Source organism: Podarcis vaucheri (assembly GCF_965113315.1).
Source record: "Podarcis vaucheri genome assembly, chromosome: 18".
Lineage (NCBI taxonomy): Eukaryota > Metazoa > Chordata > Lepidosauria > Squamata > Lacertidae > Podarcis > Podarcis vaucheri.
The window spans coordinates 1,684,147-1,824,293 of record NC_138756.1 but is presented as its reverse complement, the minus strand read 5'-3'; the positions used below and the strand labels follow the sequence as shown (position 1 = coordinate 1,824,293).

At 48.1% G+C, this 140,147-nt stretch overlaps 4 protein-coding genes and 4 long non-coding RNA genes across 17 annotated transcripts in view; 4 read left to right on the top strand and 4 right to left on the bottom strand.

Moving 5' to 3' along the window:
- The window catches only part of LOC309523097, a 51,869-nt gene extending 49,816 nt beyond the window's left edge, over window positions 1-2,053 (bottom strand). Inside the window, exon 1 of the long non-coding RNA XR_014215245.1 lies at window positions 1-2,053. This exon is cut by the window's left edge and continues 507 nt beyond it. This is a non-coding gene — a long non-coding RNA (uncharacterized lncRNA).
- LOC309523079 overlaps window positions 1-36,720 on the top strand; it is a 42,381-nt gene extending 5,661 nt beyond the window's left edge. The window contains exons 2-3 of the long non-coding RNA XR_014215224.1: window positions 30,181-30,282; window positions 34,803-36,720. This is a non-coding gene — a long non-coding RNA (uncharacterized lncRNA). The remainder of the gene's footprint in view (window positions 1-30,180; window positions 30,283-34,802) is intronic.
- A 5,954-nt stretch (window positions 36,721-42,674) lies between these two features.
- TMEM161A (transmembrane protein 161A) lies at window positions 42,675-57,028 on the top strand. The gene is made up of 12 exons (XM_082206484.1): window positions 42,675-43,412; window positions 45,084-45,187; window positions 47,007-47,087; window positions 47,312-47,409; window positions 48,774-48,930; window positions 50,838-50,989; window positions 51,084-51,144; window positions 52,421-52,564; window positions 52,689-52,802; window positions 54,449-54,623; window positions 55,016-55,112; window positions 56,370-57,028. The coding sequence occupies exons 1-12, from the start codon at window positions 43,410-43,412 to the stop codon at window positions 56,645-56,647; spliced, it is 1,464 nt and encodes a 487-aa protein (XP_082062610.1). The 5' UTR covers window positions 42,675-43,409; the 3' UTR covers window positions 56,648-57,028.
- Window positions 57,029-62,180: 5,152 nt separating this feature from the next.
- Window positions 62,181-94,251, bottom strand: SLC25A42 (solute carrier family 25 member 42). Of its 4 annotated transcripts, none has more exons than XM_082206629.1 (10): window positions 94,232-94,251; window positions 91,104-91,339; window positions 79,050-79,275; window positions 73,740-73,865; window positions 72,799-72,910; window positions 71,930-71,955; window positions 70,792-70,958; window positions 70,102-70,218; window positions 67,184-67,335; window positions 62,181-66,284 (listed from the first exon to the last, which is right to left on the bottom strand). In XM_082206629.1, exons 4-10 carry the CDS (start codon window positions 73,824-73,826, stop codon window positions 65,959-65,961), a joined length of 987 nt encoding a protein of 328 aa, XP_082062755.1. In that variant the 5' UTR covers window positions 73,827-73,865; window positions 79,050-79,275; window positions 91,104-91,339; window positions 94,232-94,251; the 3' UTR covers window positions 62,181-65,958. The 4 variants fall into 4 exon arrangements, with proteins under 4 accessions (XP_082062755.1, XP_082062757.1, XP_082062756.1 ...); XM_082206631.1 differs by having other exon boundaries at window positions 91,177-91,339; XM_082206630.1 differs by lacking the exon at window positions 94,232-94,251 and having other exon boundaries at window positions 91,051-91,145.
- An 11,792-nt stretch (window positions 94,252-106,043) lies between these two features.
- Window positions 106,044-111,557, top strand: LOC309522909 (uncharacterized protein). 5 transcript variants are annotated; one of them, XR_014215178.1, is made up of 7 exons: window positions 106,044-106,187; window positions 106,740-106,832; window positions 107,110-107,262; window positions 107,892-107,990; window positions 108,877-109,284; window positions 110,624-110,731; window positions 111,153-111,290. XR_014215178.1 is itself a non-coding variant. In XM_082206616.1 (7 exons), exons 1-6 carry the CDS (start codon window positions 106,173-106,175, stop codon window positions 110,709-110,711), a joined length of 867 nt encoding a protein of 288 aa, XP_082062742.1. In that variant the 5' UTR covers window positions 106,044-106,172; the 3' UTR covers window positions 110,712-110,731; window positions 111,153-111,290. The 5 variants fall into 5 exon arrangements, 4 of the variants coding, with proteins under 4 accessions (XP_082062742.1, XP_082062741.1, XP_082062740.1 ...); XM_082206616.1 differs by having other exon boundaries at window positions 108,877-109,295; XM_082206615.1 differs by lacking the exon at window positions 110,624-110,731 and having other exon boundaries at window positions 107,113-107,262; window positions 111,153-111,557.
- Window positions 111,558-114,116: 2,559 nt separating this feature from the next.
- LOC309522852 (armadillo repeat-containing protein 6-like) lies at window positions 114,117-125,894 on the bottom strand. Of its 2 annotated transcripts, XM_082206491.1 has the most exons (8): window positions 125,779-125,894; window positions 123,767-123,893; window positions 123,552-123,634; window positions 122,105-122,675; window positions 120,912-121,057; window positions 119,500-119,631; window positions 116,530-116,667; window positions 114,117-115,162 (listed from the first exon to the last, which is right to left on the bottom strand). In XM_082206491.1, the coding sequence occupies exons 2-8, from the start codon at window positions 123,885-123,887 to the stop codon at window positions 114,950-114,952; spliced, it is 1,404 nt and encodes a 467-aa protein (XP_082062617.1). In that variant the 5' UTR covers window positions 123,888-123,893; window positions 125,779-125,894; the 3' UTR covers window positions 114,117-114,949. The 2 variants fall into 2 exon arrangements, with proteins under 2 accessions (XP_082062617.1, XP_082062616.1); XM_082206490.1 differs by lacking the exon at window positions 125,779-125,894 and having other exon boundaries at window positions 123,767-124,155.
- Window positions 125,895-125,990: 96 nt separating this feature from the next.
- On the top strand, window positions 125,991-128,081 carry LOC309523077. Of its 2 annotated transcripts, none has more exons than XR_014215220.1 (3): window positions 125,991-126,268; window positions 127,657-127,816; window positions 127,946-128,081. It is a non-coding gene; the product is annotated as an uncharacterized lncRNA (long non-coding RNA). The 2 variants fall into 2 exon arrangements; XR_014215221.1 differs by lacking the exon at window positions 125,991-126,268 and adding an exon at window positions 126,306-126,330.
- An 870-nt stretch (window positions 128,082-128,951) lies between these two features.
- LOC309523074 lies at window positions 128,952-132,733 on the bottom strand. Its single transcript, XR_014215216.1, has 3 exons — window positions 130,355-132,733; window positions 129,293-129,740; window positions 128,952-129,087 (listed from the first exon to the last, which is right to left on the bottom strand). It is a non-coding gene; the product is annotated as an uncharacterized lncRNA (long non-coding RNA).
- Between the last annotated feature and the right edge of the window lie 7,414 nt (window positions 132,734-140,147).

Below are 140,147 nucleotides of genomic sequence, written 5' to 3'. Positions count from 1 at the left end.
AAGAAGCAGCAAGGTCTGCTCAGAAACAACAAACTTTTGTTTCCAGTAACTGACTGAGGCTGGAAATTCTGCTTGAGGAAGCTGGAGTCAGCTGGTTCACATCAGGAGCAAGAAGGCTGATGAGCAACAGGTGGAGTCAACTCACCTTCTGCTCCTTCAGGCTGCTGCTCAGCAGGTGAAGCCAACTTCTGGCCCATGACACACTCCTCTGTGGTCTCCCAAGAGAGATGGATGCCAGCAGCAGCAGAAATAATAATCATAGAATTGCAGAAGGTTTGTTTTTTTAGGTGCCTCATTTATCCAGATTACTGCTAATTATTCCTGCAGGGGATTGGACTGGATGACCTTTGGGGTGCCTTGCATTTTTCTACATTTCTAGGATTCCAGTTATGGGATGGATCACCAGGGAGAGCTTATGCCAGGCTTCAAAATCTCGCTCTCCCCGGCTGGCAAGGGATCATTTGGCTTGGCCCAGACACTTTCAAGCCTTTCTTCTTAAAAACGGAGAGCTAGAACTTTCTTTCTTTTGAAACAATGAAGCTTTTCTTTCCTTTTAAACTACTACAGAATCAAAGCATACTCAGTGCCCTGGTTACAAAACTAATAATTTATTATTACCGCTATTATTTTTCATAGAATCGTAGAATCATGGAATTGTAGAGTTGGAAGGGACCCCGAGGGTCATCTAGCCCAACCCCCTGCAAGGCAGGAATGTGTCCTTAATTTCAGATCCTGCCTCTCTCTCACTCGCCTGGAGGGGGGTGGAGAGGGCTGCTGTCTGTGTTTGTAGAAACCAGCGTAGTGTTCAAAGGTAACAAATTACTTTTAGTGCTCCAGCGACTTTGACCTCCCTGTTCATGTGCTGAGTGCGTCCCTCAGACCAAAAATGATTCCCCACCTTTAAAGATCTGTTTGGCCCCAACAATTTGACAGCTTCTTCCAACCCCTCATACAGCTTCGCCATTTTACTTGGGCAACATCTTCCTGGGGACTTTCTGCAAAGGTAGTTAAATAACAATTTCCTGGTTTGTGGCAGGTGGCAGAAGGTGGGAGGGAGAACTCTCCCCCCCCCCACAGAGGCGCAAGCCGATGAGTCAGAAAGAACATCTTAAAATAGGCTCCACTTTAAGGTCTCGTCTTCCAAATGCCATTAATTTTCTGGAGATTACAGACCTTCTCCATATCCTAGCATCAGAAACTATTCCAGGGAAGGGAACAACAGTCAATTGTAAAAAGCAACCCCAAACTGAAAAGGAAAAATCTTCCAGGCTGATCTGTAAAATGAGAATTGTTTGTTTGTTTGTTTGTTTTGCAAATTAAAAGCCTCTTTCACTAGAGTTGGAAGTGACTCTGAGGGTTATCTAGTCCAACCCCCTGTAGTTGCTTTGGGGTGCACCACGGCCTTTAAGTGCATGCTGACTATGCATCAAATGTATGGGGTCAACTGTGGAATCATAGCACCATACAACTGTGGGGTTGGAAGGGGTCCTCAAGGTCTACTAGTCTAACCTTCTGCAATGCAATAATCTCCACTAGATCGTACCCAACCTCTCCTAAAGAACCTCCAGGGTTTGCAAAGCTGTGCGAAGCCATCTGTGTAGTAATGTCAAGGCGTTTCCCCCTACGAAGTGGGTTTTAAGAGTGTTGCTTCCCAAATTTTATTCCAAGGCCCTGTGACCTTTTGAACAAAAACGTTATCCACAGACACACTTCGTTCCAGCTGCTCTGATCTAGACCCAACACACACAAACCCCCGGGACCTACTCTCCGCAAATCCTGACAGCGAGAAGACCACCTGCCCATCGGAGAGGAGGCAACACAATGGATCTGTCTGGAGTCTGAATTGTGGGGAGAGAGGCTGTTTTATGATCTGCGTAGTTCACGGAGAATAGAAAACAGCTAGTTGGGCCACCTCTCTCTTCCCTCAGCCTCCATGGCCTCACCTCACTCTGCTAAATCATCTGGCCCTAGATTTATATTTTTAAAAGGTCAACTATAGTGTCAACACACCCACACACACACACACACACACACGGAGGAGAGGGCTATCAATGGCCATTAATAATAATAATAATAATAATAATAATAATAATAATAATAATAATAATAATTTTTTATTTATACCCCGCCCTTCGCAGTTCAAAAACCAGGCTCAGTGCAGCTAACAACAAATTTAAAACACTTACCGTAATTATAAAAGCAGCATAAAATACAGTATAAAAACATGAATAACAATAAAATTCAAAAACCAGTTAGATAATCCCCTGGGCTAGCTGGCTAAATTAGTCCTATTTGGGCCAGCAAGGAGACCAGGGGAGAATTAGCTGTGGGATCCCAGAGTGGGGAATCTTCATAAAAAGGGGAGGGGGAGGGAAGGAAGGGAAATAAAAGATCAGGCTGAATTCAAATTGAAAGCCAGGCGGAATAGCTCTGTCTTACAGGCCCTGTGCAAGGTTAAATCCTGAAGGGCCCTGGTCTCCTGGGACAGAGCATTCCACCAGGTCGGAGCCACCACTGAAAAGGCCCTGGTGGAGGCTAGTCTGACTTCCTTGGGGCCCGGGACCTCTAAACTATGGTTATTCATGGACCTTAAGGTCCTCTGCGGGGCAGACCAGGAGAGGCGGTCCTGTAAATATGAGGGCCCTAAGCCACAGAGGGCTTTAAAGGTCGAGACCAGCACCTTGAACCTGACCCTGTACTCCACCGGGAGCCAGTGCAACTGGTAAAGCACTGGGTGAATATGCTCCCCGTCTTACTCCACCCATCTGACTGGGTTGCCCCAGCCACTCTGGGCAGCTTCCAACACATATAACCAATACCCTTCAAACATGTATAAAAACATAATAAAACATTAAACATTATAAACCTCCCCATCCAGGGCTGCCTTCCGATATCTTCTAAAGGTTGTCTCGTTACTTATCTCCTCGGCTCGGGGGTCGCATAACTCCGGACCCCCCCCCCCATTTCTTGGATGAAAATAGGGACGTCCTAAGGAAAAGTGGGACATTCTGGGATCAAATCAGAAACCGGGCAGCTTCTGTAAATCCAGGACTGTCCCTGGAAAATGGAGACACTTGGAGGATCTGTGAATAGCAGTTGCTGGAAACCACAGGAGAGGAGGGTGTCACTCATGCCTTGCTTTTAGGATTGGGGCCCTTGGCCAGCCCCCAGGAGAACAGGATGCTGGGCTGAGTCAGCAGGACAATTCTGACTCATATGTCAGCTTGGTGGAAACTCCATGTCCAGGTAGAGTCTATCTTTGAATGCCAAATTTAATCTGAATTTCCCCCAAAAAAATTCCTGCACTCCGTTCTTGATGCTTCCAAAGTTCTCTCTTGTTGCTGCATTATTTCCCTCATTATTTCTAATTCACATTCCATTCCTTACAATTAACCTTATATTACAATAGGGTTTTTTTGTGTTTTTAAACTTATCCTTAGCCATTAGCTATCCACTTTCCAATTCCTGCACGTACAATATTTTAACATTTGCAATATCTGTAAGTGAGGTTAATCAACAAATTATCAGTCCATGATAATAATTATCATTTCCAAGTTAAGTTCCTTTCCTTCATTCTGCGTGTATGAAAATCTAATAGTTGACATTCACTAGATGTTTTCCCTTTTCTTCTTATAATAGTCCGCTCTCTCAAAAAAAAACTTCCTGTCCACTGTGCTTTAATTTCCAGACCATGGATCCCCTCAATTATTTAGCTATCCTTAGGAACATTGGAAGCTGGCACATGCTGTTTGGTGTTGCCCACACTGGCTGGCAGCAGCACCCCATGATTTCAGACAGGCCTCTCTCCCAGTCTTGCCTGGAGATGCTGCCAGTGATTCGAACCCAAGACCTCCTGCATGCGGAGCAGGCACTCTCCCAGAGCTCCTTGGCCCTTTCCGTCCTCTCCCACCAACAACCTTGTGAGGTATGGTAAGCTGAGAGATATAGGGACTGCCCCCCAAGGTCCCCCAGGGAGATTGGTGGCTGAGAGGCAGATTCGAACTCGGGTTTCTCCCAAGTCCTAGTCCTAGTTGCAGTGTGTGGGGAGGGGGAGGCACATCACTGCATGTATCCAGCAAAGTTCTACTCAAAGTAGACACGTTAAAGTTACCGGACCCAAGTTTCCAATGGGCCACCTCTGAGCAGGACTATAGTAAGAAAAACAAGAGGAGATTTCCTTGTTCGTTTATTTCATTTAAGAATCATAATGGCTGCACTTCTGTTCAATAATTTCACACACACAAAATATTTTAAAAACTGCATTATGTGTAAAAACAATTTTAAGAACAGAAAAACCCTAATTGCAATTACATACAAAACATTTTTTTAAAAAAGCAGGTTGTGTATAAAATCCATTTTCTAATGGTTAGCTTTTTTATCACTATGTTTATATATATGGAATATTTTTTAAAAAAAAAAAACTATTGTGTTACATACTGTAGTGTTAACAGGTTTATATTTTAAAATCAAGATTCAACTTTTTATATATACTGTGGTACCTCAGTTTTGGAACGTAATCTGTTCTGGAAGACCGTCTGAGTTCTGAAATGTTTGAAAACCGATGTGTGAAGGGCGGTCTGCATATTCAATAGAGAATTTTTTTAAAAAAACACCTCAGCAGAAGCCCTTTACTTCCGAGGCATGCTCAAAAACGGAAGCATTTACTTCCGGGGTTTTGGCATTTGAAAACCGAAACATTTGACTTCCGAAACGTTCAAAAACCGAGGTACCACTGTATAGATAACTGTATTTTTATGCACCCACCAGTCTTGAGATATCTCTATCTATCTATCTATCTATCTATCTTCTATCTATCTATCTATCTGTCAGAACTTCCTGACAGTAAGAGCTGTTTGACAGTGGAATTTGCTGCCAAGGAGTGTGGTGGAGTCTCCTACTTTGGAGGTCTTTAAGCAGAGGCTTGACAACCATATGTCAGGAGTGCTCTGATGGTGTTTCCTGCTTGGCAGGGGGTTGGACTCGATGGCCCTTGTGGTCTCTTCCAACTCTATGATTCTATGATTCTATGATCTATATCTATCTATCTATCTATCTATCTATCATCTATCTATCTATCTATCTCTATCTATCTATCTATCTATCTATCTATCTATCTATCTATCTATCATCTATCTATCTATCTTTCTCATACCCTCCAACATTTCTCAGATGGGACACCCTATTCTACATCAGGAAGCTTCTCCTGCACACGCAGACCTAGTGGGCACATCAGCATTGGTCACCTTGAGCCAACTCCAACCTCTCCACTGAACTTGCCTCACAGGGTTGTTGTGAAGGGAAAATGTGCGAAGCAATGGATTGTGTGCAACACCTTCCACAGATAAATGGAAGGAAATAGGATATAGGATTTGAGCTGCCTTGAGCTAAAAAAGCCAATGCAATTCTGGGCTGCATCAATAGGAGTATAGCATCTAGATCAAGGGAAGTAATAGTGCCACTGTATTCTGCTCTGGTCAGACCTCACCTGGAGTACTGTGTCCAGTTCTGGGCACCACAGTTCAAGAAGGACACTGACAATCTGGAACGTGTCCAGAGGAGGGCAACCAAAATGGTCCAAGGCCTGGAAACGATGCCTTATGAGGAACGGCTAAGGGAGCTGGGCATGTTTAGCCTGGAGAAGAGGAGGTTAAGGGGTGATATGATAGCCATGTTCAAATATATAAAAGGATGTTACATAGAGGAGGGAGAAAGGTTGTTTTCTGCTGCTCCGGAGAAGCGGACACGGAGCAATGGATCCAAACTACAAGAAAGAAGATTCCACCTAAACATTAGGAAGAACTTCCTGACAGTAAGAGCTGTTCGACAGTGGAATTTGCTGCCAAGGAGTGTGGTGGAGTCTCCTCCTTTGGAGGTCTTTAAGCAGAGGCTTGACAACCATATGTCAGGAGTGCTCTGATGGTGTTTCCTGCTTGGCAGGGGGTTGGACTCGATGGCCCTGTTTTCAGGGGGGAAACAGGAAATAATAATAATAATAATAGGAGAAGAAACTGAGAATGATCTGGAACACACTAGACAGAAAATCCTATTAAACTCAGTGGGACTTAGTTCTGAGTGAAAATGCTTAGGATCGCAGTGTAACGCAGCCCAGTCTTGACCAAGTTACCTGGGAGTAAGCTCTGCTGAATACAATGGGGCTTACTTCTGAGTAGACAGGGCAAGGCTCCATTTGCATTAAAGGAATCAACACTCCCCACATTTCCTAAGATATGGCTGACTGCGGAAGCATTGCAATTACAGTGGCACCTTGGTTCTCAAACTTAATCCGTTTCGGAAGTCTGTTCCAAAACCAAAGCGTTCCAGAACCAAGGCGCACTTTCCTATAGAAAGTAATGCAAAATGGATTAATCCATTCCAGACTTTTAAAAACAACCCCCAAAACAGCCATTTAACATGAATTTTACTATCTAACAAGACCATTGATCCGTAAAATGAAAGCAATAAACAATGTACTGCAGTCATACAATCAGTAGCTGAACTGGGTTCCACACAGTCACAAAAACAAAACAAAACAAAAAAAGCCGCAAAAACAAAGATGCAAAATAAATAGTAAAAACAGACAGACCTCAGTGTAAAACTCAAAATGGAAGCGTAACACTCAAAACGGAGCATGTTCGGCTTCCGAAAAATGTTCCTAAAACAGAACACTTACTTCCAGGTTTGCAGTGTTTGGGTTCCAAGTTGTTTGAGTGCCAAGGTACCACTGTAAAGAATTTTAAATGGATTGGTGACATTTTCTTCCAAAAATATAAGAAAGGCTTCGTATGCCAGCTTCACCGTTTCCTTCATTTGGCGCAGGGATTTCATTTTCTGTAGAAACTGGACTCTGTTTCTGCACCTACACACAAACCACTCTTAATTGTTTTCTTTTAAATGGAGGAAAAGGGAAATCTTCCCCCCTGTATTTCATAGAATGATAGAATTGTGGAGCTGGAAAGACCCCAGGGGTCATCCAGTCCAACCCCAGGAAGGAAGGAATATTTGCCCTGTTCCGGAGTGAGTGGCAATGGGCCTGAGATTTCCCTGCGCAGAAGGAGTACTGGCTGACTGGGGTGGAGGAGAAGTAACAGAAAACAGAGAGGCCGGGGGATGCAGTGGAGTAGCCTGCCAGAGGGCAGGGGCTGGCTGGCCGGCGGGAGGGCCCAACATTTTGCGGAAGCCTCGCTTTTGTCGCTATGTTCTTGGCACACTGCAGTGAGAGATGACCCCAATGAGAGGGATGAGTCTGCCAAGGACTCGGAAATAGCTCAGTTGGCACTTGAAAAGGCAGTGGGGGGGTCATTTGGCATTTTTCTGGGTCCATTTTCCTATGTCCTTTGGAGGCTTGCTTTGTCACCAGCTTCCTCCGTGCCACAATGGAGGGCCGCCCGTGCCCGCTCTCCCGGTGCCAAGACGAGGCAGCTGGATCGGAGGCCATTTCTGTTCAGTTTTGACTCCACCAGGCACTGAATGGGCTTGCCTGGCTTGGGCAGATATTGAGAGTCGAGTTCAGATCTGCCAGTCCAAGTTCTTTGTTCGGGGGCTAAACAGTCTCCCGGTTTGCAAAGTGGGGCACTTTCAGGAAAAAGTCTTCGAAGGCAGGCGGGGGGGGGGGCAGCCTAAACAGAGAAAGGCTTGTATAAGCATGAATGGTGTTGGGCGAGAGTAATAAATTTAGGTGCAGGAAAAGGGACCCCCACAAAAAAGTAGAAAAATGATCAAGGGGACGGAGCGACTCCCCAATGAAGGAAGCTTGCAAAGTTTGGGGGGCTTTTTTAAGTTTGGAGAAAAGGCTAGTTTAAGGGAGGCTATAAAATGGTGTGTGGAATGGAGAAAGTGGATTGAGAGAAGATTTCCTCATGCATTCATATAACACCACAACTTGTGGGCATCTGTGAATTGGTCTCACCTATTATTATTATTTCAGTTTATATACCATCCTTTATCAGAAGATCCCAGGGCAGTGTACAACATTCAAAACACATTACAGAACATCAATGATAAAAAACATAAGGAAAACATAAGAAAAGCAAACTGACAGACAGTCTAATGATAAAATTGTCATCATAATAACTGTCCTCTACAGTCGGTGGCCATCACAAAATCTTGTGGGAGCAAATTCTGTGTTTTTACTTTGCACTGTGTGAGGAAGTCGTTCCTTCTGTTGGTTCTGAAACTGCCAGCATAATGTCTTTTGTGAAAATATCAGGCTTGCAGCTTAAAAGGACACGGCACACGAGGAAAGGAGGAAGAGCTGGGAGGAAGAAACAGCAAGCTCAAACTATTCTGTGATTTTCATAGAATCATAGAATCATAGAATCATAGAGTTGGAAGAGACCACAAGGGCCATCGAGTCCAACCCCCTGCCAAGCAGGAAACACCATCAGAGCACTCCTGACATATGGTTGTCAAGCCTCTGCTTAAAGACCTCCAAAGTAGGAGACTCCACCACACTCCTTGGCAGCAAATTCCACCGTCGAACAGCTCTTACTGTCAGGAAGTTCTTCCTAATGTTTAGGTGGAATCTTCTTTCTTGTAGTTTGGCTCCATTGCTCCGTGTCCGCTTCTCTGGAGCAGCAGAAAACAACCTTTCTCCCTCCTCTATGTGACATCCTTTTATATATTTGAACATGGCTATCATATCACCCCTTAACCTCCTCTTCTCCAGGCTAAACATGCCCAGCTCCCTTAGCCGTTCCTCATAAGGCATCGTTTCCAGGCCTTTGACCATTTTGGTTGCCCTCCTCTGGACACGTTCCAGTTTGTCAGTGTCCCTCTTGACATTTTGTGTCATTCCATTTTAAAGCTGCCCAATTTAGAGGTCATTACTGGCAGCCCTTGAGGAGCTGGAGCAACTCCCCAATGAGAAAAAAAGTGGCAATGTCTGGGGCTTTTAAATTAGGGGGAAGGCATGTTTCAGATGAGAAATGACTGAGCTGTATAAAATTATGAGTGGCAGGGAGAAAGAGGATAAAGAAACTATTTTCTCCCTCTCTCATATAACACCAGATCTCCTAGAACAGAATCATAGAATCATGTGCTGATATATTTCCTCACCTTTATATGCAAAGTTTCTACCTGCAGGAAGTAAAGGAAAGCAGTTATTATTTAATTTATAGTTACCTTTTTAAAGTATTTCTATAAAAAGCATGCAATAGACAAAGTTTTCTGATCTCACAACATCCTCGATTAAAGCAACAACATTTCATATTGCAGTACAGAGGAACAGTGGTCCTCTGCCTCCAGGAGCCTACAATCTGGAGAAAGAAAGATAATTTTTCTTTTTTGCAGAGTGGGATGTTAACAGAGTGAGTGGAGAGAAAGACCCTGCAGGGAATGGGAATGATAATAATGCCTGGAGGGGGAGGGGGATAAAAGAGAGTGATGGACTGCCTCTGAAACTGGAAGCTCAACGTAGCCATCTTGGCTGCATCAGATCATGGACTCGTCTTGGTTTCAGCAGCGGCCAGCCCTTGAGGAGAAGCCCATGCAGTCAGGGCCACAGGGCAGTGAGGCCTCTCGTGGCATTTATCCCCAGGGAGCTGCTACTTTGAGGTAGACTGTGCCTGTGTGTGGATGTTCCCTTAATATCCTGACTTAACAGCAGGTCCATAGGCCTGTCTTTCCTCCAGAGAATGTACCTAATCTCAAAGATCAGAGAATACCCGGGCATAAGAAGCTTCCATCTCAATGGGTGTTGGGGGGGTGTCTTTTCTTTCCCTCCTACCGCTGAGCGATGGTTCTTCCCTTTAAAATAAAGCAAGATGCTGCTCCTCATGACTCCAGTTTAAACAGGAGTTCAGGAAGTGGCTTTACCCAGAGTTGGACCATTGGGAGCGGAAGACTGTCCAGACTGAGAAGCACCTGTGGCTCTCTGGCGCTTGCTTGATTCCGGCGTCCATTGTCCCTGACCATTGGTCATGCTGGCTACTGGGTGTTGCAAACCAAAGCGCCTCAAGGGCTTTGTACCAAACTGTGAAATGAACATTCTTCCACACCAGAAGCCTTAACTTGGCTGTAGTTATGGGCTTCAGGACGAGCACTCTGCACATGCCCTAGAAATGAACAAGCAAAAGCCTTGTTATTTTCCATCCATGTGTGCAGTCCTAAACGATGTGTCCTAGAATGACGTTGGGCTATTTTAAATCATTTTGGCTGTGTGCATTATTTCATGTAGCTTTTATTGAGATGAGCAACTCATTCAGAACCATCAGGCCTAGCAGTTAGCTTTCCTGTTTTCAGGGATTATCACAGCTGTGCAGCATCAAGCCTGGGTTGAAATCCCCAGCAGGACTGGGGGAACCTCCCTGTCTGAAACCCTGGCGAGTCTCTGCCAGTCAGTGCAGAAAATACAGAGATTGAGAGACTGTTGATTCCTGCATTGCAGGGGGTTGGACTAGATGACCCCTAGGGATCCCTTCCAACTCTACGATTCTGTGCAGCAGCCAAGCTGGGTTTTCCCAAGGAAACAGATTGCTTCTCAGAGGATGGACCGAGGCATTGAATGCTAAAGAGCTAAGTAGAGCTTCCATGTTCAGGGGTAGTCTACCACCAAATGCCAGGCATGTAGTCCTGTCCTGGCAAGGAGAGCTGTGGCTTCATGGCAGAGCCCCTGTTTCACATGCAGCTTCAATCGCTGAGGGCACCTCCAGGAAAGGAATGGGAGAGTCCCCTGCCTGGCTCAGCTTCCTACTGAGATCAGATTTCCAGGTCCCCTGGTTTTGCATTCAGAACTGAGGGTCAGAGGTCAGTCTTGCATTGCCATTGCCAGATGATCCACGGGGGTCCCGTCCAACGCTACAATTCTAGGTGCCACGTTCTGTACAGTATCTTGATGGACAGGAGACAAGCCACACTCTCAAGTTTCTGTTGTGGACTGCCTCTTTCTGTATGATGCGTTGGGGTGGACTTTGGCTAAGGAGTTGGGCAGCTTCTAAGCTTTAAAAAGTTCTTGCACACTCTTGTTCTGGGTCCCCTCACCTCCTTACAAAGTGGGGGGGGGAGAGTGCCGCTACAACAGGAACCGATCCTCCTTGCTTTCCTCAACTCATTCCTGTCCCTGCTCATTCTTCTCAGAATTATAACGGACTTTAGGGTGCACTGCCATCCCTTGATGGGGAGTTGGGTTGTAAAAGCCAACCCCATTTTTTTCTTATAAGAGATTACTTTCTTTTTTTTAAAGGCTCTAGTCCTCATGCCTGCAGCAACAGGCTCACAGGCTCAAAAACATGTGGACAGATCTTATTGTGTTTTAATTTGTTCTTACTGTGTTCTTTGTGCACCAGCAAAGAACTGAGCCCAATCCTCTTGGAGACTGAAAGCAGTCTACTCTAAGCTGGCACTGAATCTCTCGGGATCGGGGCCAAGAGAGACACCTTGCCTGATTCTTTTCAATGCACAGGCTCCTTCTGCACACTGGGTAGAAATAATAATAATAATAATAATAATAATAATAATAATAATAATAATAATAATAATTTATTATGTGCCACTCTGGGCAGCTTCCAACACATTAAGCACAGTAAAACATCAAACACTGAAACCTTCCCCATACAGGGCTGCCATCAGATATCTTCTAAAAGTCATATGTTGTTTATCTCCTTGGAATCTGATAAGAGGGCGTTCCACAGGGTGGGTGCCACCACCGAGAAGGCCCTCTGCCTGGTTCCCTCTAACCTCACTTCTTGCAGTGAGGGAACCACCAGAAGGCCCTCGGCGCTGGATCTCAGTGTCCGGGCTGAATGATGGGGGTGGAGACGCTCCTTCAGGTTTCAAGGCCGAGGCTTTTTAGGGCTTTAAAGGTAAGCACCAGCTCAGAAACGTACTGGGAGCCAGTGAAGATCCTTTAAGACTGGAGTTATATGGTCCCAGTTCCCAGTCTAGCTGCCACATTCTGGATTAGTTGTAGTTTCTGAGTCACCTTTAAAGGTAGCCCCACGTACCACTCTGGTGAGACAGTGAGGGTCTCAGATGGAGCTGGTAGGCAGTGGTGAGTCCAAAACGAACCCCAGGCTGCGCACCTGGTCCTTTAGGTCGCCCCACCTGCCTGCCCCCTGTCCCCCAGAAACAGCACTCCTTGGGATTCAGCCTCTATACATTGACTGCCATCCCACCCAATATGCTCTGGACTGGAGGGAGCAAATTTTCCAGGTTCTGTACCTTCACTGCATCCTGACCCCACCGCCATATGGCCCTTCGGAAACCTCCAGCCCCCTTCCCCAATATCCCTCTGTGCGAACTTTCATCTTGACCTTGCCGGCAACCTAGCCAGACGCCGAAAGAGGGCTTTGGTGTGTCTCTGTGAGAGTCCACGGCCGAGTTTTATTTCTGGGCCGCTGAGACACCTTTTTTGTTTCTCCCTGTTTTTCAGTATGGTTTTTGTGGGGGTGGGGGTGTTCCCCCCTGCCTCCCCCCATCTTTTATCCCCACTGCAACAAAAGGCGGTGGGGCAGTGGGGGGATGGGACGGATGGCGAGGTGTGGTTTTTTTAAAGCAAATTGACAGTGAAATTAGTGTCAGGGCTGTCTCTGTGCACTAAACAAACGCCCTTCCAAATGGAGGACGCGGGTTGTGTATATATTAGCGTTGGGGGGGGTGACCCTGGCGGGGCCATTCGCCCGAGCGTGGGAAAATTGGACGAGCCCCTTTCACAGCTGTTCAGGCCTCCAATAGGCAAGGGGGCTGCACCCCCCCTCCCCAGGGTGGCCTCCATTCAGTCTTTCAAGCGAGACACTCTTTTGACGACTCTTTCTCTCCTTCCCAGCAAACACAGGCCATTGTTTCCGGCGCTAGGGAAGGCTGCAAGGGGGTCTGCCGTAAAGGGGAGGTGTGGGTGTCGCCCCCCCCCAGAAAACCTCCAGACGTCGCTCTGGGGGGTGGAGGGAAATGGGGGTTAAGGCAGGAGAATCGTAGAATCATAGAGTTGGCCTGTGCTAAGGGGGGTGGACTAGATGACCCCTGGGGAACCTTCCGACTCTGCAATTCTAAGCGGCTGAACCAAAATTTAATAATAAACAAAGCATGGATAGGCAAATCCTACATTTCAACCTTGGTTTGCAACTTATAAAGTTATTGTGAAAGTTCATCTGTGTTTCAGTGTGGATTTTCATAGGAACGTCAAATTGTGGATTTGGGAGGGATCCCCGAGGGTCATCTAGACCAACCCCCTGCAATGGAGGAATCTTTGGCCCTGAGATTAAGAGAAGAGGGGGTGCAGGAGGGTTCACGAGAGAGAAAAGGAGAGGGCCACACCGTTTGGTGGAACTGCCTCCAGCGCATGGCTTTCGCCGTGAAAGATCCGAGGAACTGTAGTTCCAAGGGTGCCGGGAATTGTAGTTTTGTGCAGATATTGCTGCACAAGCGGCGAGAGAATCCAGGAGGGTTCTGGGAGAGCAGGGATATCTGTGCCCAGGTGAGGGACAGGGAGACCCACATCCCTCCAGGTGTTCTTCGTTCTCTCTCAGCCTAGCCAACTTCAGAGGGTTGTTGTGAGGATAAAAGGGGGCAGGAGAACTCTGTGGACATGGCTTTGTGCTCCTTCCAGCAGAGAGGTCTGCAAACTGTGGTCCGTTGCCTTTGGATGCTTTTGAGTTCAGAGAAACGGCAAGGCGGCATGCATAAAATTTAGATAACTGCATTGTGTGGAAGAAGTGGGTAGAGGAAAGTTCCCCCCATCTCTCACAATGCTACAACCTCTGAGCATCCCATGAAGCTGAAAGTTGGAAGATTCAGGACAGATAAAATAATGTCCATGCAGCACAGAGTTGACCTATGGAACTCACTCCCACAGGACCTTTGATACATTCCTGCAAGACAAGCCTTCAAGCTTATTCCATCAGCTAGCTTCAGAACTCCTTTTCGAGTGTGACAGATAGCTCCTTCTGAGACAGCATCCCCTCTGCACCTGGAGTAACTTGAATGTCCCAGTTTAGCTCAGCCGAGACATTTATTCCCTGTAAGGAAGCTGCCTGTTGGTGGGAAGAGACGGAGCAGAGACTCAAACGGGGTGCAACCAGCAAGCTCCTCCAGGGGCAAGCAAGTCAACTCCCTTTCTGTGGTGGCTGCAGAAGAAGACGCCAGTTTGCATCTCACACCAATCTGGGAGGGGGAGACAGAATCGGGATTCATGATGATCTCAGAAGATTGGCGAACTGGGCCCAAGCTAGCAAAATGAATTTTAGTAGGAGCAAATGTCAGGTTCTGCGCTTAGGCAGGAAGAACCAGATGCACAAATATGGGATGGGGGGACACCTGGTTTGCTAGCAGCGCATGTGAAAAGGACCGAGCGGTCTTGGTGGACCACAAGCTGAACATGAGTCCACAGTGTGATGCAGCAGCAACAAAGGCTAACGCTATTCTAGGCTGCATCAACAGAAGTCTAGCGTCCAGGTCAAGGGAAATAAGAGTCCCACTCTATTCTGCCTTGGTCAGACCACTGAGTGCCACAATTTAGGAAGGATGCTGACAAGCTGGAAGGTGTACATAGCCTACAGCATTTCTCGGATGAAAATAGAAATGTCCTAAGGAAAAGCGGGACATTTCGGGGTCAAATCACAAACCAGGACAGATTCTGTAAATCTGGGACTGTCCTTGGAAAATAGGGGCACTTGGAGGGTCTGCGATGTATCATCTTGTAATAGTTTTCTTTTAAGCCATAATGTGCTGTGAAGATAACTCTTATAAATATTCATAGTTTGCTATGTCACTTGCAAGAGAGACAGTGTGGGGTAGTGGTTGGAGTGTCTCACTAAACCTGGAAGACCAGGGTTCAAATCCTCCACTTGGCCATGGAGCTCACTGGGTGACCTTGTGGCCAGTTACTGCCACGCTGGCGCTCGCCTTCTCCTCCTGGTCCAGTCGTTCTGTTTCCAATTTATTATTTTTATTATTTTAAAAAATAATGCTTCCCACATTCTTCTCCCATTCCACCCGCCCCCAAAATTGCAACCAATGTACGTCAGCCACAACATAATTTTGCATCAGCACCCTGCTCCCAGATTCAGATGCAGTGGTTGTTAAACCCGTCATCCAGTGGCAAGAAGAAAAAAAGCTGGTACAAAAACTGAAGTTGATCTGTGTTTAAAAGAGAGGAAACTTAACAAAACATATTGGTTATTTCAATACGGCCTAACCGGAAGTGCCAACTCCTTTCTTGAGTGAGGCTCCTCTGCCTTTAACAGCAGTGCAAAAACGGAAAAATCAACAGGTGCATTTTATCATGGCGCTGCAATAACAGGTGCTGCACCTGTTGAATTTCTATGTGCAGCTATTAAATGTGCAAAACCCTCTTGGGAAGATGCTGGAGGAAACAGGAAACAGGAAACCAAGCCTGATGAGGGACGGTTGAAGGAGCGGGGGATGTTTAGCCTGGAAAAGGGTGAGAGGAGATAGGAGAGCCATCTCCAAATATTCACATGGAATAGGGAGCCAGCTTGTTTTCTCCTGCTCTGGAGAGCAGGACTCGAACCCATGGCTTCAGGCTACAAGAAAGGAGATTACGACTAAACACCAGGAATAACTTTCTGGCAGTGAGAGCTGTTTGACAGTGGAACACTCTCCCTCAGGAGCTTGTGACTCTCCTTCCTTGGAGGTTTCCAAGCAGAGGTTGGGTGGCCCTCTGCCATGGATGCTTGAGCTGAGATCCCTGCATTGCAGGGGGTTGGACTAGATGACCCCTGGGAATCTCTTCCAACTTGACAGCTCTATGATTCTATGAGTCTTGCTTATAGGAAAGGCGGTTGCAAACCTAGTGGTCTTATGAAATCCCCAAATCCATAAATCCTAGTGGGGTTACTTTCAGAGAAAGTAATGCTTCTGAAGACCTGTTGTCGGGAAACACAGGTGGGGGCAGCTACTGTGCTCAGATCCAGTTTTAGGGGTTCCCCCAGGGGCACAGTGAGGGCATCATGTTGAGCATGTGGGCAGGATGGCGACTAAGATGAAAACAGGTCTGGAAACGGAGTCCTCTGGGGAAAGCTTGAGGGAGGTGTGTGTTGCTGCAAGCTTAGTCTGCATGATGCCCAAGTCCCTTCTCATTACTGGTGTCCTGGATCCAGCAAGGGTTACATGCTTGGAGGATAATAGACAGGGCATTTGTAGAACTGGAAGGGACCCTAAGCGTCATCTAGTCCAACCCCCTGCAATGTAGGAACCGGAGGCTTAATCATTGCCTCCCAGTACGTTTCTGAGCACAATTCAAAGTGTTGGTGCTGACCTTTAAAGCCCTAAACAGCCTCGGCCCTGTAGACCTGAAGGAGAGTCTCCACCCCCTTCGTTCTGCCTGGACACGGAGGTCCAGCTCCGAGGGACTCCTGGCGGTTCCCTCCCTGAGAGAAGTGAGGTTACAGGGAACCAGGCAGAGGGCCTTCTCGGTGGTGGCACATGCCCTGCAGAACGCCCTTCCATCAGATGTCAAAGAGATAAACAACTACCTGACATTTAGAAGACATCTGAAGGCAGCCCTGTTCAGGGAAGTTTTTAACGTGTGACATTTTAATGTATTTTTAATCTTTGTTGGAAGCCGCCCAGAGTGGCTGGGGAAACCCAGCCAGATGGGCGGGGTACAAATAATAAATTATTATTGTTGTTGTTGTTGTTGTTGTTGTTGTTGTTGTTATCAGAGGCTGGGTGGCCACCTACCAGGGATTCTTCTCCTGAGATTCCTGCATTGCAGAGGGCTAGACTAGATGACCCTTGGGGTCCCCTCCCAATGCTGCAATTCTATGACTCTGTGACTAGATGGGTCCCCGTCCGTCTGGTCCAGCCAGCTCTGCTGATGTCCTTCCATTTGGTTTCCAGCCAAATGGACTCCCCCGCTGGTTTTACAGACTCCCGTCATTTAAACAGACTCTCTTTATTGGCCCTGGAACTGTGTTGCAAAAGGCAAGCTTTCTGCCAACACTGCAGGGCAGCTGATCAGGCCGTAAACTATTTGACCTCCATCAAAGAAGGGATCCTGTTCTCCCATTGGCCCAACGCAGCAAGAAAGGGCTCTTCCACCCTTCCCTTTTCGCTGCCTTTTTTGGGACAGGTCTGTGTCCAAGAAATATTTCCTTTTAAAAAATTAACTTTTATTTATAAATTTCCCAATAGTTTTTTTAAAAAATATATATATCTATAAACCTTTTCCAATCCTCCTTGAAGGCTCTCTCATCTTGTTCTCTAGTTTTACTGGTTTAACTTGCTAGTTCAACGTACTCCATCATTTTCAACTGCCACGCCTCCGTCGTGGGTTCTTCATCTTCCCATCATTTTGGGGCATATAATATTCTCGCAATGTTTCCTTTTTCTCCTGCCTCTTTCCCCAGGAAAACCCACAATTTAGCCCTGAATTGCAGCAAGCGGCAATGGGCTTTTCTGCACACTGACATTTGCTATGATTCAACACTGGAATGCAAGCTTCCCAGAGAAAGGAAGGCTGGGGAACCCAGACATTTACCCAGGAAGCGTGTGGCAAAGCTGAAGGTGAATCCCCCAAAAACTGGAATTCTGAGGCATTTGCCACCCCCATCAGCAGAGGGAGAACATGGCCTGTGTGGCTAGTAGCCCTATGTGGCCTCCTCCAAAAATCCACCTAATCCTCTTCCAAAGCCATCCAGGTTGGTGGCCACTACATCTTGTGGCAAGGAGTCCCACAGTTCAGCTCTGCGCTGTGTGGGAAAGTCCTTTCTTTCATCTGTCATGAATCCTTCAGCAATCAGCTTATTTGGATATAAAAACAAATTTAAAAGTTGTGTCTTCGCTTCCCCGCTCCTCCACCTGCAGCTGCTGGGTGACCTTGGGCCAGTCACACTTCTGTGAAGTCTCTCAGCCCCACTCACCTCACAGTGTTTGTTGTGGGGGAGGAAGGGAAAGGAGGTTGTGAGCCGCTTTGAGGCTCCTTAGGGTAGTGATAAAGCGGGATATCAAATCCAAACTCCTCTTCTTCTTCTTTCAGAATTGGATCAGATTATTATAAGGCGCAGGGACGTGGGTGGCGCTGTGGGTTAAACCACAGAGCCTAGGACTTGCTGATCAGAAGATCGGCGGTTTGAATCCCTGCGACGGGGTGAGCTCCTGTTGCGCGGTCCCTGCTCCTGCCAACCTAGCAGTTCGAAAGCACGTCAAAGTGCAAGTAGATAAGTAGGTACCACTCCAGCGGGAAGATAAATGGCGTTTCCGTGTGCTGCTCTGGTTCGCCAGAAGCGGCTTCATCATGCTGGCCACAGGACCCGGAAGCTGTACACCGGCTCCCTTGGCCAATAAAGCGAGATGAGCGCTGCAAGCCCAGAGTCATCACAACTGGACCTAATGGTCAGGGGTCATTATAAGGCGCGTGTTCTTTGTTGCTGTAAACCTCCTTGCATACAGTAATATAGAAAGGCAGTATAGGTAAAAGTAAAATGAAAATATCGGTGGGTTCCAGTGTTGCTGTGAGAGAGGGAGAAGAATTTACCCATCTGCTTTCTCAAGAAAACTTGCATTGACTCAGTGCTGCCCGGTTGCCCCACAAGCCAGTGAAGAATGGCTGCTCATGGAATAGGCAGCCCCCTCCATCTAATCCATCCTCCTGATGGCCGAGATGTAGATATGGACCTGGTGCAGCAATGATTCGCTATCACAGTTTATGCACCCAGTGCAGGTTTGTGGTCCTCATCGTCCAGGTCGCCATAGATTTGCCTCCCCCTTCTCTCCCCCCCAGACCTTGGAGCCTGATCCTTCTAGGACTGCTGTTTCTGCAGCTCCAGCCCCGAATATCGAATATCCGAAGGCTCCTCTTGCCTTCCCCAAACTCCCTCTTTCTCACTTGGCATCCCTGGTCCCTGAAGCCCCTTCCTCCGTTCTGACCGCTCAGCCTCTCCTCGCTAGCAGGGCTGTTGCCCAATTTTCTGCTCTGAGTTCTACACTTTTGCTTATTCACTGTAAGATGCACTGGGAAGCCAGAGCTGGGCTTTCCAAAGGAAAGGGATTATGGTACTTCTTGAGTCCATTTTTTAAATTAAACTTTGAAATCTTTACATATATACTCCAGATTCCAAATTTATTCCACATTTCTCTTTAAACTTCCCACCTTTCCCATCCCATTTACACATTGCATTCTAATAAACATTTCACCTAAGACACAGAATTATAGAATCGTAGAGTCGGAAGGGACCCCGAGGGTCATCTAGTCCAACCCCCTGCAATGCAGGAATCTCAGCTAAAACATCCATGACATCTTCTGTTTCCTATATTATCAATCTTCTACTGCTGCTCATATTTCAAAACCTGCTCACGATTTCATCTGATTATGATTTTTTTTCATATTATGAGATCTGGGGCAACCCAGATGGGCAGGATACTATTGTTGATGTTTTTGTTGTTATTTATTTATACCCCATCCATCTGACTGGGTTGCCCCAGCCACTCTGGGCGACTATATTCCCTCATTATGTTTACATTTCCAGGATTTGTTTGATGCCATCAATAGGGATTGCTTCTCAGAGGATGAGTGGTGGCATCCGTTGCTGAGAGTTAAGTAGAGCTTCCTTGTTCAGGGGCAGTCTACCACCAAATGCCAGGCGTGTAGTCTTGTCCTGGGAAAGAGAGCCGCAGCTTCATAGCAGAGGTCCTGTTTCCCATGCAGGTCCAATTCCTGAGGACATCTCCAGCAAAGGACCGGGAGAGTCCCCTGCTTGAAGCCTTGGGCAGCTGCTGCCAGTCAGCGCAGGCAGTCCTGAGCTTCCTATTGGCATCAGCCTTCCAGCACACCTGGTTTCGCATTCAGGGCTGAGGGCCAGCTAGGTGGACTAATGGTCTAACTCTGAATTAGGGAGGTCGGTATGATTTTGGCATGAAACTCCGGTGAAATTATTTGGGGGTCCCTGGAGAGGCTTCCAAGCAGAAATGATGTCTCTGTAGGGGGAGGATTCCCCCTCTATTCTGCCTTGCTCAGACCACGTATGGAGTCCTGCATCCAGTTCTGGGCACCACAATTTAAGAAGGGTGTTGACAAGCTGGAAGGTGTGCAGAGGAGGAGACCAAGGTGATCAGGAGTCTGGAAACCAGGCCTTATGAAGAACAGCTGAAGGAGCTGGAGAAGAGGAGACTAAGAGGAGAGATGAGAGCCAGCTTCAAATATCTCAAGGGCTGCCACATGGAAGAGGGAGCAAGCTGGTTTTCTCCTGCTCTGGAGGGCAGGACTCGAACCCATGGCTTCAAGTTGCAAGAAAGGAGATTCTGACTAAACATCAGAAAGAACTCCCTTTGGAGGTGGTGGACTCTCCTTCCTTGGAGGTTTTGAAGCAGAGGTTGGGTGGCCACCTGCCAGAGATGATTTAGATGAGATTCGTGCATTGCAGGGGGTTGGACTGGATGACCCTTGGGTGTCCCCTGCCACCTCTACCGTTCTATGATTCTTTGATCTCAGAAGAGGGTGGACGCTCCCTCATTGGAGGTTTTCAGGTTTATTTAGCTCAGGTCCCTGCATTCCCGATTAATATTCTACAGCCTATTAAGTATGTCTGTGGGAAGGAGGGTATTGTTTTGCATGTGTGTGCTTGTTTGTTTTTTACTTATTTTCGTGTTTTTGTTTTATTTATTTTTCATGCTTTTATCCTGCATTTTATTCTGTGGACTGCCCTGAGGTCTTAGGATGAAAGGAGGTTTATAAATGTAATAAACAAACAAGCAGATTTACAGAGAGCTGGATTAGATGATTCTTGGGGTCTCTTTCAACTCTACAGTTCTATGTTTGGCTAATAATAATAATAATAATAATAATAATAATAACCCCAGTCCCCAAGCATGCGCGAAGTTGTTTGGGGTGAGTGATGCCAATTTCCAAAAGGGACAATTGTACTGAGAGCTGAGATCTCTCTTCTTCTCTCTGTCCGCCTTGAATATTTATAGCTATTTGGGGCTAAATCCAGAGCTCTCTCTCTCTCTGGGTTATGGATGGAAAAGAGGAATGGCTTCTTCCCCCCCCCCCAACTGCTCCCTCGCCTAACAAATCCATGCACAAAGTTCCTTTTTTCTCCCGGACAAAAACGTCTCCGCCGTGGAAAGCATTAATGTACCCATTATCCCTCCCCAAGGGCGCAAAGGATTTGAGCGTGCGGGAGAGGGAGCGTGTGTGGGAAAGCCGGCGGACAATGTGGGGAGATGGCCGGGGCCGTGGTGGGTGGAGGAGGCGGCTATTGTGTCTGGCTGGGAAAGGGGCAAGACCCACCTCGAGGCCCCCAGAGAATGAGATCATTGTGCCTCCGCATGGAAATCCCCTCCTGCGCGTCTGGCACCCGCCTCCCTGGTCCAGCGTCCTGATCTCACCGCGGCTGATCAGAGGTCTGGATCGAGCGCAAGAGCAACTGGGATCCAGAAGCAGGGCGGCTTCTGGCCGGGGAGGCAGCGCAGATCCCACCAGATGTCCAAGAGAACAACTATTACCAGACTTTCAGAAGACACCTGAAGGCAGCCCTCTTTAGGGAAGCTTTTAATGCTTGGTGCATTATTGCATTTTAATATTTTGGTGGAAGCCGCCCAGAGTGGCTGGGGAAACCCAGCCAGATGTGCGGGGTATAAATAATATATTATTATTATTATTATTAGTATTAGTATTATTATTATGGCTCGTGGACATCAAGAGCCACAGCATTCTTGTTTAGATAAGCCTGTCCAGAGGTTCAGAAAGTTGGTGTGAGTTCTAATCTGTCTTTAGTCTGTCGTTATTCAAACTTTTCTAAAGTTTTAGGTGGTTGCTAGTTTTTCTTTTATTGCTTTATCTTGTTTTGTAAACAGTTTTGAGGGGGATTTTTACAATTGTAAAATATATATACACTGCTTGGTGGCGGTTGTCAAAACTGTTTACAAAAAATATTTCAGTGGGCAAGATTTGAGATACAGGCAGTGGAAGGAAAATGACAAAATAATTGTAACGGGAATTATTATTTTTGTAATAGATAAAGATATAATGCAGTAGAAAAGGTTTGTGGAAGTGAGAGTGGGAAGTCAGCTTGCGAAATAATGTAATTATTTGATTTGAAGGTTATTGTGAAAACATTTGAAAAAATTAATAAAACATTATACGACAAAAAAACTGCTCACAAAAAAGAAGGCTTTTTGATTGCAGTTATGTTATGTCGGCTGAGGAGGACATTAAAGCAGGGTCCAGTTGCCACTGCAGCCGCATGTTGCAGCATGTGCAGCACTTCAGGGCATAGCTCAGTCGGCTAGCTGCATCCTCCTCCGCTTGCGCTGCCCTCCCACCCACTTTTCTGTCCGTGTTCCCCAGCAGTGAACCCTTCTGAGTTTCCTTCTCTCTCCAGAGGGTTGGAGATGGAGAAGAGACAGAAGAGCCATCTTCAAATATCTCAAGGGCTGTCACATGGAAGAGGGGGCCAGCTTGTTTTCTCCTGCTCTGGAGGGCAGGACTCGAACCCATGGCTTCCAGTTACAAGAAAGGAGATTCCGACTACACGCCAGGAAGAACTGTCCGGCAGTGGAGCAGTCTCCCTTGGAAGGTGGTGGCCTCTCCTTCCTTGGAGGTTTTTAAGCAGAGGTCTAAACAGGCCATCTGTCCTGGATGCTTGAGCTGAGATTCCAGCCTCGCAGGGGGTTGGTCTAGATGGCCCTTGGGGTCCCTTCCAACTCCACAATGCTGTGATTCTACAAAACAGGAACTTCAGAATTGCCTGCTGAATCAGGCCAGTGGCCTGTTTAGTCCATTCACCTGTTCTCACCAGCCAGATGCCTCAGGGGGAAACTGCAGTTTCCGGCCTTTGGTATTCAGAAGTGCCGCTGCCTCCATGCCAGCCAATAGCTTTCTCCTCTGTGTCCGACACTCTTTTAAATCCGTCCAGGTTGGGACCATCAAAGCCTCCTGCATGTGCTGCGTGAATAAGTCCTTTTCCAATAAGTCCTTTTCGTGGGTACAGGATGCCCGTGAGTTCCAGCATGACAAGAGAGGAAGAAAAACGTTTCTTTCCCACTTTCTGCAGGCCACGCATCGTTTGATGAACTTGTGTCCCGCTGTGTCCCCCCTTTCTCACCTTTTCTCTAAACCAAAAGTTCCCAAACGCTGCAACCTTTCCTCACAGGCAAGTCGCTCCATCCCCTCAATAGTCCTGCTTGCCCTTTTGTTCCCCACCTTTTTAAAAAAATAGTTTTCATTGAAGATTGTCTTGTGTTACAAAATAAACAAGGAAATGTACATATAGCATCTCCACTTTTGATTCATAGTATCCTGGAATTGTGGAGTTGGCAGGGACCCTGAGGGTCATCCAGTCCAACCCCCTGCAAGGCAGGAATAGGCAGCTGTCCCGTCACACGGGGATCGAACTGGCAACCTTGGTGTTGTCAGCTCAGTTGGCTAGAGACTGAGCTCTCCAGAGTCTTTTTCACAGTTTTTTTAATGTTAATAATAATAATAATAATAATAATAATAATAATAGTAATAATAATAATAAATGTTATTTATACCCCACCCTCCCTGGCTAGAGCCGGGCTCAGGGTGGCTAACACCAGTAAAATTACAGTAAAAACATAATGGGGGGGGGAACCAATTTAAAATGCAGGTTAAAATATCATTTAAAATGCAGCCTCATTTTAAAAGTAGCCCATAGATCAAAACCATATGGGGAGGGAAACATAAGGGTCAGACCAAGTCCAATCCAAAGGCCAGGCGGAATAGCTCTGTCTTGCAGGCCCTGCGGAAAGATGTCAAGTCCCACAAGGCCCTAGTCTCTTGGGACAGAGCGTTCCACCAAGTCGGGGCCAGTACTGAAAAGGCCCTGGCCCTAGTTGAGACCTAGTTGAGACATTAATGTAATGGACATCGTACAGTTGGGGGGAAAGAAAGGGGGGAAGGGAGTATTGTTCTTTCATTCTACTGCATAGAGTTAGGGTGGGGATTTGTGTCTGCATCACATGGGTCGGCCCTTTATTTCTATATTTATTTGTCTTCATTGGCCTTGCGAGGGATTGGAAGTTCACTTAGTTGCCGTGTGGCTTGTTTGCCTGTGGGTGGGAGGGTCAGGTTAGCCATATTGAGTTGTATGCTGTTTTATCCTGTATATGAAAAAGGAGAGCCATGAAAAAGGCTTCCTCCTGTGCTAGTTTAAGTTTGTTGGCTAACTTCTCTAGCAGGGCAGTTTCCCGTACATTTTGGTTCCGCTGGTCTATGTTAATTCCTGATAGGTCCTTCCAGTGTCCAGTTACCATATTTCTAGTTGCTGAGAGTGAGTTATGAGTTCCTTGTCATGTAATAATTGTTGTTGTTGTTGTTGTTGTTTATACCCCACCCACTCTGGGCGGCTCCCAAAGAACACGAAAAAAAGAATAAAACTTCAAACATTAAGAACTTCCCTAAACAGTACATGCACATTGTTGTCCTGGGAGATATTTAAAAGGATTCATCCCTATTTTCACTGGAGAAAGCTTGGAGGGCAAGCTAGTTCTGTACTTGATTCTATTACCTGTTTTGCTATTTTGGAGATTTTCTGCAGTAATAACAAGGCTTTTCAGCCTTGGGATGGCTGTCCTCATTTGCTTTTACTTCTCCTGCTTCTAAATTTTCAGGCCAGGAGATAGCGCTTCCCAAAGCCCAGACACGCACTGAGCATGTGTGCATGTGCGTGGGGGGGGGTGGAGCAGAGGAGCTGGCGTAGAGTCCATAAATATTATATTGTAACTTCTCTGCATTTTAAGAACTCGTCTCGGTTAATGGCCGGGTTAGACAAAGACTGCATTGAACTGTCAACTCGCGGCTAGACACCCCAGCTGTTGTGAATGGGCACGCGGACTGTGGGGCGGGGGGAGATGGGGCACGATAAAAAGGACCCCAGCGTTCAAGGTCAGAGGTAACTCCACCCTCCCCTCCCCTCCCCTCCCCACCGCCAGGCATGAATTATTCAAACTGTCCTCTCCAGGGCTGTAAAACGAATAAAGTTAACTTAATAGTGGTGTGCGTGCTTTGGGGGGAAAGGGATGCAAGTTGACCCATATCGGAAAAAGAAAAAATGCTGGATTGCCATCAGCAGCAATATTCGTTTATTTTAGTAATGTAAACTGCCTTTTCCAACCGGTGTGCCAGAAGAAGATGAGAGCATAAGGATCAGGCCTAGGACTCACCCTGTTCCCATAGTGGCTATGAAGCCAGGGCTCCAGATAGACTGCCTCTGGACCTGGAGGTTCCATAGGAACCTAAGAAGAGCCTTGTTACTGGGTCAGGCCCAGGACCCGTCAAATCCAGCATCCTGGTCTCACAGCAGCCCACCAGATGCCCCAAAGGTTGGCCCAGAACAGGATTCGAACACAAGAGCAACTCTCTCCCCACTGCAGTTTCCAGAAAGCCCTAATCCAGAAAGCCACTGACAGCCCTTTCCTCCTCCATGAATTTATCCAATCCTCTTTTAAAGTCGTCCAAGTTGGTGCCATCCCTGCAGGGACTTCCACGGTTCAATAATGTGCTGCGTGGTGTGATGTGTTGATTCTTCCAATGTACAACTTCAATTACAGCCGGCCCCCGGGGTTCCCTGATTTTGGGGGGTCCCTGCCCCCTCAGTTCCATACGCTTATCCCCAGTGCCCAGTGCCCTATAAAAAGCAAAATTCAGAACAGCTGCTTGCATGAACCACTAAGGAAGTTAATCACTCAAATTTTTTTGAAGAGATGTCGGCCAGAATGTGTCAAAGAAGGATAGAACCTTTTTTATGTATGCAACAACAGCAGCAAGAATACTTATCGCAAAGCACTGGAAGACACAAGATTTGCCCACACTGGAAGAGTGGCATATGCAATTGATGGACTATATGGAATTGGAAGAAATGACTGGCAGAATCCGGGATTTGGGAGAAGAGACAACGGAGGAGAACTGGAAAAAATTCAAGGACTATTTACAAAAACATTATAAGTTATATGAATGTCAATAATTTGCATGAACTGAAAAATCAAGCTCCAGCAATAAGTTTTTGTATATTGGAAATTAAGATTTGATCAGGAGAGGACTAAAGTTTAAAATAATATCGTGTTTAGTTTAAGGTAAAAGTAAATTGATAATAAGTATTTTGAACCTAAAAGAGAATTATCTGAAAGTATTAATAACACACGAAACAAGCTATTAATTTGCTGACATTTTATTGTTAAGAAAGCAGGGTGAGGGAGACGTGGGGAAGTCCAGTAAGTTATGGAAAAATGTAATTGAAAGTTGGATTTCTTTTGCTTTTTCTTTTCTTCTTTTTCTTTTGTTGTTTGACATGATATCTGGAAAAAAGCAATAAAAATATATATAAAAAAATTTTTTTTTGAAGAGAACAATTCATTGCACATTTGCTCAGAATCCAGTTGAAACTGTTTTAATCGGCTGGCTCCGGTGGTAGAGCATGACACTCTTGATCTCAGGGTTGTGGGTTCGAACTCCATGTTGGGCCAAAGATTCCTGCATTGCAGGGGGTTGGGCTAGATGACCCTTGGGGTCCCTCCAACTCTATGATTAATTCACCCAGACTTGATCCAGAGAGCCCAGCTTCTCAAAGTCTGAAAATCATTTGCACTTCTGGTGCCCCCATCCCATTGCCCCATTGCCTCTTCACGTCTCCCTTAGAGATCCAGAGACCCTCTCTGACACGCATCTCTTAGAAAAGCATAAACAAAACACAGGAAACTGTCTTATAATTTCTTGGTGCAATGTGGAGCCGTTCATTAAGGTACCCTTCCAACCATCCTGGTGAGTCTCTGAGTGAGTGTGCAGCAACTCCTGCAGGAAATCTAAAACCTGGAGCCGTTGCTCCACCCACTTTTGCCCTGGCCCCGCCCACCTGCAGCCCTTGGAAGACAACCCAGAAGGAGAAGCAGTCTGGGGAAAGGGTTAGAATCATAGAACTGTAGAGTTGGGAAGAACCTGGGAGCCATCTAGGTGGAATGTACACATGTCTTTAAAAAATACTGTGAAAATGCTTTTAAAGAAAATAGATATTGAAAAATATATTGAAATTGCCATAGCTCACTGTTGCCATCTAGTGTCACATTTGTATATTTCACTTAAAAATTATTTGCAGCTGCATAGCTGAGTCCCTAGACTAGCCCCTTGCAATGCAGGAATGTCAGCTAAAGCATCCATGAGAGATGGTCGTCCAACCTCTGCTTAGAAAACTTTCAAGGAAGCAGAGGCCACCACCTGTTCCACTGTCAAACAGCTCTTACTGTCAGAAAGCTCTTCCTGGTGTTTAGTCGGAATCTCCTTTCTTTTAACTAGAAGCCATGGGTTCGAGTCCTACCCTCCAGAGCAGGAGAAAACAAGCCTCCTCCCTCTTCCATGGGACAGCCACCCCCCTGAATAAATACTTTTTACATACCCTCCATTCCAACATTTATCTGTTGAAAATAGGTCGTAGGTTTGCCCTTCGCCCAGAATTTCCTGGACATAGCCGGGATTCGGCCGTCAGAAACAGTGTCCAGGCAGAAATTTCTGAAGTGTCCAGGAGAATCCGGATATATGTCAACCCGTGTCGGAAGTGTAGATTTTGGCAAATGTCCTTAAAATTAACTCTTTTTGAAAAATGGCAACCCTAAAATAGGGAGGTCCTTTTCCATAACAACAACAACCACAACATCAATGTTCTTATTTATACCCTCCCCATCTGACTGGGTTACCCCAGGCACTCTGTGTGGCTTCCAGCATATATAAAAACATAATAAAGCATTTTTTAAAACTTCCCTGTCCAGGGCTGCCTTCAGATGTCTTCTAAAGGTTGCATAGTTACTTATTTTATTGGCTCGGGGGTCGCATAACTCCAGACCCTCCAACATTTCTCTGACGAAAATAGGGACGTCCTAAGGAAAAGTGGGACATTCTGGGATCAAATCAGAAACTGGGATGGCTTCTGTAAATCCTGGACTGTCCCTGGAAAATGGGGGGACTTGGAGGGCCTGTTTTAACAGGGTAGGGGGCACAGAGAATGGGCTTATGGAGCCAAGGGGGCAGTGGGCCGAAAAAGTTTGGGAGCCTCTAATTGAGCACCAGCCCTTGCTGTCTGTCTCCTGCAGGATATCCCCCCTTGGCTACGGTTATTGCGTCTGCCTGCCCCACTCCCCCAGGCGACGAAGAGCCCCTTGGGGGCAGCGGCCTGTCGAGACGGCAGACATCTCTCTTCCTCCTTGGCATAAATGGGCTGTGTGTCGGGGGAGATGCGCAGGGCCCACACGCCCCGAATCCTTGCCGCCCGGGTCCTGTGTCCTTTGGATGCACGTCTGGGGGGGGGGGGAGGCGGGAGAGAGCTAATTGACATCAGCGCCTGGGAGCAGATGGGGTGTCCACCTGCTGGAGAAATGCAAATGATGTCTGGAGCAAGGCGGCCGCCTTCGGGACGGGGTCAAGCGAGGGAGGAGCAAGGAGGAAGATCCACTGGCAAACAGAAGGAAAGCCGGATCAGGCCATGTGTCTGTGAGTCTGCCAGGAGCAGAGAGGAGGGAATTCTCTGCATATAGTTCTGTTTCTTTTGAAGCAGGGGGTTGGACTAGATGACCATCAGGGTCCCTTCCAACTCTGATTCACCTTGAATGTAGACAAGTAGTGATGCAACCTGTAATAGAAAGAAGACAGCTGCAAAAGTCGGGTGCCGCCGCCTCTCTCTGCAAGACTCCAGGGGGTTCCAGGCACCCACCCAGGGTCTGTGGTCCTTTGGGGAATTGAGACATGGCAGAGACCATCATAGCTTTAAGAAATATGGTTTATTCCCCTATTTACACCTTCAGTCTGCCTGGAGGGAGCCCCGATCTTACAGCATGGTCATTTCAAGAGGGGCTTTTGCAGCCCTGGACTCCAAGGCATCTCTCCCAGCCAGCCTTCAGCCATCCTGCCCAAGATGGATCCCATCCTTCTCTCCCTTTCTTCTTCCCAGCACACCTTGCTTAAAACGCCTCTCTTTTCCTGTCACTTCACACCCAGTTACCCTGCAGCCTTCCAGACCCCAAGTCTCTGTCCACATCTCAGGGCAAGGAGGGAGGACAGTTATCCTCAATGGCCCTCTATTGTTCCCACGTGGCCCTAGCTTGGCCAGGTCCTTTTGCGTAGGCTAGTCCAGGAATTCCTCTGCAGCGTGTATTTCTCCCTCCACATCCCAAATAATCAAGATCTGGACTCCCTCCATGTAGACTGAAGGTGCAAATAGGCAAATAAACCACATTTCGTAAAGCTACAACAGTCTCTGCCCTGTCTCAGTTCTGCAAAGGGACACAGACCCTGGGTGAGTGTCTGGAACGCCCTGGGCTCTGCAGAGAGAGGGGCAGGCACCCAACTTTCTAGCAATATTCGGGTTACAATATTGTACACAGATAAATAATAAAACATGGCATGACTAACAGAAAATGGGTCACCCAGGGTGTAAAAGACTATGTTTTTATTATGTTTCTATATGTGCTTGAAGCCGCCCGGAGTGGTTGGGGAACAATATTATTAAGCATATTATTTTACAGTACATAATAATAAGATAACAGTAAACCAGGATAAGGAGTTCTTCAATAAATCCACGAATAAAACAGAGTAATCGGCTTGAGCTAATGAGCAGCATCTTCTTATCTATTGCGATATATGTTGCACGTATTTCTCATTCTTGTCTTGCTCCTTTTGCGCATTTAATAAAACCACACCATGCAGTTCAAAAAGTGCCTGGCTGCTTCTCTCCCTTTGCCACCTCCAATTTTTGTGGCAGCTTTTTCATTATGGCTGTTTGCCAGATGATATTATACCAGTGATCAATATTAATTAATTGCAAGGTTTTCTGAGTTCTGGCTACTACTGTTCTATCCGCTGTTAATAAACGTGTTGTTAATTTATTACTTCTGAAGTACAGTGGTGCCCCGCAAGACGAATGCCTCGCAAGACGAAAAACTCGCTAGACGAAAGGGTTTTGCGTTTTTTGAGTCGCTTCGCAAGACAAATTTCCCTATGGGCTTGCTTCGCAAGACGAAACGTCTTGCGAGTTCTTGCGAGTTTGTTTTCTTTTTCTTAAAGCCGCTAAGCCGCTAAGCTGTTAATAGCCGCTAAGCCGCTAATAGCCGCTAAGCCGCTAATAGCCGTGCTTCGCAAGACGAAAAAACCGCAAGACGAAGAGACTCACGGAACGGATTAATTTCGTCTTGCGAGGCACCACTGTATATAAATTAAGTAAATGCTGGAGGTATAGATTCAATGTAGAGCATGTGGATAATGTCATTCTCTTGTTTTGTCACTAGGTGGTGCTGTTCTGAGTCGGTTGTTTCCTGCTGATGCTTAAGAGAGACAATCGTTCTCGGTCCTGGGTTGTTGCGTGTCCTCTGAGCCTTCCCTGCTAATAGGTGAGGGGGCTTGGAATCCACAATCGCAAGATGCATTTAGAGCGCAATGATACCACTGCGTCAGTGTGGTGTAGTGGTTAAGAGCGGTAGTCACGTAATCTGGTGAACCAGGTTCGCTTCCCCGCTCCTCCACATGCAGCTGCTGGGTGACCTTGGGCCAGTCACACTTCTCTGAAGTCTCTCAGCCCCACTCACCTCACAGAGTGTTTGTTGTGGGGGAGGAAGGGAAAAGGAGAATGTTAGCCGCTTTGAGACTCCTAAGGGTAGTGATAAAGCGGGATATCAATTCCAAACTCCTCCTCCTCCTCCTCTTCTTCTTCTTCTTTGGACAGTGGTGTCTTCCCCACTCCCAAAAAAATATCATGGGAGATGCAGACTCAAAGAATCATAGAGCTGTTGAGTTGGAAGGGATCCAAGAGGACATCCAGTCCAACCCCCTGGAGTTTGTTAATGATGCTGAGTGTTGCTAAGGGACCCTTATGTTCCCAGAGCTGCAATTTCCAGAACAGTTTAGCAATCTATGCCTCTTCATGGGACCTCTGGGAACTGTAGCTTATGGGGTGGGAAATAAGGGTTTCTTGTCAACCTTAACTACAGTTCCCAGAATTCTTCCTTGTTGCTCCAAACGACTAGAAGTGAGGGTTGGAGACCCGCGAGATTTTTCTGCCACTGGCACCCAAATGTCCCCGTCTCTCCCTCCGTCCTCTGCCTCCCCTCCCGAGCTCACCCCAACCCCTTGCGCGAGCCTTTCGGTGAAGGCAAACCCCCCACCCAGCCACCCACCCAAATATTCTGCCAGCCAAGCAGTTTCTGCGCACTCAAGAAACGCTCCTTTTAGCCTTACTGACCTCCCGGGCACCTGCGACGGGCGAAAAGCACATTTCTTAAGTGACAATTTCCCATCACTAAATTAAGAGGGAGAGTCGTTTTCCGTCACCTGCCCAAAGGTTCTGAGCTAGGCATAAAATGTGTCATTAGCAAATGTGGGGGCAACACTCTCAATTGGGGGTCGAGGTGGGGAGATGAAAACTGCGCTTTTGCACCTGGTACGGCAGGTCGATGCTCTTTGCTCAGAAACTCTTGCACTGACGTGAGGTGGGGGGGTGATATTTTAAAGCTGGCCTTCAAGTACTTCCTGACCCCCTCCCCGGAAAAACACCCTAATTCCCCCCCCCCCGAATTAAAATTGAAGACATATCAGTGTCGCTGAACGTCTGTGATGATGCCAAGATATATTGTCAAAAGAAGCGTCCTGATCTTGGCAGTTCGAGTAGTGATTGCAACTCGGCAGAAAACAGCCCCAAATCTTACATTGGTTGCTTGAGAATACCACTCACTCTGAAATAATGGCCTACCACTCCTTTTCAGGAAAAAAATTCTAGAATCATAGAATCATAGAGTTGGAAGAGACCACAAGGGCCATCGAGTCCAACCCCCTGCCAAGCAGGAAACACCATCAGAGCACTCCTGACATATGGTTGTCAAGCCTCTGCTTAAAGACCTCCAAAGTAGGAGACTCCACCACACTCCTTGGCAGCAAATTCCACTGTCGAACAGCTCTTGCTGTCAGGAAGTTCTTCCTAATGTTTAGGTGGAATCTTCTTTCTTGTAGTTTGGCTCCATTGCTCCGTGTCCGCTTCTCTGGAGCAGCAGAAAACAACCTTTCTCCCTCCTCCATGTGACATCCTTTTATCTATTTGAACATGGCTATCATATCACCCCTTAACCTCCTCTTCTCCAGGCTAAACATGCCCAGCTCCCTTAGCCGTTCCTCATAAGGCATCGTTTCCAGGCCTTTGACCATTTTGGTTGCCCTCCTCTGGACACGTTCCAGTTTGTCAGTGTCCTTCTTGAATTGTGGTGCCCAGAACTGGACACAGTACTCCAGGTGTGGTCTGACCAGAGCAGAATACAGTGGCACTATTACTTCCCTTGATCTAGATGCTATACTCCTATTGATGCAGCCCAGAATTGCATTGGCTTTTTTAGCTGCCGCGTCACACTGTTGGCTCATGTCAAGTTTGTGGTCAACCAAGACTCCTAGATCCTTTTCACATGTACTGCTCTCAAGCCAGGTGTCACCCATCTTGTATTTGTGCCTCTCATTTTTTTTGCCCAAGTGCAATACTTTACATTTCTCCCTGTTAAAATTCATCTTGTTTATTTTTGCCCAGTTCTCTAATCTGTCAAGGTCATTTTGAAGTGTGATCCTGTCCTCTGGGGTGTTAGCCACCCCTCCCAGTTTGGTGTCATCTGCAAATTTGATCAGGATGCCCTTGAGTCCATCATCCAAGTCATTGATAAAGATGTTGCATAAGACCGGGCCCAAGACAGAACCCTGTGGCACCCCACTAGTCACTCTTCTCCAGGATGAAGAGGAACCATTGATGAGCACCCTTTGGGTTCGGTCAGTCAGCCAGTTACAAATCCACTGAGTGGTAGCATAGTCAAGACCGCATTTTACCAGCTTCTTTACAAGAATATCATGGGGCACCTTGTCAAATGCCTTGCTGAAATCAAGGTAGGCTACATCCACTGCGTTCCCTTCATCTACCAGGCTTGTAATTCTGTCAAAAAACGAGATCAGGTTAGTCTGACATGACTTATTTTTCAGAAATCCATGCTGACTATTGGTGATCACAGCATTCCTTTCTAGGTGCTCACAGACTGTTTGCTTAATGATCTGCTCCAGAATCTTCCCTGCTATTGATGTCAGACTGACTGGGCGGTAATTATTTGGGTCCTCTCTTTTCCCCTTTTTGAAAATAGGGACAACATTTGCCCTCCTCCAGTCTGCCGGGACTTCGCCTGTTCTCCAGGAATTCTCAAAGATGACTGCCAGTGGTTCTGAGATCACATCTGCCAGTTCTTTTAATACTCTTGGATGCAGTTCATCTGGCCCTGGAGACTTGAATACATCTAAACTTGCCAAATATTCTTGTACTATCTCCTTAGTTATTCTGGGCTGTGTTTCCTTTGCTGAATCATTTGCTCCAAATTCTTCAGGTCGGGCATTGTTTTCTTTATTGGAGAAGACTGAGGCAAAGAAGGCATTGAGTTCAGCCCTTTCTGTGTCCCCTGTTTGCATTTCACCATCTTCTCCTCTGAGTGACCCCATTGTTTCTTTGTTCTTCCTTTTGCTACGAACATACCCATAAAAGCCTTTTTTGTTGCTTTTAACCTCTCTAGCAAGCCTGAGTTCATTCTGTGCTTTAGCTTTTCTGACTTTGTGTCTACACGTGCTGGCTATTTGTTTGAATTCCTCTTTGGTGGTTTCCCCCCTTTTCCATTTTTTGTACACATCCTTTTTTAATCTTAATTCAGTTAAAAGTTCTTTAGATAGCCACCCTGGCTTCTTTAGGCACCTTCCATGTTTCCGTCTCATTGGTATTGCCTGACGTTGTGCTTTTAGTATCTCCCTCTTAACAAACTCCCAGCCATCATGAACTCCCTTTCCTTTTAGTATTGTTGTCCATGGGATCTCACCCAGCACTTCCCTAAGTTTTATGAAGTCGGCTTTCTTAAAGTCAAGAAATTGAGTCCTAGTATGCTTGGCTGCTCCTTTCCGCTGTATAGTAAACTTCAGAAGAGCATGATCACTCGCGCCTAATGATCCTTCCACTTCTACCCCACTAACCAGGTCATCAACATTGGTTAGGACCAGATCTAAAATGGCTGTTCCTCTTGTTGCTTCTCCCACTTTCTGGACAATGAAGTTGTCTGCAAGGCCAGTGAGGAATCTGTTTGACCTTATGCTCTTGGCTGAGTTTGACGTCCAACAAATATCCGGGTAATTGAAGTCCCCCATTACTACTATCTCCCTTCCTTTTCCTTTCTCAGCTCCCCCCCCCCCCCAGAAATCTATCTTCTCCAAGTGAACAAACAGAAAGATGCAGGGACAAATTTGCATTCTTGTATGCATCTATATTTCTACAACACAGTAAAGATGTTGTAAACAAGACACCTTGACACAGCAGCATCATTAACAACAGGTGAAACATGTATGAATTTTTTGTTTTCTTTTTTAATCATTGTTATTAAAGATGTTCTTGGTTTACAAAAGCACGTGCCTTGTTTCTTTTTCCAGTTGAAAAATCTTTTCTACAGATCAGTTACACTTGTTATGAGACATTAGTGGAGAGTACAGTATAAGGCCGGGGAAGAAGAGGAGTGGTGGTGAAACTTACTGTAAATAATAATAAAAATAATAAAAATATTAAAAACTGCCCCAGGGGGTATCCTGCTCACTTTGGGACCCATTGGATGAGATGATCTCCCCAAGGTCTCCTCCAAGCCTTCACCAAGATTTAGAGGGGCCTGGGAAACAGCAGCCTCAGGAAGCCCCTTTCACAGGAAGATACAAAGCTGGGAATTGTCTCGTTCTTTCTTCGGGGTGTGGGGATGGGTGTCCTGTGGAAAACTCAGGACAGCGGCATGCTATGGAAGGGGAGCCTTGCCAGTCTGAGGCTAGCAAAGGTCTACCACTCTGTCACTAACCCCTCTCTCTTCCTCAAACGCAGGTGGCGAGAGCAAAATAGCCAGCGACTCTCGACTGCAAAGCTCTCTCCACGATTTGGCTGGATGGCGTGTCCTTTCCAGACTTGTGTTTCTCATGGGAATTGGTTCTCAAATTTTAGCTGGAGATGGGAGTAAGGAATCGAAGAGGTCTTCGCCATCGCCGTCCCCATCGGAAGCAGACATCCCAGCTTGCATTGCGGCAGGCGTGGGGTGACTTTTCCTGCCCAAGGGAAGCATCCCCTTGGAGGGATTTTTTGGGGGACCACATGTTAGCGATTGGCAGGACCAGGGCCAAGATTGGGCGAAGCAATGGGTGCGGATCTCGCCTGAGTTCTGGCTGAAAAAATGCCCTGCAAAACACATAATAAAAATAATCATAGAGAGTTGGAAGGGATCCTGATGTTTATCTAATCCAACCCTCTGCAAGGCAGGAATATGCAACCTGCAAGCTGCATATTATTCACACAATGCATTAACCAGCTGAGCGATCCTGAATCAAAACATAGTAAAAGTAAAAATAAAGCATAATAAAAACAATTAACAATACATACTAATAAACAATAGAATCTTCAACAAAAGCTCCTAAACATACAAAATCCAAAAGTCCGAATTGACATTTAACATTTAACAACAACCTGCTGTTTGGGTTGGACAAGAGAAAGGCCTGCTATTTCCCCAACCTTTCCTGTAACATCGTCTCCCAGAACCAGATGGGGACTGAAAAGGGAAGAGCAGAAACAGCTTCCACGCAGGCACAGTCTCCAGCTGTCGGAGGAAGGTACATAAGCTGGCGGAGGGAGTGGTCCCCAGTTGCTGCAACTGCTCCACAGAGCGTGGACTTGGCTGCTGAGATTGGTGTGCGAAGGGATCTGGAGTTGTGGTAGAGACTGCCTTATCTTTGACAATAAAAAGTGAACTCTTTGCCGTGCGCATTCCTTTGCCTTGACAGGCCTTGGCCTCGTTTCAACCCTCTTGCATTCGGAATGCACATTAAATAGCACACACCATCGTCCTTTGCATCCCACACCAAATTCAAGGACATTTTGATAGCAGCAGAGAACACTGGAAATTTGGAGGGGAGCGGTCTGGAAACTGAGCCTGGAAAAGGAGACTGAGAGGAGACAGGAGAGCCCTCTTCAAATATCTAAGGGGCTGTCACATGGAAGAGAGAACAAGCTTGTTTTCTCTTGCTCTGGAGGGCAGGACTCGAACCCATGGCTTCAAGTTACAAGAAGGGAGATTCCAACTAAACATCAGGAAGAACTTTCTGACAAAAAGAGCTGTTTGAAAGTGGGATGAGCTCCCTTGGGAGGTGGTGAACTCTCCTTCTGTGGAGGTTTTCAAGCAGAGATGGGATGGCTGTGTGTCCTGGATGCTTTAGCTGAGATTCCTGCATTGCAGGGGGTTGGACTGGATGACCCTCGGGGTCCCTGTCAACTCTACAATTCTATGGTGGTTGGTGGCTTCCCAACTGCTAGCCAATAGGTGCTTGTGTGTGATTTGCAGACATCCTGAACCTTATCTCACAAAAGATGCACTAGCATTTGGGAAACAATTGGCAAAGATAGAGATTGACTCTAGCCAATCAGTGCCTTAGGACAGTTTGGATGACTTGTTGGTTCACTTGAACAGATCATCTTTGTCCACCTTAAATCTCCCAACTATTCAGTTCAATCTTCTGAAATATTCAGCTTTCTGAAAACTGAAACCCAGGAATTGGAGGGGGGGTGCTTTGCATTGGCGTCTTCACAGATACTCTCAACAGGAGCCTGCCAAAACTAGCGTTTTGTTGTTCAAGTCAAACCATTCTTTGTGGTGCCGTCAGGACAGGACTTTGGGCAGGGGCTGAGCAAGCGCACCATGCCTGACTTACCACATGGGGAGGGAATTGCCCTAATAAATATGGCTTTTTCCTCCTCCCTCCTCTGCCTTCTTTCCTCACGTGCTGTGTCTTTTTGGGATCATGAGCCTGTTTTTTGTAAGAGGAATTACACTGGCGGAATCAGGACAGGCGAAAAGAAGGAATTATTTGTGCAGCTCAGTGTGCGCATAGAATCCTAGAGTTGGAAGAGACCACAAGGGCCATCGAGTCCAACCCCCTGCATGTGTGTGTGTGTCTATTTCTTTGTTGAAAAATGAAAAGTCCAAAAGTACAAGTGTGCAGACACAAGAAAGAAGACACAAAAACGACATAAAAAATGATACAAGAAATAGTATCCATGTACAAAACAAAACAAATCAATAACAAAACTGTGTACATTACAAAAGGGGGAGGGGCTTGCTATTGTAATTAACCAGACCTTAATGTAATACGGTGTTTATAAAAATTAATTCCAAATATCACTAAATTTAACCATGGCAAGTCTACATTTGTACACAACATGTTCATGTGTAGCGAGTTTGTACAAATCATCAATCCAACCATTGAAGGGAGCTGCATTTTAATTTTTCCAGTTCATCAATATCAGCCTTTTTGCTGTCGTAAGGGCAGGGAGAGTCCATTGATACTGTCCCTTCGTTAGATTCCATGTCTTGGGTATATAATTCAAAAGGATATTTTCCTCTGCAAATTTAAGATTGTTCCGTACAGTCCTGTTGATTGCCTCTATTACCTTCTGCCAGAAACTTTTCAGTGTAGGACATGGTACAAACATATGTGCAGAGTTAGAACGGCGGAACTCCCTGCCACAAGAGGTAGCGATGGCCACTGACTTATAGAATCATAGAATCATAGAGTTGGAAGAGACCACAAGGGCCATCGAGTCCAACCCCCTGCCAAGCAGGAAACACCATCAGAGCACTCCTGACATATGGTTGTCAAGCCTCTGCTTAAAGACCTCCAAAGTAGGAGACTCCACCACACTCCTTGGCAGCAAATTCCACTGTGGAACAGCTCTTACTGTCAGGAAGTTCTTCCTAATGTTTAGGTGGAATCTTCTTTCTTGTCGTTTGGATCCATTGCTCCGTGTCCGCTTCTCTGGAGCAGCAGAAAACAACCTTTCTCCCTCCTCTATGTGACATCCTTTTATATCTTTGAACATGGCTATCATATCACCCCTTAACCTCCTCTTCTCCAGGCTAAACATGCCCAGCTCCCTTAGCCGTTCCTCATAAGGCATCGTTTCCAGGCCTTTGACCATTTTGGTTGCCCTCCTCTGGACACGTTCCAGTTTGTCAGTGTCCTTCTTGAATTGTGGTGCCCAGAACTAGACACAGTACTCCAGGTGAGGTCTGACCAGAGCAGAATACAGTGGCACTATTACTTCCCTTGATCTAGATGCTATACTCCTATTGATGCAGCCCAGAATTGCATTGGCTTTTTTAGCTGCCGCATCACACTGTTGCGCTCATGACTCGGGTGGCTTTAAAATGAGTTTGGACAAATTTGAGGGCGAGGGAGCAGGATACGGCTATCAAAGGCTACTCAGCTATGCTCTCCCTCTGAATACCAGGCGCTGGCAATTTCAAGCAGGGAGAAATGATTGTGGACTCAGGTTCTGCTTGCAAACTTCCCATTGGGGTACACGCTGAGAGAACAGGTTGCTGGACTCCATGGGCCATGGGTTGTTTGACAGTGGGACAGTCCCTCGCGAGGTGGGGGGCTGTCCTTCCCTGGAGGTTTTTTAGCAAGGGTTGGGTGTCCATCTGTCCTGGATGCTTTAGCCGAGATCCCTGCATTGCAGGGGGTTGGGCTGGATGACCCTCAGGGTCCCTTCCAACTCTACGATGCTGTGGCCCAGCAGGTTTTTCTTGCGCTCAGGTGGCAAAACCCGGAGGAGAGCAGCGGCTTCTGCCACGTCTCCCCCAGGAAGCTGGAAACAAGAGCTAATCTCCGGCCTGACAGCTCCGGCGAGGGCGGGCAGATCTGGGGCGAAGTCCGGCTAAATCCTTAAGTCGCTTGTAAGTTCCCCACCGGAGGGATCTCCTATGGCTGGCTGCTCATTTGCTGGGTGGTCTGCGGACAGAGTTAACGGCGGATTAAGCCCAGGGATGGGGCCCTTTTGTGTCTGCCCAACCAGGCAAAAGAGAAAAAGCTGTAACCTCTCCCCAGCGCCGTCCTCCCCGCTCCCTCTTCCACCATCCCTCCAGAAACACAGGCATCGTAGGGTCGTGGAGTTGCGAGGGACCCCAAAGCTCATCTAGTCCAATTAGAGCATCCCTGGCAGGTGGCCACCCAACCTCCGAGGAAGGAGAGTCCATCACCTCCCAGGGGAATCCGTGCCAGGACCAAACAACGCAAAACTCTTCCTAAAGTTTAGTCGGGGCGCTCCGTTCTTGTGCCTTGACTCCATCGGTTCAGGTCCTGCCTCTGGGAAGTCCTCAAGGAAACAGCCCTCGTCTCTTATTTCTTCCACCAGCAGCCGGGATACAGTGTGGTAGACTGTCTTGGACTAGGGAGGCTCCATCTAGGTAGAAGGGCAAAGAGCTGCTGACAGACCTTTCGAAACATGTAAGGCCTTGCCTTGGGGTGGGGACGAATTGACATTGTGGGGTGGGGAAGGGGGGTGGCAATGGGAGTGCACGAAAAGGGAAAGGGAGGAAAGGAAGAAAGGAGATTCCAAAAGGAAACTGAGGCAGATGGCAGAAGGAAGACCAGAGGAAAGTGGGGGCGAAGGAAGGAAGGGAAAGAACGAGGGAGGGAGGGAGGGAGGGAGGGAAGGAAGGAAGGAAGGAAGGAAGGAAGGAACACCCTCCAACATTTCTCCATTGAAAATTGGGACATCCCATTCTATTATTATTATTATTATTATTATTATTATTATTATTATTATTATTATTTTATTATTTATACCCCGCTCCTCTGACTGGGTTGCCCCAGCCACTCTGGGCAGCTTCCATTATATATAAAAACATAATAGAACATTATACATTTAAAAAACTTCCCTATGCAGGGCTGCCTTCAGGGGTCTTCTAACAGTTGTCTAGTTACTGGTCGTCTTGGCTCTGGGGTCACATAACTAATCATACCCTCCAACATTTCTCCGATGAAAATAGGGACATCCTAAGGAAAAGTGGAACATTCCAGGATAAAATCAGAAACCAGGACGGCTTCTGTAAATCTGGGATGTCCCTGGAAAATAGGGATACCGGGAGGGTCTGGGAAGGAAGGGAGGAAACCAAGAGGGAAACTGAGGCAGAGAAACGAGAAGGCAGGAACCATGAGAGGAAAAGAATTAAAAGGCTTCTGGTTATGTTTTCTAATTTTCCATTCTTTCACTACAGTTTTTTCTAACAGAACTCTTTCCTATTTCTTTCTCTCTATTGCTTTGGAAGCTTTCCAAATATCAGATAGATGGCATCTAATCTTGATATGAAAGAGAGATGGAAAATGCCCACTCCCCCAATAAATGAAACCCCGTGCCCATTCTGCACCCTGTCCCAGATTCCTGTACGAAGAAGGGACCCTCTTCTCGGGGAAAGGCCAAGGGTGGGTGTGTTTGTGTGAGGGGGCCAACAACGACATGTGCCGGTTTGTTATGCTAAACCCCCAAGGCCCCCATTCATCAGGGCTCTCGGGCGGAGAGGTCTGGAGAGCAAGGAGTTCACAGGCCCTCTGGCATTGTGATGCTAAGTACCTCCTGCCCGCAGACGTGCGCAGGGCCGCACTATGCTCTGCGCCACCACTCTGGGTGGGGAGGGATTCGTGGCCAGCTGCTCCTCAGACCGCGAAACCCTCGCCGGAGATCCGGGACAGGCTGGTCTCCTTGCTGTCGCCACACACAGCACAACAACACACCCTCCGAGTCCCTGACTGCAGGAATGTCTGAGAGACCCCGGACAAAGGTGCTAGGCCTCCCCTGGGACCCCAGAGCGAAGACCTAACCCAGACCCACAGTGGAGAAGGGGGTCCCCCTTCAGCTAGCAGCTGCAGAGGGGAAAATGCAGCTACAAGTCACCCCAACCTGCAAGCAGGAAGAGACTCCGGAGGGGGCCAGGTGCTCACCCAGAGTTCAAATAGAGGTCAGCAGAGACACAGTGGCTTTAGGGTTTATTTACACATCTGTGCAACCCGAGCATAGGGTGGAAGGGCCCCACTTCCTACCCCAGGAAACGCAATCCCACTTCTGACACCAGTGTTGCACATGCCCCGATCTCTGAAGGGTGAGAGATTCCAGGGGGTCCCAGTGCTTACTCAGAGTTTGGCTTTCTTGCAGTGAGGGTATATGGTCTTATTTGAGTATATACACAACATAAGCCTAAGAGGGAGGGGCTCACAATGGCCTCCCCTCCCAGTTTGGTGTCATCTGCAAATTCGATGCAGACCTCCTCAATTCCCTGGTCCAAGGAGCTTATAAAGACGTTGCACGCCAACGGGCCCAAGGCAAAATCTTTAACACGATAACGTTAACAGAGCCTGAAAGACAAGAAGAAGTGAGAAGCCAGCTAGCAGGACCTGAGCAGAGCTGCAGAAGACAAAAAGTTATAGGCTTCAGTGAATAAATGATATATAAATGTTGTTAACATTTATAAAGTGAAAATGAAAAAAGAAGGTGGATGTTGAACCGTTTTGCTTCGAGTCTTTCCTTCCTTGGAGGTTTTTAAGCAGAGGCTGGGTGGCCAACTGCCCTGTATGCTTTAGCTGAGATTCCTGCATTTCAGGGGGTTGGACTGGATGACCTTTGGGGGTCCCTTCCAACTCTACCTCCATTACATTGGTCACAGGAATAAAGACATAGGGATTGTCCTTTCATACCATCCTCACCCCACACGGAATCGAAACCTGCGTTTCTTGGGGGGATTTGTGGGGGGGGGGGTTGTGAGGGGACATAGGGTAAACCCGTTTGGACAAACTGTTATCCGTCCCTGTGATGTTAAGTGGACAACAACACATATAGAGCATCACTTTGAACCCATCAGACTTTTGCCTAGCGGTGATTTTGTGTGACAGTGAGTCACCAGCAAGTACTTGTTTAAGAAAGGGGAGGGAAGCTGTTTTCCTGGGAACATAGGAAACTCAGGTCATCGCTTAGCCCTTCTGCATGCAAAGTAAACTTCACACCAAAAGAAATTCTGAAGCACCACCCAGTGGACAAGGACCAGAAGGACCTCTCATCGCCCAGAGGCGTATCCATGGCAACCTTGCATCTCTGCCAGCCAATCAGAAGCCCAGCACCAGAGACCTCTTCCCGCCTGTGGTTTCCAGCACCCGCGATTCAGGAGCATTGCTGCCCTCTGGTGGTCTGGCGGTTAGGATTCAGTTCTCTCACCCCCAAGTTCAGGGAAGATGCTTTTGGGAACATGTCCTGCTCCTTCTGGGGTCCTTTGTCCACCTTTGCTCCCCACCTCCGCCCAGCTCTCACCTAAGCTCCTAGAAGCTGTTAGCAGGTGACAGCGGCCCCAGTCTTGGGAATGGCTTTGACTGGCCGGCTGAACCAGGTGAGGGGAGCCGGTGTGCCTTGAAGGCTTGGTGAGTTAGGGACTCCCCTGTGTGCAAAGACAGGCTCCGGTGGCTTGGAGGGATGACTTTTAGAAGAAATCTGAAGGCAGTCCTGTTTAGGGAAGCTTTTAATGTTTAATACATTATTGTATTTTAATATTCTGTTGGAAGCCGCCCAGAGTGGCTGGGGAAACCCAGCCAGATGGGCGGGGTATAAATAAATTATTATTATTATTATTATTATTATTATTATTATTATTATTATTATAAGAGAAATAGCCCAACAGTGATCAAGGCGGCAGTTTCTGTAGAGGAAAGTGAGGGGCAAATGGGGCTCATCATCAACCTGGGAAGGGGACCTGCCTAGGAGAAGGAAAACTCTGATCCTTAACCTCTGCTGCCTTGTGGGATATCTTTGGGGGAAGAAAAGGCTCAGGAGTGAACCCTACAAAAATCCAGAGTGGACCCATCAGCCAGGCCAAGAGGGGGGTCTTGTCCTCTGGGCAGCCCAGGACCCCCAGACACAGTGCCCAGGCTTGTGCCCCCGGGGAGGTCACTTGGGTGCTGCTGACGCAGCAAAAACAACGCCGGAGGCAGCAGTTACAAGTTCACAGAATCATAGCATTGTGGAGTCGGAAGGGACCCCAAGTGTCATCTAGTCTGACCCCGCGCAATGCAGGGGTTACGGGTCGGTGCGCGATTTGACTTCACCTCCGGAGGTGACAGACGGATGCCAAGAACCGGGGGAAGGAGACACAGCCCTCCAGCCTAGTAGCCCCTGAATTCGTGAAAAGCCCCACGCATTTGTGCCGTCCTCTTTTAAGGACATCCACACTGGCTGCAAAAGGCGCGTGTGATTTACAGGGAAGGGAAAACCTTGTGAATTTTTGCAGAGGAAAACGTGCAAAAATTTTCTCTCTCCGTTCCATCTTAAAGAACCTCGTCTGGGAAAGGAAACTACAAGCCCCGAAATGCAACGCGCTTGGCAGGCGCCTGAAAACCGGAAACAGGTGGGGGATGGCAAAAATCCCCGCCTACCTTCAAACCTTTTTATTTTTATTTCGCTTTGTCATTGGCTGGCTGGCGGCAATCAACTGGAAGTGCCGCTTGTGATTGGCTGGAAGGGTCGCTCTCCTTCTTTGGTCTGCAAGATCAGAAGTCCAGGAAAACTTGCCTGCCCTGCTTGTCTCTTGATTTGGTGCTGTTTTTTTGCTCGGGACCCTAAAAGAAAATGGTAAGTTTTTATTTTATTTTTTTTGCAAGAATGCATTGTTGGGTGTTTATGGACTTAGAGGACAGGTGGGTTTGCTTTCTGCATGAGAGAGAAGGTTTGCATGCTTGCCAGGGTCCTAGGACCACAGAACGGTCAAGTGGGAAGGGGACCCCCAAAGGACATCTAGCCCAACCCCGCGCAAGGCGCGAAGCGCAGCTGCAGAACCCCTGGCAGGTGGTCATCCGACCGCAGTTTAAGAGCCTCCAAGGAAGGAGAGATGAGATCATCACCTTCTGGGGTCATAGAGCTGTAGAGGTGGAAGGGACCCCCAAAGGTCATCCATTCCAACCCCCTGCAATGCAGGAATCTCAGCTCAGGCAGCCAGGACGGAGGGCCAGCCAACCTCTGCTTGCAAACTCCCAAGGAAGGAGAGCCCTCCAGCTCCCCAGGAAGACCCTTCCACTGTCAGAAAGTTTCCCCCAGAGTTAAGTGGGAATCTCCTTCCTTGAAATTTGAATCCCGTCTCCAGGCCACACAGCCGGCCGCCAGCTCCACTTCCTGCCCTTAAAATAGAAAGGGAGTCCATATCTCTGCAATAACCTTACACGGGGTCTACGTTTTTGGTACAGCTGCAGAGAGGTGCGAAGTGTAGGATTTGGGGTGGGGGGCGAACGCCGAGGTGGATCCGAAAAGTGGGATGAGAAATTCACTACCTGCTTCTAAAACTGGACGCAGGATCCCTGCTGGATCAGCCCAAAGGGGTAGAACTGTAGCATTGGAAGGGACCCTGAGGGTCATCCAGTCCAACCCAGGAATCTTCTTGCCCAGGACAGGGCTTGAACCCATGACCCTGAGATTAAGAGCCTCATGCTCTGCCAACTGAGCTATCCTTCACACAAAGGGATGGACTAGAAAGGGACCCTGAGGGTCATCTAGTCCAACCCCCAGCAGAGCAAGAATAGGCAGCTGTCCCTTGTGGGGAGCGAAGCTGCAACCTTGGTGTGCCCCTATTTTCCAGGGACAGTCTCAAATTTGCAGGAGCCATCCCGGTTTCTGATTTGATCCCGGGATGTCCCACTTTTCCTCAGGGTGTTGCTCTTTTTGTTGGAGAAATGTTGAAGTGAATGATAATAGTAGTAATAATAATAATAATAATAATGTTATTATTTATACCTCCCCCCATCTGGCTGGGTTTCCAAAGCCTCTCTGGACGGCTTCAGTGCCATGCTCTTACCAACTAAGCTATACGACTTACCTTCTTCTTCTTTTTTTAATAATAATTTTTATTGAGTTTTCCATATTTATCATAATCACATTTGGTTACATACAGTAAATCTATAGCCTAAAACATTGCTCAAACTGAGCACTGACCTCCTTCCCTCCCTCTTTCTGACTTCCGAACATCTTTACTAAATTCTTAGCATTTCTATAACCTCTTTTTTACCTTCTATCTTCTTTTTACATTTCACCTCATTATATGTAAATCACTTCCTTATATTCATATTACAAAACTAAGCTATCCGACTTATCATTATCATCATCATCATCATCATCATCATCATTGAATGGGATGTCCCTATTTTCATTGGAGAAACGTTGGAGGGGATGATGATGATGATAATAAATGGAACTTTGGTGAGACTAAAACCTTGGACTTGACCCAAGGCCTCTTTCTCTGCTTCTGCCCCACAGGCGGTGATGGGGGTGCAGCTCGTGGTCTCCCTGCTGGTGGCCAGCATCATGCAGAAGATGGCCCCTCACTGGTCCTTCGCCCGGTGGATCCTCTGCAACGGAAGGTACCAGAAATCCCCTTTTTCACAGGGCTGGGGATGGCAAGAAGGTTCCTCAGGAGTGTAGCAAGAGGTCACAATTTGCTTATTATTTTTTGACCATGGATGGAAGCAAAAGGGACTTGGGGGCTCCCACATTCGGCCTCGGGACACCCCCCCCCCCATTTATCCATCTGTCCGCAATTCCACCTGCAGAAAAACACCATTGCATTTATTCCCTGTTTATTTGGCGTTCATACCAGATTTGCTGGCTCGGTTAGGCTGTGGCCGCATTCGCGCCAGACCTTTAAAAAGCTCTGGTCCTGCTTTAAAACCGCCAGGGCTTAAAAATAATTCTGGGAGCTGTAGTTTGTTAGGGTGCGATTCCCCTTGTGAAGCTACAGTTCCCAACATCGTTTAGCGATCCATCGTTCTTCCCAGGGAACCCTGGGAATTGTAGGCTCACACCCTGCCTTTTAAAATCGCTGCGATATCACTGTGGACAACTGTGGTGGCAGCAGCCCCCCCCTGCAATGAATCCTGGGAGCTGTAGTTTCAATCACTCTATCAATCAATCAATCTACCTTTGTTGGCATACAGTGAGGACAGGTTGAAAGCTGTAGTTTGTGAAGAGTGCGGAGAGGGAGCCCCACTTTCCACTACAGTTTGAACTATCAATCCCTTTCCCCAGGGAACTCTGGGAACTGTAGTTCTGCAAAGGAGAATAGGAGGCCTCTTCACAGTGCCCAGCACCCCAAACAAACTACAGCTCCCTGGAGTCTTTCCCCTCTCGGCACTAGCATTCCCAGAGCTCCCTGGGAAGGGAGATGAGCTGCTAAACTGGTCCGGGAATTGTAGTTCTCAGAGGGGGAAAGTGGGGACCTCCTCACAAAACCCAGTGCCTTTGAACTACTGTTCCCCAGGAAGCCATGGCTATTTAAAGTGGCATCAAAAGCAATTTAAGTTTCAATTATAAATAAAATTATTATAAATAATACAATTATTATTATTATTAACCCTGCATTGGGAAGTTTTTAACATTTGACATATTATTTTTTATATTTTGCTGGAAGCCACCTAGAGTGGCTGGGGAAACCTAGCCAGATGGGTGGGGTATAAATATGATAATGATGATGATGATGATGATGACGATGATTAACGTAGGGCGCAAATGTGGCCTATGTTTTCCTCAGGAGCAGAACCAGTGAAATTAATGGAGCCATGCCAGCCCTTGCCCATCTTTTTTATTTATTTTTCTTTCTTTCTGATAACAACAATTTTCATGTGCTTACATATCAAATCCAAATTTGCATTGATTGACTTCCCCCCCACACCCCACACCCGGTTTCCATTTTTCTCCTTTTATTTTCCTTCTTATAATTATTTTTCACATCATAATTCTACCTTCAGTTCACAAATGCTACAACAATCCTGCTGGTGTTTCCACATTTTTACAGTGCTATTTAAAGTAATCTACAAAAAAATTCCCATTCATGATTAAATTCTTCTTCATCGTGGTGCCTGATCTTCACGGTGAGTTTTGCCATTTTGGCATAGATCCCCTTAGTCCTCCATTCTTCTTCCGTTGGTACGTTCTTTTCTTTCCACTTCTGGGCAAGTCACATTCTGGTAGCTGTGGTCGCATATATAAATTGTCCCTTTTGCTTCTTTCGCACTTCATCTCCTAATATTCCTAGTAAAAAAAGCCTCTGTTTTTTTAACAAACATGTTTTTGAACATTTTTTCATTTCATTATATATCATTTCCCATCCATCCCAATGGGACTCCTCTTGAGTTGCGTTCGGCCCAATGTTTGGTGAGCCCTTTCCCCCTCTTCTTCCGCCAGCCTGCGCCGGTTCAAACACCCCTCGGAAGAGGAGCTGCGTGCCCTGGCGGGGAAGCCCAGGCCAAAGGGGAAGAGGGAGCGGTGAGTAGAGTTGACGTGAGGGCGGCCATCTTGTCCGTCCGGGGGGCTGAGGGAGCTGGTGGCCAGTGGTGGGGAAGGAACTACGAATCTCCACCCGCAGCATGGAGACACCCAGGAAAGGCGTGGGGGCAACTTAGATCCACCTTTGCCCCCCTGGCGCCATCTTTGGACCACACAGCTCCCTCTGGCGCCAACCGACTGACATTGGTCTGTCTATCTGACAGGAAGATCAACGGCGTCACCGAGGAAAAGCCTTCCTCCGTCCCCCGGGATATTGACCTTCGCTTGGACAGCAGCCCCATCACCGCCGTGGACGCTCTGGGTAAATGCGCCGAGGTTGGATCCCCTAAGCTCCCTCCCTCGGGCAGGAATGGGGGGCTGCCTGTCCTCCCCTCCCCAAATAGCTTTGGGGGTCAGGGAGGACTGAGGTGGTCTGGTCCCCTCAGGGACACCCCAAGCCTTTCTTCCTGAGATTGTCTTAGCTTTTGTTTGTCAGAGCCAAGTTTCTAGTCCCTTTGGCTGGCGGAGAGCATTGTGCCCAATTTTCCCCTGAAGCAAGCAAGTTTCCTGCCGCTTGCCATAGGCTGCCCAGCGAGTCATGGGGATCGTAGATGGCATTTGTGTATTATTCGTATTAGGTATTGTTTATATATCGCTTACATGCCAAAGGAGTTTCTAAGCAGTTAAATTATGATGATGATGATATTTATATTCCACCTATCTGACTGCAGACCAGGGTTCAAATTCCCCCCTTCGCCAGGAAGCGTACAGGTTTATAATAAAAATAATAATTCATACCCCACCCACCTGAGTGGGTTGCCCCAGCCACTCTGGGTGGCTCCCAACAAAAAATAGTGTAAATGCCCTCCCATCAGATGTCAAGAAAATAAACAACTATCTGACTTTTAGAAGACAGCTGAAAACAGCCCTATACAGTCATACCTCGGGTTGAAGTTGCTTCAGATTGAGCGCTTTCAGGTTGTGCTCTGTGTCAACCCGGAAGTAACAGAATGTGTTACTTCCGGGTTTTGCCACTCACACATGCACAGATGGTCAAAATGACGTCACGGGCATGCGCAGAAGCGGCGAATCATGACCCGCGCAGACACAGCTTGTGTTCGCTTCTGGATGCAAACGGGGCTCCAGAACGGATCCCGTTCATATCCAGAGGTACCACTGTATAGGGAGGTTTTTGATGTTTGATGTCTTAATTGTGTTTTAATTTGTTGGAAGCCACCCAGAGTGGGCAGGGTAGTGTTATTATTACACACTGAAAATCTTCAGTGATGCAGAATTTGGCAGCCAGGTTTGAGCATATTGCACCAATCCTGGCCCGACTGCACTGACTGCCAATTAGTTTCCGGGTCCAATTCAACCCTAAGCTGGATGGCTCTAGATAAGGCAGGCTCCACAGTTCCTTGTCAAATCAACCATTTATTTGGAATATAGCTCAGCCGTGAGACTCTGAATCTCAGAGCAGTGTGTTTGAGCCCCACGTTGTGCAAAAAGATTCCTGCATTGCAGGGGGTTGGGCTAGATGACTCTCAGGGTCTCTTCCTACCCATTCTAGACCATTCCACAAGGCCTGGAAATTTGCTTCTTCTTTTTGGAAGAGGCTTTTGGGTGCAGCTGGTCAGGCTCAGGAGGCAATAAGAGCATCTTCCTGTCTCTCTTCTCTCCGCTTAGTGCTGTGCTATTTCCTGGAATATCAGTGGTACGTGGACTTTGCAGCGTACGCCACCGGGATCTACGTCTTCACCGAAGGCTACTACTGCCTGGTTGACCCCCGGAAGGAAGCCAACATTGGGATCCTCTGGTGCTTGCTGGCCGTCATCTTCTCCGTGTATCCTTTGGCCCCGGGGACGCTGTTCGCGGCCACCAACCTGGGACGGCTTTAAAAGAGGATTGGGCCAATTGAGGAACACCTTGAGATTCCTGCATTGCAAGGGGGTTGGACTAGATGACCGCTGGGTCCCTTCCGACTCTAAACTAAAGAGGGCTCTTCAGGGCAGATGGGGCCCAGAGTGGCTGGGGAAGCCTAGTCAGATGGGCAGGGTATAATCATCAGAGGAGGAGGAGGAGGAAGAGGAAGAGGAGAGTTGCCCTTGTGTTTGGATCCTGCTTGCGGACTTCCCCTTTGGGCATCTCCCTGGCCCAGGTGAGAGCAGGATGCTGGCCCCCCGGCCTGATCCAGAAGGCTCCTCTTAGGTTCTCATGACCGCTTCCCATTTCACATGCTTTCATCAAAAAAAACAAGTGTCTGCATCATGATTTATCAGTCTGAGAAATTGAGCTTCCGTTTAAGAAATGCGCCAAGTTTCCTGGGCAGAGGCCTGGAGTCCTGTGTCCAGTTCTGGGCACTACAATTGAAGAAGGACGCTGGGAAGGTGTGCAGAGGAGGGTGAACGAGATGGTCAAGGGTCTGGAAACCAAGCCTGATGAGGAACGGTTGAAGGAGCGGGGGGTGTTTAGCCTGGGAAAGGGGAGGCTGGGAAGAGATAGGAGAGCCATCTCCAAATATCTCAAGGGCTGTCACATGGAAAATGGAGCCAGCTTGTTTTCTCCTGCTCTGGAGGGCAGGACTCGAACCCATGGCTTCAAGTTACAAGAAGGGAGATTCCAACTAAACATCAGGAAAGAACTTTCTGACTGTTAAGAGCAGTTCAGCTGAGGGATGGAAGGCGGTGGACTCTCCCTCCTTGGAAGTTTTAAAGCAGAAGTTTTTAAGCATCTGTCCTGGATGCTTTAGTTGAGGTCCCTGCATTGCAGGGGTTGGACTAGATGACCCTCGGGACCCCTTCCCACCTTGCAGTGTTATGCTTCTTTGCTTCTATGATTCTACACCTCAGGATAAAAAAAAGAAATGTTTTAAAACATTTGAATTTCCAGTTTATAGATCTTGTGGTTGCAAAACAATCCATATTTCTGCAGGAAGTACCAGGAAGCTGGCAGGCAGTGGATTAACCATGAATTCCTCTTCCCAGGGAACTCTGGGAATTGTAGCTCTGGGAGAGGAATGGGTGGGTTGCGTGTCTCCTAACAACTCTCAGCACCGCCCCAAGCAAACTACAGCTCCCAGAATTCTTTGGAGGGGAATGCCGTGGTTGTTAAAGAGGCACCAGAGAGCTTTTAATTGTATAGAGTCAAGGTGGCCGAAGTGATACTCAGAGTAGACCCAATGGGATTTAGGGACCCGAGTTAGTTGCGGGGAAAGAGGGGCGGATTGATAGAGCACCCTGGGAACTGTAGTTCCAAGAAAGGAACAGCGGGAATGAAATAATCCCAAAAGTGAAGCTATTTCAGGATTGTGTCCCAACCAAGAAGGTGTGTCAGGCTAAACGAATGGAAGAATAAGGAACCAAGAAGAAATTTCATCAAGGAATGGGGAAAATTTGTGGAATACTTTATCTGAATAAAAAAAATTGTACACAATTAAGTTCATTGGCAAGATTAAGGTAAAAATCAGGGAGTAACTAATAAATGGAATAATGTAGGAAATGCAGTGTTAAAAATTAACATTATAAGAAACCTCAAAGGGGGTGAAGGGAAAGGCCTCTTTCTCTCTCTGTATATATACGTATATGTGTGTTTATTGAGAAGTTATTCGCTTTGTATGTCTGTAAAAAAAATCTAAAATTGGGAAGAAAATGTATAGAGACAAATGAATGAATGAAAAAAGTGAAATCTTTGTCTTTCTCCGGAGAAGTGATGTTTCCGGCATGTGATCCTTAGCGCAACCCTTCCCTTCAGCAAAATCTTTTTCACGGTGATGACGCATTACTTCCGATCCAAGGAGGGGGGCGAGCGATCGGTTTGCCTGGCCTTTGCTTTCTTCTTCCTCCTGGTGGCCATGCTGGTCCTGGTCGTCCGCGAAGACTACCTTGAATTTGGCCTCGACGCAGGTGAGGGAGCTGGGGGCAAGCTCACAAAGCACTGGTTATATATAAATAATCCAGCATTCTCCTGGATTCTCCCCCAACTCTCTTGTCCCCACAGGGCTGAATAGCGTCCAGGACAACTTGGAGGTCTTCCTGAAAGGGCAAGGCTGGGACTGGACGTAAGTGTGTCTCTGAAATCTTAAACCCTGCCCAGAGTTATTTCTCTTTGTCCACCTCCTGCCCTCAAGTGGAGATCTGATGTCTGAAATGAGGCCACTCCAGGACTGTTTCGGTCAGCTCACGTCAAAAAGGATATTCTAGAGCATGGGGAGGCAAACTAAGGCCTGGGGGCCGGATCCGGCCCAATCGCCTTCTAAATCTGGCCGGTGGACGGTCTGGGAATCAGCGTGTTTTTACATGAGTAGAATGTGTCCTTTTATTTAAAATGCATCTCTGGGTTATTTGTGGGGCATAGGAATTCGTTCATTATATTTTTTTCAAAATATAGTCCGGCCCCCCCACAAGGTCTGAGGGACAGTGAACCGGCCCCCTGCTGAAAAAAGTTTGCTAACCCCTGTTCTAGAGTTAGGAAATGTTGGCCAAAATAATTGATTTCCCTACAAGGAAAGTGATTTCCCTACAAGGAAAAGTTGCTGCGTTTGGGACTTTTTAGTTTGCAAAAAAGGCGGGGAAGAGTGTTCCTAAAACCTGTGCTGAATTTTCATTTGACTCAACTGGACAAACCAAGGAAAGCCAAAGTCCCACTCTGTTCTGCCTTGGTCAGTCCACACCTGGAATATTGTGTCCCGTTCTGGGCACCACAATTTAAGAAGGATGTTGACAAGCTGGAAGGTGTGCAGAGGAGGGAGACCAAGATCATCAAGGGTCTGGAAACCAGGCCTTATGAAGAACAGTTGAAGGAGCTGGAGAAGAGGAGACTAAGAAGAGATATGAGAGCCAGCTTCAAATATCTCAAGGGCTGTCACATGGAAGAGGGAGCAAGCTGGTTTTCTCCTGCTCTGGAGGGCAGGACTCGAACCCATGGCTTCAAGTTACAAGAAAGGAGATTCCGACTAAACTTTAGGAAGAACTTTCTGTTGTTAAGAGCTGTTGTTAAGGAAGAACTCTCCTTCCTTGGCGGCTTTTCAACAGAGGTTGACATCTGTCCTGGATGCTTGAGTTGAGATTCCTGCATTGCAGGGCGTTGGACTAGATGACCCTCGGAGGTCCCTACCAACTCCTACAATTCTATGGTTTCTCTGGCACCCACTGAACCTCCATGGAGGGAGCATTCCACAAAGGGGGAGCCACAGCAGAAAAGGCCCTGTTTTGTGTCAGGGATTCTTTAGCTGCGATGCCTTGCCTTGCAGGGATGACTCTTGGGGGTCCCTTCCTGCTGCGTCTCCAGCAGCCTTAGCCCTTCCCGAAAAACGCCTCCCTCTCTCTTCCCCCCAGGGTCCCCGTGACCAAGCTGACCGCCAAGCTCTGCCTGGTGGCCCTCTGCTCGTTCCTCGGCGCCTGCCTGACCTTCCCAGGGCTGCGGCTGGCGCAGACTCACCTGGATGCCCTCAAGATGGCCGCAGACCGGCCGGCGGTCCAGTTGCGTAACGGCTTGCCCCTGGCCTTCCCGAAAGACAGGGGGTGGGGGGATAAGGGGCAGGGATGCGGAGGGGGCAGCCTGTGGGGGGGGCCTGACCCTTCTCCTTGACCCCCAACACGGCAGGCTGCTCCTCCACGCCAGCTTCCTCGCACCCGTGGCTGTCGTTCTGATGTGGGTCAAGCCCATCTCCCGGGACCTCCTGCTCAACGCCCCCATGGGGAAAGAGACCGTCCAAATGTAAGTGCTTCTGCGATCACCAGGAGGGAGAGGTGGCCCTTCAGAGCTCTCCCTCTGGCCCCCGGAGCTCTCCCTGGGCCACACACACCCCTCCCTGGCAGCATCCTTGAGTGTTCCTTTTTTAAAAAATATAACCCTCATAACCCTCATATTTTTCAGTAAAATGAAAAAAAGTTTTACAAATTTTAACCTAAACCATAAGTTACTTTATCCCTTGACTTCGTATCTTCCCTTTCCATGTTTTCCATAGTTGCCCTTGAATGCTGCATATTTTGCCCCTATACTATTCAATACATTTGATTTAATAATAATAATAATAATTTATTCATACCCCGCCCATCTGGCTAGGTTTCCGCAGCCACTCTGGGCAGCTCCCAACCGAATATTAAAAACAATACAGCATCAGACATTTGAAACTTCCTTAAACAGGGCCGCCTTCAATTTAACCTACATATCCTCATAATTTGCCCTGCTGCTCATATTTCAAGTCCTGTTTGCATTTTCATCTACTCTAATAGTTCATCAAATAGTGAAAGGTCTCAGGTCCTCAAGGCATTTTCATCATTTTGGTCTTCCTTTACTGGAAACCTCTCCTCCATCTTTCCATCATTGGGCAGACAGTATTCTTGCTGCTGTCGTTGTTTTACGTAAATAATCTAACACCCTCCTCCTTGAATGCTCCTGGCTAGCTGGAAATGTCTTTGTGGACTCTGAAAGGACGGCTCAGCCTTGCCTGCTGGCACCAGGAACCTTTTGCATTCTCTTGAGCTCCTTGGCAAGAAATGGGGGGAGAGTTGGAGGTCATAAAGGAGCCAAATAAACTCAGTAAAGTCCTGTTTCAAACGGGAAGTTCAAAGTTTCCATTTATCACGGTCACAGACCAGCATTTTAAAAATAGCTAAGATGCAATTATGAAATTTTTTTGATTATGTATTCTCTGGTTTTATATTCTGATTTTAAATATGTGGCTGATTTGTTAAAATCAATAGGGACGATTTGGCAAAAAAGGAAAAGGGGGGAAAAGGGAAACCGTCATAGAATTGTAGAGTAGGAAAGGACACCGAGGGTCATCTAGCCCAACCCGCTTCAAGGTAGGAGTGTATCACCCAACCCATAAGACTACTCTACCAGTTGAGCTATGTATATGATGCAGGAAGTCTCTCTCTGGTGGAATCTGTTGTTGTTGTTTAGTCATTTAGTTGTGTCCGCCTCTTTGTGACCCCCTGGACTAGAGCACACCAGGCCCTCCTGTCTTCCACTGCCTCCCGCAGTTTGGTCAGACTCATGCTGGTAGCTTTGAGAACACTGTCCAACCATCTCGTCCTCTGTCGTCCCCTTCTCCTTGGGCCCTCCATCTTTCCCAACATCAGGGTCTTTTCCAGGGAGTCTTCTCTTCTCATGCGGTGGCCAAAGTCTTGGAGCCTCAGCTTCAGGATCTGTCCTTCCAGTGAGCACTCAGGGCTGCTGGAATCTAGGCACATAAAACGCTGTGAAAATGCTTTCTTTAAAAAAAACGTTTTGAAAAAATATATTGAATTTGCCATAGCTCACCATTGCCATCTAGTGTCCTATTCCCATAATGCACTTTACAACACACTTAAGACTTTTATTTGCAGTCCTCTGTCTGTTTCTCTTTCTGCCCGCAGCCTTTCCAACGCTTCCTATAATTCGGTGCGCCTCTGGGCCATTGTAGCTCTGTGCCTCCTCCGTCTGGCTGTCGTGCGCTACCACCTGCAGGCCTACCTGAGCCTCGCCGAGAGATGGGTGGAGCAGATGAAGAGGGAGGCCGGGAGGATTGCCGTCCTGGAGATCCAGCGAAAGGTGTGGAGGCAGAGCGGGGGGGGGGGGGCCTCAGGCGTAGGCATGAAGGAAACAACTTTGTGGGACTTGCTGAAGGTTCCCCCCACCCCTGTATTAAAAGCCAAGGCAATCTCTTCCCTGCTCTATGCTGATAGCCAAAAAGACACAGCATGAAAGGAAAAAGGTATGCAGAGGGAAGAGGAAACGCGAGTGTCGGCTAGCTGGCAGACGGGACATTTTGCTGCAGCGGCCATAAGTTCCAAACAAAGCACTGATCCTGGGCAAAATTAAATGTCCTGTTTATTTTTAAGTTCCATTCCTCCAAATGGCAACGTTGCTAAGATGGTGTTTTTGTTCTGTTTTGGAGTTTATTTGTTTTTTACATTATTATTATTATTATTATTGAATTACAGATCACCAGAATCTACTGTTACGTGACTGTGGTCAGTTTGCAGTACCTGGCCCCAATCCTGCTCACCTTGCACTGCACGTTCCTCCTCAAAACGCTAGGTAAGTGGTGGCAGAGGGGAGGTCTTCAAGGAGCTGAATGGGGCTGCCCCATAGCTCAATGCCCCCACTTCAGTTTCTACCCAGACACATGCATTTATTATCAAATACCAGCACAGGAATTAGGGATGCGGGTGGCGCTGTGGATTAAACCACAGAGCCTAGGTCTTGCCTATCAGAAGGTCGGTGGTTCGAATCCCCGCAATGACGGGGTGAGCTCCTGTTGCTCGGTCCCTGCTCCTGACAACCTAGCAGTTTGAAAGCACGTCAAAGTACAAGTAGATAAATAGGGAAGGTAAACGGCGTTTCTGTGCGCTGCTCTGGTTCGCCAGAAGCGGCTTAGTCCTGCTGGCCACATGACCCGGAAGTTGTACGCCGACTCCCTCGGCCAGTAAAGCGAGATGGGCACCAGAACCCCAGAGTCGGTCACGACTGGACCTAATGGTCAGGGGTCCCTTTACCTTTACCTAGCACTGGAATTGGGGGGGGGGGGTACATCCATGGTCCTGCTGGTGTTTGCTGAACTTTCCTCCCATCATCCCTGATCGTGGGGTGTGCTTGCTGGATGAAATAGCCCCATCCCCCCCCGCCCCCAATCTCTGGCCTGCAGTGTCCCCGTCTCCCCGCGGCTGCCTAAGTCCCCTCCTCTCCAGGGTTTCCCCCAAGCAATTGGAGACAGTGCCGTCATGCAGCCAACCTCTCCTCCACCCTCTTCATGCCTCTGCTGGTTCTGGGAGACCAGCAGGGAGGGCAGCTTGATGCAGCAGGAGGGGGAGACATCCGTGACTCTTCCCCAGCCAGACTCCTCCTCCTTCTGCTTCAGTTTCTGCCTCTGATTCTGGACTGATTCTCTGCCCCCGACTCGCTCCACTCACTAGGCCCTGTTGCCTCTTCCCCTTCCAACCCTTCCTCCTCCTCCGTCTCCTCCCTCTTCTCCCTCTGATCACTCATCATCGTCCCACCACCCACCCCAGGCTCTGAGCCTTCTTCTCTTGGGGGTTGCCCCGTTGGCTCCTCCCGCCATTCTTCTTCCTCCAGCCAGGCTGTTGACAGAGAGATGGTGGAATGCCCCAATCCCAGTGCCCGCTTTTGCCACCCTGTGCTGGGGAAGTCCACCCCTTTGCTGTGTGCTGACCCAATGGCCTCGCCTGCACGCAGTTCCTGCTCGCCTGTGGCGACCAGCAAAGGACTTGAATACTAGGCTGGGCTAGGAGTTGCGTGTCCCTTGCCCTGTTTCTCACCTGTGTCTCTCTTTCAAAGGCGACTACTCCTGGGGGCTGTACCCAGAGCCCACCCTGACCTCGCCAGCAGTGGACGCGGTTCGTGCCCCGCAGGCCGCCCCCTCAAACGACGGGGGGACGGAGGACATCCAGGCAGCGGTGGAGCAGATCACGGGGGCCCTGGGGGCTTTCAGCACCGTCTTCACCCCACTTTTCTACCGGGGGCTTCTCTCTTTCTTCACCTGGTGGGTGTCCGCCTGCCAGGTCATCGCCACCCTCTTCGGCCTGTATTTCCACCAGCACCTGGCTGCGTCCTAACTGCAAGTTTTCTGTGGGGAGCGCTCCCTGGACGGGACAAACCAGAAGACCACCCAACCCCTTTGGGGTGGGACTGGCGGGAGAGCAGGCCGTTGCAGTTGGTCAGTTCCTGGTCAGGGGGCTGCCAGCGTGGTATTATTGCGCTATGCAGGCAGAGACCTTTCAAGAAAACTCTTCTACTGCCTGCTGCCAATTTTGATGGTCCACAGAGAGTTGGCGGGACTTCTGCAGGTGGAGTTTGGCTGCCCCACGGCCGGATCCTGCTCTATCCGATCTTTGTGTGTGCTGGGGAGATTTACAACTGTGTTGCAGGCTGCTGATTGGAGAAGCCAGCGGGCTGGGGAATCTTAACTTTCATTAAAAAAATTTTTTTAAATGGTATCAAGTTTCCAGACCTTATGGTGGCCCCCAAAGGGCTTAAAAGCAAAAGAGTTTCTAGATCTCATGGTTGCAAAAGGGATTAAAAGCCTTTTTCTGCTTGGCTGCAGCTGAGAACACGATGCGGGACTAGGAGGGACACTGGCCTGATCTAGCAGACTCTTCTTAAATTCCTTTATATATATATTCATATATATATATATATATATATATATATATATATATATATATATGCAGGTTTTGGTGTCTTCGGGTGTCTTCCCGTGTAAGAGTCGGGGTGTCTGTGCGACGTTTCGACGAGGTCTCACTCGTCATCTTCAGGCTGGTGCTTTCGGCTTCTTGTTACTGGAACAGAGCAGAGTTTGGTGTTTGAGTTCCTATAAATACTGTTGAGGGGTGTGGTGTATAGCCTCCAACGTTCTGGGCAGAGAGGAAGTTCCTAGATTAGTGTGCCTTTTCTTCTTTTGTTCCTTAATTACTTGAGGGATATCTTGGGTGATTTCATGAGTGATATTCTGAATATCACTGGGTGGGTCATTAATTACTTGAGGGATATCTTGGGTGATTTCATGAGTGATATTCTGAATATCACTGGGTGGGTCATTAAGTGTAGATTAGTTGCTAAAGCTCTCGTGTCTTGACCTCTTGAGCTTGTGAAGAGTTTTTCTGAGAAGATGGCTGTGCTGCATTTAGTTGTGCTCTGGCTTGGCTTCGTGTATAGGGGCGAGCTATGGTTTTGTGCCTTGTGCCAGCCAGATCTGTGTAGGGATTGCAGGGGGGTGCAGCATCCGGAGGTGCCACTATAGTTTGGTTGCTGGATGGAGTCTGTAATATGTCTGTGGAGAGGGTCTGGGTTTGGGTCTGGTGTGGTTGATTGGTGACGGCGTTCTGTGTGCCTCTGGTTCTGGTGTCGGTTTTTGTGGGGAGGGCTAATTTCCAGATGTCTGGCAGGCGGGACGTGTCGTCACGCTTGTTCATGTTGTGAGGGTGTTTCTCTATCTCGATGGCTTCCATGATTATTCTCTTGTGGTGATGTTCCATGTTAAAGAGCAACTTGGAATCTGCAAAATTAATTTCGTGTCCTGTTTCTTTCATGTGTTGGAAAAGAGAGGAAGTTTTTTCTTCTTTTTTGACCAAAAAATAGCCAATATCCTCAGAAACCCAAAAGACAAAATCCAGCTGGAAAACCAAGGGGTCTATGAAATACCCTGCAAAGTCTGCCCAGCCACGTACATTGGACAAACAAACAGACGAATAAATGCACGTATCGCAGAACACAAGAATGCCGTCAAAAAAGAAGAAAAAACTTCCTCTCTTTTCCAACACATGAAAGAAACAGGACACGAAATTAATTTTGCAGATTCCAAGTTGCTCTTTAACATGGAACATCACCACAAGAGAATAATCATGGAAGCCATCGAGATAGAGAAACACCCTCACAACATGAACAAGCGTGACGACACGTCCCGCCTGCCAGACATCTGGAAATTAGCCCTCCCCACAAAAACCGACACCAGAACCAGAGGCACACAGAACGCCGTCACCAATCAACCACACCAGACCCAAACCCAGACCCTCTCCACAGACATATTACAGACTCCATCCAGCAACCAAACTATAGTGGCACCTCCGGATGCTGCACCCCCCTGCAATCCCTACACAGATCTGGCTGGCACAAGGCACAAAACCATAGCTCGCCCCTATACACGAAGCCAAGCCAGAGCACAACTAAATGCAGCACAGCCATCTTCTCAGAAAAACTCTTCACAAGCTCAAGAGGTCAAGACACGAGAGCTTTAGCAACTAATCTACACTTAATGACCCACCCAGTGATATTCAGAATATCACTCATGAAATCACCCAAGATATCCCTCAAGTAATTAATGACCCACCCAGTGATATTCAGAATATCACTCATGAAATCACCCAAGATATCCCTCAAGTAATTAAGGAACAAAAGAAGAAAAGGCACACTAATCTAGGAACTTCCTCTCTGCCCAGAACGTTGGAGGCTATACACCACACCCCTCAACAGTATTTATAGGAACTCAAACACCAAACTCTGCTCTGTTCCAGTAACAAGAAGCCGAAAGCACCAGCCTGAAGATGACGAGTGAGACCTCGTCGAAACGTCGCACAGACACCCCGACTCTTACACGGGAAGACACCCGAAGACACCAAAACCTGCATTCCTGTGCCCGTGAAAATCTACGAAAGCATATATATATATATATATATATATATATATATATATATATATATATATATAATGTGAATTCTTTACTGAAAAATAAAATGTACAAAATTACAAGGACACAGAGTAAGGTAAGACACAAAAGAAGACGAAACAAGAAATAGTACCCATGTAGAGAACAAAATAGAAAAAAGATATTGTGTACATTATAAAAAAGAGGGGGGGGGATTGTTATTGCAGTTAACCAGACTAAAACCTAATATGTTATTTATAAGAATGAATTCCAAATATTGTTAAATTTGCCCATGGCAAGTGTACGTTTGTATACAACTTGTTCGCGTGTAGCGAGTTGGTACATATATTCAATTCTTGCATTCTTATATTCCGGTTTCCAGATCTTGTGGTTACCGAAACACAAGGCCTTAAAAGCAATCCTGGGTCAAGTTTCTAGACCTCATGGTTCCAAAAGAAGCCAACCTAGTTGCAGGAGGCCCCAGCATCTCCCAGTAGGACTGGGAGTGACCTGCCTGAAATTGCGGAAAGCTGCCTGTGAGTTTAGGTTAGATGGACTCAGTGATCTGATTCCGCCATTCCTGTATCAAGTTTCTAAACTGCACAGGGGTAAAAGGGGGGGGAGAGATACTTGAAAAGTATTCATATATCAGAATTCCTGTAAATCTCCTTGCCCACCCCCCAATAATGGCAAAATTGGGGTTGGGGGCAGAGGCCAGGGGGGGGGTGTATGTCCTGCAGAACAAATGATGCAAAACTAAGAGGGGTCTTATGACCACTTTGCATATGACGGCAAAGGTTGTCGTTTGCATCTAGACTGCGGGATTTGCAGTTTCCAATGCAAATCTGGCCGCAAAAAAGAGAGAGCACATTTTTCTACAAGGCAGAATTTGGGGTGTGGGTTCGTTGAGGAAGGGCTGTAGATAATTCCATTCCCTAGAGGGATTGGGGGTTTCTGCCTCTCTTTTTACAAGATTAAAAAAACACCTTAAGTCATGGCTTACCTTCCCTCCTTCCTCTTCCACCCAACTTCAAAGCATTTTGCCTGTCTCTTTTGCGAGAGAGATAAAATGTGTCCTGTTCATTGCAGTGGGCTGGGCTGGATGACCCTTGGGGGTCCCTTTCAACCCTGTTGTTGTTGTCGTTTAGTCGTGTCGGCCTCTTTGTGACCCCCTGGACCAGAGCACACCAGGCACTTCTGTCTTCCACTGCCGGTTCTATTATTCTCCTTGCTCCTACAGGGTGCCTACGAGTCAGGCCAGAGACCTCACTGGGAGCAGCTCTGTAGACGCTTCAGACACATCCTCTCTGGGGACCTGCCTCTCTTGTGATATATTCATGGAGGAGCTACAGCCAGCGTTGTCTCGGACGAGGCCAATTAGGAGGGGAGAGATCCACTCTTTTAAAAATGTATCTGAGCACACAAGCCAGACCTGTTTGGTCCCAATTGTGCAACAAAACAGCGAGCTGCTCTCCATCCCTCTAGGTTTTGAAGCACAAACCGCCACCCCACCCCTCTCCAGGCCCCAAATTAAAGGCACCATCTGCCCCATCTCTCCCCTAAGAAGGGACCTTGTGGGTTTTGAGCAGGAGGCCAGTGCCTCAAATGCAAACCAAGCAGCTTCACTTCACCCTCTATGCTTGTTTTGGGGCAAAGAGGCGGTGGAGGGTGGGGGGTGGAGACTGGCACTGCTCCCCTTAACCTTCCCACCAGCATTTAGCTATGCAGTGTTTGTATCCCCAAACTGTAGCCGAAAAGGGGCTTGCAAAAATCAGTCCTAAAGACTCGTGCTCTTAAAAAAGACATGGCAGTGGAGGAAAGAGCAGGGAGGAGGGAAGAGGGGAAAACGCAGGTCCACAGGACAGTTCGTACAAGTTTCAGATGGTGCGAGTGGCATTTCAGGCCTTCTTTACCTCGAGGTGTGAAATCTCTCACTGGAAGGACGTTGCTCCCCCTAAGCTTCCCACCAGCAATTATTGACAGCATTTATAACCCCACCCCAGCCGCCCCTTCAGAGCGACTTGCAAAAAGCCAGTAGTAAGACTTTCGCTCTGAAAATATGAGAGTGGAGGAAAGAGGGGGAAGGAAGCTCAAGTTTTGAAATTACAGCTCTTGAAAATTACAGCTCTGGCGCCTTCCCCCTCGCCTGAAGCCCCTCACTTACATCCAGGAGCAGGACTGGTGGAAAGGTCGGCTTCTGCCCCATAGCTGCTGTTTCAGACAGCTGTATACTTACATTGGCTATACATTTAGCCTAGCTAAGAGGAGATTGAGACAGGCTGAGCGACAAACTGATATATCATCCAAAAACAGTTCAAAATCCGTATCGTGATATTGGTTTCGTAGTTTGTGAGCCAGCAATATATCGCGAATCATCTTAGGTATGTGCATGTGTGCTGTGCAAAAATCACAATGCAGGAAAAACCGTGAAGCCAGCCAATGGCTCTCGAACGCTCCATAGCTTATTTCAGACATTGTGATGTTTCGGTATATCGCAGTGTTGAGCTGGTGATATATCAGTGTTGAAAACTAGATATTGCCCAGTCCTAGAGACTTAATATCTGAAGTAAGGGGTGTCCCATGGAAGATGGAGCAAGCTTGTTTTCTCTGGGGGTTTTTTTTTGGGGGGGGATAGGACCCAAACAAATGAGGTCAAATGATGAGAAAAGAGATTCCGACTAAACATCAGGAAGAACTTTCTGGCAGGAAGAGGAGTTTGACAGTGGGAAGGAATCCCCTAGAAGGCGGTGGGCACTCCCTCCTTCATTGCAGGATTGCCCCCTGCCTGGGATTATTTAGCTGCAGTTCCTGCAGCAGGCTGGACTAGATGACCCTCAGAGGTCCCTTCCAACTCTGCAGCTCTACAAAAACAGGTCCACCCCAGCACCTACAACAAGAACTGAGAAGCAAGGGTGGTTGTTTGAGACACAGAGCATCCACACACAAGCCTCGATAAATCATCTCTTTATTATTAAATATACATCATTTCTTGGCACAGATCTTTATACAAGTTATGTCACTATAGACACACATTTTTGTGTGTATGTATATATATATATATAAAACAAAAGGATCAAAAATCCACACACGCACAGGACCCTCCGGAGGCGTCAGACGCACTCACTTTGAGAGACACAAAGGCAGCATTTGACAACGGACCGCACAAACACTCCTGCATAGAGTTACCCACCTTCCCTGCAAAAAGCCATCCTGGTTAATACATTGTCATGACAAGAGGGAGGAGGAGAGGGGGGCTTTTTTGGGGGAGGGGACACAACACTGTTTAGAGACTCACTATTCTGGGGACTCGCCAGGGATCGCCAGTGGCAGACAACGGCCCCCGGATCACTTTCTGACCCTCGCTATCAATTTGCACCCCTCCTGTATCTAGAATGATGAGTTGGGGGGTGTTGGCCCCTGCCCCTTGTGAACCGAGCAACAGATTCTTGGAACCTTTCCCTGCAATGGGGAATGAGTCCCCCCCCCCCCCGGCAGAAGGTCTTGGTTCTTAGGGAAGGGTGGTGTTTAAAGCAGGGGTCCCCCCCCCAGCATCTCCAGTGGCCGGGAACGATGGACAACTGCAGCACAGCTGGAAAAGGCTCCCTCGGATGCCAGCTCCGTTGTGCATTGATTCAACCACTGCAATCATGACTTCTCCTACCTGCTGTAGAAACGCCGCCCCCCCACCCCCACCATTGGGTGCTGGGGAGCAGGACGGCAGGGAGCATCTGTGTCCCTCCGGCGACCTCCATGTCACCGTAGTGCCATCTTGAAGCCGGAGGGCAGCCAACTTACGGGGACCCCCCGGAAATGACCTCTGCTGCCTCCATGTTATGAGGAACACTGGTAGGAAGGGGGCTAGGTGAGTGTTTCCCCAACTTGGGTCTCTGGCTGTTTTTGGACTGCAATTCCCATCATCCCTGACCACTGGTCCTGCTAGCTCAGGTTGATGGGAGTTGTAGTCCAAAAACAGCTGGAGACCCAAGTTGGGGAAACCCTGGGCTAGATTCTAGGGAAGGGAAAGCATCTCTCTGGGATCGCTGCTTTGGAAAATCTGGTTCTCTGCAGGCTGGGGCAAGGGGTGACCCACAGCCCAGAGCATCCAAGGAATGATTCTCTAGCCGCCTGAAGTCCATCTTGGGGAAGGGAGACCTCATGCCAAGGCCGGCAGGATAGCTTTCACCAATTAACTGCTCCTTGCCAACTTTGTAAGATTTGCAAAAATAAACCCAGCTCCACAACTGAAAGCTATCAGGAAGCGGGGGGATCTACAGCCGACTGGGAAGGGGATGGTGCGATTGTGGGTCAGGAAGGGAGATGGAATGGGAGATGCTCAGGTCTTCACTTCTGGAGTCTGGTTGGCGGTGGAAACTCAAAAGGGAGAGGGAAGAAAAGGTCATCCCAAATACTCAAGACCTTGCAGGAAGATATGTCACTAGACTACCAATCCCATCAGCCCTGATTGTCGGTCCAAGCTGGCAGGGGATTATGGGAGCTGTAGTGTGGCCATCAAAAGACACTAGCTTGCAGCCTCTTAAACCCAAAAAGGGAAAGTCATCTTCCCCAGGGACGCTGTCCTATTTTACCTCAAGGTTTGAGGACGTGCAGGGAGAGGTTTAAAAGGAAGCACCCCAGAGTCCGAACGAAGGAGCAGCTCGAGACTTAGCAATCAGCAAGCCACCTTCGCTGAGCTGGCAATCTCTCTCCGAGAATATATACATATATCTATATATATGCTCCCAAGATCTGGGTTTGACACAGTGAGATGAGCATTAGTTCGCTGGCGAGGTGGCACCTGCCGTCCCTCCGAAATTCTCTCCCCGACAAAAACAAAACCCGCTGAGCCACAATTGCGATCCATCACAACTGCTGATGGCACGGAGAATTAGAAAAATGCGAATTGGGGAAACGGGGTGGGTGGGTGGGTGTAGACCAGGGTTTCCCAAACCTGGGTCGCCAGCTGTTTTGGGACTACAACTGCCATTATCCCCAGCTAGCAGGACCAGAGGTTAGGGATGATGGGAACTGTAGTCCCCAAACAACTGGAGACCCAAGTTTGGAAACCCTGTGTAGGTTCTGCTCTCCCAGTGGTAGTGCATCTTTTTCAGAATGTGCAAAACACTCCAACCTGCATAAGCAGTGTCTTGGGGGGGGGGTCATGAACTGGGCTTCCTGTTTAGGACATGCATCACCCCGTTCAATCTATTTTCATACCGGGGAGGTAAAAGCTCTTGAGGTTTGCATCTGGTGGTGGTGGGTGAATCCCTGGTGAGGTTTTGTTGAAGGCAGGCATTGTGCTTGCTAAGTGTTAGGAAGCAGTGCAGTGCAGTGGAGGGCAGATGAGAGAGAGAGAAATTAGCAGGGTTAATCTTGCATGATTTCCAGGAAAGGGCTGGTGGGAGTCAGTCAACATCTGGAGGGACACAGGATTGCTGCCCTGTTCTAGGAGATTTTCGAAGGTGGGGAGTGCCTGAGCTCGTACACAGCGAGAGACCCAGGACTGTCTGGCAAAATACCCACTCCTCTTCCCAGGAGGAGACCTGCAAAATGCCTTCTCCGATCCGATTCCTCTCTAGATGTTCAAGGTACCTGGCTCCCATCCTCACCTGGCTGCTGGAAGGTCAGCAACATATGGAAGTCCATTTTTCGTTGTCATCCCTGACCGTCGGGACAAAAGTTTTCCCCATCTACAATCTGAGATGAGGCATCTATGATTCCATCATCTCCTGCTCTGGGCTAGGAATGCCTCTTCCAGAGAGTCCTTATTCCTTCCATCTTTTGACACTTAATACTGGAGGGGGAAGCCCTGCTAAAAAGCAGAGACAATTCAGAGGAGCAAAGGTTAGCTTGACCGCATGCCATCTTCCAAAGCTTGAACTCTGAAATAGGTGTGCATATCTAAATACAGGTCATTAAAATAGTCCCTGAAAAGCAAGGAAAGAAGGCTGCGACACCCCAAACTTCTGATCCCATCTGGGAACCAGGAGCTGCGCAAATTGCGGCAGCGAGAGAATTCAAGATTGCACTGTGACCTCTCTGCCTTGGACAAACCCAAGGAAAGGAAAGACTCCAGTCTTTGGTTTTTTCTCCCCTGGGGCTGGCTGGCCCTCTTCCAGGAGGTTTTGGGGCAGAATTTCAAAAGCATTTGAAGTAGGGAGAGGGGGGAGATGAAGGGCCCCATTCTCCAGGGCTTGGAAAACAAACCATTTGCTGGAAGGAGGGCGGAGACCGCAGGGAGCGGCAACCCCAAGACAGACACACCCCACGTCTCAAACATACAGGTAAGTTTGGCTTCCTACAAAATAAAGGGTTCAGGAGAGCTAGAGGCAGGAGATGTAAGGGGACTGTGTCGCCACGGTTTAGAACAACGAGGCAAAATCAAGTAAATAGCATGGCTGCAGCCTTCTGGAAGGACCCCTTGCCAGTTCCCCACAAATCCAAGCAGAATTCAGAGGAATTTCAACCACTTCGGTGGGAAAAGGAGAGGGAAAGCAAGAAAACACCACCGGCAAAGGACAGGGCGGCTTCTCTTTCGCAAAGGCAAGCTCAGGGAAGCAGGGGGCAGGATGCTGCGGTCGTGGGGACCTAACAGAGATTGCCCTGGGTCACTCAGCTCTGCCGCGAGAACCCTCTGGCTCGGGGAGGGAGGGAAGGAGGGAGGAGGAAGAGGATGCCTGCCCACCTTTCCACCAACATGTGTACCAAGTGCCAGCCACCGGCCGGCCACTACCTCTCCACGTTCACCCCTTGCTCCCACTTCCGGAGGAGGATCTGCGTGAGGTCGAAGGTCGTGAAGCTGATCCCCACGGCGATGGGGCCCTTGACCCAGTTCATGCTGAGTCCCTTGTAGAGGCCGCGGACGAGTCCTTCCTCCCGGATGATGTCCCGCATAGTGCGCAGAATGGAGCTGTAGGTGTGGCCCATCACCCCGGCCGTCTGCATCCGCCGCCGCACAACGTCCAGCGGGTAGGAGGCAGACTGCCCAATCAGGCCGGCGCAGGCCCCAAAGACAAGCCGCTCCACGGGGTAGGGCTGCGTCCTGCCGCTGCGCTCTGGAGGAAGAGGAAAAGTTGGTGGGCAACTGTGGAGACGCACAGGGACGGCACAAACAGATGCCGTCTCTCTCCCTTCCGCCACGGGGCCCCAGGACCCCCAGAAACTGCAAGAGTGCCAGGACCTTAGTGCAACAGCAACTCACCCCAATTGCAATGGCCAGGAGCCAGGAGGGGCAGCGCCTCCAAACAGTGGAGGGAGTGCGCAGCCATCCTGGCGGCATGGATTAGTTATGAGGCAGAGGAATGGCAGGAGGAACCAGCTGGGGACATCCAAGGGAAGAAGGCTCAGAGCCCAGGGAGAAGCAGTGGGGCGATGATGAGTGGCCAGGGGGAGAGGACTGGGAGGAGGAGGTGTCAGACATGGAAGAGGCAACAAGGCTTGGTGAGCGGGAAGAGTCAGTGGCAGAGAGAAGTCCAGAATGGGAGGCAGAAGCCGAAGCAGGAGAGGAAGGAGGCCAAGAGGCAGAGAGGGGAAGAGCCACGGCTGTCTCCCCCTCCTGCTGCATCAAGCTGCGCTCCCTTCTGGTCTCCCCGAACCAGGAGAGGCATGAAGAGGGTGGAGGAAAGGTTGGCTGCATGCAGGGGCTTGGGGGGAAATCCTGGAGGGACTTGGACGGCGGTGGGGAGGCAGGGACCTTCAGTTTCAGCGGCTGCTTCATAGGGGGCTGCTGTGCTCCTTAGGCCTGACACTCCTGTTCCGATCGTGTCCTTGCTAATAAAGAGTTAACTCCCAGTTGTATGGTATGATTTACTGCCGGCTCACCTCTGAGACATGGCTAGTAGCCACTGCTCTTCCGTGGATTTGCCTACTCTTAAAAGCCATTCATAAGAGCCCATCTTCTGGATGATGCCCACGGAGCCCGTCAAGCCTGGCATCCTGGCCCCGCTGCGTTTACCTGCATGAAACTTCTTCAGGGTCTCGTAGGTGAAGAAGCTCAGCCCAGCATATGGAATCACCCCCAGGATGGTGGGGGCAAAGCCCCGGTAGAGGGTCTTCATCCCTTCCTCCCGGGATATCCGAATGAAGACGTGGACAATGTTGCTGTACCTGCCGGGAGAGCGGAGCAAGAGAAATCGTGTCTTGTTATCGTGCCTCTCGAGCAACAAGCCTTCTTGGCTATCAAAGGGTCTGGCCTGCCACACCGGTGGGGCAGGAGAGGGCAGCAGGAGTGGCCAGAAGATTCAAGGACAATCAAAGGAACCTTAGAACATTTCAGTGTAGTATAGCCTAACATCGTATCAAGATTTTTAAAAACCTGAATACACAACCAGAAACATGATCCATGCCTTTCCTCAAGAGCACTGGCTATTCAAGATGTTCAGGGGTCTGGAAACCAAGCCTGATGAGGAACGGTTGAAGGAGCTGGGAATGTTTAGCCTGGGAAAGAGTGAGAGGAGATGGGAGAGCCACCTTCCAAAATCTGAAAGGCTGTCAGATGGAAGAGGGAGCAAGCTTGCTATCTCCTGCTCTGGAGGGTCAAACTTGAACCCAGGGCTTCAAGTTACAGTGGTACCTCGGGTTACAGACGCTTCAGGTTACATACACTTCAGGTTACAGACTCCGCTAACCCAGAAATAGTGCTTCAGGTTAAGAACTTTGCTTCAGGATGAGAACAGAAATCGTGCTCCGGTGGTGCGGCGGCAGCGGGAAGCCCCATTAGCTAAAGTGGTGCTTCAGGTTAAGAACAGTTTCAGGTTAAGAATGAATTAAGTACGTAACCAGAGGTCCCACTGTACAAGAAAGGAGATTCCAACTCAACATCAGGAAGAACTTTCTGACAGTAAGAGCTGTTCCATGGTGGAACCGTCTCCCTCGGGAGGTGGTGGACTCTCCTTCCTTGGAGGTTTCCAAGCAGAGGTTGGGTGTCCATCTGCCATGGATGCTTTAGCTGAGATTCCGGCATTCCAGGGGGTTGGACTGGATGACCCTCAGAGGTCCCTTCCAACTCTACTATTCTATTATTCTTCTACAGTTCTCCTTGACATATTGTTGAAAAGAGGGATTTCCAGCTCTGACAAATATGAAAGATCAGAAGACAGAAAGGCTTCTTAGTGTTGCTGAGAAGACAAGTTTGCCTCAAATTAGACCATATATGAGATTACTCGGCAAAAACAAGCTCATAACTCTCAATGCGTTTGTGTAGGTACTTAAGATATATATGTAAGAGGCTCATTTCAAATAATATTTCCTGAATCATAGAATTATAGAACTGGTCTGATATACGACTGTAGCAGCTCAAATAGTAATTGCAACTCAGTGGAAAACTGCCCAAAACTGGAACCAGACTGGATAACCAAATAAAGCTAATATTCTTCACTTGGACTTTGTGACCTTAGCCCCTGCACAACTGAATTCCTTCATTTCCATTTGATTTTTTTATTTTGTGAAAGCGTGGCGGCAGAAATGAAATGCTTCAGTAACCAGAGTCTGAAATCCATTAATTACAGTGCATTCTTGTTCCTATTTACTCAGAAGTAAGTTCAGCTGTTTTCGGTGTGGTTTATTTCCCAGTAAGTACATTTAGAAGTGCACACGGAAGTAGTCATGCTCAAAGTAGACCCATTGAAATAAATGGACTTAGTTGATTTAGGGAAGTTTTAAAGGTTTGATGTTTTACTGTGTTTGATGTTTCAGTTGGATGGTAGCTGCCCAGAGTGGCTGGGGCATGTATATCTGGCTGAGCCGCATATAAATATTATTCTTATTAGTAGTAGCAGTAGCAGTAGCTTTCACCTTTTTTACCTTTAGTAGTTATGTGTGCCTGTTTTACAGCTTTGTTTTCCATCTTATAAATTTCTGCTGCCGTTATACCTGTTTCCCCTCTTTTATTTCCGCCACAAAATGAAATTAAAAATATTTGCCGGGGAAAAGAGGAAGAGGGTGGGCTCCCTTGTCAACATTCTCTCCCCCCCCCCATAGCCATAAGAGAGGCAATCAACACACACAAACACACCAAGGCCCCATATCACAACTTAACTATTTTGGGCACCCAATGACACCTGGTGTGCTGCTGAGAAGGACCCAGGCTATTTTAGACACTGGACGACGGCCATGCAGGGCGTTGGAGGAGGGGAAGAGGAACATCGAACAAGACACTGAAGGGAAAAACCAGCGGCTGTTGGGCAAAAGGCCCCTTTGTTACAGGGGGTTGGACTAGATGGCCCTCGGGGATCCCTCCCAACACCACTGTTCTAGGATTCTACTTCTCAAGTCAGTTCCATGCCCTGAAGGGTGGGCCGACTGGTACTTTTAAAGCAGGGGAAGAGATCAGAAGTGTGCGTTTCCTTTTGGGTAGGAAATATGTCAATTCATGGGGGGCGACCACAGATAGCCCTTCGCTTTGGTGCCAGAGACTACGTTCCAGCCTGAGGAAGCGCCTTCTCTGCACAGAACAGCTCATTTATTGAGATCTGCAGGTCAAATCCTCCCTGGTTGTGCTGCAGGCACATTAATACGTCTTGCAACAATCCCACGAGGGGAGAATCTTGTTTGCTGAGACCCCCCAAAAGAAGACTTATGAATCCATGTCAAACTTATCGGCCTCTGTAAAACACCTGTCTTTTTTGTCCAGCCTTTCATCCCCTAGCAAGTTAGCCTTTTGCTACAGTTGGGGCTGATGGAGAAAATAATAATTTCATAAAACTGCGTCGTTTTGGTATTACATTTTCGTCCGAGCCTCTATCCCAGCTAAACCCAAAAGGCCTGTGCCCACATACCTTTTTACAGTGCAAATTGAGCTGCTTTGAGGTGTTACTTTTAGGTACTCCCATCCCACCCAAAATTTCCACAGGAGCATCCGCAGCGCCAACTCACATTTCCTTTGGCGTGACGGCCATCCGGGCGCGGACAAGGTCCAGGGGGTACGTCAACATGGCGGCCGTCGTGCCCGCAAGGGAGCCAGCGATGAACCGGGGCAATGGGGTAAGTGCCCTGGAAGCAGGAAGGAGAAAGAGAGGCTTTTGAAAAGTGGAATTCCCCACAGCTCTTTTCTCCAGCAGCTGGTTTACAGTTCCATTGTGGGCAGAAAAGGATCAGTTTTTTAGGGAAAGTTTCCTGGTGGATCATAGAATTGAAGCATTGGATGGGACCCTAAGAGGCATCTAGCCCAACCCCCTGTGATGCAGCTGTCCCACAGGGGGACGGAACCTGCAACCTTGGCATTATGCTCTCACCAACCGGCCTATCATGAACGCTGAAACTAATCCAACTAAGGGCTAGGCCGAATGAGCACAGCAACTCATTCCCAGTGGTCTTACTCCATGAAAATCTGTTGCTGAAACTGAAAATCTGTCTCCCCACAGCTTTCTAAGTCGCCTTCGATCCAGGGCTTTCCCCAAGCAATCGGAGACTGTGCCAGTGTGAAGGCAACCTCTCCTCCGCCTTTTCATGCCTCTCCTGGTCCTGGGAGACAAGGGGGGAAGGGCGCTTGCCGCAGCAGGAGGAGGAGGAGACCCCCGTGACCCAACCCTGTTGCAGAAGACCCCAACCCCAGCAGCCTCTTACTTCCCCTGGAAGCCGTAGTAACTGCCCAGGATCTGCTTGTACTCCTCGTGGGCGCAAAACTGGATGGCGGCGTAAGGGATGACGCGGACCATGGTGGCGGAGTTCCCCCGCCAGAGGCTGAAGAAGCCCTCGTGGAGGTAGGTGCGGTAGATCAGGCGGTAAGCCTCCTAAGGAGAGCGGAAGCAGAGTGGTTGGAAAAGAGAGACCGAGGGGCTGAGCGCATCATCCGAACCAGGGCTCTCGGCTTGCCTCGCTTTTGGCAGACCACAAACTGTAAACCCCAAAAAGGAGGTTTTGTTCCAGAGGTGGGGTGTGCTGTTGTTGTTGGCGGCGTCTGTCTGCCTCAAGAGACAATGGGGTGCGCTTCTGGGGGTGAAGCCAGACTGCTGAGTTTGCAGCACTCAAGTGCCCCCCCTCCCGGGACACAAGCCTGGGCAGGGGGCATGGAGACCCTGGGCTGCCCAGACGGCAAGACGCCCCTCCTGGGCTCGCTGATGGAGGATCGGAAGGAAAGCAGAGCAAGACGATTGGCTGCAGGAGTTGCCGGAAGGAGGCGGACAGGGCGCCATCCAACCGCCTGAGGGACTCCCCTCAAGATTTGTGTAGCCTTTTCTTCTCCCAAAGATGTCCCACAAAGACCAGAGTCTTCTTTCTCCTAGATAGGCTCCCTTCCCAGGTGGACGGGCCCCACCTGCCCCTCACTCCCCTCTATAGCACACGCAGAAACTGCCTTCTTGACCGCTGGACTCCCTCTTGGTCTCGTCTGCTCCCTCCATCTGAGCCTGGCTTCGCATGCAGGGGAAGCCCCTGACTCACTGAGGGTTTGAGACCCATTGGCTCCCCTCACCTGGTTTAGCAAGCCAGTCGAAGCTGTTCCTGGGATTGTGGCCACCGTTGTCTGCTGAAAGCACCCAGCAGCCACAGGTGAGAGCTGAGTGCAGGCTGGGGACCAAAGGTGGGCAAAAAACCCCAGAAGGAGGAGGACATGTCCCCCACCAGAGAGACCGCCCCTCCCCAACACCCCAGCAGGGGGTGTACAGGTTAACAATTTGGGGCGGGGGACTTTGTTATGTAAAAAACCAAAGCTGCTCAGCTAAGCAACACAGCAAAGAAAGGAGGATTGTGCTTTAATTCTTACCTTGGCAGAAAACCGATTAGATGATACTGAAAGAGAAAAGCAGAAAAATTAAAAGTAAGCATACTTTTACTCATTTGCAGGTACAAATCAATTAATCCACTAACACTCAAAGATCAGTGAACTAGGATTTCCCTAGGGTAAGAGCCATAACTATTTCTTTCAAAGCTCTTTATCAATACTGGAGCCTAGAAGGATTTGAAGACTACTGATCAGCCGCATTCTCTTGTGATTTACACTTAAAAAAACAGAAAACCCCCACCAGAATTCTCCCCTGCTTTCCCAGTTTCCCCCACCCCATATAGCCATAACGGTTATCTCTTATGCAATTTGCAAACACCCCAAAACAATTCTCTCTCTCTCCCCAATCTCAGGTTGACTCTGCCTGCCCCCAATTATCCCAGCCGGCAGATAAGCCAGTCCAAAGACAAGCAAACAAACCCTGAATCAAGCCAAATCTCTTTCCAGCAAAAATTCATTGGAGGATTAATCCTCAAAACAGAAATATATATATATATATATAGAGAGAGAGAGAGAGGGAGAGATTTTAATCTGAGCTGCAAGCCAGGCTTTAAGTTTGGGGGATTCTCTGCCCTGTCGATGGGAGTTGAAACTCCACAGCATTAAAAACAGGGTTGTCCATCTAATTATGTTTTCCCTGCATCCATTCTATTTTTATATACAGGTGAAAAAATTAGAATATCGTGGAAACGTTCATTTTTTTCAGTAATTCAACTTAAAAGGTGAAACTAATATATGAGATAGACTCATGACATGCAAAGCGAGATATGTCAAGCCTTTATTTGTTATAACTGTGATGATATGGCATACACAACTTACAAAATTATAAAAACCTGCCCCCCCCCAAATACCTTGGAATATGATTTTCGTCCTGTCCAGAGGCGCCACCGCAGTCTTGGCCACAGCGCCAGCAAACGCCCCAGATATCAGGGAGTTGAGGACGCTCCTTCTCTCCTGGGCAGCCTGGAACAGAAAACCAAAGGAGGGTGGCGAGGAAGCAGCCTAGAAACTCACAAGCCACTTGGCTGGTCACCTAGGGCGAGCAGGAACCGGCAGCAGGTGAGCGGATAAGGGAGATGTTAGCAGACTTCTTCCTTGCTGGCTCCTGTCCGCCATAGGCGATCAGGCCTGTCCCTTCAGATTGCAAATCTATATGGATTTATGTGGGACTAGTAAACTTACCTGGTTTAACTGCAAGGCTGTTCTAGGGCAGCGTTTGCCAACCTGGTGCCCTCTCCAGATGTTCGGGACCCTTCGTCCCTGAAACTCTCTCCACCTACAATGCCCACCACCACCCCCACTTCGAGACCAGCACTCAACTCTTTTTTATTACAGTTGTACCTTGGTTTTCAAACGCCTTGGGAGTCGGACATTTTGGCTCCCAAAAACCGGAAGTGGTTGTTCCGGTTTTTCAACGTTCTTTGGAACCCGAACGTCCGACGCAACTTTCTAAGCTTCCGATTGGCTGCAGGAGCTTCCTGCAACCAATGGGAAGCCACGCCTTGGTTTCCGAACATTATGTAAGTCAAACAGACTTCTGGAACAGATTTCGTTCGACTTCCAAGGTACCGCTGTATTATAGTTTTTATTAAGTTTTCAATTTTGCACCTCAAAATAAACACCATACATTTGATTACCTCCCTCTTTCCCCTTCCATGGCTCATTTAGTTTATCCACCATTCCTGCATCTTACACTAACCATTTTATTCAGTTCTCCTATCTTACATCTCTCAAGTATTTGTTATCCTGTTGAATTGACCTTCATGCTGCCAGCGTTCTCAGCAAGACTCACCTCTGGCAAAATCGGCATGTGGATTTGCGGTTCTACATCTTTCTGCTTGAAACCCACTTGGCCTCCTGTTGCTCGACCATTCCCCATCCCAGGCTCAGGGGCTGCCCAGGAAAAGAACCAGACCTCCTGAGGAAGAGAAGGGGGGCGGGGAGGAGTTAAGGGCAGTAGCTCAAAACCTGAATCGGATGGACTTGTTAGGAAGTCAAAGAAGTACCCTAATTTGGAACAACAATGACAACGACAAAAGGCTCCCAGGGCAGCTAACAAATTACTCAAGAAAAAGCTTACAATCTAAATAGACACAGCACAAAAGGAAAATGAGCTTGGAGGGAGGAGGAAAGAGGAGAGTTCCTGCACGCCCCTTTAGCTGGGTTGGCTCCAGCCACACTGGGCACCTTCTGATGAAATAGTAAAAACACAGTAAAACATCAAACATCAAAAAACTCCCCTGTACAGGGATGCCTTCAGGAAGTTGTGTAGTTGTTTATTTCCTTGGCATCTGGCGGGCACCACTGCCAAGAAGGCCCTCTGCCTGCTTCCCTGTAACCTCACTTCTTGCAGTGAAGGAATGCCAGAAGGTCCTCGGAGCTGGACCTCAGTGTCCAGGCAGAACGATGGGGGTGGAGACACTCCTTATATGTTTTCATATATATGTGTTCGTGTATTTTTATTTGTGGTTTTTTATTTTTATTTAAATCTACCTTGAGTCTCTGTTAGACAAAAAGGCAGGATATTATTATTATTATTATTATTATTATTATTATTATTATTATTCACACACAGCTGGGTAAGGAACTGACACATCAGTGGACGGCTAGACAGACAGACAGACTTGGAGAAGGAACCATTCTTCTCTTGAACTACTAATTTCATTTTGGGGAAAACAGGCCTGTGGTCACAGCACACCCCTCTGCCTCCCCCCTCCCCTCCTTCATCCCTTTTCCATCCCAGCTTATTTTTGGCCACGAAGGATTGCAACGGGAAGCTCCCAGGCCAGAAATGCTCTCTGACATCCCGCTTTCAGCAATGCACAACTGCAGAGAGAGAGGAGGAGCGGAGCGGTGGAGTCACCAGAACTAAGCTCAAGGTCGAGAATAAAAAACCAGGGCAGGGGGGGGGGACACAAATCAGGTTTCAGAGCAGCAGCAGAGCAAAGACGACCTCCCCCCTGCTCCCAGACTAGAGGGACTTCTACTTAGGTTTTTAACAAACATGCGCACAAACATTTCCATGATTAATGCAGCACATATTACAGACCCTCCAACATCTCTCTGATGAAAATAAGAATCATTCCCGAGGGCCTTCTCAGTGGTGGCACCCGCCCTGTGGAACACCCTCCCATCAGATGTCAAGGAGATAAACAACTGTCTGATGTTCAGAAGACATCTGAAGGCAGCCCTGTTTAGGGAAGTTTTTAAAGACTGATGTTTTAATGTACTTTTAATCTTTTGTTGGAAGGCACCCAGAGTGGCTGGGGAAACCCAGCCAGATTGGGGGGGGGGGTATAAATAATAAATTATTATTATTAAATCGTAGAGTTGGAAGGGAATCCCAAGGGTCATCTAGACCAACCCCCTGTAAGGAAGAAATCCCTGGATGTCCTGTTCCATCATCAACATCATCATCAATGCTTTTCTTCTAGAGAAAAAACCATGCCGGTACTGCGTACACTTGAGTACCCCCGGGGGAGCACTGATGATGATGATGATGATGATGAGGATGATAATAGTTTTATTATTTATACCCCACCCGTCTGACTGGGTTGCCCCAGCCACTCTGGGCGGCTTCCAAAATGTATAAAAAACATAACAGAACATTAAACGTTAAAAAGCTTCCCTATGCAGGGCTGCCAGATGCTTAACTCCTTGCCTAACGAACCTGAATTCTGGGGGGTTCGGGACAGATGAAAGAAAGCCTTACCTCATGCTACACATAGTTAAACTATGGAACTCCTTGCCACGGGAGGCAGCGTGACCACCAACCTGGCTGGCTTCAAAAGAGGATTGGGTGAACTCACAGAGGAACGGCCACTAGCAATAGGGTGATGCTCAGAGGGAGAAATATTTCTGCATCCCAGATGCTGTTGTGGGAAAGGGCTCTGGGGTCCCAATCCCGCTTGCGGGTTTCCTGGCACGGGTGTCTGCTTGGCCACGGTGAGGATGCTGGCCCCTGGGCCTGATCATGCGCTGTTTTTATTACTCACCCGCCCTTTAACCCTTTCGAGCACCGACTGGAAACCTTCCTATTCCGCCAGGCAGCCTGTGCCAACCTGCTGCCTCTCGGCTTGCCCACCTGGCAGGGCTGCAGTGGGGATTAAATGAGGAGGAGGAGAACCACATACGTCGCGTTGCGCTCCATGTGTCAGGCGAAAGGGGGAATGAAATTAATTCCCTGCAGCAAAGGACTCAGGCAAAGCAGAAACCAGCACTGATCCTGGGAGTTTTCCCCCTGCAAACAACAGGCTTACTCGGATGTCACCGGCTGCCCCCCTTACTGAGAAGGGCTGAGGACGGCAGACACAATATTTTTCATATTATTATCACCACTCAGTGCTTCGGCTTGAGCGCTTGCCAAGGAGAGACGGCGAGATTATGTGGGTGGGAGTAGTGTGAGCTAACCGCCCGGCTGCTATCTTAATTCCCCCACTGCAACTTGAGCAGGAGAGATCTTAATCTCAAGCACAGGACATTACGACGCTTGCCAGAGCCGCGCACACAAGGCTGAAACTCAGATAGATCAGCTAATCGCCAATCGGGACCTTAAATCTGGTTGCGTTACCGTGACAGAATGTCCAGGCACCTTTTTTCTTTATTGCAATGAACATTATTATTATTATTATTATTATTATTATTATTATTATTATTATTATTATTAGTTTCATTTCTATACCGCTTTACATTTTAAAGGGAAAAAATCGCCAAGCAGTTTATAACACATTCAAACGTCAAAAATAACAATCCAGAATAAAACAGCTCCATTTTAAGATTAAGAGTATTCAACTCTTAATCTTGGGTTTGTGGGTCTGAGCCCCACATTGGGCAAAAGATTCCTTTTGTTCCTCTGTGATGTCTTATTATACTTTTATATATGCTGGAAGCCACTCAAAGTGGTGGGGGCAACCCAGTCAAATGGGCAGCGTATAACAACAACAACAACAACAACAACAACAACAACAACAACAGTTATTCTTCTTCTAGATGACCCTTGTGGTCCCCTCCAACGCTATGGTTCTATGATTCCTATGATGAAACTCCAGCTTCAAGGAAAAGATTTCAGATCCTTCTCTAAGGGACACTTTGCTTTCCCCATATTTATTTGCCTACTTAACTCTGGGAAGGCAGCGGGTGTAGTGGTTAGAGTGTTGGACAAGGACCTGGGAGATCAGGGTTCAAATCCCCACTCTGCCCTGAAGCTCCCTGGGTGACCTGGTGAGTGGGTTCACAGCTGCTTAACCTCCCTCCCTGAGGAGGGGGGTGAACCATGCACTCCTCTGAGAAAAAGTTGGGAGATAAATGCAGTAAGTAGGCTCTCCTGCTGACCTGTTTAAGAAAGCCAGAGGGGCCGGCCAGAGGGAGACGTTGGGGGGCCAAATTGGCTCCCTGAGATCTCCATGGGGTCACAATTGGACCCAAGCCAGCTGCAAAACGCGCCTCTTGCCAGGGGGATTTTGTGTTTTTTAATAATAATTTTTATTAATTTTTACAGATATTTTAAACATAACATTCAACTTATATATGATATAAAAAGCATTTGGCCACAACACCCTGAGACTTCTGTCCTCCTCGACTAATGGTTTTCCCACTTATTATCTAATACGTCATTTTGGGATTATAATTATTACTATTAAATCCTAATCATAGATCAACAATTTTTAAATTATACTTTTCAATAATTGATAAAGTCCACCTTACAAAACTTCTTAGAATATAGAATCATAGAATCCTAGAGTTGGAAGAGACCACAAGGGCCATCGAGTCCAACCCCCTGCCAAGCAGGAAACACCATCAGAGCACTCCTGACATATGGTTGTCAAGCCTCTGCTTAAAGACCTCCAAAGGAGGAGACTCCACCACACTCCTTGGCAGCAAATTCCACTGTCAAACAGCTCTTACTGTCAGGAAGTTCTTCCTAATGTTGAGGTGGAATCTTCTTTCTTGTAGTTTGGATCCATTGCTCCGTGTCCGCTTTCTCCCTCCTCTATGTGACATCCTTTTATATATTTGAACATGGCTATCATATCACCCCTTAACCTCCTCTTCTCCAGGCTAAACATGCCCAGCTCCCTTAGCCGTTCCTCATAAGGCATCGTTTCCAGGCCTTTGACCATTTTGGTTGCCCTCCTCTGGACACGTTCCAGTTTGTCAGTGTCCTTCTTGAATTGTGGTGCCCAGAACTGGACACAGTACTCCAGGTGAGGTCTGACCAGAGCAGAATACAGTGGCACTATTACTTCCCTTGACCTAGATGCTATACTCCTATTGATGCAGCCCAGAATTGCATTGGCTTTTTTAGCTGCCGCGTCACACTGTTGGTTCATGTCAAGTTTGTGGTAAACCAAGACTCCTAGATCCTTTTCACATGTACTGCTCTCAAGCCAGGTGTCCCCCATCTTGTATTTGTGCCTCTCATTTCTTGCAACTCTACTAGCAAAGTTAGTTGTTTACAATTGTCTTTCAAGTATTCTGTAAATTTATTCCAGTCTTTCAGGAAAGCCTGCTCTTGCTGGTTCTGAATTTTCCCTGTTATTTTCGCCAATTCGGCATAGTCCATTAGTTTCGTCTGCCCCTCTTCTTTCGTTGGTATCTCTTGCTGCTTCCATCGTTGGGCTAGTAATAAGTCTTGCTGCAGTTGTTGCATATAAAAACAGTCTTTTATCTTGCTTATGTATTTCATTACCAAAAATGCCTAGTAAGAAGGCTACTGGGTGTTTTTTTACAAATGTATATTTCAACATTTTTGTAAGTTCTTTATAAATCATTTCCCAGGAAGCCTTCACCTCCTTGCAGACCCACCACATATGGTAAAAAGTACCTTCCTTTTCTTTACATTTCCAACAATGATTACTTGTTTTATACATTGCCAGGGGGGTTTTGAACACTGATTGCAGCCGGGCAGGTTTCCTCCATCCTTCTCCTCCACCAGCACCTTGAGGTGTTCAGCACCATCGGCGCCCCAAAAATAAAATTGGAAGGAACCAGACCCAAATACAGAAAGGAGCAGAAAGACATGGGTTCCTCCTGCAAATTTCAGCCGAAAGAAACTTAACAAGAAACACACACAGCAGGGGGAAGAGAGGAGAAATATTCTTACCTGGGTCCAGAGGTGGGGCTCACGGCAGAGAAGATCCGAGAGGGAGGTGGGCTGAGCTCCGCAGGAGAAAGGGCACCCCACACACCCACACACTTCGGCACCTCAAGGAAATGGACGAAATGGACCTTCGTCGTTCAACTCAGCACAGAGACCTGCCTTTGTCCGTTCCAAGGAGGTCTTCCTGGCGTGCTCGGCGTCCCGGTGAGATTAGACAAGTGTGGCCAGCCTTTAATGATATAAACAGCAATAAATTAATGCATTGATATTGCAAAAAAGGAGATTCCGACCCAATGTTACGAAGAACTGGTCAACGTACAGTTGCAATCGAAATTATCCAACCCCCATTGCAAATCAGGTTTATTATCAAAATCTACAGACTGGAGAAGGCAGTATAAGTTGCAATTTCAGCTGAATTTGGGGAAACCACTGGAAGCATCCTTTGAGCCATTTCATTGCTTTTTTTCTCTCATTGCAAACAGCTAAAAGTCTGGAAATTTTGATAAAAAGATGATCAAGGGACTGGAGACCAAGCCTTATGAGGAACGGTTGAAGGAGCTGGGTACATTTAGCCTGGAAAAGAGGAGATCTGAGAGCCATCTTCCAACATCTCAAGGGCTGTCACATGGAAGAGGGAACAAGCTTGCTTTCTCCTGCTCTGGAGAGTAGGACTCGAACCCATGGCTTCAAGTTACAAGAAAGGAGATTCCAACTAAATCTTAAGAAGAACTTTCTAAGAGTAAGAACTGTTCGACACTGGAACAAGGCTGCCCAGAGCAGTGACACAGAAAGCCGACGAAAACAAAATGCAAGTATAGAAAGAGAGATGGAAAATACCCAAAGGTAGCCCTCACCCAAACAGGGCAAAAAGCAGGATGCATCTAGCTGTCCTATCCTAGTAGCTAGGATAGTAGTAGCATCTAAATGGAAAATTAAAGAACTACCTACCAAAGAGGAATGCATTCTCAAATTAAACAAATACAGTGGTACCTCTAGATACGAACGGGATCCGTTCCAGAGCCCCACTCACATCTAGAGGTAAACGTAACTAGCGACGGCACGTCTGCACATGCACATGTCACTTTTTGCCGCTTCTGTGCATGCGCATGGCGTCATTTTGCACGTCTGCGCATGCACAAGCGGTTAAACCTGGAAGTAACGCGCTCCATTACTTCCGGGTTGCCGCGGAGCGTAACTCGAACGCGCTCAACTCGAAGTGTATTTAACCTGAGGTATGACTGTATTTAAAATTGGCTAAATTAACAGCATCTATACGACAGAAGTCAAATCAAAAACTAAAAAATGAATTGCAATGCTTTGATGACTACAGTGGTACCTTGGGTTAAGTCGTTAATTCGTTCCGGAGGTCCGTTCTTAACCTGAAACTGTTCTTAACCTGAAGCACCACTTTAGTTAATGATGACTACAGTGGTACCTTGGGTTAAGTACTTAATTCATTCCAGAGGTCCATTCTTAACCTGAAACTGTTCTTAATCTGAAGCACCACTTTAGCTAATGGGGCCTCTCGCTGCTGCTGCGCCGCCGCCAGAGCACGATTTCTGTTCTCATCCTGAAGCAAAGTTCTTAACCCGAGGTATCATTTCTGGGTTAGCGGAGTCTGTAACTTGAAGTGTATGTAACCTGAGGTACCACTGTATATGACAAAATACTGCTCTAAAAAGACATGCTGATATGCTTAGACTCATGTAAATGCATCAAAACAATAATTTATCAATGACATATATATGTATATAGAGAAAATAAAAACAATCAGAATGCAATGATAAGGGTAAAATTGATTCTAGAGAAGATGAGTAGCGGTGGAATAAAGTTAAATAGGGTGGTGGCTTTATTTTATTTTGTTTAGCTTTTTTGGATATTGTATAATGATTTAATATATAATGATTTAAGGTTTCTTTTCTGTTATGTATTACAGTATTTCTCTTTTTCTTCTGTATGATGGAAAATCTAAATAAAAATTTTAAAAGAGAGAGAATGGGTTGCATTAAAAAAAAAAAGGAGGAAGGCTCCATCTATTCTGCTCCCACTTGTTCAGCAGGTCAGTCCAGAGAGAGAGAATGCAGGCAGGCTTCTGGCATCAGGGCTGTTTATGAACGGACGGCACAAGAGCACCATCAGGTCCAAAGGTCAACGGAAAGAGGGGAGGTTGCATCCACACACCTGACAAGTGGCGCTGCGTGTTAACTCGGTCATACATCTTCAAATAGCCATCCTTAAAGACTGGACTACTGCAATGCACTTTCCGTAGGACCTCCCTTGAGCTTGACCCAGAAGCAGCAATCGATGCAGAATGCTGCAGTGCGAATGCTGACAGGCCTTGTCAAAAGCACCACACCTACTTGGAGATCTGAACTGGTTACCAATTTGCCACCGGGCCAAGCTCAAGGTATTATTATTAGTATATAATAACAGTGACAACCCTGCCCATCTGACTGGGTTGGTGGCTTCCAACACACATAAAAACATAATATAACACCAAACATTTAAAACTTCCCAATACAGGGCTGCCTTCAGAGGTCTTCTAAAAGTCATTTAGTTGTTTATTTCATTGACATCTGGTGGGAGGGGGTTCCACAGGGCGGGTGCCACGACCGAGAAGGCTCTCTGCCTGGCTCCTTTGTAACCTCACTTCTTGCAGGGAGGGAACCGCCAGAAGGCCCTCGGAGCTGGACCTCAGTGTCCAAGCAGAATGATGGGGGTGGAGATGCTCCTTCAGGTATACAGGGCTGAGGTCATTTAGGGCTTTCAAGGTCAGCACCAACTTTGAATTGTGTTCAGAAACGTACTGGGAGCCAATGTAGTCTTTCAGGGCCGGTGTTATGTGGTCTCGGTGGCCGCTCCCAGTCACCAGTCTAGCTGTCACATTCTGGATTAGTTGTAGTTTCCGGGTCACCTTCAAAGGTAGCCCCACATAGAGTGCATTGCAGTAGTCCAAGCGGGAGATAACTAAAGCATGCACCACTCTGGCGAGGCACTCTGCGGGCAGGGCGGGCCTCAGATATAGGTGGTAGACAGCCCCCCTGGATGCAGGATTGACCTGTGCCTCCATGGACAGTGGTGAGTCCCAAATGACTCCCAGGCTGCGCACCTGCTCCTTCAGGGGCACAGTTACCCCATTCAGGACCAGGGAGTCCCCCACACCCACCTGCCCCCCATCCTCCAGAAACAGCACTTCTGTCTTGTTGGGATTCAACCTCAAGACAGATTGGAATCAGTTTCCCTACAAGATCGCCTTACCCTGCAGGCGCCCAATTCACCTCTCTGAAAGGCAGAGCTGATTGTCACAGGTAGCCCATTGCGCACTGCCTAATACCTCCTCAAACCCAAAGCCAGCCACAAACCTCAGGATTCAAACAAAGGGGAATCAAACCACATTTCACTTTTGAAACTGGAGTGGTAAGACTTTAAATACATCAAAACCAGCAGCATAGCAACACTCCTTGGAATTCAGTAACCAAGCAGATTCTCTATAAAACGAAGAGGCATTTTTCACAAGCCAACAAGAGAGGGTGAAACTGGTCACAGAAGCTTTCAGCTGTTTTTTAAAAAAAATATGTTTATTGTGAGATTATAACTTGCCGCACTGGGATTTCAGTTTATTGTGAGATTATAACTTGTCGCACTGGGATTTCACCCTGAAAGGGAGGGTGAAACGGATTATAGAGATGAGGTGGACCAGCTGACAGAGTGGTGCAGAGCTAACAACTTGCTCATAAATACAAGGAAGACAAAGGAGCTTGTGGTGGACTTCAGGAGACAGAAGAGCAACGTCCAGCCACTTTTGACTGATGGGGTCTGTGTGGAGAGGGTAACAACGTTCAGATTTTTGGGCACTGAATTACAAGAGGATCTGTCCTGGAGTGTCAACACAAGGGGGCTTGTGAAGAAGGCGCAGCAGAGACTGTACTTTTTGAGAATACTAAGGAAAAACAGTTTCCGCAGAAACTGCTGCTTGCCTTCTATCACTGTGCCATTGAGAGCGTGCTCACTTATGGCTTATGTGTGTGGCACGGAAGCTGTACTGCCCAGGACAGGATGGGGTTGTGCAGGGTTGTTAAGGCAGCAGAGAGCATTGTTGGCTGCCCACTCTCCACCTTAGAGCAGATTTATGCCACAAGGTGCCATAGGAAGGCACTGAACATAGTAAAAGATCCATCGCATCCTGGTCACTGTCTCTTCGAGCTCTTGCCGTCGGGACGGAGATACAGGACGATGAAGACAAGAACGAGCCGTCTTAAGAACAGCTTCTTCTCCAGAGCAATCTCGGCCCTGAATGGGAAGCCCGGACTTTGAAAGTCATCTAATCTCCCTTGCTGTATTATACTGTATTGTTTAATTAGTGTTTTTATGGAGCAGTCAAGTAATTCCGTTGTCCCCGAAGGGAGCAATGACAATAAAGATATTATTATTATTATTATTATTATTATTATTATTATTTGCAGAAGATGCATTATATAAACAATTTCATTGAAGGTTTTTAACATATCGAGCACTAAAATCCAAACACACTTCTAAAAAGATAATAAACAACAATAAAGGTAAAGGGACCCCTGACCATTAGGTCCAGTCATGGCCGACTCTGGGGTTGCGGCGCTCATCTCGCTTTATTGGCCGAGGGAGCCGGCGTACAGCTTCCGGGTCATGTGGCCAGCAGGACTCTGGCGAACCAGAGCAGCGCACGGAAACGCCGTTTACCTTCCCGCCAGAGTGGTACCTATTTATCTACTTGCACTTTGACGTGCTTTCGAACTGCTAGGGTGGCAGGAGCAGGGACCGAGCAACGGGAGCTCACCCTGTTGCGGGGATTCGAACCGCCGACCTTCTGATTGGCAACTCCTAGGCTCTGTGGTTTAAACCACAGCGCTGCCCACGTCCCAATAAACAACAATATATTATTACAAAACACAATTTTATAGGTAAGAGAAAAAGCAAAAAAGAAGAGGAAAATATTATTTTATTTCCTTTTTATAATCTTTTATAATCTTTTTAGAAATGCGTTGGGATTTTAGTGCTCAATATATTAAAAACCTTCAATAAAACTGTTTTTTTTTTAAAAAAATCTTTCCCCTCTCTTTTCTATATAATTGTGTTTTGTAAGGAAATTGCATTATATTGGTCCATCTAGCTCTGTATTGCCCACACTGACTGGCAGCAGCTCTTTGCCATTCCCAGGGACAGACCTTCCCAGTCCTATCCGAAAATGCCGGGACCTGAACCCATGATCTCATCCATGTATACAGATTTTTTTTTGTGTGGTTTTTTGCAACCATGAGATCTAGAAACTTGACAGGTTAGTGGTTACAAATAGTGGTTTATATTGCCCACCCAGTGCTTCTCAAAGGGCAGCAGGAGAGGGTGGCAATTGTGCTGAGAAGATTCAAGGGCAATTAAAGAAACATTTTAACTTTTCAGTGTAGTAAGCATGGTATCGCATCAAAATAATTTTACACACACACACAAATACACACAAATACCCTGGAAACAGTACCCATGCCTCTCTTCAAGACCACAGTCATACCTCGGGTTACAGAGGCTTCAGGTTGGTTTTTTCAGGTTTTGTTTGTTTGTTTAGTCGTTTAGTCGTGTCCGACTCTTCATGACCCCATGGACCAGAGCACGCCAGGCACTTCTGTCCTCCACTGCCTCCCGCAGTTTGATCAAACTCATGCTAGTAGCTTCAAGAACACCATCCAACCATCTCATTCTCTGTCGTCCCCTTCTCCTTGTGCCCTCCATCTTTCCCAACATCAGGGTCTTTTCCAGGGAGTCCTCTCTTCTCATGAGGTGGCCAAAGTATTGGAGCCTCAGCTTCACGATCTGTCCTTCCAGTGAGCACTCAGGGCTGATTTCCTTCAGAATGGAGAGGTTTGATCTTCTTGCAGTCCATGGGACTCTCAAGAGTCTCCTCCAGCACCATAATTCAAAAGCATCAATTCTTCGGCGATCAGCCTTCTTTAGGGTCCAGCTCTCACTTCCATACATCACTACTGGGAAAACCATGGCTTTTACTATACGGACCTTTGTTGGCAAGGTGATGTCTCTGCTTTTTAAGATGTTGTCTAGGTTTGCCATCGCCTTTCTCCCAAGGAGCAGGCGTCTTTTAATTTCGTGACTGCTGTCACCATCTGCACTGATCATGGAGCCCAAGAAAGTAAAATCTCTCACTGCCTCCATTTCTTCCCCATCTATTTGCCAGGAGGTGATGGGCCCAGTGGCCATGATCTTCGTTTTTTTGATGTTGAGCTTCAGACCATATTTTGCGCTCTCCTCTTTCACCCTCATTAAAAGGTTCTTTAATTCCTCTTCACTTTCTGCCATCAAGGTTGTGTCATCTGCATATCTGAGGTTGTTGATATTTCTTCCGGCAATCTTAATTCCGGCTTGGGATTCATCCAGCCCAGCCTTTCGCATGATGAATTCTGCATATAAGTTAAATAAGCAGGGAGACAATATACAGCCTTGCCGTACTCCTTTCCCAATTTGGAACCAATCAGTTGTTCCATATCCAGTTCTAACTGTAGCTTCTTGTCCCACATAGAGATTTCGCAGGAGACAGATGAGGTGATCAGGCACTCCCATTTCTTTAAGAACTTGCCATAGTTTGCTGTGGTCAACACAGTCAAAGGCTTTTGCATAGTCAATGAAGCAGAAGTAGATGTCTTTCTGGAACTCTCTGGCTTTCTCCATAATCCAGCGCATGTTTGCAATTTGGTCTCTGGTTCCTCTGCCTCTTCTAAATCCAGCTTGCACTTCTGGGAGTTCTCGGTCCACATACTGCTTGAGCCTTCCTTGTAGAATTTTAAGCATAACCTTGCTAGCATGTGAAATGAGTGAAATTGTGCGGTAGTTGGAGCATTCTTTGGCACTGCCTTTCTTTGGGATTGGAATGTAGACTGATCTTCTCCAATCCTCTGGCCACTGCTGAGTTTTCCAAATTTGCTGGCATATTGAGTGTAGCACCTTAACAGCATCATCTTTTAAAATTTTAAACAGTTCAGCTGGAATACCATCACTTCCACTGGCCTTGTTATTTGCAGTGCTTTCTAAGGCCCATTTGACTTCACTCTCCAGGATGTCTGGCTCAAGGTCAGCAACCACACTACCTGGGGTGTACGAGACATCCATATCTTTCTGGTATAATTCCTCTGTGTATTCTTGCCACCTCTTCTTGATGTCTTCTGCTTCAGTTAGATCTTTACCACTTTTGTCCTTTATTATTATTTTTCAGGTTACGGACTGCCAAAACCCGGAAGTACTGGAACGGGTTACTTCTGGGTTTCGGCGGCCGCGCATGCGCAGAAGCACTAAAACGCGCTTTGCACATGTGCAGACGCGCCACTGCGGGTTGCGAATGTGCATCCCGCACAGATCACGTTCGCAACCAGAGCGTCCACTGTATTAGCTATTCTTCTACATTTATCCACATCATATTGTTGTGAACAGGGATTTTCCTACAAATATGAAAGATCAGAAAAGAGGAAGGCTGCTTTGTGTTGATGAGTGCTTGTTCGTCTCAAATTTGAGCTAATATAAATGAGATTACCTAGCAAAAAAAAACAAGCTCACACCTCTCACTGAGTTTATATGTAAGGTCAGTGCTTTTTTTTCTAAAAAAAGATGATTGGGGGTATGGGTCCCCCTACGTCCCCCAGAAAAAGCACTGTTTAAGGTTCATATGTAAGAGGTTCGCTTACAATTATATTTTGGGAATGATGTGTGTCCTTAATACTTTCTGGGTGTCCCATGATCGTATTATAAAGTAACTGTGCTCTACGTTACAAATCAAACACCGCCAGAAGTTGTTTCTTTTGGTTTTCCAATATATTTCTTATCAATAAAAAAATCTGGTGTGGCGTGAGCACATTTTTATTCTGAAAGCTCGAGAACCACTGTGCTGACACCATAAGATTCAAAGCAGTAAATTAATTGCACATTTGTTCAAAATCCAGCTCAAACTATTTTGAGCCCCAGATTGGGCAAAAGAATTGGGGGGGAGATTAACTCTGCAAAATTGATGGTCTCGATCCAACGACACCAGTTTTCCAAAGCCTGCTGCTCCCAGGGCGGGCGGGAACCTCTGGTTCAAAGCATAGATTTGGGTGCATTCCCCAAGCATTGCTCTTTGCAGCCACAGTAAATAAGATTTCCTCCTGTTCTCTTAGGACCAGCCTGGGCACCAGTTCAGCCACGTAGAGAGAGGCCCTCGCCATAATTTCTTTTAAAGGGGTCAGCCTCCCCACCACCCCAAGAACTTCTGGGATTTTTCCCAGCTGGGAGACCAGGAGCCAGGCTCTCCCATTGTCTCTCCACAAAACCACAAAACTCTCACTGCCCACCACCAAGAAGCGAAAGGATGGGGAAAGGAAAACCTCTCTTCGCTTGCCCACTCCCCACCTCGGCCAAAGGGAACTGGCTGGCAGGCTGTAAAATAATCCTGAATGGCTGTTTTCCCAAAAAGGCCTTGACCTATTTCTTTTTCCCTTGGGGAAAAACTCAGAGCTTAACAGGCTTCCTCAGACTTCTTGGAGATGGAGACCTTGTCTCTCCTGAACTGAACGGTGCAAAAAGAAGATGCAGAGGAAGTGAGAGCCAGCTGCTTTCAGAGGAGTCTCTCTGCACGAGTATCTGATATGTGATTTTATTCATAAAATGAGGACCAGCTGGCTTCACAGGAGCCCACCCGTGTCTCTCTGCGTGAGTCTCCGAGCTATTACTGTACAGACATACCTCATGTTACGTCCGCTTCATATTACATTCTTTCAGGTTACGTCCCGCGGTGACCCGGAAGTACCGGAAAGGGTTACTTCTGGGTTTTGCTGCTTGCGCATGTGCAGAAGTGCAAAATGACATCATGCGCATGCACAGAAGCAGCGAATTGCAACCTGCACATATGCATATGCGCCGCTGTGGGTTGCGCTCTTTTCATGTTGCAAATGGGCCTCCGGAACGGATCCCGTTCGCAACCAGAGGTACCACTGTATTTGTAAGATCAGTGTTCGAAATTAGCCAGGCGCTAATCTGTCATCTCTTCAGATTTACTGTTAGAGGGAGCAATTTCACAGAACAAGTTAAAACAGTAAAATGTTGCCTATTGCTAATAATGTGTCCAGACTGGACTCCTGCAGAGTGCTCTCTGTGGGGCCTGACTTGCGCTTGATCCTGAAGATGCCTTTGAGAGCAGCATGCTAGGCTAGCCGGCTCTCCTTTGGTGAGATCCAGCCCTTCCCATAATCATCCCCCATCACGCTCCAGTGGGTTCCCTTCCCCAGAGGTGAGGGTCCCACTCCCAGGGGCTTAGACCCAGCCAACGTCAGTGGAGTCAACCAGCTTTCTCTGCTAGTTTATCCTCTGTTTGCTGACCCTGTCTGCGTACCAGGGGAGAATTCCTGCAGAGGTCCCCGCCTGGAGGTCTCTCCAGAACCAGAGCGTTCAAAGTCTACCCGCTGGGCAGCTCCTTAGGCAAACATACTGTACTATTGCTCCTCAAGATTAAAAGTCCTCTTTGCAGCACTGCAAGTAGCCCGTCAAAAAAATCACTGCTCCCTAGCTGTTTTTAAGGATTCTGGTAGAGCCCCCAGGCAAAAAGATGTGGGACTTTTTTAAAAAGAGAGTGGAACGGCAACGTTTCGGTCCCGAGTTCAAATCCCCGCTCTGCTATAAAATTATTCCCTGCAGCCTCATTTTTTCCACCCACATTTCTATCAGCCACATGAAGAGAGAACTCCTTGCCTACCTCACAGGGCTGGTGTAAAGTGACGAGAAAGCCTTGAATCCCAAATGCCTGGTCAAAGAATCTTATAACTGTAGAGTTGGAAGGGAGCCCAAGGGGGTTGTTATTTTACCAGTGCTAGTTTTCTTGAAAAAGAGGTGCTGCAACTCACTTTGAATGCCTCCCTCATTCTCTTAAAATGGCAAAGGCAGTTGCACAAGAGGCAACGGAACTAGGTTCCAGCTGGGGGAAAAAGCCTTGCTTTTGCCCATTGTGGGGCTTGAACCCACAACCCCGAGATTAGAGCCTCATGCTTCAACGACTGAGCTCATCTGTTGCCAGCAGGCATTCCACGCAGGAAAGTAAGCAGACTGGCAGGGGGTGACTCCTTTCTGCCACTGCCATGTTATACACGAAGGACTGGAGGCCTTCCTTCACATTGGCGAGGCTGGAAGACAAGCCCTGCTTGGTCGGGGTAAAAGATGCAGAAGTCCTCCGCCCTCGCCACCCCCCATCCACAAGGTTAACACAAGGCTGCCAGGGTGCCCAGTTGGCAGTGACCCAAGACGGGGCCTCCTTGGTGGTGACTTCCCATTTGTGAGATGCCCTTACTCATGGGGTGCATCCATCTCCCTCGCTATTAGCTTCCAGGAGAAATTTAAAAGCAGACCAGGCATTTGGGAGCTGAAGTTGTTTTGAGAGCTGCCAATTCCTTTTAGTTGTTGTTATCAGCTTTTATCTGCTTTTAATCCAGCTTTAACTACTTAAAGAAAAGAAGCCATTACGCAATTCTTGTCCTAAACTTTCAGTCAATCGATCGTCAAAAGCTCCACAATGGTCCACAAACCCTGAAGTGAAATTATGGAGGTTTTTACTATAAATAAGGCTACCTTTTTTGCATATGTAGTTGCACCTGTGTTGGTGTGGATCGGGACTTCCCAAACTTGGGTCTACAGCTGTTTTTGGACTACAGTTCCCATCATCCCCGACCACTGGGCACCTAGGGATGGGAGTTGTCGTCCAAAAACTGCTGGAAACCCAAGTTTGGGAAACTCTGGTGCGGACCATCCTTTGTCAACCTAGTGCCATCCAGATGTTTGGGCTCCAACTCCCATCTGGCGCCGCCGGCACGGTCAGGCTCAATCTATATACACAGGGGAAAGCAATGCATCTTTGCAAAGAGTGGGGAGAAATCTCGCTCCAGCCTGGTGTGGTTTTTCTGTGGGTGGGCTCATTGTGCAGCATAAACACAGTCCGCTGGATCCAGCCAACAGCCCAGCAAGAAACAGAATTTTAGCATTGGATGGGACCCTGAGGGTCATCTAGTCCAACCCCCTGCAAGTTGCCCCATATAGGAATCAAACCTGCAACCTTGATTCTAACCAGCATCCTGTTGTTACCGTGGCCAACCAGATGCCCCCTGGGAAGCCCACGGGCAGGACCCGAGTTCAAGAGACCTCTCCCCTTCAGTGGCTTCCAGCAACTGGGATTTAGAAGCATTGCGGCTTCTGAATGTGGGAGAAGCATAGCCATGGTGGCGAGTTGCCACTGAATTTCTCCTCCCTGAACTTGCCCAATCAGCTCTCAAAGCCAACCAAGTTGGTGGCCATTCCTGCCTCAAGTGGGAGGGAGTGCCGTAGTTTTAAGGACTTGCCTGGACCTGCCCTGAACTTCCATTGTGTCGCCTCTAACCTGCCTTTTCTCATAACTAAAAAGTCCCAGACGCTGAAGGAACCTTTCCTCCTAGGGGAGTTTGCTGCAACTGATCAGGTCATTCTGCATCAGTGCTGGGTTTATCCCGGACCGTCCACACACCATTCTGCTTTATATTAGTTGCTCAGCAATGCATGCCACCCCATTGTTACTGACCTCCAGAAGGGCACTTTTGCACAACAAGGAAATCCCAAACCAGAACATTCGCAGTATAAAAAGTTGCAGGATTTCAGCAAGAAATTACAGGGCATGCGCCATTTAGGAGCAAATCATGTCTGCCCCCAAAACTATGCAGGGAGAGTATCAAAGGCAGGATTGGAAGAGGGATTTTTGGTTTGGTTTCTTGCCCTGAGATATACAGGTGTAGGGCAATATACAAACTTAATTAATTAAGTGGCCACCCTGATACCACCACCACAAGAATAAGAATAATGTAACCTCCCCAATATCACCACGAACAGAAATCCCAATGGATTCACATTAAATAGGGCTGGGGGGAGGGGGGCTAACCAACCCCAGCATAAGGAGCTCAGCTGGTCCTTAGGGACACAGGAAGCTTACAGAGTCAGAGCACTCGTCTGTCTAGGTCAATATGGTCTGCACTGGTTCTCTACCATTTGATCCAGGGGACATCAACAGAAGTCTAGTGTCCAGATCAAGGGAAGTCACAGTGCCACTCTATTCTGCCTTGGTCAGACCACACCTGGAATACTGTGTCCAGTTCTGGGCACCACAATTCAAGAAGAATCTTGACAAGCTGAAAGGTGTGCAGAGGAGGGTGAACAAGATGGTCAAGGGTCTGGAGACCAAGCCTGATGAGGAGCGCTTGAAGGAGCTGGGGGTGTTTAGCCTAGAAAATAGGAGATATGAGAGCCATCTTCAAATATCTCAACAGCTGTCACATGAAAGAGGGAGCAAGCTTGTCTTCTCCTGCTCTGGAGGGTAGGATCCGAACCAGTTACAAGAAAGGAGATTCCGAATCAGCCTCAGGAAAGACTTTCTGATAATAAGAGGAACAGGTGGTGGCCTCTCCTTCCTTGGAGGTTTTAAAGCAGAGGTTGGATGGCTGTCTGTCATGGATGTTTGAGCTGAGATTCCTGCTTTGCAGGGGGTTGGACTAGATGACTCTTGGAGTCCCTTCCAATCTATGTAATCTATGATTCTATGGCATCCCCAGTCCTATCAGGAGATGCTGGGAAGTGAACCTGGGACCTCAGCAAGCAGGGTGATGTTGATTTATTTTTTGCAATCTAGAACCTTGATACGCTGGCTTACGCAGAGCCAGACCTTGCATTAGTCCACGTTGCTCAGTATCACCTACACTGACCGGCAGCAGCTCTCCCCGTCCTACCTGGAGACGCTTGGGACTGAACCTGCGATATTCTGCATGCAGAGCAGATGTCCTGCTGGGCCAGGACTCTCCTGCTGTTTTACTATCAACTCTTCCCATAGACTTTGGAGAGGATAACCAGGAGGAGAAAACATCTATTTTCCAGGTTTTGCTGAATTTCAACTCCCATCATCGCCCCTGACCATTCCTGGCTGCTGAGAGTTGGAGTACTGAAACACCCGGAGGGCGATGGGTGCGAATCCCCACCAATATTTTGCCCAAGGAAACCAAGGATTCCAATAGGTGAATCTGCCTTATTCCAAATCAGGCCATTGGCAAGTCTCTCCCAGTACAGTGCATTCCTCCATCAAGCAAATGCCCCCCCCCCCCCCAGTTTTAAGATCTTACTTGAGGCTGGATAGCTAGATTGGTAGAGCATTAGTCTCTCAATCCCTGGGTTGAGGGTTCAAGCCCCACATTGGGTGACAGATTCCTACATTTCAGGGGGTTGAACTAAATGCCCCCCGGTGGTCCCTTCTGACAATACATTTCTATGATTTTTTTCACATCAGGAAGCAGCTTTTTCAACCCAAAGGAGACCAGCAGAACAATGTCTGAGGCGCTTAACCTTTGTACATTCCAGCTGTGCTAGAGATATTTCTCAATCTCTCTCTCTCTTTATGTACTGCGGAACCTCGGAAGCCAAATGCCTTTGAACTCAAACGTTCCGGCTCCCCAACAATCAAAAACCAGAAGTAATTATTCCAGTTTTTGAACAATTTTTGGAAGCTGATCAGAAGCCGCTCCTTGGTTTTCTAAATATTCCAGAGTTGAACTGACTCCCGGAACAGATTGAATTTTAAAACCAAGGTACAACTGTATCCAATATAGAGAGTTGTTTTGTTGGCACCCGTCTGTCTTGAGAAACAGTTCATATATACACACCCATTTATATATTATACATTTTTAGCAGAAAAAGGCAGGGCATCAAGGGGGGAGAATATTTCTTTTAAAAAAACACACAACTTTGCATACATTGACGGTTGGAAGAGGTATCTCTATTTTTACCCCCAAAACTGGCTTATAAATACTTTAAATAAATAAATTTGGAGTGGGTGGGAGGAATGCCAAGGAGAAAGGAAGCCAAAACACTTTTAAAAAAACTGTACCCACACCTAAAGAAACAGACCTCCCATTTTTTGTCCTTCGAAGTAGCCTCAAAGTTGCTCTCTATTCCCCAGCCTCAAACTCTGACCAGGAAAACAAAGTCACCTTCCACGCCCCCCCCCCCGAACTGAAATTTCCCCGAGTCCTTGAAAGCTTGAGTGTTTTCAAAGCCCCCCCCACCCCGCTTTTCAAGCAGGCAAATGGGGAGGGAGCAGAACTTAGCCTTTTTTCTGCCCCCCCACTTCAAGCAGAGTTAATGTATAATTAAATCTGGGGGTGAATTAACCCCTCGATGCCCACAGAGGACGTTCAATTCTCTACCTGTTGGGGGGGGGGAACAAGGCAGGGAAACTTTTTATTTTGTGTGGGGGAGTCATACCAGGGGGCTGTTAGTCCGAAGGTTAACGTCTGATCTCCCCACCCCCCAACCCACCGAAAAACACCCATAAGCACTCAGGCTTGATAAGGGGAAATGAAGACCCCTGCCCCTTTGCTTGCAGGGCAGGGTGGGGCACTGGGAAGAGAAACGAGGAAGCCAGTTCACTTTTAGAGACAGATCTTTCCTAATGGGTGGGTTGCGGATTTTTTGACAACTGCCCCCCTCCCCCCACACAATAAGGATCTCAGCTCTTGTGAAGAGGCGAGGGACTCAACCTCTGGCCCCCCAAAATTGTAGGGAGAGTTATCTCCCCCCCAAAAAATCCGTATCTCAGAGACCGCCCCTTGCCCCTCTTCAATCTCATAAGGGGGGGGTGACAGAAATTAACCATATGATCCTCCCTTCTTTCAGACAGCAAGGGGAGCGATTAAGCTCTCCACCCCCTTACTTTAACCCCCTCCCTGATTTCAGATTGGGGGGGGGTGTCACATTTATAACCCCCCCAAATATACCACCAAGGGCACAAGCCCCCAACCAATTTCAACCCGGCGGGGGGGGGTGGGAGGCCAGGAAACAAGCCTTGCCCTCCCCTCAAGTGGGGGGGGGGTTGGAACTGTCATTTCAAATGGGGGGAGGTCAGAGCCACAGACTTTAAGCCCCCTAACCTATGGGAGACAAACTAGGGGGGGGCAATAAGCTTTCGACTCCCCCTACCAAAATTAACGCATAATAACCTTAAAGACGCACTTTTTAAGAGGGGGGGTCCATGTCAGTTACTCCTCCCCCCCATTTCCTCCCTTAGGTGAGGAGTGGGGCAGCTGCCCCGTGCGCATGCGCGTCCCGTGCCGACCACGCTGAGAACTCACCCCTCCCCTCGGGCGCGCTCGCTCGCGCTCCTTCCTCCAGCTGCTTCTGCCGCCGCCGCCGCGCCGCCTCCGGGTAGGCCCGCCGAGCCACGCCCCCTACGCCCCCGTCTCGGCCAATCAGCGCGGGGCGAGGCCGAGGGGCGGGGCGGGCGAGGCGAGAGGGAAGAGAGGGGAGCGGGGAGCTCCGGCGCCGGCGGGAGTGGCAGTCCGCCTGCGCCAATCCGGGAGAGGCATTGTGGAAAGGAGGCGGGGAAAGTGGAACTGGGGAAGGCAATAGGCCGCGAAAGGCGGTGGCGGAAAGCGGGGCGGGGTTTAGCGGGGTAGTCACGCCCAGTGGGCGGGGAAAGGCGAAGCTGGGTGGAGCCTCTGGCTTTACTTCTTTTATTATTACAGTAGTACGAATATTACGGTAATTAGTAATGAAGTATTAATTTGGGGGGAAGGGAATGTATTGTATTATTATATTATATTATATTATATTATATTATATTATATTATATTATATTATATTATATTATATTATATTATATTATATTATATTAATTATATTATATTATATTCCAAGCACTGAATTACTGTACTATAGGATACTTCATTTATTTATGTGTTTATATTTTATGAAGATATGCATTTTAACAGTACTGCACATTTATTCTTATATTAACAATGCACTTAAAATGACTACGCACAAAAATGAATAAGTGATTGCAATGTACACACAGTTAAGCAGTATAAATATATGTGAACAATGTCCTTAAAAACAATTGTTAACAATACCTATAATAACAATAATAATTTATTATTAATTTATTAATTCCCCAGCCACTCTGGGTGGCTTCCAACCGAATATTAAAAACACAACACAGCATTAAACATTAAAAACTTCCCTAATATTACTATCTTTCTTATTGTGATTAGTGTTACTGTAGCACCCTGCTTGTGGTTAACGCTTAGCTGGAATGAAATATTCAACGCAGCAATAGAGAAATTAAAATAATTATTTATTTGTCAGACAAATAAATGAGAGGCACAGTGGTATATGGTTACCAAGCTCTGGCCTGGCTCCTGCCATTATGGCCAGCCCTTATATTCCCTTAATCCAGCCCCCTTTGCTCCTCCTGTGGCTGCCTCTGTCCAATCAGCCTAGTTGGATTTCCTATTGGCTGATTGCTATACCCAATCCTAAAAGATACACCCACATCCTCCTGTCCTTATATGGAACACAAACAGCTATATATTGTTACATCTATAAATGACAAATAAGTAGTAATATATCTTACATGTGTCTCAACAAGGAATCTTAATTACCAGCTCACCTCTTGCCCTCCTTGCCCTTTTGCCTTCTAAAACAAATGGTTAATCTTAAATTTTTATCTTAAACATATGTCAAGGATCTTGAGTTTCACATCAACATTGAAAGATCTCCTTCATTTGAAGGTTTCTAAACAAATGTTTGACAACTAATAAATCAGGACTGCTCAGGACGGCGTCTCTTGTCTAGCAAGGGGGGGCAAGACTGGTGGCTGACTTAATTTCAAAATACAACTCTTAGAACTATATGAAATCTAGCATTTCTTAAATCCTTTGCATAATTACATTTAAGACAATATATTTAATACATAACATAGGTAGCCTTTTAAAAGGAATAAGGCCTTTGTAAAGTAAAAAGGAACTCAGTAAAAAAACAGCTTCAAAAGAAGCCTCTCCAGTTTACAACCCCTCCTTCAGCCAGCTGCTTTTCCCATTAGACAAAAAGACTTGCTAGCTAGATGCTTCCCCATTTGGTCTTGGCCTTTTAACCTTAGAAAGAAGATCTGGGTCATTTACTGGGAGGCACATTGATATTATTTTACTATTTACCAACTATTAATTATGTTTATCTCTGCCTTTTTTATCTTCTGTAACATGTAGGGTCAGTTTCCTGTAATTTCAGCTTTTACGACTTTGAGAATTGTTTTCTGCTATCAATCAAAGGGGCCCTTGTCTAGAAGAATAAACATTACCAAGGTTGTAAACTGCTGGTCTTCTGGCTTGAAACTTTTGAAAATCTTTAAGCTCTCTTTAATATACAAGTCCTGATCAAACATTAATAAAATGCAGGCTTATGCCTGATGCCTCATTCCCCCCTTTCAAGCTCAAGGACCTTCGTCCCAAGTGTCCTTGATAGCTTGACCTTCATCATATTCCTGAGGTAAAGCTCTGTATAGGGCCATGATATGAGGTAGAGTTTCATTTGAAACCATCTTGCTAATTGTACTTCTAAAACATGAAATGATACATGGCATCATACATAAAACCATTACCACTACTGTCAAGAAAAACAAGCAAGACAATAGTATCCCTTTGAGTCCTGTGACATTAGGTAACCAATTGGTGAGCCATCCCATATCCCATCCTTCCCATGTTTGTACTGGGACATGTGCTATATTCTCCATCTTTGTGGCCAACACACGGATTGCCTCACCATTATCTGAAATGTTAAAGCAACAGGCATTCCCTGTCAAGTTCAAGACTCCACATAGGCCTCCCTGCTTGGCAAGTACATAATCCATTCCCATTTTCAGCTGCAAAATGGCGGCTCTACTTTCATCCAACTGTTGTGCAATAAGTCTCAAACTCCGGGCCGTTGCATTGGTTACAAGTTCCACTACTGCTTGCAATCGAATTATTCTGTTTAGATTATAAATAGGATCCCGTGCCCCTTGTATGAGCTCACCAGGATTCCAGGAGGCAGGATCATAATAGGCTATAATGCGCTCTGGTGGCCAATCATCAGTACCGCTCCAACTTTGGGTACTTCCTCCTGCTATATGAGAAATATCAGCGTTTCTTCGTGTTCGCTTGGCCAAATTAGTGGGCATAATCCACATTGGTGGCAATACCCATCCCAGGAAACAAGTCCCACTCCATTTGGAGGGGAGTTTCTTGTATGCCCATTCTCCACATATCCACCACAACCATCGTGTCTGAGGTCTTTGGTACGTGGAGTACAGAAGGCGAAATAGCAAAAGAGGTAGAGAGTTCACAGTGCAGTATGTTAGATTGCCTTTTTCTGTCACAGTTATGTTCCATACCACTTTCCATGCATGAATAAAAGGAGGTGCACAGGGCAAGGCATCCCGAGTTCGATAGGTAGTATCGTGTGCCCAGGTATTCTTAATATTATCCCAAGTATAGTGACAATGAGAAGAGCCTATCATGGTAGAATCAGCTGCATCTGATGATTTATGTACACAGAATTCCCCTTGTACAGGTATAACTCGTAATGGTTTAGTTGAGTTCCATCCGGGGAAATTCTGTACTTCTGTTTGGTGTGGTATTTCGCTTACCATACCAATGGCATCTAATGGTATCGGTAATAAGGGCATACCTCCCTCTGAATCATCTGGCCCGAGAGAGCAAACAAGGCAATTGGTCCTATTTGCAACATTGGCTACCATTTCAGCTAAACCTACCCACATATTGTGGTCATGGTGGAATCCATATTTAGTCAATTTGGCCAGATTCAAGGACCCTTCCCCTTCCCAAGGGATCAGGATTAATAATAGAATCATGTTGATGTCTAGCATATGCATTCCTTCCACAAAAGATTACCTTATAGTGATAGCAAATAAATATTAGTCCCAATATAATTCCCCCAGTGACAGGAATGGGGAACCACCAAGACCAAAACATATATCCCGAGGATCCCCAATGAGTAATATCTCTGATAATTGTTCCACAAGGGGGGGGCAGTCAATCAATTGTATAAGAGAATCTTTCCTTTCACAATCGCTGGTTCAGATGCTCCTCAAGCTTCAGGCGTGCGCAGGTCAGCCAGCTTCCAGGTTGTGGCTGCAGCAGGCCGGTCGTCTAATGTTGCCCGTGACCTAGCCCGTTCCCGGTAGGGCTAGATACAGGGGTTTTTGGAGAGAGTCAGTTTAAGAGGATTAGAGGGGTCACCTTTGCACGTCCAACTGCCTTCGGACTTCTTCAAACGGGAGTGATGAATCCAGGGGGTCACCTCAGCTACCTTCACCGCTGTTGGAGTAGAGAGCAAGACGGTGTAAGGTCCACGCCACTTAGGTGCAAGTGGATCACGTTTCCACTCTTTCACCCATACGCTATCGCCAGCCTGGAACTGATGAATCGGCTCGGCAATGCTGCACGGCGTGCGCTCGAGGGCCCACCTGTTAAGAGAAACAAAAACACGGGAGAGAGATTGCACTTGTCCCTGTGTCACATGGTCTCCTATTTGTTTAAGGTCAACTGAAATATCCTGAACAAAGGAGGGCGGTCTCCCATACAGGAGCTCAAAAGGTGACAACTTAAGTCTTTTTGTGGGTGCACACCGAACACGAAACAGTGTTATGGGTAACACATCTACCCATCCCAATCCCGTTTCCTGGGTTAATTTTGCCAATTGGGTTTTCAAAGTCCGATTCATTCTTTCAGTTTTCCCTGAACTCTGAGGTCTATAGGCTGCATGCAGTCTCCATTTCACTTGTAGGACTCGACATACTTCTTGTACTACTTGATCAATGAACGCTGGCCCATTGTCACTTCCAATGCATCTAGGTAACCCAAATCTCGGGATCAATTCAGTGAGGAGTCTCTTAGTTACCTCTCGTGCCTTTTCAGTTCGGGTGGGAAAAGCTTCAACCCATCCGGTAAGAGTATCCACAAACACAAGGAGATACTTGAATCCCTTAGAAGGGACCAGCTCTGTGAAGTCCACAATTAGGCTTTCCATGGGGACATATCCCACATGTTGGATTCCAGGAGGTTGTACCGGTCCCTGCCTGGGATTGTTTTTAGCACAAAGAACACATTTCTGTGAAATGCAAGTTGCTAATTGTGATAGATTAATAATATACAACTTCCGACTGAGACTCTCTCTGGTTGCAGTACCGCCAAGGTGAGTAGATTCATGATAATTTCTTACAATTGTGCCTGCTAGGTGATGAGGTACATAAATCCTATTGTCCGGCAGGATCATCCAACCGTCCTTCACAACCGCTCCTTCCTGTTCAGCCCACTTCCTCTCTTCTGGGGTATAGTGAGGTTTAACTTCTTCTGGAACTACCTCTGGTATGAGGGCTGCTATAAATCCTCCCACAGGCTTTTGGGCTGCCTCTCGGGCTGCTTTGTCAGCAGCATGATTTCCTCTGGTTATTGGATCCCTTCCTCGTCCATGACCTTTGCAGTGCATTACAGCAATCTGTTCTGGAGCCCATACTGCTTCTAACAGGATTTCTACTTCAGGTCCATATTTCAAGGCCTTCCCGTGGGCTCCTATTAGACCTCTTTCTTTCCATAGAGCACCATGTGCATGCAGGGTTAAGAAGGCATATTTAGAATCAGTATAGATGTTTGCCTTACATCCGGCTGCCAATTGCAGAGCTCTAGTTAAACCTATAAGTTCAGCTTTTTGTGCCGAGGTGCCAGCAGGCAAAGCTTCAGCTTCCACAACTTCCTCATTGGTGACCACAGCATATCCTGCTCGTCTGGCACCTTCATGCAGGTAACTGCTACCATCAGTATAATATACAACATCTGGATTTTTCAATGGTTCATCTTTCAGATCAGGTCTACTGGAATAAACTTCATCCATTATTTGGAGACAATCATGTGATTCTTCATCATCTACCTCTGGTAGGGGCAGCAAAGTCGCTGGATTGAGCATATTCACTACTCGTAGATGAATCCTGGGATTTTCACACAATAGGCCTTGGTACCTAGCCATCCTTGGGTTCGTTAGCCAATAACTACCCTTATATTCCATGAGTGTCAGAACAGCATGAGGTACATTCACATACATCGTCTGGCCGAAGGTAAATTTATCAGCTTCTTTGACAAGGCTGGCAGTGGCCGCTACTGCCCTTAGGCATGGAGGCCATCCTTTTGCTACTGAGTCCAATTGTTTTGACAAATAAGCTACTGGACGGTTCCAACTTCCTAATCTCTGGGTCAGGACTGCCGCTGCAATCCCATTCTGTTCATGTACATACAGCTGAAAGGGTTTTTCTGAATTAGGCAGTCCAAGGGCTGGGGCCTCCATAAGTCGTTGTTTGATAACTAAAAAAGCTTGTTGCTGCTCAGGTCCCCATACGAATGGGTCCTTTTCTGCACCTCGAGTGCTTTCATGTAAGGGCTTGGCCAGACTGCTGAAATCAGGTATCCATAGTCTACAAAACCCTGCTGTTCCCAAGAATCCTCTGAGTTGTTTCCTTGTGGTAGGTTCCTTGATAAGGCAAATAGCTTCTTTCCTCTCTGGTCTCAGTGCTCGTTGTTGGTGTGAGATGTCAAAGCCCAAATATTTGACCTTTTCTAAACATAACTGTGCCTTTTTCTGGGAAACTCGATAGCCAGCTTGCCAGAGCAAGTGGAGCAGTTCCTCTGTACCTTCTTTACAGGTATCAAAATCCTTTGCTGCTAGTATAAGGTCATCTACATATTGCAGAACCACCTTTTCTCCAGGTATTGAGGGGTAACTTGTTAGATCCTTCGCCAAGGCAGTGCCAAATAAAGTTGGGGAATTTTTGAATCCCTGGGGCAATCTCGTCCAGGTTAGCTGGCCTTTTGTTCCTGTCAAAGGGTCTTCCCACTGGAAGGCAAATATAGGTTGGCTCTGTGGTGCCAGCCGGCAACAGAAGAATGCATCTTTCAAGTCCAATACAGTAAAAAATGTTGCTTCTGGTGGGATCAAACTCAGCAGGGTGTATGGGTTTGGTACATTTGGGTGCAAGGTCTCGATAGCCTGGTTTACGAGCCTCAAGTCCTGCACTGGCCTGTATTCATCTGTCCCAGGTTTTCGAACAGGCAAAAGGGGTGTGTTCCATTCTGATTGGCAGGGTTTAAGCAGACCATATTTTAATAGGCGGTCCAAATGTTTTTGGATGCCCTCTGCTGCTCGCCGGGGTAAAGGATATTGCTTTACAGATACAGGGGTAGCCATAGGTTTTAAGGTTACTACAATTGGAGCTATATTCTTGGCCATTCCTGGTGGGCTATTTTCGGCCCATACTCCTGGTGGCACCTGTAGGGTTCGGAGGAGCTTGTTTAACTCTGTTTCCAATGTGGGTTGGACTTGCAGGGCTGACATTAGGCGCCATGATTGTTCCTTAGGTACTGAGAGGGAAATTATTCCTGCTGCCTTTGATGGCAGTTTCATTTCTGGACCTCGAGGAGTGAAGGTGATTTGGGCCTGCAATTTGGACAGCATATCTCTACCTAAGAGAGGTATTGGACACTCAGGTATATACAAAAACTGATGGGTTAAACGATGCCCCCCAATCTGGCATTCCAAAGGTTGGAGGAAAGACCTCTTAGCTGACTGACCAGTGGCACTTTTAATGACTACACTTTTGGATGCCTTTTTCTGCAATAGTTCTGGGAGTACTGAGTATTCAGCCCCAGTATCAATCATAAAGTCTATTAAATGGCTTCCTAATTGAATCGTGACCGTGGGCTCCTGGAAGCCTAACTTTATGGAGTCCGGTCGTTCCTAGTCTTGGGTAAAATCCTCCTCTGCCAGTCCAATGAAATTGTCTCTACTCTGTCCTTGTCCAGGTCTCTGATATCTTCCATCTCGGATCATTCCCCGTCCCCGTCCCTGGTTTCTTGGGCCGGAGCCTGGGCCTGGGCCTGGGCCTGGGCGTACTTCTTCCAACCTCAGGGGTTCAGGACACTCCCGCTTCCAATGACCCTCCTTCTTGCAATTTGCACATTGATTCCTTCCCAGTGGTGGATTCCTTCCCCGCCCTCTTCCTCCATTTAAGGGGCGGTAGTCTTGCTTCACTGCTGTGGCCAGCATTACCATCTTTTCCTTCTGCCACTTCTTCTTCTCTTGCTTCTCAGCCTCATCCCTATTCCGATAAACTCGGCGTGCAATGGCCATAATTTGGCTCATCAGCATCCCTTCCCATCCTTCTGATTTCTGAATTTTCTTACGAATGTCGGAAGCGCACTGGGCCACAAATGTAGCAGTAATCATTCTGCTGTTTTCAGGGGCTTCAGGGTCAAAAGGAGTCCATATACGATAGGCTTCCTGCAGCCTCTCTAAAAAGTCTCCTGGACTCTCATTTGATTTCTGTTCTACTTCTGAGACTTTAGACATATTAGTGGGCTTCTGGCATGCCCTGCGGATACCTTGCACAAGCGTCTGGCGGTAGGTGGTAAGCCTGGCCAGATGAATTGCATTGTTTGGATCCCAATTAGGATCTTCCAAGGGAAAGTTGTCTTGGAGATGACGGTCAATATTAAAAACATTTCCCACTCTGGCCTGCTCACGCAAATATATCTGTGCCTTTTCAATTATGTCTCTCCTTTCCTCAGTGGTGAACAGAGTATTCAGGAGCTGGCGGCAATCTGTCCAAGTAGGACTATGAGTATTTATTATTGAAGTCACCAAGTCCATCATAGCCTGAGGTTTTTCTGCGAAAGATGGGGTGTGTGTTTTCCAATTCATCAGATCCGTAGTTGTGAATGGAATGTACTGAAGGGTCGAAGTTCGAGGTGGCCGTCGTCCGGGTTGCCCGTTAACCAGCACAGGCTCCTCAAGTGCATCAAATACTCTTCTGAGAGGGGCTAGTACGTGATCTTTCTCTTCGCTTTGCTCTAGGGGCCTCAAATCATAGGGGATGGTATTTGTCCCAAGGCGTTCTTTTAGCAGCCTTATACGCCTGGCTGTATTGCTTGCTGACCGATTAAGGTCTCCCTGTAACTTCTGTAATAATTCTCTAGGACTTGGATGTACAGGGGTTTGGGGTAGGCAATCAGTTGTTCCACTAAAAGAGACTGTAGATGGAGTTCTACTGGGACTCACAGATGGAATAACCACTTCTGCTTGGGCTTTATTATAGGCCTCCAATGCCTCCTGAAGATATTTATCATAATCTATCAAGGAATCAAGTTCTGTGGCTCCAGCCCCATTATTCATTCCACTTTCTTGCCTTGGGGTTACAACTGGTGGAGTGTTTGGATTAGGCTCCCTTCGATGTGGAGCATAGGGTGGAGGTGGAAGCAGCTCTTCCTCTGGTCCCTCAAAAATGGGTTTGAGTTTATTTGGCAAGATTCCTTTCCTGGCTTCGGCTTTTACAGCCAATAATTTGCATCGTTGGACTTTGCATTCCCTTATCCATGGAGGATTTTTATTTAATGTGCTCAGCCAGGAATCTATATATGAAAATTGTTCTGGGCATCCTCCAGTTTCTTTGGCGATGTTAGACCAAAGTTTGCTTACTAAATTTATATCAAAGGTTCCTTGAGATGGCCATTCAGTATTTTGCTTCGGCCACTCTAATTCACATAACGTTCTCAGGCGCTCTGGCGTCATTTTGACTCCATATGCCCCTGAGAAGGCTTTCTTAAAATTACTTAACATGCATTCAAGAGGTGTATTTCCCCCCTTTGAACCCCCAACTCCCATTGTATGGCCCTGTGAAGTATCCACTCAGTCACTCACACACACACTTCGTGAGTTTCCTTGCTCAGTGAAGTCGCCTTACTGAGAACCGAAGTACTACCCACTCCACACTCAGGTCAGCTACAGATTGCTCTGTACTTTCTCACACATACAATGCGCTAGATACTTCACCACACACTACCTCCCATTCTTCCCTTTTCCCCCACCAGACCACCATCTGATATACCCAACCACCTAGCGTACTCAGTTCCCACTTACTGAGACGCAGAAGTTTGATCAAGACTTCTCTTCCTCCCAATTAATTGGAGGGCCAAAAATCCCTTTGTGCACTTACCCTTGGTTGGTTCCGTTTCCCCCCGGTCCGTCGCCGCCAGTGAGCAGGGTATCAGACAGATGAGACTTCTGCGTTCCCCTGGAAAAAAACTTTCCAGTGCGCGCTGGGTAAGCAGTTTAGAGATCCTCTCTCTTGTACCCTGCCCAGTAGGGCGAAGGGGCTGCGTTCCAGCAGACCACTTATCCGAGTCGCAGGCACCATAAAATGTAGCACCCTGCTTGTGGTTAACGCTTAGCTGGAATGAAATATTCAACGCAGCAATAGAGAAATTAAAATAATTATTTATTTGTCAGACAAATAAATGAGAGGCACAGTGGTATATGGTTACCAAGCTCTGGCCTGGCTCCTGCCATTATGGCCAGCCCTTATATTCCCTTAATCCAGCCCCCTTTGCTCCTCCTGTGGCTGCCTCTGTCCAATCAGCCTAGTTGGATTTCCTATTGGCTGATTGCTATACCCAATCCTAAAAGATACACCCACATCCTCCTGTCCTTATATGGAACACAAACAGCTATATATTGTTACATCTATAAATGACAAATAAGTAGTAATATATCTTACATGTGTCTCAACAAGGAATCTTAATTACCAGCTCACCTCTTGCCCTCCTTGCCCTTTTGCCTTCTAAAACAAATGGTTAATCTTAAATTTTTATCTTAAACATATGTCAAGGATCTTGAGTTTCACATCAACATTGAAAGATCTCCTTCATTTGAAGGTTTCTAAACAAATGTTTGACAACTAATAAATCAGGACTGCTCAGGACGGCGTCTCTTGTCTAGCAAGGGGGGGCAAGACTGGTGGCTGACTTAATTTCAAAATACAACTCTTAGAACTATATGAAATCTAGCATTTCTTAAATCCTTTGCATAATTACATTTAAGACAATATATTTAATACATAACATAGGTAGCCTTTTAAAAGGAATAAGGCCTTTGTAAAGTAAAAAGGAACTCAGTAAAAAAACAGCTTCAAAAGAAGCCTCTCCAGTTTACAACCCCTCCTTCAGCCAGCTGCTTTTCCCATTAGACAAAAAGACTTGCTAGCTAGATGCTTCCCCATTTGGTCTTGGCCTTTTAACCTTAGAAAGAAGATCTGGGTCATTTACTGGGAGGCACATTGATATTATTTTACTATTTACCAACTATTAATTATGTTTATCTCTGCCTTTTTTATCTTCTGTAACATGTAGGGTCAGTTTCCTGTAATTTCAGCTTTTACGACTTTGAGAATTGTTTTCTGCTATCAATCAAAGGGGCCCTTGTCTAGAAGAATAAACATTACCAAGGTTGTAAACTGCTGGTCTTCTGGCTTGAAACTTTTGAAAATCTTTAAGCTCTCTTTAATATACAAGTCCTGATCAAACATTAATAAAATGCAGGCTTATGCCTGATGCCTCATTACCTTTATTGCTACTAACACCAGTGACTTACAAGATCAAGCCCTATTCTGAGGTCTGGAAACCAAGCCTTATGAGGAATGGTTGAGGGAGCTGGGTTTGTTTAGCCTGGAGAAACTGAGAGCCATCTTCCAATATCTCGAGGGCTGTCACATGGAAGAGGGAACAAGCTTGTTTTCTCCCGCTCTGGAGAGTAGGACTCGAACCCATGACTTCAAGTTACCAGAAAGGAGATTCCAACCAAACATCGGGAAGAACTTTCTGACAGAAAGAGCTGTTTGAGAGTGGAGAATGGACTAGCTAGGAAGGTGGCGGCCTCTGTTATGTGATGGCCATCTGTTATGAATGAACTAGCTGAGATTCCTCATTGCCGGGGGTTGGGCTAGATGACCCTTGGGTCCCTTCCAACTCTATGATTCTATAAGTACCAGTGATAAGACAGTCCACAAAAGGAAAGGGGGCTGGAATGGAGGAGGGCAGGGGAAAGAAAACTCCTGGCACACATTCTTTCATGCTACAGAACTAAAAGATCTCCCCGCTTTTCTTCTTCTTTTTCTCTGGGGTGCTGTGTTAAGCGCTCACCCTAAGGGGAAACAGGTGTCCGTCCCCCCCTCCCCCTTAGAGGAAGTGGACTGGTCGGAACCTGTCTATGACATTGGCTCAGAATCCCAGCCTCACTGTGCAGTTGAGTGCCCCCCACCCAGCCAGCCTTGGGTCAGCAGCCTGTGAGTGGCTAGTTGGGCTGGGACAGAATCGGAAAATCTGGGGACAGCGAGAAAGCCGGAGCAAAACCTGAAGATCAATGGCTGGGAAACTGGTGAGGGGACCAGTCTCTATTGCTAATGGGAAGTTGCTAAGAGTGTTTTGAGTCCTTATTTTATTCTCTTGTTTCAGTTATGGGTGCCTTGAGTTTAAATGTTTTAATGTGTTTTAAAAAATGTTCATCTTTTGCATTTTAATGTTTGTGTTACTTGTCTTTATATTTGGGAATGAGCTGCTTATGACACATGAATTACTAAATGTATAATAAGCATTCTCTTTCTCCCTCTGCTACAAGCATTCTTTCTGGAAACCCCCTTGTTCCGTGTGGCTTCGATCCCATTAGCTTCCACCCAGCGTAGACCCATTCAGAGTCATGGGCCAGAGTTATTCCTTCTCATTCATTTCAATGGGTCTACTCTGAGCATGGCTGGTGTCAGATACAAGCCAGAGCCCAGGATTACATTCCTGGAAAGGCTTTTGCCTCTTCCTCATGCTGACACCCTCCCTCTTGTCAGCCTCCTGCTGTAGCTTCCTTGGGGCAGAGCCCTGCTTGTGTGGCAGATGCCACTCATTCTCTCCCCTCACCCTTCTCCCTCTTCCTCCACAGTTCCCCGAAACAGATATTGGGGATTCCGAGGATGTGTGCAGGAGGAGGTCCCTGAGCTTAGAAACCCTGGGGGGCTCTGAAGACATCAAAGAGGTACGTGGCAGAGAGAGGAGGGCCACCTTCTGGACCGGTCGCGAGCAAGGGGGCAGGCAGGCAGGGGGCTGCTGAGGGCAGGCTGTGCTTGCTGCCCCACTCATCCTGATGGATCAGCCCCCCATGGCGCCAGGGCTTGAGGGCTTCCCTGGCAAGCGAATCATTGCAGGCAGGAGGGTTTGGCTTCTGGGTTCCTGCCTGTCTCATTCTGGGCTGCTCTCTTTTTCTTCACTGCCCCCCACCCCGCCCACCCCCTCGGGGGTCCTGTCTCTGCCAGCAGTCAGCATCTGAGGGCCAAGAACCTCGTGACAAAGCGGCTGGCAAGGAGGAAGAGCCCAAGGAAGACCCGGGCAGCCCCCTGGAGGGAGAAGGCGAGGGCAAGAAGGAGGCCCCCAGACCACAGGGCACAGATTTGCTGGATTTTCGATGGGTAGGTGGCAGCAGCCTGAGGGGCAATTGGCAGAAGGGGAGGGGGGCATATCAACCCCACAACTGTTGCAACAAGGTCCTCACACTCCCCACACAGGGAGGAAGGAGAACGCAGAACATTGGTGTGCAAGCCCTTATGTAGACTTTTAAAATTGCCCACCCTGTAGCCCAAGACCCCCTCAAGGACACACATTACAGGAGGCGTACAGCAGACATCTTGTCTGTCAGGATACCTGTTAATGGTCCCTGATTGCATCGCCTGGGCAGCCTGGCCATTTTTTTGTAATGGCAAAGTATTTTGTAATACTCAGTTCCTGAATCCAGATCACAGGCTCACCCTATTAATGCACAAATATGCCCTTAAGACAGGATTTGTGAGCAAAAAGACAATGGGGAGGCTTTCTCATTTCCTTCCTCACTGCAGAGGAATATTTGAGGTCCCCGAGAGAGTCAAAATGGTTTCAGGATTGCTCCCCTCTACTATTTCAGACACGTGGTTTATATACTTATGTTTTTGTTTGCCTTGTACATTTATGAACAGGTCTTTTATATCTGAGACCTTAGAATTCTTATAACACTGTTCTTCAGACTTCTTCATATTGCTATTTTTGTTTGGAATTTGTCCCACAGCTGCAGGAAAAGGAAGAAAAGGGGTTACTACAAGAGCAGCTGTGGCCCCCACCTGACAACAACAACAAAGAAGACCCCCCGGAGCCCAGAGTCAAAGAGGTCAGAAGCATGTAGTAATTGAGTCCTAGGAACTGCCTGCCACCAGAATTGGCGAGATGGCAGGATTGGGTGGCCCTAAGTTGGAGTGGGTGGCCCTTGAACACAACTCCCAAGAAAAGAGTGTGCAAATTTCTATGGAATGGGACTGGGCTGAAGATGTGGCCCTCCAGATGTGGCTGGACTGAACTGCAACTCCCGTAGTCACTGCATGCTCGCTGGGAGTTGTAGTTTCGCAACATCTGGATGGCCAAAGGGACAGATTTAGGAATAAGGGCTGAAATTTGAATAGAAACACAACCCACCACTCCACAGTAGGGGGGGGGCTGAGAGCTAGGATAGTACAGGGTTGTTACTTACAAGGTCAAACAATGGAGCATGATTTCACTTCTTGCTTGGCAATGATGGTTTCCACCCATCCACCCATTAATGCAGAGACACGGATGCGCATGCCCCAATCTCCAGGGGTTGCAGGCAAGATACGCTTTTCAACATCGTGATATATCACCAGCTAAACACCGCGGTGTCCCCCTATATCTCGATGTCTGAAATAAAGTTGCAGCTGTATAGAGCCCTTGGCTGGCTTCACGGTTTTCCCCATGTTAGGATTTTTGCACAGCACACGAACACGCAGCTCATGATTTGCAATATATTGCCAGGTCAAAAATCATGAAACCTCAGGAAAAGCGGGGCGTTCTATTCTGGGAGCAAATCAGGAACCGGGACAGCTTCTGTAAATCTGGGAGTGTCCTGGGAAAATAGGGAGTCTTGGAGGGTCTCAATTCACCCAAACCAACCCTGCAATCCTACAGATCTAACACTCCAGCGCGATTCAGTTTCACTTCATTAGATTGCAGCCTTGTTTTCTTTCTTCTCTGAAAAATTCAAGGTCCTTCCTTATGACAATGCTAAGGCAGACCAACTTGCAAGGGCCACAGCGGATCACGAGGCTTACTACCTGGCCGATGACGAGGAAACGCTCCTGGGCGACTCCTGCGCCTCCACAGGCTACTTCCCCTGCTACCGGACCTACGAGGAGTTCCCCCGCTACCAGCCCCCTGGGCGCCCCGAGGACAGAGAGAGTGGGGCCCCCCGAGCGGGCAGGAAGAAGATCCCCCCCACCAAGGGGCAGGGAGCCCCCCACAGCCCCCCTTCGCCCCTGCCAGCGGCCAGTGTGAGCAGGAAGTGCCCTCAAAAGAGGAAAAACCGAGGGGCCCCGGAGAAGGAGCAGGCCACAGAAGGGGGGCTGAAGCCGCGGCTGCAAGACCAGCGCTCCCTGCCCCCCAACCCAGAGCAGGTGGGCGCGATGTGAGTTCAAATTCTGAGCAGGGCCCAGCAAGCATACCCTCCTAATTTAATCCAATGGAAATAGGGACGTATTATTCAATAATAATAATTTTATTATTATACCCTGTACATCTAACTGGGTTGCCCCAGACACTCTAGACAGCTTCCAGCATATATAAAGAGCGCTGAAAAACTCGGCATTTCCCCAATGAAAACAGGACGTCCTGAGGAAAAGCGGGACATTCTGGGATCACATAGAAAACCGGGGCGGCTTCTGTAAATCTGGGTCTCTCCCTGGGAAAAAGGGGCGCTGGGAGAGGTCTGCAGCAGGGCTTGTGGCTTTGCAGGGGACGAGGAGGTGCAAGGTCGCCCTCAGGTGTGCAGCTGCCTTGTGGGAGCAGCTGTTAGTTCGCCACACCTGAGCTGTGTGGATCCTCAGAGATCTCCTGCTCCCTGCAGCTCCTTCCAGAGCCCTGGGGTCAGGTGCAGGCAAGCAAGGCTCTGTTGTCAGTGAAACGGACTCTTCATTCAGGGAAATGAACAGACAACTCGGCCTAGTGGTCTCAGCAAGCCTTCCCAGGTGGTCTTGCCCCTGTGGAGCCATTGCCAGGACTGAAGGTCCCTGCCTTCCAACTCTCTAAGGCTCCTCCTCTCCCAGATGTTTCCCTAGCAATCTCAAACTGTATCTGCGCACAGTCAACCCCTTTCCATTTCTCTGTGCATCCTCAGAGACCCAGGGCAGGGGAGCTTGGGGCAGCCGGAAAAGGAGACTCTTCTGAATTGCTCCCTGTCGCAGGCTCTCCCTGCTCCCTAAACCCTGCTGCCCCGTCAGCGTCCAGCTCCTCCTCTCATTCCTCTGACCTCTCCTCCTCCGTGTCCCACCATCAGTCCCTTGGCTCTGGGCCTGCCTCCTCGGGGGTCTCCCTCGGGGAGGGGCTCCTCAGGTGGAGCCTCCCACCACCCTCTTGGCTCTCTCAAAAGCGGACAGGTGCCCACTGCTCTGCGCTGGCTGGCGAGGTCGCAGCTGGCACAGGGAGGGGAAGCCCCTGCAACCCTCCACAATAAGGAGGCCTCTGCAGTTCTTCAGCATCCAGCCCTGTCTGTGGGCAGCCCAGCCATAGGCCCTCCGGACCTCAAGCCAGGCATCGGAATAATTGATTATGTAGAGGCCGCCCATCTGAGTGGGTGGTTCCCAAGACATATGAAAACATAAAAAATGTAAAACATTAAACTGCCTTCAGCTATCTTCTGAAAGTCAGGTAGATGTTTATTTCCTTGACATCTGACGGACTGGGTGCCACTACCGAGAAGGCTCTGAGCCTGGTTCCCTGTAACCTCACTTCTCGCAGGGAGGGAACCAGCAGAAGACCCTCGGAGCTGGACCTCAGTGGCTGGGCTGAACGATGGGGAGGTGCTGCTTCGGATATACAGGGCTGAGGCCGTTCAGGGCTTTAAAGGTCAGCACCAGACCTTTGAATTGTGCTTGGAAATGTACTGGGAGCCAGTGGAGGTCTTTCAGGACCGATGTTATGTGGTCCCAGTCAGTAGTCTAGCTGCCGCATTCGAGGTTAGTTGTTTCCAAGCCACCTTCAAAGGCAGCCCCAGGGAGAGCGCATTGCAGTAGTCCAAGTGGGAAGTAACCAGGGCATGGACCACTCTGGCGAGACAGGGAGCAGGCAGGGAGGGTCTCAGATGGAGCTAGTAGCCCTGGACACAGAATTGACCTGCGCCTCCATGGACAGCTGAGAGTCCAAAATGACCCCCAGGCTGTGCACCTGCTCCTTTGGGGGCACAGTTACCCTACGCAGGACCGTCTGAATAGTAAGCAGTTTCCCAGAATCCCTTGGGCTGGAGGTAACTTGTTTGCTTTCCTCGCAGGTCAGGCTAGAGACGGAAGGAGGAAGAACAAGTCCCCAGCAGTGCCCTTCTGCTGGGAGTCGCCCCTCCGTCAAGGAGAGTCACAACACCCCCTCAGAGCCCCGCACGACCCCCTCACGCCTCAGCCTCCAATTCCTGGTCTCCTGGGTCCGGAAGATCTTCAGGAAAGCACCGTCGCCGCAGCCTCCACCACAACCCAGTACCAGCAGCGGGGCACAAGTGGGGAGGCCGCTGGCCAGGCGACTGGGGCGGTGGATTGCCCAGTACCGCGGTCGCATCCACCCCCAGTCAATGTGACTCAGACCTTGGGGGCCCGGTTGGGGTGTGTTGCAGGGTATTTTGCAGAAGCCAACCATTTCCATTAAAATTCCCGCTTTCTTCTTGGCTCACAACACAGAACTAAAACATGAGAGTCGTTTCACATCGCCACATGGGCACCACGGGTGGTTGGAGCATTGGCTGGGATGACCCTGCAATTGTAACCCTTTTTATACTTCCAGTGTACAGACCTGGCCTCCGCCCCTTTGGGGAGGTACTGTGGGGAGTGATTTAGGATTTTCACAGCACGGGAGGAGGATGTGTGCTCAAGGAGCCAGCCAGCAATAAACTGCGCGGAGTAAGTGAACTGTTTATTAGAAGAAACAGCTTGCTCAAGGGCGCCAGGCCCAATGAGCCCAGCAATTCTTCTCGGCCGATCTTGCCCCAAGGAGGCAGGGACTAAAGGTGGCCACTTCGCACAGCTGCCCATCGTCTCCTTCTCCCATGGGGCCTTCCCAGCCAACCTGAGACTCTGCCGGTGCGCCTGCCTCTCCCTCTTCATACCTCTTCTAGTGCTGGGAGACCGGGTGAAAGGGGAGACATCCTGGCTCCTTCACCAGCCTGACTCACCTGTGCCTCTTGGCATCTCTCCCTTCAAGGCTGAAACGCACCCTTGCTCTCCCTCCTCCACTGCTGGAGGCAGCAAGCTCCTAAATACCAGTTGCTGGGATCGCAGGTGGAGAGCCTTGCGGATTTGTAAGGCAAGGCCAGGATGCTGGGCGAATGTTTCCTTGTCCTGATCCATCAGGGATCTACTTAGGCCGTTGCGTACACAGTGCTACTGTTCGAGTGAACAAGACTTTCGGGGGGAGTGTCACCTCGCAGCCAGTTGGGATGAACCTGGAAGCTTCTGGGAAGCAACTTCTGGCTCTCCGTAAGCGAGACCTAGCTCAGTAGTGGAACATTTGCTATGTACACAGAAGGCCACCAGTTCAATCTCCAGGGAAGACGGAGGAAAGAGCCGTAGCCAAAACCCAAGGCAGCTTTTGACAGCAAGGACAGAGCTAGACAAAACAAGGATCTTAGTTTGTGTGTGTGTGAGCGCGCTCACATGACAGCTTTACATAGCCCAATGGGTGGGGTGCCTGCAACCCTTCAGATAATGATGGGGTGGTAAGGGAGGGGTGGTAGCTCTTTGGGGGGGGTCATGTTGTGATCCTTCTGGGGTCGTTTGTGCACCTTTGGTCTCCACCTGCAGCCAACTCTCACTTGTGGTTTCCAGACGCCATCAGCAGGCGACAGCGGCCACAATCCTGGGAGCAGCTTCGATTGGCTGGCTAAATCGGGTGAGGGGAGCCAATGGGTCTCAAACCCTCAGTGAGTCAGGGGCTTCCCCTGCATGCGAAGCCAGGCTCCTGGGGAGGGAGCCTGTCTCGAAGAAAACTCTGCCTTGTGGGACATCTCAGAGAGAAAAGGCCAAGAAGTGAGCCCTACGCAAATCCAGAGTGGAGTCCCTAAGGCGGTTGGGTGGCGCCTTGCCCGCCTCCTTCTGGCAACTCCTGCAGCCCAGCTGGTGCCAATTGTCTTGTTCTGCTTTCCTTTGGATCCCCCATCAGCGAGGCTAAGAGGGGGGTTTTGTCCTCTGGGCAGCCCAGGACCCCCAGACACGCTGCCCAGGCCCTTGCCCTGGGGAGGTCACTTCCGTGCTGCCAACACAGCAATTCACCCCTGGAGGCGCACTCCACTGTCCCTCGAGACAGGCGGATGCCACACCCGCCCACACCCCTCGCCATCATCTCAGACCACTGGCTGGAGGAACTTTCGATGGGGCTCCGGAAGTTCCCCCTCCCAGCTCTAGGAGGCATTCCCTGCTCTTGGAAGAGCATCCCTCTTCTGATTAGAGGCATTTTCCTTCCTCGTGCAGCCAGCAGGGAATGTCTCCTCTTAGGACCAGGGAAGGAAAACCTGCAGAGTCTGGGTGTTGCTGGATTCCGTCTCCCATCACTCCCGACTGTCTGCAATACCGGCTGGACTGAGGGAAGCTGGAGTCCCGTGACATCTAGAGAGCTCCTCCCTGTCTCTGCCAAACAAGCTTCTTCAGAAAGAAAAACTGAAGCCTTCAACGTGCATCTTTTATGCTCGTTCCTTCACGCTGCTCCCTGCTTGCATCATACCCTCCAACATTTCTCTCATGAAAATAAGGACATCCATCCTAAGGCATGGGTAGGCAAACTAAGGCCCAGGGGCCGGATCCGGCCCAATCGCCTTCGAAATCCGGCCCGCGGATGGTCCGGGAATCAGCGTGTTTTTACATGAGTAGAATGTGCCCTTTTATTTAAAATGCATCTCTGGATTATTTGTGGGGCATAGGAATTCGTTCATTTTTTCCCTTCCAAAATATAGTCTGCCCCCCCCCAAGGGGGGCACTGGACCGGCCCCCTGCTGAAAAAGTTTGCTGACCCCTGTCCTAAGGAAAAGAAGGACATTCTGGGATCAATCAGAAACCGGGACGGCTTTTGTAAATCTGGGACTGTCCCTGGAAAAAAGGGACACTGGGAGGGTCTGTTCTTGGAAACATGTTCTTAGAAACCAAAGCCCCAAAGGCCAGCAATCTGCTCCAGCTCCTGAGAGATTCTCCCAAGCATCTCTAAACACTCATAAGGGCTGAAAACTTGACTTTAAAAAAAGAAAGGAAGAAACGGAGGATGTGAGAGAGCCAACTTTTATCCAACTAGAATGAGAATGGTTGAGTTGGAAGAGATTCCCCGGTCCTCTAGTCCAACTTTCTGCAATGCCGGAATCTCAGCGGATGGCAATCCAAGCTCTGCTTCCAAACCTCCAAGGAAGGAGAGTCTGCAACCTCCCGAAGGAGACCATTCCACTGTCGAACGGATCTTGCCAACAACAGAAAGTTACTCCTAATGTTTAGTTGGAATCTCCTTTCTTGTAACTATCATGAGACCAAGGAGGAGAACCGTAGAGAACAATAATGAGACAGGCACATGGTTGCTTTAAACCGGCAACATGATGACACAAGAGGAAAAAGAACGGCCAAGGGCCAGAGGATGGCACATCTGGAAGAAGAGTGGAGGACAGCAGGGAGCAGTGGTTGCCTAATTGAAGGTGGAGAAGCCTGCCAGGCCACACGGAGAGCCAGGGTAGGGCCAAAATACAGCTGTAAATGGAACAAGCAGTCTGCCAGCCTCCCCCCCCCCCCAATTGTTGCTGCTTTTTGCTCTTGGCCATTTTTATAGAAAGGGAAGCTTTCTCCGCAGGCGCCACTCCATTCTCTAGGGTCGGCCAGTCAAGTTCTTGAAGCGGCAGATATTTAAGATAACAACAAAAACCGCACTGAAGACTTGGCGCAGAAAAGTAAATGGCGGCACAGCGGTGAATTTCCGGGGACTGTGCAGCTAATGGCCCCCAAGGCCAACACCCTCCTTCTCCCTTGGGCTGCGTTTATTCCCGTCTGCAAGTCCATCTTGCTCTCCGCTCATCCCCACCGCTTCCAACCCCCCGTTTCCCGGCGTCTCCGGGTGTCAACGCGCCAGGCTGCCCTTCTGGCCCGTCCAGAGCTCCCTCAGCTCCACCTGGCAGCCCAGGTCCCTCAAGGCGGCCTTGGCCACGTCCTCGCACGTCCGGTGGGCGGCCCGGGCCTCGGCGATCAAGTCCTCAGCGCCCATTTCCAGAATGAGCTGGGAGAAATCCCGAGTGTGGGAGACGAGGTTGCGGATCAGCATGCAGGCTTGTTTCTGGACGGCGAAAGAGAAAAATGGCAAACGATTCACTTCGTTAGCAGAAGAAAGCGCCCAGCGTCGCCTGGGACCTCTGAGAAGCAACAACAAAAATATCAGTGCCGTTTCGATTCAAAATGTCGCATCCAAACGTAGGCCGAAACCTGCGCCTTGATCTCAAGGACCACTATGCAATGTTTGAATAAAATCAGCACCATTTTGAAAGGTTCTGCTCGCCACCTTGAGTCAAAACTTGTATCCCTAAGCAGGCAGAAACTGCTCCTTGATCTCAGAAACCATCATGCAGACGTTGCCTATGGTACCTTAAGAGATGCCCAAATGTAAGGGGCGAGGAGAGAAACAGCTCTCCCAAATATATGGCACCTTAAACAACATTGATACACCTTGGTTTTCACTTCATGTAAATGTAAATTATTTACGAAATTATAATGTTCGCAATACCAATAAAATCAACAGTGTGTAAAAAACAGTGTGTAATATTGCACTCTAGGGATTCATTGTGTGGTTTTCCAGTATGGTGTTAAGATGTTTCTGTTAATTTCAGTGGGCCTTCTGAGTAGGACTAATACTACTAATAGCAACAATTTTATTATTTATGCCCGCCTCTCTGGCTGGGTTTCCCCAGTCGCTTTGGGTGGCTTCCAACACACATAAAAACACAATAGAACGTCAAACATAAAAAGCTTCCCAATAAGTCAGATAGTTGTTTATCTCATTGACGTCTGATGGGAGGGTGTTCCACAGGGAGGGTGCCACCACTGAGAAGGCCCTTTGCCTGGTTCCCTGTGCTGAGGCTGTTTAGGGCTTTCAAGGTCAGCATCAACACTTTGAATCATGCTCGGAAACGTACTGGGAGCCAATGTAGGTCTTTCATGACCGGTGTAATATGATCTCAGTGGTCACTCCAAGTCACCAGCCACATTCTGTATTAGTTGTAGTTTCCGGGTCACCTTTAAAGGTAGCCCCACATAGAGTGCATTGCAGTAGTCCAAGCAGTAGATAACTTGAGCATGTGCCACTCTGACGAGACAGTCTGTGGGCAGGGAGGGTCTCCGATGGAGCTGATAAACAGCTGCCCTGGATGCAGGATTGACCTGCGCCTCCATGGACAGCTGTGAGTCCAAAATGACTCCCAGGCTGTGCACCTGGTCCTTTGGGGGCACAGTTACCCCATTCAGGACTAGGGAGTCCCCCACACCTGCCTGCCCCTGTCCCCCAGAAACAGTAGTTTCAACACCAGGCGCAGCCCATCTTATACCCTTGTGGGACAGCAGGCTTGATACCTTCAGAGGTAATTGTGGTTACGCCAGGGCAGAGGGTGGGTGAAAGAGCGACTCCTGTCTCTCACAGCGCAAAATTGTTACCTGCACGCCAGCTTCCTTGGGGTGCATCTTCATGGCCTGCAGCGCTGCCAAGGCCCCGCCCCCTTCCATGATGACCCGGCAGTTCTCGGGCTTCCGCAGCGCCAGCATGCACAAGGCCGCACAACTCTGCTCACACACCTGAGGGCGGAAACGCAGGCAGCCATGTTCAACCGACTGATGACACACTTGCATTTTTATTATACAGCAAGCTTGACGCCACTCTTGCATTTTATCGTACAGTAATAGTATTTCTGCAACTTTAAGTTCTTTTCAACTGCTTTTAATATAGTGTAACATTTATTTGTTTATTAAATATGCATTCCGCCCCTTCCAACTCTACAATTCTATGATCCCTTGGAACAGGGCAGAGCATGCATCTTTCTTTTGGAGGGGGCTGATCCAGGGGAGGGGGGCAAAAGATGAGGGAGGGGGTTCAAGAACAGCAAAGGAACTGGGAGCAACCAAGGAGAGCCAATGTGGTGTAGTGGTTAAAGCAGGGGTTTTCAACCAGTGTGCCATGGCACCCTGGGGTGCCTTGAATGATGATCGGGGTGCAGCGGGCAGCACTGGCCTCTGTCCCTCTTTCCTTCCCTCCCTCCTCTGATGCCCTCTTGCCCCTCTGCCTCCCAAAGGCTTGCACAGCTGTTTGTTGCAGCAGCCCGGCTATAGGTTTCCCAGGGGAAAGGGGCCTCTGGGAGGCATCTCTCTTTGGGGCAGCGGGGGGCAGCTCAGAGACCAGGGGTGTCAGCAGTGGCTGCCTAGAGGACTCCCAAGAAGAGGGAGTGGGGAGGCTGAGTGAACGCACAACAAGGAAAAGTGCTCAGAAAGGGATGAGGGGCTGCTGGTTCACCAGGAAAGGGGTGAGCCCCATAGGGGTGCCGCAAAAAGAATGTAGTTGGTCAAGGGAGTCATGGACTCAAAAATGTTGAAGACCTCTAGGTTAGAGGGTCAGTACAGGACCCAAGAGAAGCTCACTGAGTGACTCTTCTTCTTCTTCAGTGATCACTCATAGCCGAGTAAGATTGTCTTCCACAAAGACAGTTTTAAATGTGAGTCCGTAAGTTACTGTGGAGGCCAATTCTGGTGATCTGTCCAGCAGTCATCAGCACTCACCATAGCTCTGGTAAGGAGCAAATCACGGCAATCTTCAGCTCGGACGGTTACACAGTCTAAGCGGTGCCAGTGGTTTGACCAAGGGTGCCTCCAAGATGTTTTAAATTTATTTTTTTGTCGAGAGTGTGTTGGTAATACCAAGGTTGTGCGCTGCACATATCATCAAAAGTCAGATTCTGTTCTGGTTGCTGTTGCCAATTCCTTCTTTCCCTATAGTCCCAGGCCACAGATCAAAATCTTGCCCAACTCTTGCATTAAAATTACCCAGGAGGATGTCCAGCTGGGAGTAAAAATTTTATTTAATGTCTTCATCAGCAATCAGTGTTGGTGCATAAGCGCTTAGAATAGGAGCCTGATGTGTAATGGTTCTAGGGGTTTCTCGTGTGTAAGCCTGTGCCAACACCTGGCAGGGTTGCCAGAGTGAACCTTTCCTGTCCGGACAGCCACTCTCCCGTGGCTGACTCAATCGCTGGCAGAATCCGTCCGTGGCCGTTTCTTAAACTTCTTCCAGCAAAGAAGCTCTTTGACGCCTAGTCTCCTCCGACCCTCTCTGCGCGAAAGCCTTCTGCGCAAGGAGGGCGTAGGCAGCGGAGGACCCCTACTCTCCCCGCTGGTCCCCGCAAGGAGTCATGGGACCCCCACGCCGCTTCCCCCATCTGCCCCCCTTCTCCACTGGTGCTACGCCAATTCTCTTCCCCAGAAGATGGGCTGCCTCTCCCAATCCCGGGACGCTCTCTGGGATCCCTCTGGATTTTGATCTCTCCCTCTGGCACTGATGGCAGTTCCCTGACATGATGGTTTGGGGTGAGTTTTAGTTGAAGTGTTGAAAGTCGCTCATTAATGCCATTAGGGACTTCTGACAAGAGCTTCACAAGATCGTTTTTGATAGCAAAGCCTACTCCGTGTATTCAACGTTCTTGTTCAGGCAGACCTTTCCAGAAGAAAGTGTAGCCTCCCTTTTCTTCCTTCAGTTGTCCCTCACCTGCTCTTTGAGTTCCTTGAAGCAATGCAATATTGAAGTTAAAACATCACAGCTTCAATTGTCTTTTACGACCGCTGGGTGGCAACCTCGGCGCAGTAATCCAGTCAGGGGAAAAGGCAGGCAGACTATGTTTAGGGCACCTTTTTTAGCCCCTCCCCCTTTTTGGGGTGAGCAGAGTGGTTCCTAAATAGGGCTGCTCAGTCATGGATACAGCTGCCAAGCTACTCAACTGCCTCGTTCCTTGACTCAGAGCGACTGAATCTGTATCCACCGCCCATGTGCCGGTTCTTGACTAGGGGCTTCCAGATGTCACGGTCCTGCCCCCGATACCATTTGCCGATCCCCATGGGACTTTTGGGGTTTGGGTTTGGGAGAGGTTTTTGGAAGACGCCTGTGTGTGAATTTGTTTTATGCGTGTAGATCAGGGCACGCTGACCAACGCACGGTCTTCACAGTAAGGCTCTATTCCAATGGCATGAGGATCACAATGACCGGTAGACTCTTCCTCCGCCTTCACAGCCGTTGTCACACACCGCTTGTCACCTTCCGCCTGTTCTGACCTTCAGGACTTCTGGGATCATGCTTTGTCTAGCTCCTCCCCTTTGACCTTACCGCCTTGGGTGACCCTGCTGGGAGTACGAGACTCCCGACGGCTGCGCTCACAAGGGTCCTAGGAACGTGCAAGCCCACTCCCCATGACAAGGTGATGGGCTGCTTGGGGCCTCTCAGTCTAACCCCCTCACATCGTGGTCGTGAGGGTTACACCTGTAGAGGTGAACGACCGAGCGCCGCTTTAAGCTGCTTGGAGGAAGAGGCGGGATAAATGCAACAGACCAGCCAATAAAGGGAAGCTTCCTCTACCGACACCCACTCACCAAAGGGCTGCCGAGGTGCCGGGTCATGGCCAGCACGATGAGGTCTGTCCCTCCGGCATTGACGATGGCGTCCTTCACGTCGTCGTTGCCCGCGATCGCCTGGATGGCGCTCATCACCTGCTTCACCAGGTCCTACAATCCGCAGCGGAAGGGCAAAGACCCAAGGCGTGAGGACAGGTTTGGAAAGAAAGCCTCGCAGTCGCAGAGTTGGAAGGGACCCTGGGGGTCCTCTAGTCCCACCCCCTGCAAGGCAGGAATCCCGGCTCCAGCATCCAGGACGGCCAGCCCACCAAGTCAGCTAAAGTTTGGATCTGGGGTGGAGAAGAAACACTAAGATACTGGAAAAACAAATACTGGAACAACTGTAGCTCCAAGGCAGAGCATCTGCTTCCCAGGAGTCTAGAGTCAGGCAGGTGGTCTGATGCAGTCGGAATAAAAAAATGTCCAGCAACACCTTAGAGACCAACTCAGGTGGATCTGAAGAAGTGTGCATGCGCACAAAAGCTTCTACCCAGAAGAAACTTAGTTGGTCTCTAAGATGCTAATGGGCATTTATTATTATTATTATTTCGACTCCTTTCCAAGATGATGATGAATATTTCTATACCGCCCTCCATCTGAAGATCACAGGGCAGTTTGCAATATAAGAACACAAGAAATACTATAATAACAAACAAAAACTCCCCCATGCAAAGTTTAAAAGGCCATAGATTGTTCTTCTCATTATTATTATTACCCAACGCAAGCCCACGGAAATGAAAATGGTCAAGTCTGTGCTGCAGTTAGGACAGCCTCCCTAACGCTTTTGGCTTTTATATATCTGAAAGTCCCTTTGCTTTTAGCTGTTTTGGAGCATTGGTGAGAAAACTCTCAAAAGTCCCTGATCCCGTTGGAATCATTTTTCTGAAATCAACTTTTCCAGGAGGAGTTTGGTCTCAGACCTCCTTTCAAACAAAACACAGATCAACAAAAACTAAAAAAAATGAGTGTAATCCCTGGCATTTCTGGAATGTCCCCTGGAACTCCTGGGAAACGGCTGCCAGCCAGTGTCGATAATACTGAGCCAGATGGATTGCTGGCGCAGTGCAATATGAAGATGCTGCCTAGATTTTTAGTCCATCAGTCCTTCCTTCAGAATAAGGTAAAGGTAAAGGGACCCCTGCCCGTACGGGCCAGTCTTGACAGACTCTAGGGTTGTGCGCTCATCTCACTCTATAGGCCGGGAGCCAGCACTGTCCGCAGACACTTCCGGGTCACGTATAATGAGGACCGAAATCTTGATTTATTTCGATCCACTGCATATTCACGGATCAGGCCAGCCCTGCCTGGAGTGCCACTGCCAGTCAGAGTAGGCACTACTCGGTTGGACAGACACAGTGATCTGACGTGGCAGCTACCTTCATTCGTAGTACCTGGTGGTCAATGCAGTCGGCCAGCAGCGCCACCATGAAGTTTAAACCGCCCAGGTCCACAATCTCCTGGCAGAACTCGTTCCGGACAGAGAGGCGCCCCAGAGTGGCACAGATCTCCCTCAGGACGCTGCAGTCGTCGGGGAAGGCTGAGAGGAGGAGGAGGAGGAAGAGAAAGCGAGATGGTCTGTGAATCGTACCTGGTTGTGAAAAGTAAAAGTGAGCTTTTGGGCTTCATACATGCAGAAGGAAAGAAAAGGAATTTGAAAAACGGCAATTACTGATTCATTGTGGATTTGATGATTTGTGGAGTAACCTCACTTGTAGATAAGAATAAGAATTTATTATTCATACCCCGCCCATCTGGCAGGGTTTCCCCAGCCACTGTGGGCGGCTTCCAAAAAAGATTAAAAATACAATAAACAGCAGTCATTAAAAACTTCCCTAAACAGGGCTGCCTTCAGATGTCATCTAAACGATTGATAGCTATAATAACTATAGTTATTTATTTCCTTGACATCTGATGGGAGGGCGTTCCACTGGGCGGGTGCCACTACTGAGAAGGCCCTCTGCCTGGTTCCCCGTTAACTTGGCTTCTCACAGTGAGGGAACCGCCAGAAGATCTCAGCGCTAGATCTCAGTGTCTGGGCAGAACAATGGGGGTGGAGACGCTCCTTCAGGTATACTGAGCCGAGGCCGTTTAGGGCTTTCAGGGTCAACACCAACACAGCTGCCCCATTCAGGACCAGGGAGTCCCCCACACTTGCCCACCCCGTCTCCCAAGAACAGTACTTCTGTCGTGAAGTCAATCCTCAATATTGCAAATGTTAAAATATCGTACGTGCAGGAATTGGCAAACAGAGAGCCAATGGTTCAGAATAAGTAAGTTTAATGGAATGAGCATTGGAAACAACCAGGGAAACAAAGCAGCAACAAGAGGAAACCTTGTGTGGAGTGTGGGAAACCTATTTTGGGGGAAATTGCATTGAATTTGGAAAATCAATAAAAAGGATTTGGCAAAAACCGACAACACCCAAACCACTTCTTGGTTGTCTTTGATTGGCGTTGGAAAGACAGAGAGGGAGGTCTTCCCTCCGGTAACGCTGGAATCGAATTCCCCCCACCTCCCTCTGGCCTGATCCAGAAGGGCTCTCCTTGCCTTCCCCTGGCTGGGGAGGAAGGGACAATGCTTCTACCTTTGGCGGCTTCGATGAGGACCCTCAGTCCGCCGTGCTCCGTCACGATCATCTTGGCGTGCTCGTGGGCGTGGCCAAAGGGCACCCGGATATCGTCGTCGAAGGTCATGAAGCGCAGCCCCGCGCAGGCCTCCCGGACCACATCGGCCCGGTCCCCATGGCGGACAACGGCCCCCACCAGCAGGGAGAGGACGCCGCCTTTCACCAGGTCCTGCCGGTTCTGCTCGTGCTTGAGGGACGCCTGCCGGACGCAGCGGATCGTGGCCAGGGTCAGGTCGCCATCGTCCTGCCGCTCCCGCAAGACCCGCAGAAGCAGCTCCTGCCCGGGGGCATCGAGGAAGTCGGGCTGGCCGTCCAGGAGGGCGGAGAGGGCGCGGAGGGCTTTGAGGAGGGAGCAGCCTTCCTCCCAAGCCAGGCGGCAGGCGGCCAGCACGGCAGGGTAAGCGCCCTTCTGCCCCGCCAAGTAGCGGACGGCCATCTCCTGCCGGCACTGCTCCGCAAAGCTCACCAGCAGCTCGTCCACCGCGCCCGAGTCGCCATCAGCAACGGCCTTCTGCAAGGAGTCCAGCGTCTGCGGAAGGAAAGGAGCGAGTCGGGCTGGGCAATATCTGCGACACACCAGGAGATCACAATGGCTGATGCAAGGACGGGGCTGGGGATTAACATCGCGATGCCATTTTGCACCTGGCCAGGTGAAGATGCCTGGGTGCCAGGGGGGCGTCTGGCGTCTCTACCACCTGGCAGTGCCTGCCTGGGGGTCCTTGGGTTTGGGACACCCCATCCTGTAGAACTCCATTGTATCGGCACAATCAGAATGAATTTCAGGAAAGCCCTATTAAAAAATATGACCTTCGAGCCGCCTGGCCCCCAAATGGCAAGTAGGCATTCCATTCTGCCGACCGTAACCCTGGTTTAAGGAGCCGTTTGACGCCCAGCTTATATATTTGACCTTCTGATACTTAGGGCCCTATGGGTCTGCTTAACACTGAGTCGGACCACTGAGCTCAGTATTCCAGAACAAGTGCTGCCCACCCACTGAGCTGTGCTCCTTTCCTAAGAAACAAACCAAGATTCTAGCGCTCATGGTTTTGATTAAAGCCCTGGTTTAAATAGGAATACAGTCATACCTCGTGTTGCGTTCCGCTCTTCTTACGGACGTTCAGCTTACGAATGTGGGAAACCCAGAAGTGTTTACTTCCGGGTTCGCCACCCATGCATGTGCAGAAGAGGCGCTCTAATTGCGGACTTTTTGGGGTGCAAATGGCACCCCAAAACGGATTAATTACACAACTAGAGATACCACTGTAGAGGGAACATTCCCAGCCCAACTTCAGGATGCCCGGGATTCAGCCTGAGGTCCTTGTGGTGCCACTGGGCCACAGCCCCTTCCCAAAGCGATCCCTGGGGCTTTCCTCCTTTCTTGGGCAGCCCCAGGCACCCTTCTCACCTGCAAAACAGCATGCTGTGGCTCTTGCCCACCCACAGAGGCGGAATTGGGGGCTGTCTTCACTATGTTGCTTAAGTCAACACCTGGAGAAAAGACACGGAGCAGTGGGGGCAATGAGAAGGGGTCCTCAGTAGGGATTCTTAGAACAGCAGAGAAGGCTGTGCCATCTCAGGTCTACCCAGTCAGTTAAAAACATCTCTTTGCAAAAACCACACCTTGAGACTCAAACTGCTGGACGGCTTCGATCACGGCCTCTTCCGGATCCATGCCAAGGTCGCTGATGTTCTCCTGCACAACATCGTCAAACGTCTCCTGGGTGATCCGCTTGGCCGCCATTCTGACCTGCGGGACAAGAGTTTGACAGTTGGAAGGGACCCCGAGGGACATCTAGTCCAACCCCCCGCAATGCAGGAATCTCTCCTCAAGAATCCATGACAGACGGACAGCTGCCCAACCTCTGCTTCCAAACCTCCAAGGAAGGAGAGTCCGCAAGAGAACAGTTTACATATGGTGGTGTGTGTTCTTTTTAAAAAAGAAAGATACTGTATAAGATCCCCAAAGAAAGGGAAGGAGTGTAGCTGAGGGGTTAGAGCACCCAATTTGCCTGCAGACAAGCGCAGCTTCAGTGAGAGATATTGGCTGAAACTCTGGAGAGCCACGGCTGGTCAGCGTATACAATACTGAGCTAGACTGACCAATGGTCTCCTGCAGAACAAGGCGGTCACTTGTGCCCCTGTCAGTGCTAGAAACTCAGATATATAAGCTAGGTGCCAAATGGGTCCAAGGCTGCAGTCGCTAAAGAGTTTAACGAGGTCTGAACAGGCCAATAGATGTGTGGACTGTCCCTGGATCAGGGGACTTTTCTTCTTTAAGTTCTCAAAGCTCTTAACCTCGCTCAAGGCTGTCTTCTGAACTAGCCAGATGTTTAACTGAGAATCAATCACAGTCAATGTATAAAGTAAGACTTTAAAGCTGTCTTGTCCCAAAATGGCAACTAGACATTCTGGTTTTTTAAAAAATAGATTTATATCCCAATTTTTAACCCAAAGAGTTCATTGTGGTACACAAACGTCTCCCCGCCCCTTCTCTTTTTATCATCACATCAGCCCTACCAGGTAGGTTAGGCTGAGAGAAAGACTGGCCCAAGGTAATTCCTTGAGCTTCATGGCCAAGTGCAGATTTCAAACCTGGTCTTTCTGGCAACTGTAACCTCGGTTTAAGGTGCCATTTGGTGGTTAGCTCATATGTCTGAGTGTCTACCACTGCTTGGAAGAGTGTCCAATGGAACGCAGGGGGGTCTTTTCTGCTGAGTAATCAGTTTCTGATTGTGCATGAACAAGAAGAAGAAGAAGAGTTTGGATTTGATATCCCGCCTTTCACTCCCCTTCAGGAGCAAGACATTCTTTCATGCAGAAAGCGGGAAGGATAATCAGCTCCACAGATTGCTCCCTTTCCAAATGCTGCATCCTGCCTGAATATCCCCTATGATTTTCCTTTTCAGAAGATCTGCAGCCTGAGGTTTTTCAGACGTTTTAAAAAGCTGATCTGTTTCCCCCATGCTGCTAATAGAAGGTTTTATTGTACTGTATGTGCTCCCATAGCTTTTGAATGGCATTTTAAAAAGTAGCCAGCTAGGCCATGTTGACTTTTGTTCATTGTTTTATGATATTTGGATTATTTTGCATTAATTTTATTTTTAAAGATTTGTTGGTCTCTGGAAGATTTGCAATGAACAGCAGTATAAAAAATACAAAAATGATTAAATAAATTATTTTTTAAAAGTCAAGGTCAGGGCTCAGCACTGGTGCAGGGGAGGGGGGGTGAAATAACATACAGAATAACATACAGAGATAACCAGCTGCTTCCCCAAAGCCCTGGAGCTGAGATGCCTCCAAGGACTCAAATGTGGTTATCTCTTCTCGTTATCTAGTTACGACCCCCCAAACGCAACACGAATATCAGAACGCGGCATGAAAAGCAGCTCCAAATTCCCAGACTGAGGCGGGTCTCCAGCCCTCACGACCCCCTCCTCCTCCAGCCCCGAAGACGCGGCCTGAGAGGCAGCTGTGCCTCTGAGCACACACAGAGTGCCGGCGAGCCCACCCTGCCTCCTTGCACCCACCGCCAACGGCCTCCGCCCCTGACTGGCGGGGGGGACACCGGGACTCTGAGCATGGGCAGAGCGCAACCCCCTCCCCCCCCCGATTCTATTATTGCATCACTTCACCTGGTGTGTCCCTCGGCGCTCGCCGTCCCGTCAAAGACGCCGCATCGGCAGCGAGGGTCGTTAGCGCGGCTGGCGCGCGCTAAGTTTGTCTCCAGGCGGCTGCCGTCCGCGAAAGCACAGGCAGCGCGTGCGCAGAGCGCGACCGGCCCGCCCCTTAACGGCCAGCTTAACGGCGCCGCGCGTGCGCGTCGAGGCGTTAGTGTACTGCGCCTGCGCTGGCCGTGAGGCAACCGTTACTCCGAGCGGCGTCGAGCTCGCTCAGCCTTCCGTCAGGAATGGCCTCCTTAGCCCCTAATCCGCCGCAGAGGCCGCTCGCCCCCCTCGACCCAGGCGGGAGGCCTCCTCCCGTTTACTGCGCCCCTTACTGCGCCTGCGCGGAAAGCGCCCCCGGCCTTGGCGACGCCTTTTGCCGCGAAGAAAGCGCAGAGAAGCCGGGCGAGGAAACTGGGCCTTGTGCGCATGCGCCAGACGGAGAGCGAGGCAGAGGCTGGTAAGTTGGCAACCCCCGAAAAGAAGAGTCTCCCAGCCCGAGGCTTTTTCTTGCTGTCGCAGGTCTTGCTTTCGTATGTTAAATATTTTCACTTTCTAAAACTGATTTTGGAAACCGTGTTTTAGAATTGGCGTTGCTCAAGGGTGGGACATGGTTTATTTGGATTAAACTGATAAAAGCTTGTATTTTCCATATGGAAAAATTTAATAAAAAACATTTGAAAAAATAAAATAAATAAAATAAACTGATGAAACCTTCTAGAGGGGGCACCTCTGGATACAAACAGGATCCATTCCGGAGCCCCGTTCGCATCCAGAAGCCGACGCAACCCGGGTCTGTGCGCCTGCGTGTGTCGCCATTCGGCGCTTCATTTTGAGCATCTGCGCATGCGCAAGTGGCGAAACCAGAATTGATGTGCTCCGTTACTTCTGGGTCACTGCGGAGAGCAACCCAAAAATATTCAGCCCAAGGTACGACTGTGCTGGGAGGAGGCAGGCAGGGAGGGCTTTTTCCTTTTTTGAGGGGAGATGATAGAATATACTTGGTGTTGCTCTAGTCATGTCTGTAGGTGCCAGTCACCTGTGGCGTTTTAGGGGAGGGGGGAGAGACATGTCGTGCTCCTTCTGGGGTCGTGTCTCCACCTTTGGTCCCCACCCTGCACTCCGCTCTCATCTGCGGCTCCCGGAAGCATTCAGCAGGCGACAGTGGCCACAATCCTGGGACCGGCTTCGACTGACCAGCTAAAGCAGGAATCTCCAGAAAGAGGATGTGATACACGATCAGTCACACATTCGTTTTTGTCTAGAACTTACCATATTGGTAAAAACAACACCTTTTAAAAAACAGAGAAAGTGCTGCTTCCTTCGAAGACGGTGCCTGGAATGAGAGGCCTTTTAGCCCAGGTGTGATTTCCTTGAACATCAGTGGGAATGTGCCCAGTTGAGGGTCCCACACTTTAAAGGAGGTTAGGGACAAACTGGAACGGGTGGGGAACAGTCCGATGAAGAAAGTTTGGAAGGGAGTGGACGTGTTTAGCCTGGCCGGGGTAAAAGAGGCCCCATTTGCGGGCAGAAGTCCTCCGCCCACGTGACCCTGCATCTACAAGGTTAACACAAGGCTGCCAGGGTGGCCGGTTGGTGGTAACCCAAGACAAGGCAGTGGCTTCCCGTTTGTGAGATGCCCTCACTCGTGAGGTGCATCCGACTCCCTCGCTATTAGCGTCTATGAGAAATTTAAAGGTATCCCTGTTTAAACAAGGTATTTGGGAGTTGAAAGCCCTGTCCCTGGCAATTCTGAAGTTGTTTGGAGAGCCGCTGATTGCTTTTAGGATTTGTTACCTGTTTTTAGAATAATTTTAATTTGGTGGCTTTTATGTTTTGTTATGGAAGTTTCAATGGATATCGGCAACACCAAGGATGTGTGCAGAAGGAGCCCAAATGGGAAGAAACCCCTTGACCCCCAGAGAGACGCTGACTCGGACCGTCCCTGAGCTTAGTCCATGAAACCTACAAGAGCGACACCTTGGGAGACTCTGGATGCCTCAAGGAGGTGTGTGGCGGACAGAGGAGGAGGGAAGACGAAGGACGGCCTTGCAGGGTCAGGCCAGGTTGCAGGGGATTCTGGGAAGTCTTGCCCCTCTTCCCAGCACTGATGGTGAATTGTTTTCTTTTCTCACAGGTCAGATCAGCGAAGGAAGGTGGGAAGAAGAATCCCCAGCGGGGGTCATCTGCTCGGAGCCTCACCCCCGTCAAGGAGACTCCTGGTACCCCATCAGAGCCCCACGAGACTTACTTGTGTGGCGGCGGCAAGGACATGCCCCCGGGGCGACCATCAGAGCCCTGCACGACCCCCTCACGCCTCACTCAGTTCCCCCGTCTCCGCCTGCCCAGCGGCCTCGGTTCTGCTTGCGCCCCTCTGCTGGTGCTGGTGCTTGGTTGCACTGGTGGCGGTGCTTTTTGGAAAACCCGGTGGCTGCTGGTGCTGGGTAGTGGCCGGGGAAGAAGTGGTGTTTCCACATCCTCAAAGTGCCTCTGGGTGCATGTAGCTGCTGTGTTGGTGAATCCACCGCCTCAGCTGCATGCAGAGCAGCCTCCTCTCTGCTTGCGCCCTGCTGGTTCTGGGTTCCAGTGGTGGCGCAGGTGGTGGCACTTTTTTAAAGGCCCTTTGGACACAGGCGATGAGGGAACGCAGGCCAAGGCACGAGGGGGTCTTGGGACTCCTTTTCCCGCTTTCCATTTCTAGCCTGACAATTCACCTCCAGATTCTGGGAAACTGCCATGATCATTAATCAGTCTATCGATTAATTTAATCTGTATGCCGTCCTTCATCTGAAGCTCTCAGGGAGGCTTGCAGCATAAAAATACAAAATAAAAACACAGCATACACATTAAAAACAAAAACAAACTCATAAGCCAACCTCCCAATCCACAAGCATGTTTAATAGGCCATGCATTCTTTAATTAGCCAAAGGCCTGGTTCTAGAGCAGAAAGGCCACTACTGTTGTGCTACGAGCCCTGCTGGGCACCTCTCAGAATCCGAACTCACCCCGCACCCTACCTGCTTCGCATCTCCAGCAGCCTCCAGGCTGTCAGAACAAACACTGATGGCTCCCGCCTCCTTTCTGGGCTGGGCAGAGAGTGCTGGTCCTGCTTATCTGACCTTCAAAGATGTTTCTTCTTTTTTTTGCACTTCCATGCCATGATAGGCGAGGGAGGGCTTCTGTGGGGTCCCTGGCCCTCAGGAGGGGTACTCCTCCTTGTTCACCTGGAAACGCATGCAAACAGATAACTTACAAGATAAATACTGAACCAAAAGCAACCTAAGAGAAATATCTCTTTTTTTTTTTTAATGACCGGATAAACCACTCATTCAATTGACTGATTGCTTGGAGGAGTTCCAGATAAATATATAGATTGTAATATTTATTATTATCATCTATATGCTTAGACATATTCCTGGACATCTTTTTGAGGCAATTTTGTGCCCCACCCCTCACCTGCGCCCCTGGTGGGGGCCCATCTCACCACCCCCTAGCTAGGGCCCTGCCTGGACCACAGAGAAACCCTCTCCATAAAACTACAGGGATCTCTAAATCAGGCCTTCCTCCTCCACCCCCAGGATCACTGGGAAACACTTCCCCTGCCACACAAGGTCACAACATACCTCCGGATTTTGCTGGGTTTCCCTGCACCGCTGGGCTGCTGCTGGTTCCCCAAACCACGGCCCTGCAAAGGAAGAAGGACATTGTACTCTCTGGGGGGCAGAACAAGCACCCCTGCCAGGCTGCCCATGCCCACGTCACCACAGGCTGCCAGCCTGCTCCTGCCTGGGCACCTGACCCCTGGCTTGGAAGGAGGGGGGCAAGGGGCTGGGGCGGGACGGGACTGCAACCCCCCAACCCAGCCCTGTTTCACTCAGGTCAGCGCCATGACCTCCCTGCACATGTGGGGAATGGATTCCCCATGGAATTAACTTACCACAATCTCCAATGGTTGACTCCAGTTGACTCCGTCCTCCTTCATTGTTTTCCGCCTCAGCAGCCTCTTTTGTCCTAGGAGACAGAAAGGAAAATAAAAAACAGAGGAAGAGGTTACAGGTGGGAAATGTCCGAGAATCCCAAAGTCTGAACTCAGAGACCTAGACTCAGGATCCAGCCTGGACCTCAACCTTTCCCTGTTCCCTCCCTGTGCCCTATTAAAGATTGTAAGCCCCTCAGGGCAGGACCCTTTCCATGAAGGGTCATGTGCAGCGATGGCGCAAAGAAATAATTCGGAAGTAATTTCACCAGGCTCCTGCCCCATGCAAGCTGAAGCCTGCTAGGCGCCTTTCCTGAGTACTCCAAAGCCAAGCCCTGGCTCCATGGCTCACCTGAATTCATGGAATCCTCTTGCTTCCAAGTTGGGAGAGACCCCCTTCTTTCGGCATTGAACGGCCACATTCTCAGAGCAATGGCGGCTGTGCTGCTCAGAGCAGTGGCGGCTGCTTCAGCCCCCCCCCCATCGGGCCCCCTTCTAGAACCCACCGCTCTCAACCAACACTCACCTGCCCCCCCCTTCAAACTCCCTTTCCCCATGGAATTAACTTACCACAATCTCCAATGTTTCTTTCAGTGGCACACCAGCCTCCTTCATGGTTTGCCGTCTCAGCAGCCTTTTATGTCCTAGGAGACAGAAAGGAAAATTAAAAAGGAAGAGGTTACATGGCTCCATGGCTCACCTGAATAAAGGGAATCCTCCTGCCGCCACATCCTGACAGCAATAGCAATGGTGGCTGTGCTGCTGCTTCTAAGTCCAGCTCAGTTTCAGCCCCCCCCCCTCGTGCCCCCTTCTAGAACCCACCGCTCTCAACCGACTCTCACCTGCCCCCTTCAAACTCCCTTTCCAAGCCTCCTTCCATCTTCCGTCTCCACCAGAATTCCACTCTCTCTCTTCCCCCTCCCTCCCTGCTTGACATTCCCTTTGGAATTGTAATAGCATCACCTCACAATAATAATATTGCCACTCATCTCCTCTAGGCCTCCTACCTGGAGAATCCATCTTTCTCTACCAAGTCTCACTGTCCTCTGACAGGCATCCCCCTTGCAGGGCAATTATAAGGCTTGCTTGCAAAGCCACACTTTGTGACATCAGCTGGCAAACGGGCCAGGCTGCTGGGTTGTCCGGCAGCTGAATGAAGAAAAATAAAACCAGACTTGCGGAGGCGAGGGAGGGCTGCTGTGGGGTCCCTGGCCCTCAGGAGGGGTACTCCTGTTCAGCGGGAAACTCATGCAAACAGATAACTTACAAGATAAATACTGAACCAAAAGCAACCTAAGAAAAATAACTTTTTTTTAAATGACTGGATAAACCACTCATTCAATTGTATCACCACTTGACTGAATTTGTGTTTACCTCCTGCCCTCCCAAGCCACTACAATGGCCCTACGAGAAATGCTGGGCACCTCTCAGAATCCGAACTCACCCTGCACCCTTCCTGCTTCCTCCTCCAGCATCCTTCCTGCTGTTGCAGCACACATTCAGGGCTCCCGCCTCCTAGAGTACATTCAGAGATGAAAAAGCAACAGAGCGTAAGATCCTCCTTTTGCTGCAAAATAACTGTTTATGAATACAGATTCAAGTCCCAGAAAATGCCTGAAAAAACAAATAGCTTTATCCTTTGGAAATAAAAACAAAACAAAACTACACAATACTTTAAGAAAGGAAGAGGGTTCACTCCTGGCTCACAGGCTCCACTGAGAGGCCCTGTTTCATGGATGCTTTTGTGGAGATTCCTTCATTGCAGGGGGGTTGGACTAGTTGACCCTTCCAATTCTATGATTCTGTGTAGTTCCCGCTACATATAAAATGGTTTGGTATTTTTACAGGGGAAATCGGATCAGTTGTAGAAGGGTTAGGCCAGAGACCGAGGGCCCAAACTGCAACCCAAAACCCACTTATTTCTCGCAAAGTGCCAACCTGGCAGTTTAACCTGTATATCAGTTTTTCTGTGTGTTTCACGCTTCTTCTGTATGACTTCTGTTGTGATAAATAATCCTTCATAAAAGTTATTGCATTACATTCTTCATTAAATTATCTTTCCATTGATTTATAATTTTATGGTATAACAGTGCTTTTTTTCTTAAAAAAATGTTTAAGGGTACTCTCATTTTGACACAAGAAAAAAAGTGGAATACAAAAATAACAATACATTATATTAAAATGATCACATGTCAGGGACTGTGCTGAGGAGGGCTGCACCGAGGAGGAATGGTGGGAACAGAGTAGAGGTTTGGAACAGCAGTTTGCAGAGGGACATAGTTCAGAAGGCAGAAGTTGGGAAATACTGAATGGGGAACAGCAAGGAGAAGAAACACTGGGAGGGAGAGGGTTAACAGATTCACAGTCTCTAGACAGCATTCCTCCACTGCCCTCCCCAAAGTCTCAGATTAGGAGACATAGAAGCGACCGAAGGGGGTGGGCTCTGTAATTACTAGGAGATGTGTTATTTGTTCTCTCGCTGTGATTATTAAAGTTTCTAAGTGGTAAGAAGACTCCTTTTCCTTTGTTCTGCTATCCACGGCCAAGTGGGGAGGAAGACGGTTCTCCAAAGCCTGACATCAGAGGACAATATAGGGACCATTGGGATCTCATTACTATGAGCAGTCCATGAAAGCAATAGAAAATTGTTTGCATTAAGCACTCAATATCTTTTTATATGTGACAGTTGCAGCTAAAATGGTGTGTGTGAAAAAATGGAAAGAAAAAGAAGTACCCACGAAAGAAATCTGGCAGAATAAATTGGTAGAATAGACAGTATTAGTAACTATTACTGCAAAATTAAGAAATAAGGATAAATCATGAATAACAGAAGTGTGGAACTGTTTTGGAGAATATCATTGAGGATACAATGTTCAATTTAACATACAAGTGGGACTTAACTTATGACCAGCAGATAACAAGGATGATTTGAGATGAAAATGGGTAGAATATTATAAAATGCAGCTAAGGTTTACTTAGTATGCCATGAAGTCCTAGGATAAATGAAGTGTATTATAAGTTGTAAAAATGCATAAATAAAACTTTAAAAAGAAACAAAATTGTTTGCATTAGGAAGGTCAAGGTAAAGAGCTGTGTCTTCGGCATAAGGAAGGAAACATTGGGTTCAGTTGATGTGGAGAGGTCGTTGCATCTCAGTTTAACCCAAATCATGATGTTACTTCTGTGATCAAAATGAGAAAAACCTTGTGCACCACCTCTGTCTCCTATTTATTGTAGACAAGAATTAGCAAACCATTTCCTGGGGGTGACGTGGTGGCTTGGGCGCTTGCAGGTTCTGCCCTGCCTGAAACGGCAGCGTGGGGCTTGTGTCTGCCCTCTTCCTCTCCCTCAGCCGATTTACAGCTGAGGGGGAGGCAGCAGAGAGGCTCCACGCAGTGCCCCCCGCCCTCAGGACGCGTGCCTTGCACCCGGCACCCGAGCGGCTAGCTACACCGCTGTTCTGTTGTTTCAATTACGGGTGCCTTGAGTTTTAATGTTTGGTTGTGTTTTTTAATTGCTTTTCTTTTGCATTTTAATGTTCCTGATACTGGTTTTTATATTGTTACGGCTAAAATCTGGGTGCGGGGTTACTCTGCCACCCAGCTCATCGGACTAAGTCCGTGGGTCCCTGCGGAAGAAAATGAGCTCAGCCGGACACAGGAGCAAACTGCAGAAGATCCAAGTTTATTGCGCAACAGGTTCAAGGCAAGATTGAACCCAGAGAAAGGGGTGACATGAACTTTTGAAATTTCCCTCCATATCCCAGAATACAGTGCCTGAAACGTCACGAATACATTATGGGAAGGTTGGGTTTCACAAGTTACATCATGAATATACTTTACACGTCATGAATACATTATGAAAAGGTGGGATTACATTAATTAGCATTTTCGGATGAGGGAGGGGGGATATGCAGAGCGGGAAATATACATAGATACACATTTATTGAGTACCGGTGGTGGCAAGACAATGGGTCAGAGATATGCATCGTCTGCCACCTAATATTGCCTAGAGGGAAGGTTTGGCGAATTAAGAAGTTCCTGCTTACGTGACCTGCCGCTTCGGGGATTATGGAAGTAGGGATAGCATCATGGAGTCCACGGGGAACTGAGTTGAATGACACTGAGAGCGAAGAAATCGGAGTTACGGTTGATTTTATATCAATTTCTAAAGATTTCAATGATTTCAAACCCATTCTGTACTATAGGGCAAAAGCAGAAACAGAATGGATACATTGTAACAGGAGGTCCCTGGTTTCGGATCCATTGTTCTCGCCGTGGGGGGCCGTCAGCAGCTTGTCAGGGGTGAAATGAGGCGTGCAGGAGCTCCCTGAGCTAGCTTCTGCAGGACGAATGCATGGCTGTGATTGGCTAAAGCGGGGCCATAGGAATAAGCGGGGCCTCGGATGTTCCTAGAAGGAAGGGGGAAAGGAGCCCCCCCCTTCCGTTCCGTATCAATATTTTGGAAAGAGCTGTTTATGGCACACGCATTACTTCTCCCTCTTCCTCGCAGGTGCCAAATATCACCCCCGAGAGCTCCCTCAGCTCAGTGTCCTCACTGGACTCTTTTTGGGACTCCATAAATGAGGTACATAGCAGACAGAGCGGGAGGGAAGCCCTGCCGAACTGCACAAGGGCAACCCTGAGGCTGGGAAGGAAGAGGCCACCTTCTGGACCAGTTGTGAGCAAGGGGGCAGGCAGGCAGGGGGCTGCTGAGGGCAGGCTGTGCTTGCTGCCCCATTCGTCCTGATGGACCAGCCCCCCATGGCGCCAGGCCTTTCCTGGCCAGCTACTCAATGCGGGCAGGAGAGTTTGGCTTCTGGGTTCCTGCCTGTCTCATTCTGGGCTGCGCTCTTTCTCCCCTCTCCCCACCACCTCTGGGCTGGTTCCTCCATCCTGTCTGGGCCAACAGTCAACCTCTGAGGATGAAGACCCACACGGAAAAAGTGACAGAGGAGGAGGGAAGCCCAGGCAGGGAAGCCAGAGTAGCCAAAGAGAGCCTTGTAGCGTCAGGCCAGGTTGCAGAGGGTTCTGCTAAGTCTCTCCTCCCTTCCCAGCGCTGCTGACAGGGAGTTCTCGTCCTCTGCAGTTCCCCAAAATAGGTATCAGCTCAGACAGCTCCCTGAGCCGAAGTGAATGACACCTTCTGGGACTCCGGAGACCTCAAGGAGGGACGTGGCAGACAGAGGAGGCAACCTGTAAAGAGCTGTTAACAGAAGGAGGAGATCAGTTGAAGTTGAAAAAGTTTGAAGATATTAAAGATTTACTAACAGATAGGATTTAGTACGGAGATATCAAAATTCGAAAAAGATCTGTTGGAAAATAATATGAAATTACTATCTAAAATGTATAAATTGATTTTAGAATGGTATACTAAAGATGAAGAAGTTGTTAAATCTGTGATGATACACGGGGCAGGAGGTTTTGGTTATAGTTTTCACAATGGGAAAAGTTATGGAAGGAAAATTTAAAATTTACAGCTTGCTGTACGTTGAAGGAAAATTACATGAAAATGATGTATCATCAGGACCTGACACCCAGGAAACCAGCAAAAATTTACAGAACATGTTGAAATGTATTGGAAACGAAAGAAGAAGGAAGGTACATTTTATTACATGTGGTGGAAATGTGGGGTGGTAAAAGAATTCTGGGAAATGATATATAAAGAAATAAAAAAAAAGTTTATGATAACTTTTGTTTAAAAAGCAGAAGCTTTTTTATTAGGAACAACAGGTGCCGCACTACCAAGAGATAAGTAAAGACTGTTTATGGATGCGGCAACAGCAGCACGGATGCTCCTAGCCCAGAGGTGGAAAGAAGACAAAGGACCGACCAGAGAAGTAGGGCAGACCAAATGGATGGAGTACCCGGAAATGGCAAAGCTGGCGGGAAAGATCAGCAATCAGGAAGGTCATATTTTTACAAGAGACTGGAATGATTTTGTAACATATTTGGGAGACCACAGTAAGCAGTTGGAAACAGTAGCAGGAATATAACCAACACTTGCAAAGTAATGTGAACTTTGGAAATTCCAGATATATATTAGATGTTGTTGTGTCCGCCTCTTCGCGACCCCCTGGACCAGAGCACGCCAGGCACTTCTGTCTTCCACTGCCTTCCACAGTTTGGTCAAACTCATGCTGGTAGCTTCGAGAACACTATCCAACCATCTCGTCCTCTGTTGCCCCCTTCTCCTTGTGCCCTCCATCTTTCCCAGCATCAGGGTCTTTTCCAGGGAGTCTTCTCTTAGATTACAGTAAAAGTTGCAGAAATGAAATATAGAAATAAAAAAACAAACCAGAACTCATGGAGGGAGGGAGGGAGGGAGGTCCAAAGGTTTGGGTAAACTTATCTCGTTTTTAATTGAATGGAATAATTGTTATGTATAAATATGGTGTCTGTGGGTCCTGCAGCCGCTGGGGACCAGCTAGAGGTGGGATGCACACCCAGGAACGCTCTTCCTCTTCCTGCTTCCAGCACCACTGACACCAGGCTAAGCTCCGTGCAGAACTGATAAGGCCTGTGCAAGCCAAGTGTGTCGCCTGGGACAAAGGTTAAGGGTGGAGGAGATAAAGGCAGAGCGAAGATGAGATAGGAGTCATAAAATGGGACAGGAATTGCAAGGAAAGCAAGGGATGGAGGACACACCAGGACACCTTCAACTCCCTCCCAAGGAGGGAGCTCTGGGCGTGGATCAGGCCAAAGGGGGCCCATCCTGTCCAGAGACCTGTTCTTTGCAGTAGCCAACCAGACAAGAAACTCAAATGCAGGACTAGATGCAACAGCCACTTTCTAAGCCTCTTGCTGTTCCCATCCTGCCTCTGATCCTGGAAGCAGCATGCAGCCATCAGGGCTCCTTCCACTGAGGGTCTTCTGATCCAGATGGGTCCAGGCTTTTTCCGAAGTTCTCCTGCTCTTGACCTGCCCTGGGGGTGAGGAGGCTTCCCTGCTTCCACCAGCTGAGCCTCTGGGCTCTGGCAAGTGACGCTGCTGGCTGCCTGGCCGGATGAGTCCTCTCTTTTCTTCTCCGCCGCCCACCCAGTCTGGCTGCAGCCGAACCCCAGACATCTCCCAGGCCAGAGACTCTGCGCACCAAGCAAAACCCTCACGGTCGCCGCCTGCCACGGTGTCTCCACTGCAGACAAGCCACTTCCTCTGGGGAGGCTGCAAAGAGAGCCCCCCCCCATGCAGCCAGGCCCCCTTTTGGGGCTCCTCCAGCTCTGCTCCAGACTTGGCACGCGGAGAGTGAGAGGGTGGGATCCAGACAGCTGTCTAGGAACAGGCTGCCTCATAAAATCTTTGGCTTGTCTGAGCTTTGGCGGCCGCTGGCTTCCAGCCGAGAAGACCCAAAGGCAGGCAGGCAGGCTTCTCACGGCGCAGGAGTGTGGGGTTTGTGGGGGGGGAGTGCAATGGACACAACGCTGGGCCTGTGGGCAGCGCAGGGAACTGTGCCTAGTCTTCCATGCAACAAGCACAATGCTGAGATTCCTGCCCTGCAGGGGGCTGGACTAGAGGACCCTTGGGTACCCCTCCCAACCGTACAATTCTATGACCAGGCAGCCCTAGCACCTCCTTCTTCCCTCTTTCCGCTTGCATATTCTGCCCGTTTCTCCTCTTTATTCTGTCCAGGCCCCTTGTGCTCCCTCTCTGCTCTTCTTCCACATGTGCAGAGCATCAGAGCATTCCTTGGGTCGAAGGCTGTCACTCAGAGTTCCTGGATGAACTGCAGGAGCTTCAGGTGGCTGAGTAATGCGCCCAGTCTTCAAGAACCTTTGCATGAGTAACAGCCAAGTGACTGCATTCAAGCGACGCAGACCATGGAATGCAGAACTTGTCTCACATCAGACCCTCTGCTCATCTGCACCAGCATTGCCTGCACTGGCAGGCAGCAGCTCTTTGGGATTTCAGACGGGGGATCACGCTATTTCCAGCACTGCGGGGACCTCAGACCTCTCTATGCCCCAGCTTCAGATTAAATCACAGTCTACAGCAGTGCAGGGAAAGGATGTCTTATCCCAAGTGGGTGGGTGGCCTGGCTGCCTATGTTCTTATTCATTCTGAACAGTGAGGACTAGACTCTTTATGCCCTTGCTCAACGCTTTGCGCTGCATCGTATTGGAGGCAGCAGGAGTGAATTCTCCATTTGCATTCTTGCTTCGCCCACAAGCCTCTGCAAATTAGGCAAATGGTAAATTTTTGCAAGCTTGACTGGGGTCATGTACCACCTGTAAATCATTTTCATAATATTCTCTCTTAGGGCATTACATGCCGTAAACTTCATACCGGTGGTCCATAACTGTTCCCAGTCAGCCATCATAATATTATGTCCAACAACTTGTGCCCATTTAATCATCGCAGATTTCACCGTTTCATCTTGAGTATTCCATTTCAACAGCAAGTTATACATTCTTGACAAATTCTTAACTTTAGGGTCTAACAATTCTGTTTCCAATTTGATTTTTCCACCTGGAAGCCTAATTTTTTGTCCAAATTATATGCCTCCATTATTCGATAGTAATGGAGCCAATCTCGTACACTGTTTTTTAATTTTTCAAAGCTCTGCAGTTTTAATCTGTCTCCCTCTTGTTCCAGGATTTCCCAATACTTCGGCCATTTGGCCTCCATATTGAGTTTTTTTCTGAGCCTTTGCTTCCATTGGTGACAACCATCTTGGGGTTTTATTTTCTAACAAATCCTTATATCTTATCCAAACATTAAACAGTGCTTTTCTGACCATATGGTTTTTAAACGCTTTGTGTGCTTTAAGCTTATCATACCACAAGTATGCGTGCCAACCAAATACATTGTTGAAACCTTCCAAATCCAACACATCCGTGTTTTCAAGAAGCACCCATTCTCTCAGCCAACAAAATGTGGCTGATTCACAATAAAGTTTAAGGTCTGGCAGGGCAAATCCACCTCTTTCTTTAGCATCTGTTAATATTTTAAATTTTATTCTAGGTTTCTTGCCCTGCCAGACAAATCTAGAGATATCTCTCTGCCACTTCTTGAAACAGTCCATTTTATCCAAAATTTGCAACGTTTGAAACAAAAACAGCATTCTTGGCAATACATTCATTTTTATCACAGCAATTCGGCCTAACAACGATAACTTCAAATTTGACCATATTTCTAAATCCTTTTTCACTTCAGTCCAACATTTTTCATAATTATCCTTAAATAAATTCACATTCTTAGCAGTCATGTTAACCCCTAAATATTTCACTTTCTTAACCAGAGTCAATCCTGTCTCCTTCTGAAACTTATCTCTCTCAGTCTCAGTTAGATTTTTCTCTAAAACCTTAGTTTTCGTCTTATTCAACTTGAAACCTGCTACCTGACCAAATTCTTGGATCAGTTCTAATACTCTTTTGGTGCTAGATTCTGGCTCCTGTAAAGTTAATACCAAATCATCAGCAAATGCTTTCAATTTGTACTGTTTGGCTCCCACTTGTATTGAGGCATCAGATCAAGGCCTGCATTTTAAAATGAGCTTAAAAAATATATTTGTAAATGTTTGTATCTCTCATGCCAGGCAGAAACCAGCTGGCTAAGTAATTTGGCAGATGTTTATCTTCCTAAACAGGGCCCCTCTGATCTATAGCAGTACCTTAAAGTTGTAAAAGGAAATTACAGGCTGGGAGCAAAAGGTCATATTGACCATACAAATTACAGAATACAATCAAGCTGCAAAAACACAATTAAGAGTTGGTAAATAGTGAGATTTATTGTTTAACAGAAATACCATGTGCCTCCCATCAGACTCGAGCCACATCTTCCTAAGGTTAAAGGGCAAGAGCTAATAGCAACAGCAGCTGGCTTGAAAGGAGGGTGTAAATTTAAGGGGTTGCTTTTGGAAACTGTTTTTACTAAGTTCCTTTCCTTCTAAAAAGCTATATATGTTATGTATGAAATGTATTGGTTTAAATGTAATTATGCAAAGGATTTAGAAAGTAAGAAATGTTAGATTCTTATGTTAGATTCGTATTTCATTGATGGTGTGTGAGAAGGTGAACCCAAGATCTCTGTTTAAGATAAAAATTAAAACCCTTAGCCATCTGTTTTGGAGTGAATAGGGCAATAGGGCAATGGGGCAAAGATGATCTGATAATTAAGGTGCCTGGTTGAGGCAAATGTAAGATATATGGCTACTTGTCTGCCATTTATGGATAGAAGGAAATATAGCTCTTTGTCTCTCATAAAAGGTACAGCACATTTCAAAATACTGGAACAAAAAGACTGGAACACGGATGTAGACTCACAAACTCAAAAGTTGCAGCAAAACATCATCTAGCATCAACTTAAAATCATACTCCTCACTCAAGCTACTCGGAGGAAGACTCTTTGGAGCCTCTCTCAAATAA

What these genes read in the sequence shown, in the direction of transcription:
- TMEM161A (XM_082206484.1), top strand. An exon ending in TCCTGGAGATCCAGCGAAAG is followed by an intron (nt 54,624 to 55,015) that starts GTGTGGAGGCAG and finishes ATTGAATTACAG; the next exon opens with ATCACCAGAATCTACTGTTA. An exon ending in GTTCCTCCTCAAAACGCTAG is followed by an intron (nt 55,113 to 56,369) that starts GTAAGTGGTGGC and finishes TCTCTTTCAAAG; the next exon opens with GCGACTACTCCTGGGGGCTG.
- SLC25A42 (XM_082206629.1), bottom strand. Translation starts at nt 73,826, where the DNA reads ATGGGGAATGGTCGAGCAACAGGAGGCCAAGTGGGTTTCAAGCAGAAA. An exon ending in CTAATCGGTTTTCTGCCAAG is followed by an intron (nt 70,959 to 71,929) that starts GTAAGAATTAAA and finishes CGCTCTCCTTAG; the next exon opens with GAGGCTTACCGCCTGATCTA. An exon ending in TACTACGGCTTCCAGGGGAA is followed by an intron (nt 70,219 to 70,791) that starts GTAAGAGGCTGC and finishes TCCTGCTTCCAG; the next exon opens with GGCACTTACCCCATTGCCCC.
- LOC309522909 (XM_082206614.1), top strand. An exon ending in ATTTGCTGGATTTTCGATGG is followed by an intron (nt 107,263 to 107,891) that starts GTAGGTGGCAGC and finishes TTTGTCCCACAG; the next exon opens with CTGCAGGAAAAGGAAGAAAA. An exon ending in CGGAGCCCAGAGTCAAAGAG is followed by an intron (nt 107,991 to 108,876) that starts GTCAGAAGCATG and finishes GAAAAATTCAAG; the next exon opens with GTCCTTCCTTATGACAATGC.
- LOC309522852 (XM_082206490.1), bottom strand. Translation starts at nt 123,938, where the DNA reads ATGTCCCTCGGGGTCCCTTCCAACTGTCAAACTCTTGTCCCGCAGGTC. An exon ending in CCAGCAGTTTGAGTCTCAAG is followed by an intron (nt 123,635 to 123,766) that starts GTGTGGTTTTTG and finishes TCTTTTCTCCAG; the next exon opens with GTGTTGACTTAAGCAACATA. An exon ending in CACAGCATGCTGTTTTGCAG is followed by an intron (nt 122,676 to 123,551) that starts GTGAGAAGGGTG and finishes TTCCTTCCGCAG; the next exon opens with ACGCTGGACTCCTTGCAGAA.